The 133,948-nt window shown below is 53.1% G+C and overlaps 11 protein-coding genes across 27 annotated transcripts in view; 7 read left to right on the top strand and 4 right to left on the bottom strand.

Moving 5' to 3' along the window:
• Positions 1–986, top strand: part of DENND1C (DENN domain containing 1C) — a 9,029-nt gene extending 8,043 nt beyond the window's left edge. For all 3 annotated transcript variants that reach the window (XM_045491732.1, XM_045491731.1, XM_045491733.1), the window contains 2 exons: positions 1–197; positions 308–986. The exon at positions 1–197 is cut by the window's left edge and continues 11 nt beyond it. In XM_045491732.1, the coding sequence (XP_045347688.1) occupies positions 1–197; positions 308–931 (821 nt within the window). In that variant the 3' untranslated portion in view covers positions 932–986. The remainder of the gene's footprint in view (positions 198–307) is intronic.
• Positions 780–5,554, bottom strand: CRB3 (crumbs cell polarity complex component 3). 4 transcript variants are annotated; one of them, XR_006715644.1, is made up of 7 exons: positions 4,869–5,550; positions 3,937–4,040; positions 3,558–3,694; positions 3,147–3,322; positions 2,328–2,401; positions 1,736–2,036; positions 780–1,542 (listed from the first exon to the last, which is right to left on the bottom strand). XR_006715644.1 is itself a non-coding variant. In XM_045491742.1 (7 exons), exons 4-7 carry the CDS (start codon positions 3,226–3,228, stop codon positions 1,471–1,473), a joined length of 372 nt encoding a protein of 123 aa, XP_045347698.1. In that variant the 5' UTR covers positions 3,229–3,322; positions 3,550–3,694; positions 3,937–4,040; positions 4,869–5,554; the 3' UTR covers positions 780–1,470. The 4 variants fall into 4 exon arrangements, 3 of the variants coding, with proteins under 3 accessions (XP_045347698.1, XP_045347697.1, XP_045347699.1); XM_045491742.1 differs by having other exon boundaries at positions 1,893–2,036; positions 3,550–3,694; positions 4,869–5,554; XM_045491741.1 differs by having other exon boundaries at positions 1,893–2,036; positions 4,869–5,554.
• Positions 5,555–5,836: 282 nt separating this feature from the next.
• SLC25A23 (solute carrier family 25 member 23) lies at positions 5,837–17,957 on the top strand. 3 transcript variants are annotated; one of them, XM_045491739.1, is made up of 11 exons: positions 5,837–6,175; positions 7,295–7,421; positions 8,004–8,091; positions 8,386–8,497; positions 9,546–9,704; positions 9,795–9,947; positions 10,122–10,229; positions 11,227–11,394; positions 14,893–15,043; positions 16,024–16,204; positions 16,472–16,619. In XM_045491739.1, the coding sequence occupies exons 1-11, from the start codon at positions 6,020–6,022 to the stop codon at positions 16,491–16,493; spliced, it is 1,425 nt and encodes a 474-aa protein (XP_045347695.1). In that variant the 5' UTR covers positions 5,837–6,019; the 3' UTR covers positions 16,494–16,619. The 3 variants fall into 3 exon arrangements, with proteins under 3 accessions (XP_045347695.1, XP_045347692.1, XP_045347694.1); XM_045491736.1 differs by having other exon boundaries at positions 5,840–6,175; positions 16,502–17,957; XM_045491738.1 differs by having other exon boundaries at positions 5,841–6,175; positions 16,571–17,957.
• A 2,815-nt stretch (positions 17,958–20,772) lies between these two features.
• SLC25A41 (solute carrier family 25 member 41) lies at positions 20,773–28,002 on the top strand. The gene is made up of 7 exons (XM_045491740.1): positions 20,773–22,261; positions 22,488–22,643; positions 23,125–23,277; positions 23,456–23,563; positions 26,333–26,500; positions 26,592–26,739; positions 27,553–28,002. The coding sequence occupies exons 1-7, from the start codon at positions 22,061–22,063 to the stop codon at positions 27,723–27,725; spliced, it is 1,107 nt and encodes a 368-aa protein (XP_045347696.1). The 5' UTR covers positions 20,773–22,060; the 3' UTR covers positions 27,726–28,002.
• A 1,367-nt stretch (positions 28,003–29,369) lies between these two features.
• LOC123605193 (KH-type splicing regulatory protein) lies at positions 29,370–40,758 on the top strand. Of its 2 annotated transcripts, XM_045491735.1 has the most exons (20): positions 29,370–29,743; positions 31,332–31,428; positions 32,035–32,073; positions 32,432–32,471; positions 33,391–33,440; positions 33,683–33,754; positions 34,634–34,691; positions 34,987–35,161; positions 35,348–35,446; positions 35,774–35,872; positions 35,986–36,088; positions 36,775–36,875; positions 37,003–37,147; positions 37,235–37,395; positions 37,492–37,601; positions 37,986–38,074; positions 38,182–38,379; positions 38,484–38,561; positions 38,653–38,813; positions 39,935–40,758. In XM_045491735.1, the coding sequence occupies exons 1-20, from the start codon at positions 29,486–29,488 to the stop codon at positions 39,941–39,943; spliced, it is 2,142 nt and encodes a 713-aa protein (XP_045347691.1). In that variant the 5' UTR covers positions 29,370–29,485; the 3' UTR covers positions 39,944–40,758. The 2 variants fall into 2 exon arrangements, with proteins under 2 accessions (XP_045347691.1, XP_045347690.1); XM_045491734.1 differs by having other exon boundaries at positions 38,653–40,758.
• A 552-nt stretch (positions 40,759–41,310) lies between these two features.
• Positions 41,311–58,657, bottom strand: LOC123605190 (adenylate kinase isoenzyme 5-like). Of its 4 annotated transcripts, XM_045491730.1 has the most exons (5): positions 58,575–58,657; positions 56,178–56,296; positions 42,929–43,124; positions 41,794–41,939; positions 41,311–41,357 (listed from the first exon to the last, which is right to left on the bottom strand). In XM_045491730.1, exons 1-4 carry the CDS (start codon positions 58,630–58,632, stop codon positions 41,872–41,874), a joined length of 441 nt encoding a protein of 146 aa, XP_045347686.1. In that variant the 5' UTR covers positions 58,633–58,657; the 3' UTR covers positions 41,311–41,357; positions 41,794–41,871. The 4 variants fall into 4 exon arrangements, 2 of the variants coding, with proteins under 2 accessions (XP_045347686.1, XP_045347685.1); XM_045491729.1 differs by lacking the exons at positions 41,311–41,357; positions 41,794–41,939 and having other exon boundaries at positions 42,636–43,124; XR_006715643.1 differs by lacking the exons at positions 41,311–41,357; positions 41,794–41,939; positions 42,929–43,124; positions 58,575–58,657 and adding exons at positions 48,019–48,163; positions 58,332–58,556.
• A 37-nt stretch (positions 58,658–58,694) lies between these two features.
• On the top strand, positions 58,695–70,659 carry GTF2F1 (general transcription factor IIF subunit 1). 3 transcript variants are annotated; one of them, XM_045491719.1, is made up of 13 exons: positions 58,695–58,807; positions 58,902–59,121; positions 59,211–59,257; positions 59,827–59,899; positions 65,735–65,928; positions 66,734–66,904; positions 68,432–68,616; positions 69,175–69,328; positions 69,435–69,616; positions 69,721–69,794; positions 69,871–70,009; positions 70,189–70,306; positions 70,412–70,659. In XM_045491719.1, exons 2-13 carry the CDS (start codon positions 59,110–59,112, stop codon positions 70,614–70,616), a joined length of 1,554 nt encoding a protein of 517 aa, XP_045347675.1. In that variant the 5' UTR covers positions 58,695–58,807; positions 58,902–59,109; the 3' UTR covers positions 70,617–70,659. The 3 variants fall into 3 exon arrangements, with proteins under 3 accessions (XP_045347675.1, XP_045347676.1, XP_045347677.1); XM_045491720.1 differs by having other exon boundaries at positions 58,740–59,121; positions 69,438–69,616; XM_045491721.1 differs by having other exon boundaries at positions 58,798–59,125.
• A 2,571-nt stretch (positions 70,660–73,230) lies between these two features.
• On the top strand, positions 73,231–73,762 carry PSPN (persephin). The gene is made up of 2 exons (XM_045491041.1): positions 73,231–73,303; positions 73,353–73,762. The coding sequence occupies exons 1-2, from the start codon at positions 73,231–73,233 to the stop codon at positions 73,757–73,759; spliced, it is 480 nt and encodes a 159-aa protein (XP_045346997.1). The 3' UTR covers positions 73,760–73,762.
• Positions 73,763–74,027: 265 nt separating this feature from the next.
• ALKBH7 (alkB homolog 7) lies at positions 74,028–75,782 on the bottom strand. Its single transcript, XM_045491728.1, has 4 exons — positions 75,530–75,782; positions 74,698–74,871; positions 74,485–74,609; positions 74,028–74,272 (listed from the first exon to the last, which is right to left on the bottom strand). The coding sequence occupies exons 1-4, from the start codon at positions 75,731–75,733 to the stop codon at positions 74,110–74,112; spliced, it is 666 nt and encodes a 221-aa protein (XP_045347684.1). The 5' UTR covers positions 75,734–75,782; the 3' UTR covers positions 74,028–74,109.
• A 2,932-nt stretch (positions 75,783–78,714) lies between these two features.
• Positions 78,715–83,966, bottom strand: LOC123605187 (caseinolytic mitochondrial matrix peptidase proteolytic subunit). The gene is made up of 6 exons (XM_045491722.1): positions 83,735–83,966; positions 83,582–83,653; positions 82,944–83,040; positions 81,950–82,137; positions 81,055–81,160; positions 78,715–79,089 (listed from the first exon to the last, which is right to left on the bottom strand). The coding sequence occupies exons 1-6, from the start codon at positions 83,918–83,920 to the stop codon at positions 78,917–78,919; spliced, it is 822 nt and encodes a 273-aa protein (XP_045347678.1). The 5' UTR covers positions 83,921–83,966; the 3' UTR covers positions 78,715–78,916.
• Positions 83,967–84,079: 113 nt separating this feature from the next.
• On the top strand, positions 84,080–129,688 carry ACER1 (alkaline ceramidase 1). 4 transcript variants are annotated; one of them, XM_045491725.1, is made up of 7 exons: positions 84,080–84,470; positions 93,363–93,515; positions 123,964–124,078; positions 124,161–124,302; positions 125,013–125,150; positions 128,392–128,529; positions 128,833–129,688. In XM_045491725.1, the coding sequence occupies exons 3-7, from the start codon at positions 124,000–124,002 to the stop codon at positions 128,996–128,998; spliced, it is 663 nt and encodes a 220-aa protein (XP_045347681.1). In that variant the 5' UTR covers positions 84,080–84,470; positions 93,363–93,515; positions 123,964–123,999; the 3' UTR covers positions 128,999–129,688. The 4 variants fall into 4 exon arrangements, with proteins under 4 accessions (XP_045347681.1, XP_045347682.1, XP_045347679.1 ...); XM_045491726.1 differs by lacking the exon at positions 93,363–93,515; XM_045491723.1 differs by lacking the exons at positions 84,080–84,470; positions 93,363–93,515 and adding an exon at positions 109,972–110,149.
• The last annotated feature ends 4,260 nt before the right edge of the window (positions 129,689–133,948 follow it).

Raw genomic sequence — 133,948 nt, 5'->3', positions numbered from 1 at the left:
TGAGCCCTGAGGAGGCCCAGGACCCATGGGCAGAGGAAGCTCTGGACAGCAGCTTCCTGGGGTCTGGAGAAGAACTGGATTTGCTGGGCGAGATTCTGGACAGTCTGAGCCTGGGAGCCAGCAGGACAGGTAGCCTGCGGCCCAGCCAGAGCTTGGACTGCTGTCACAGAGAGGACACAGACAGCTGCTTCAGCTTGGTGAGAGCCCCAGCCCCCGTCCAACCCCCCTGCCCAAAGTCCATCAGACTTGTCAGCCTTCTCCAGCATCTAAAGGCCAGCAACTTGCCCGTTTCCCTTCCCCCACCCAGCCTGACGTAGCAGAAAGACCAAGATGGCAACCAGAAGATGAGAAACTTCCAGAGCCCCAGCCCCTGTCCCTGCCTGCTGACCTGCCATCTCAGCAAACCCTCCAGTCTTCAGATGCCGCGACCTCCTCAAAGGACCCTATTTCCCAGCCAGCCTTGGAGGCCAGCCAAGAAACCATCCTTCCGTCGCTGCCTTCACCAGCTTCTGCAGACCCCAGCAGCCGAGGGGACCCCGAGTCCAATCTTCTCATCCTACATCTCTCCCCTCCCCGCAAGGCAGCTGAAGACCCCAGAGCCCAGGAGAGCCCCCGCTCTCAGCTGTCCACAGCACCCACCCAGTCCAGCCCTCCAGAGAGCCCCCAACTTCTGGTCCCCACAAAGCCCAACTTGGATATTACCGGGACATCCCAACCCCTTGAGCCCCTTGATTCTTCCTCAGATCCTGGTTCCCCAGAGAACCCCAGGCCCCAGCCATCTGAGGTCATGCTGGCAGAACACGCTCATTTCCAGTGCCCCAAGGGGCCAGGAGCCCTCAGACCCCCTGCTGCACCTGACAGTGACTGGCAGGAGTCCCAGGCTAGGAGCCGGCCCAGAGTCGCTGAGCTTAAAAAGTGTTTTGAAGGTTAAGAATCAGGGTCCCAGAGGAGACCCTGGTCCTTCAATAAAGCCACATGAGCCCAAAGCTGGTTTTCCTGGTGAGTTTATCTGGGGGCCCTCTCTGTGCTCAGAAACGTACCCCATCCGCCACCTTCCTCCTCCTCCTCCAGCTGGCTCCCAGGTGCAGCAGGAAGGCCCTCCCTTCCAGGAAGCCCCCCTGGATTCTTGCACCCTTACAATTCATCTCTCAACAGCCTATGAGCCCTGAGTTTGTCCTCTCCATCTAGACTGACTCCTGCCCCACCGGCTTAAAAAAAAAAAAAAAGGTTTTATTATATCTCACTATGGGATTTATGTATATATGTATATATATATAAAATGTAAGCAGCACCACCCTCCCTTCCCCTCAGGGGCAGAGTCTTTGAAGCACCTTCCTCCCTTCTATTCTTAAGCACTAGGTAGGTTTGATTGCCCACAGAGGGCTCTGCCTTCCCCCAAGGTCACACAGCGAGAGAGAGAGAGAGAGAGAGAGAGAGAGAGAGAGAGAGAGAGAGAGATGGAAAAGGGACCTAGATGGGCAGGCAGCCCCGCACTGTCTCCTTGGAGTCCTGGGGAGCCCGGGCCTCGGCTGCGTGGGAGAACTGGAAGGAAAGGAGAGGGGATTTGTTGGGCCTGTGTGGCAGCGGGCCAGACAGCCGAGCGAAGACGGTGCAGTAAGCGGGGAGGCGGGCCCCCAGCCCCGGCACCCCCCAGTTGCAGGCAGTCAAGCAAAGGTGGCATGCTTCACCGAGCCCACCAGGCAGGTGCCCCGTGGCCCCCCAAGTCCTCCTGAACCATCAGAGGCTGTTTTCTCGGTGGCGGCTGCTGTGTGTGAGCGAGCGCCGGGCAGTCCTGGGCAGCGGTGGAGGCGGCAACGAGGCCCCGGCATTCAGATGAGCCGCTCCTCGGGCGGCAGCTTGAGGTTGGGGGGCGGCGGCACGCGGGCACCCACCTGCTCCTCGCTGCTGGGCCGGTAGGTACCCTGTGTCTGCCGCTTCTCCCGAAGTTTTCGAACCAGCAGCACCAGCCCCACGGCCAGGAGCGAGGCGGCCAGGAGGGAGAAGACCACAATGATGGCGGTGATGGCCTCCTGAGACTGCAGGAGGGGGGACAGGTGTGCTCACCTGAGCCAGGGGACCCTGTCCACCCTCACCTGAGAAACATCCAGGGCTCCCAAAGCCCCCCCCGTCCCTCCCCAAGCCTGGTGGTGTGGTTCCTCCACCCAGGATCCCCACGTCCCATCTGTCCCATCTGGGGCTCCCAGGCTCCCACCTGCCATGTTTGGGATCCCCCCCTCCCAAGCACCCGCCACCTCTGGGTCCCTCCACCTGCTACATGTGGGACTCCTGAATAACACCCCGCTGCCCTCCTCCCACATGTAACTCACCAGCGCCCCATGGGAGCCGGAGCCCGGCTCAGAGGGTGTGATGGTGCTGTTGTCATTTACGGGGGGGTCCGGCGCTGCGGGGAGGGACAAATTATTCCTCATCTATCCTTCCCATCTTAGCACAACTGCACCTCCCTCGGGCATCCCTCGGCTAGAACTCTGCTGAGTCTTCATTCTGGTAGAGACTGTGGGTGCCCTGCCTGCAAGGGCCCGCCGGGTTGATGTTGCCCCGAACCCGGCAGAGCCCCGCAGCGAGTAAGCAGCCTACAGCAGTTTGCAGTTTGTGCTGAGTTGGGGTCTGCTATAATGGATGGTGTCTGGAGCCTGACCCTGCCCTCCCCCCCCTCCCCCCCCCCCCCCCCCCACCTCTCCGGCCCTCCCTGGCCCTTAAGGATCTGGGTGGATCTGCGTTTCCCTGGAGTGTCTGACTCACACCTCCCCCCAGGCTCTCGAAACTGAAATAGAAGGACTGAATGGCTGAGTCCACACCTCTGGCCAGCCTGGTGAACCCGGGATCAGAGCTCCAGGCAGGCCTCCTCCTGGCTCCCAGTCTGCCCCACACACCTCAGCCATACTGAGACTCAGTATAGAGGCTCCTGTCCCCCAGATCACAATTCCCCCTTCCTCAGGGACTCAGGAATTCTACACCGACGGCGACAGCCCAAGGAAACCCCTAGCACTGATCGCCCCAAAGAAACCCCTAGCACTGATCGCCTCTCAAGGTATCCCATGCCCGCTCCCCAGTTCCTGACCTCTCCGGGTCCCAGGTAACCCGCGCTTCTAAGCCCCGCCCCGTGCGCGCCCCGGGCCGGTACCTACTTTGCCCCCAGGCCCGGCCCCAGCGGGCGGGCAGCAGCTGCAGGCCGAGCGCCAGAAGCAGCCCCAGGCCGGGGCTCGCCATGGGCCGGGCGACGGGCTGGTGGCACCGGGAACCGGGCTTCTCCGGCGCGCTGCTTCTACCGCATCTCGGGCCGGGGGTACCTGCGACCCGGCACCTGGGGCGGGAGAAAGAGAAAGGCCGGGGGTGGGGTGGGGGAGGGGGCTGGACTCGGGCGCAGGCCCAGGGGAGGGGTGACCCGCCCAGGGCACCCCGGAGTCCTGCCCCGCCCCCGCCGCCAGAGGTCAGAGATTAAAGATTAACTCGGAGCGGCGCGTTCCCGGGCCGGGGAAAGGGAAGAGGAAAGTGGGGGGAAGGGGCGGCAGGCCAAGGCGAGCGTCCTACCTCCCTACCTGGCCCAGGCGTCTTCGACCTTGCTCCGGTGCCCGGTCCGAGTACCTGGCTCGAACCCTCGGTGCGTCGGTCGGTAGCTCGGCCGGACTCCTCCAGCTCCTCCCGTTCACGTGACCCGGAAAGTTTAGTCACTCACCTGGGAGAGGAGCGCACTTCCGGCTCGTGCACCTGAGCCCAGATGGGAGGGCGGAGCCACACGGGGGTGGGGCCGCGCCAGGGACGCACCTGTAACGGGAACCCCATTCTACAACAGCAAGGAGTAAGAAGGGGCGGAAGCGAGCTAGGGTTAGAGGGACCTCCCACCTATGTTGCGGGCACACCTGTGGGAGACGTGTGCGTTGAGCCACATCTCTGGAGTATAGATGAACGGAAGCATACCTGTGTGGGAAACGGCTGTGTAGAACACGCCTGCGTTGTAACACCTGACCGTGGCCGTCTGGGTTAGGGTACGTTTGTTTTGGAAACGCATCTGCCTGGCTCCCCTATGAAATGAACAACGCTTGTATGAAAAATTCCTGCGTAGAAATGCATCGGAAAGAGCTGCACGAGACACGTCCGCGTTTAAGTACACCTTATAGGACCCAGTGACACGGAAACGTGCCCATATGGATGTATACTTAACTGCAACATGCCTTTGGGGGGGGGCGGGTGGGGGGGAGCTGTATGATGCATTCTTGAGTGGATTTCTGTTGAGAAACATACCTGTGAAATGAAGGGTATAGGCTGTATAGGGAGTATCTGCATAGAATTGAGATCAAGTGAGAAAAAGACCTGAGAACATCTGCATGAGACAAGTCATATTAAAGCAGATGGTGGGGCGCGCGGGGCAGGGGGGGGGGGCGCGGCGGGACAAAGGCTTCTGTGTATTGAGGCCCACCTGCTAGGGATGTTTCCGTGAGAAAACACCTGTTGGGGGCATTTCTGTGGGAAAACATCTGTATTCCCCATGTTGAAGGGCACCTGCAAGGACCACCTATGAAGAAAATATCTGTGAGGGGACCTTCAAGAAGACGCTCCTTTGTCTGGGACGCACCTATTTGAGCACTGGCTGGGCAGGACTAAATGGGTCCTCATGGCTGTATTTTTGGATAAAGGACGATGATGATAAGACCACCACCTCCTGGGAACTCTAGGGTGAAGAGTAGCGGCTAAGGGGAAATTAATCACTTTTAGAGTATAGAGCGATGAGTAAGAATTCCAGGTCTAGTTAAATTCCTGCTTTGCCCTGTAGTGGGCATGTGGACTGGGGACAGCAGTTTAACCTCTGTTTCCTCATCTGTGAAGTGGGAAAGTCAGTCCCACCCACCTACCTTATAGAGTTTTGGCGAGGACGACGCGAGAGGTGAGTAAAAAGGCCTTGGGTTTGTGCAACGCCGTGAGTCAATGTTAGCTATTGTTATTTTTCGCCAATGTGTTTCTGGCCGCCCCTCCCCCTAATGGTGACTCGAGAAACTGCGCCCAAAAGTAGTGGGAGGGACTTTCGGCAGGTGCAGCGAGGGCGACAGGCTGATGCCGCGCCTCCAGCGTTCGGCTTCCCGGTCTCCATCGGCACTCGAGCCTGGGATACTGAGAGGCCCAGGTTGGTCTGGAGAGAGCAGTCAGCCAAGCGACCGGATCCTGCCGCGGTCCCTTTAAGACGGCCCCGCCAGCCAGAAGGCGCGGGGGCCCAAGACAGCACCAGGTCAGCGCGGAAGCCCCGCCCAGGTGGGGCGGGCGGGCGCAGCTCCAGCAGTTCTGGCCAATAGGAAACCGACTCTGCAGCCGCGCCGCCAGTTGATCTTCCGTTTCCCGGTCTAAGTGGGACATAGAAAGGAGGCTCGCGGGAGGGATGTAAAGCTTGCGGGAGAAAGCACCGCCTCTTGATTTTCTGTTTCTGCGGCCGAGTGGGGGATGTGAAATGAGCGGGCGGGCAGATGGAGGGCTGGATGGCCTCGGGTTGGTTCTTGAGCACGTCTGGGTTGAAAACGAGTACTTTGGCGCCTAAAGAGGATTAGTAGGGGAGGGAGGTCAAGTGGAAAGGGATTACGAAACCAAATCCCTGATATCTCTCTACTTCGCCCCTTGGGGCAGAGGGTAAACTGAGGCACGCAAGGCAGAACTCTGAAAGCAGAATTGAGACCATTGGTCTCTCCAGCCCCTCTCCCCAGAATGAACCCTGGTGCTTCCTAGGCTGTGCAATATCAGAGCATCCCCGACACACCGCCCCACACCCGCAGCTCCGCCTCCGGCCCCCTTCCCCCCCCCCCCCCCATGCGGGTCGGGGGAGGAGACGCCAATTCCGGCGCGGGCGGCGACGGTTAGCAGTCACCGGCTCCTGCAAGTGCCAGAGCCAGGCGGGCAGCGCGGAGGCTGCGGTGGCCGTGGCCGCGGAGCTGGCCCTGCGGGGCCCCGGGGGGGAGGGGGAGCCGCGAAGCCCCCGCTGAGGCCGCCGCTGCCGGGCCTCCCCTCCCCCCCGGGCGCCATGCGGGGGGGCCCGGGCGATGCGGAGCGGCGACAGCGCTGGGGTCGCCTCTTCGAGGAGCTGGATAGTAACAAGGACGGCCGCGTGGACGTGCACGAGTTGCGCCAGGGACTGGCTCGGCTGGGCGGGGGCGACCCGAACCGCGACACCCAACAGGTACCCCCGCGGGACCCCAGCCTGGCGCGCGGCGCTCGGGCCCGGCCGGCGCCGGGTAACCCGAGCCCCTGAATGGAGCGCCGCCGCTGCCTGGGAGTGCCTGTGGCTGCACTCCAGGGCCGGTGCCCAGCCTGAGCGTCTCTGCCCCCGTACCCCTGCCCACCGTGTCTGGGCCTAACGGGTTCGCCCCAGACCGAGCCAAGGAGGCCCCAGGCCTGCAGTTCGGCTGCCAGCACCCGGTCCCCACCCCCGTCGCCGGTGCTTCGCGGGTGGGGGATGGCTGCCAGCGAATGGAGCCCGTCCGCTTTCCTGCCCCCTGCCTTGGACACACCCTCCTCTGAACTCTCCACCCGTCCCAAGACCTACCCTGCTCCCGCCTCAGGAGACACACCCTTCCCGTCCGCCCTCCCCTCCTCTGGGCACCCACTGCCCCCCACCCCACCCCCAGCAAGCCGCCCAGCCTCTCAATGTTTACATTTCCCGACCTGCCCATTCCAATAAGCCTGGCTTAATGCCCCAGGCTATCCCAGCCGGGGATCCTGCCCGCCAACACCCTTAGCTGGGGGTGTAGGAAAGCAGGAACCTGCCCCCAGACCTATGCAGGTGTCCCTGACACCTGTAGCCCCAGCTGCCACTGCAGTGTCTCCACAGCATCTTGAGGCCTCCAGTACAAGCCTCCGCTTCCCAGGCGGGAGGACAGAGGCCCGGTGGGCTCTCAGCTTGGATCGACCCCACATTGCCCAGAGCTGTCTCTAACGGGAGCTCCCGGAACAGCCATATGGACAGGTTTTCGGGTTGTTGTTGTTTTTTTAAGAGACAGCTGGGAGGACAGGCTTTCAGAGACAAGAGCCCAAGGCTACCTACCACTTCCCAGCTCCGTAACCTTGAAAAAGTTACTCGACCTTGGAGAGCCTCAGTTTGTTTGCCAGGAAAACTGGACAACTGCTTTCCACCCCGCCGCTCAACTGTGGCTCGGGCATGTTGCTGAGAAGTGAGCGGGCGCCTTCCCCTGCTTTAGGTTCTGGGGGGGGGCTCTGAGTTCCCCGGCCATGAGCTTGCCGTGCCCCCTGCAGATGGGGAGCGGCCATCTGGAGCTCCCTCATCCCTCCCCCCTGCCAGGGCACTTCCCCTGAGGGTGACACTGACCCACACGGTGGGCTTGACCTGGAGGAGTTTAGCCGCTACCTGCAGGAGCGAGAACGGCGCCTGCTGCTTCTGTTCCACAGCCTGGACCGGAATCAGGATGGTAAGGCCCAGGGATGGGCTGCAGGGGCCCTGGAGACACCAATGGGGTTAGAACTGGCAGTGCTAGGAGGAGGGGGGAGGGCCACTTCTCCCTGATGACTCACGGGCTATTTTGGGAGCTCTCCTCACCCCCCAGCTAGGTGGTTGGGCCCATGGGCCCATCCTACCTCCTTTCCCTTCTGGGATGCAACCCCTATTATTGCCCTTATGTTTCTAAGGGACAAAGATGCCCCATATTGCTTCTGGATTCCCTAGGAGGCGTAGGCACCCCCCATCCTTCTGGATCCCTAATATTGCCTCTCAATCTCCTATGGCATAAGGACCCCCATAGTTATCCTGGATTCATTCTTTCATTCATTCATGGAACAGAGGAACCCGCCCCCCAACATTTCTCAGTTCTACCTCTTTGATCCCAATGGGTCAGTGACACCCCACCCCACCCTGCTGCAAATCTCACCCTGGGTTCCTGGGTCCTCTGGTCTTGCTAGACCATCCCATTCTGAGCTGTACTGCACCTGGGCTCCAGGGTTCCCCCCCCCCCGCCCCCCACACACACCCTTTTCTACCTCTGGCCCCCTCCCAGGTCATATTGATGTGTCTGAGATCCAGCAAAGTTTCCGAGCTCTGGGTATTTCCATCTCTCTGGAGCAAGCAGAGAAAATTCTGCACAGGTGAGTAGCTGGGGTTCCAGAATCACAGGTAACTCAGGTCCCCGGGACCCCTCGGCCACCTTGAACCTCTAGGCCCCAGGCCCAATCCCAGGGCAGGTGGGGCTGAGAGGCGGGCTTGGGAGTCAGGCAAATCCTGGGCCACTCGCTTCACTTCTCTGAGCCTCAGTTTTCCCCTTTGCAAAATGGCCAGCTCTCGGTGCACAGGGAGTCAGTCTACCCCCAAACCGACCGAACCCCATCCGACCCCCTCCAGCCCCAGCATTGATTCTGTCCCACCTTGCCCCACATCCCCAGCATGGACCGTGACGGCACAATGACCATCGACTGGCAGGAGTGGCGCGACCACTTCCTGTTGCATTCGCTGGAGAATGTGGAGGATGTGGTCTATTTCTGGAAACATTCGACGGTGAGGTGGGGGCAGCTTTCCCAGCTTGGTGGCCGGGCCTTACTCTGGTTTCCCCAGGGCATGGAGGGGCTGGGTCAGGAGCCTTGAGAAGGAGGAGCTGCTGGGAACGGTCAAGGGATGAGAAACTCCAGTCCTCTCTTCCTCCGATCAGTGCTCAGGGGACTAGGGACCCACTGCGGGGAGGTCCGGAGCCCTTCAGACCTGACTTTGGGGCAATGGGGGCAGGCTGTGGGAGGTGGGAGCACAGGGAAGGAAGAGCTCACCAGGTGGGTCACCCAGCCCCCAGCTTCCACCCACAGCTCTCCTTCTACTGGTGTCTGTTTGCCTCAGTAAATGGTTCTATTGCCGAAGGGACCCCCAAGAAAGCCACCTTCTTTGGAGGGTTCACTGAGATCCACTGGCAGGTGGGAGAGGAAGTGCTCTAGATTGCCGGCTTCTAGTTGGGAGTCTCTGAGTGATGCTTCCAGTAGGATCTGATGGCATCTGGAGGGGAATCCACACGTGAGATCCGGGGAGATCCTCTCGGGAGATGCAGAGATTCCCACCCTGGGGATCCATGAGGGGGCTTGGTTGGGATGTCTGTAAGTGGATTCTAGGGGAGGGGTGATCCCTGGGGGACAGATTCTCTGTGGGATCTCTTGAGGCCCTGGGAGGGATCCACTAGTCTTCTTATGTGGCAGGTCCCTGATGGGATCTCATGTGGCCCTGGAGGGATCTTGTGGAATCCTTATGTGGGAGATCCTTGGGTGGGATCCCTCAAAGGGGTCTGATTGGCTCTGGGAGGAATCTTTATGTGTAGATGCTTGAGTAGATTCCTTTGCTGGGATCTGGTGGAGGTGCCCAGGAGGGGTGTTAGGATCCTGTGTGGGATCAGGCTGGATGTCTTGGTAGGATCTGGTAGGGGTCCAAGAGGGATCGCCTGGGCTCTCCAAGTGCGATGCGCTGGCAGACTCTCTGGGTGTCCTGGGATTCGTGGGGGAGTTACCGTTTAGGGCTGAGTCGCATCTCCCTGCCCCCTGGCGTGACGGCCCAGTCCCTGCGTCCTTAGGTCTTGGACATCGGCGAGTGCCTGACTGTTCCTGATGAGTTTTCAGAGCAGGAGAAGCTAAGCGGCATGTGGTGGAAGCAGCTGGTGGCGGGTGCGGTGGCAGGTGCTGTGTCGCGGACGGGCACAGCCCCTCTGGACCGCCTCAAGGTCTTCATGCAGGTGAGGGGCCCCGGAAAGAGCCCCCCTCCCCCGTCCCAGGCCTGGGGCCCCCAGAAGGGGACCGCAAAGCCACCTTGTCTCCCCACGTAGGTCCACGCCTCCAAGACCAACAAGCTGAACATCCTGGGGGGCCTAAAGAACATGATCCGAGAGGGGGGCATGCGCTCCCTGTGGCGCGGGAATGGGATTAACGTGCTTAAGATCGCGCCAGAGTCGGCTATCAAGTTCATGGCCTATGAGCAGGTGGGGGCAGGCGTGAGAGACGTCAGCCAGACGCAAGGGCTACTGGGATTGGCCTGGGGGTGGGGGTGGGGGTGGGGAGGGGTGTCCGCAGGACCCCGGGAGTGGGCATCGGCTCCCCTGTGTGGTGCCCACAGCAGGAGGACCTGAGATCCTGCCCACCTCTCCCACCTCCAGATCAAGCGGGCCATTCGAGGGCAGCAGGAGTCACTGCACGTACAAGAGCGCTTTGTGGCCGGCTCCCTCGCTGGCGCCACAGCCCAAACCATCATTTACCCCATGGAGGTGAGAAGGAGGGACCCTGGGAGAGGCCCCGTGGCAGGGTGGGAGGCTCGCAATAACCATGTCACTCTGCGGTGTGGTAGACGTTGGAATTATAGCTTTGCCTCTCCCGGATTCGGACTGTAGCTCATTAGAGCAATGCTGTTTCACGGGTAGTCTGTGTGGGCATCGGCAACTGCGATGTGTCTCCTGGGGATGGTGGCGTTGGTCATAACTGTTTAGGCAGCAGCCGTGGGTTCCAGCTGCTCACAGTCACGCCTCTTCTAAGGATACTGATTTCCAGGATGTTTGTTCCCAGGGGGATCATTTCTAGATGAAACTGTTTTCAGAGAAATCGTTTCAGGTTTCAGGTTGTGCAGTGTATCAGGATTGCAGTGTATCATGGAAAACTCAAATCACATAAATGAAGTCTGAGGTAAGCAGTTCAGGGCAGGTATGGTGAGTTCAAAGTGTTAGAGTCCCAAGTTCCTTCCCTCCATCTTCTTCCAGCACTTCAGAATGTAGCACCCACCTCATGGACCAAAGTGACTGCTTGTGCTCCAGTCATCACATCCATATTGCAGTCAAGAAGGAAGAATAGACAAAGGAAAGAACACCTCCCTGCCTTTAAGCATACTTTCTGAGAGTCACACATACCTGTTTTCCTGCTGTTTCGTTAGCTAGGGCTTAGTCACATGGCCACACATCTAGGGAAAATGAGAAATGTAGTCTTTATTTCTAGTGGCTCTGTGCTTGCTGAAAATTATAGCTTCTATTATTAAGGGGAAAAGGGAACAAGATATTGGGAGACAGAAGTGGCCATCATATGTAACCCTGAGAGGTGTCAACATTTTTAGGTATAGGGATTTGGGGATGACGGAAAATTCTAAGGTAAGTGGTTTGTTAAATTCCAGTATTGCCAGGGTACATCCTTCCAGAAGTAGCTATGTCTACGTGTCTTCGTTCCCGGATGTGGTGTGTCTGGAGGCAGTTTTTCCAGGGATAACCGGGTTCTCTCCAGGTGCTGAAGACGCGGCTGACCTTGCGCCGGACAGGCCAGTACAAGGGGCTGCTGGACTGTGCGTGGCAGATCCTGGAGCGAGAGGGGCCCCGAGCCTTCTACCGAGGCTACCTGCCCAACGTGCTGGGCATCATCCCCTACGCAGGCATCGACCTGGCCGTCTATGAGGTCTGTGGGTAGCCCGCCCCTCCCTCCTTTTTTCTCCCCTCTGAGATTTGCCCACGGGACACCGTCTTCCCATGGGCCGACTCCGTCAACCTCCAAAACTAGGGAGAAGCGCCATGGGCCCTGGGGAACCCTTTCAGTCAGCAGACTCCCGACTCTTGCATTTACCAGTGTGAGAATTCTCATCACTTCCCTTTGCAGTTCAGCCTTCCTGGGTCTCGGGACATGGGAAGTTCAGGGACCACGGTAGCTCACAGACTCACGGGAGCAGGTGAAGATGAGCTTGAAAGATGCCCACCTCCCCAAAGCACGTATCGGACCCAGCCGATGCCTTCTTCAGGGCCTGCCCGTTTCGGCATCCGCTGTCATCGTAAAAACTACACATCTCAGCACCTTTTTCAAGAGAGGCAGGAACAGGGAGTTTTTGGTTTTTGCTTTTTCTCTTCCAGAGACCTTGTTCATTGCTTTTTACCTTCTTCTGGTGGGATCACCAGGTTCCTCGGTAGCACAGCCCCAGTTGTCCCCAGGCATCCCCCAAAGTCTTTGTATTCGGGACAAGGCCAGCCTCACAGGCAGGTGACCAGGGCGGTTGCCAAGGGCCCCATGTTCAGAGGGCCCTGCCCTTGGTTTAATGCTCTGCTGTTGCTGTCTTGAAATTCCTAATCAGCTTTGGACAAGGGACCTCACATATTTTTAATACGCTTTGGACCTTGCGAATTATGTAGTTGGTCCTGACCTACAACACTCCACACCTGCCATCCATACCTGATGTCCCCAGCACCCAGCATCTATGCAGCCAAAGGAGACAAGGCCGTCACTCATTCACTCACCTGTTTGTTGATTCATTCATCCATTCATTTATTCACTGGTTCACTCAGCAACTACTTACTAAACATCCAAAAGCGCTGGGCATTGTGCTGATTGATGCAGATACAGCATTAAATAACACCATCTTTGCACCCCAGGAAACACCCCAGGAAAGCTCCTGGGGCACCCACTCCAGTGAACAAGGAAGTCGGCCAACCAGCGACCAAGTAGTTTCAGATCCCGCTAAGTTCTCAGAAGATGATAAAACAGGATGTGTAATTGAAAGTAACAGTGGGCAGGGGGTGGAGGGGTGTAGGCTCGCCTCTGAGAGGTGATGTGGGAGGGAGTGTGAACAAGGCAGAGAGTGTGGGTCCAGAGGCAGGCCTGTGGGAGGAATGGAAGTCTTGAGTGGCTTGAAGGAACCAGAGATTCAGCAAGAGCTCAACGACATGGCTGGTTTTTCCTGAGTGCAATACAAAGCCATGGAGGGCTGTGTACAGAAATGAGACATAACTTTATTTGATCCATTCTTCGCCAGAAAAAGGGAGCTGGGAGGTCCCAGGAGTTTGAGAAGCGTTGTGCCCTCTTGGAGTTTCAAACTCTTTATTAGTCCTTTAAAGGCTCTGACAAGTCTACAGAGCAGTGATTTCACTGTTTGGGGTTTTTTTGTTTGTTTGGTTTTGTTTTTTAGCCCTGTGCGGGCCATGCCCATGCAGTCATCAGAACTTCTTTTCAACAGAACAGCTCTTAAAACACTCATTAAACACCAATTTGGCAAATGCTGCTCCAGAATTGCAAAGGCAATAATGGTGAACAGTTGCTTCCAATGTGCTCACTGCATGCTCCGGCCAGACATCACTAATCTATCTATCACAGCCCCACGGCCAGACATCACGAATCAATCACAGCCCCGAGGCCAGACATCACGAATCTATCTATCACAGCCCCGAGGCCCTCTCAACACACTTCCGGGCAGCCATTCCCAAGGGGTTAGAATTGACATAGGAAATGAAACTGAGGAGCCATCCCAGTCCCAGAGTATGAAAGAAGGTTCTCGCAGAGGCTCCAATAAGGGATTGGCTGCCCCTAAAGACAGAGCGCCCCACTCTGGACCCAGGCGTGGCTCTGAATGTTGATTCCCACCTGTCTCTTGTGGCTCTGGGTGAGCAGCTTCCCTGGATCCTCCGTTTTGCATCGATTAAGTGGAGACGACAGTGGTATTTGTCTTAGTTTGAGGTCTTCCAGAAGCAGGGATGTGAGAGCAAGTACTTTGGCGGGAAGGTAAGGCGACCGAAACAAGGAGCATTGGCTCCCTAGGGCCGCCTAACCTCAAACTGGGAGGCAACAGACATTTATCGTCACAGCTCTGGAGGGCGGAGTCTCAACTCGACTCAGCAGGGCCATGCTCCCTCTGAAAGCTTAGAGGGAAATCATTTCCTTGCTTCTTCCAGCTTCCGGTGGTGGCCGGCAATCCTTGCTGCTTCTCTGCTTGTAGACCCATCCATCCGATCTCGGCCTCTGTCACCGTGTGGCTGTCTTCCCCCCCGCTACGCGTCTCCATCTCTGTGTCTCTTCTTATAAGGACATCAGTCATTTTGACTATGGGGCCACCCTACTCCAGGATGGCCTCACCCCAAGCCATCACACCTGCAAAGACTCTCTTTGCAAACAAGGCCACAATCTGAGATCCTGGGGGTTAGGACTCCAACATATCTTTTGGGAGGACATAACTGAGCCTGTTAGCAAGCAAGCTATCGTGGCGGGCAGGTGGAGCTCAATCCTGGCGGGGGGCTCTGCAGGCACCTGCATAGAACACGCCCCAGCAGAGACGCAAGGGAGTTGGGGTATTGATACACCCAGTCAGTTGTCTGAAGCTCGCTTCTGGGGGTGCTGGTTCCCCAGCACTTCCCGCCTATTCCTGGGTGCTCAGCACAGCCTTGCCCGGGTCCGGTGAGAGTCCTCGGGCAGAACCGTGGATACTGGCAGCTGGGAGTCAACAGATGTGGGTCGAAATGGTAAGGGATAAGAACGGGGTGTCCACCTTGGTGAGGGTGTTAGTTTTCTATGGCTGCTGAATCAAATGACCACAGACTTAGTGGTTTAAAACAGTGCATGCTTATGACCGTGTTTTTTTTTTTTTTTTATTAAAAAACATGTTTTAAGTTTACTTATTTATTTTGAGAGAGACAGAGAGAGAACACAAGCAGGGGAGAGGGACAGAGGATCCAAAGCAGGCTATGAGTTGTCAGCACAGAGCCCGACGCGAGGCTCGAACTCACAAACCGTGAGATCATGACCTGAGCCGAAGTCGGACGCTCCACCGACTGAGCCACCCAGGTGCCCCTGCTCTCTTGTAAGGAGCCTCATGATGACACTGGACCTACCTGGATATTCTAGCATCGTGCCCCCTTAACTTAATCACATCTGCAAAGTCCCTCCTGCCACGGGAGGTACCATGTTCCCAGGTTCCAGGGACAAGGGCATGGACAGTAGGGGCAGGGGCCATCCTTCCACACACCACAGAAGGTGAGGACTGAGTGGCAGGGTGCAGGTACAATGCTGTGGGGCACCTAGGAGGCGCCGCTAGGCTAGTACCCGCTGCTGTCAGGTGGGGGGGCTGCGGAAGCCAGCCAGCAGGGGGTGTGCGGTGTTACCAGTTCCAATCCAATCCGCTCCCTTCTCTGCCCCTGCCAGACGCTGAAGAACCGATGGCTCCAGCAGTACAGCCACGACTCGGCCGACCCAGGCATCCTCGTGCTCCTGGCCTGTGGCACCGTCTCCAGCACCTGTGGCCAGATAGCCAGTTACCCCCTGGCCCTGGTCCGGACCCGCATGCAGGCCCAAGGTGAGGCCTGGGTGGGAGGATAGGGCGGGGAGAGCCTCACAACTTGGGCCCCTGCCCCTCATCCCCAGCTCCTGCGGTCCCGGGCAGGCGGAGGGATCTTCCTGGACTTGGATGGCCTTCACTAAAGTCCCTACCTTTCTCTGGGCCTCAGTGTACCCATTTGTGACACTGGAACAGGGGCCCTTTAGCCGAAGGAGGAGAGCAGGTGCAGCGGTTCCTGGAAGAGTGCCCTAGCAATCTTAGCGGGGAGGGCTGCTCGTTTGAGCTCCAATTTGCAAGGCTGGATTACGGGCAGGGGGGAAGCTCAGGTCAAGGAGGGGTGGGGCCAGGCTGGCTATGGGTGTTTTGTTTTCCTCTGTAGTTTTCTTTTAGGAGTTTCTCCCCCCAACACACACACACACACACACACACACACACACACACACACACACACATTCCTGGATCTGTTTGGGGAGTTTCCTTGGGAACTTTAGCTTTTGTATTTTGTGATTTTTCTCTGGGGGTGTATCAGTGCATAAGCCTGGGTTCTCACCCTCTGAGAGCTCCCAGGCTGGAAGGGAAGCAAGATGCTGAATAAATCGTTTCACACTTCAGTATGGACTTAGGAGAAGGGAAAGAGCCACACTTAGACTGGGGTACCCAGGAGGCCTCCCCTAAAGAGCCTGCTTTGGAATGGAGGCTGGAAGGCAGAGTGAGAGTCAGCTGGGAGAAGAGGCAGGGAGATGAGTTCCAGGAAGGGGAAAACGCCTGTGCCCTCTCCCACCACACACACACATACCCCTTCTCTGTTTCTAATCATCCCCCAACTTGGGCCCTCGAGATCCGGGTGGAAAGGTGAACAGCCGTGTCTAGAGTGGTAGGTCCCACTGCTAATCTAACCCCCTCCCTCCTGCTGCAGCGGCCAAAAGCCCAGTCCTGGGAGTAGGAGGGGGCAGTGAGAGGGGCCCTTTGGCCTTACCTGGCCTCCCCACCCCTCCCAGCCTCCATCGAGGGCGCCCCCCAGCTCTCCATGCTGGGTCTGTTCCGTCACATCCTGTCCCAAGATGGCGTGTGGGGCCTCTACCGGGGCATTGCCCCCAACTTCATGAAGGTTATCCCGGCTGTGAGCATCTCCTATGTGGTCTACGAGAACATGAAGCAGGCCCTGGGGGTCACGTCCAGGTGAGGGACCCAGAGCCTGCCCCACCCCAATCATGAAACCCCCCACCCCCCACCTCAGCCACTGGAGACTGGTGGCCCAGCCAATGGACCCCAGGGCCCCCGCACCAAATCACAGGATCCCTACACCTAATCCACTGGGTCCTGCTCCCCACGTCTCAGCTTCCGCCCCCTCCCCACCCCCGCACACACACTGGGTCCTGGGCCTCCATGTCTTAACCAGGGGATCCCCTACAACCCAACTAATGGATCCTGGTGACCCAACCACAGGAGCACATCCCGCCATATCTAAACACCCAGACCCCAGCTCCCTCAGGCCCCAGATCCAGCACCGGGTCCTAGATCCCCAAACCCGCTGGCGGATCCCAGATCCCCATGCTTCCAGCCCTGGATCTCCAAGCTCGGCCACTGGATTCTGGATATCAAGAAGCCTCAGCCACCGGATCCTGACAATGCAATGCCTAGATCCCGGGGCCCCAGCCACTGGATCCCAGATCCCCTCACCCCAGCTACTGGATTCCTGAATTCCTTTGCCTTGACACTGAGTCCCGGATCCCTCTGCTTTGACTACTGGATTCCATACATTTCAACCACTACACCCTCAACCCCCAACCACCGGATCTCGGATTCCCAAGCCCTGACCGGCTGGATCCTGGCTTCTAAATCCACAATGTGAGAGCCCAACGGCAGAGCGCGTGGGTCCCAGCGACTGCAGCTGTTGGGCCCCAACCCCTTCACCACAGGCACTGGATGCTGAAACCTCACCCATAGGAAGGAGAGCCCGACCCTTCCAAGCACTGGATCCCAGCCCCTTAACCCCTGGATTCCGACTGGAATCCTCCCAAGGCACTGGATCCTGAGTGCTCAGACTCTAAGCCTAGATAGATCCCAATAGGCCAATCACAGCATCCTGGACCCCACACGCCCCCGTCCCAGACACATCCCAGAGCCCAGGGCCCTCCCCACTCCCCGTGACACAAAGCCCATGGTCTAAGGAGCCTGCTGGAAGCCCAGGTCCTGGCCTCCTTCTTGGGACTTGTCCAAAGTCCTGACCCATCTAAAAGCTGGCAGCACAGGAAGGAGAGGTCCCTCCCACACCCTAGACAGAGGCTGGACACCCCCACCACCTACCCAGCATGGCTACGCCTCTGGCCCCTGGGGAAACTGCTCCCCCGAAATGCTCTGCAATGTCCTCCGTCCCCTTCCCACCTTTAGGCTAACGATAACCCCCAGTCACTCTTTCTTGGGGGCTGGCAAGGGGGCAGTCTGAGGCTGGGGACACATTAAGGGGACCCCCCCCAAACCCACCCTAGCACTGCCAGCCTCTCCCCAGGCTTCAGGGTTGGGAGCCAGGAGGAAGTCTACCCGGACTAGCCTTCCCTGGAGCCCAGCATCTGCTTTTGCAAAACGAACAGGCCAAATCCCCAAACTCAGTCTACATCTATTTTTCTACCAGAGAGGAGCAGACATTCCTTCCCCCTCAAATAACCCAAGCCCCCCCCCCAGCACCCCCCACTACCTTGTACATTTTGCACTTTATAGTTGGATTCTGAGCTTAGCATAACTGGGGACCCCCTCCCTTCACTCCTCCCAAGTCTTTGGGGAACCCCATTAGAGGACTGCGAAAGAGGAGCTGTGTTGTTTCAGGGGGCTGGAGGACCCCCCCACCTCCCCTTCCCACCTACACCGTGTCTCACCTCCCCGCCTGTGTGTGTTATTTCCAAGGAAAGAGCAAAAGGATACACTGTCTAAGCTCTTTCGTTGTGGTTTTTGCTGAAAAGGGGTGGGTGGGTGGGGGGCCGCTTCAAACTACCCAGCAGGGGAGGGACATGGGCCGTCCTCCGTCACACGCAGTTCCAGGAGACCAGGAAGTGACTCCCTCTTTAAGCCTCAGTTTCCATAGCTGTAAAGTGGGGGCAGTGAGAAATCCACGTTCATGAGCACTTTGGATTTTTCCAGTACTCTAATTACACAAGGGTATTTGTTTGCCCAGGGCTGTAAATTACCACCAACCGGGGCCTTAAAATGGCAAATGCTTTAGATTGAAATATTTTTTCATTGTGGTAAAATACACGTAAAATTTACCATCTTAACCATTTTTTTAAAATATGTGTTTGTTCTGAGAGAGAGAGAGAGAGAGAGAGAGAGAATCCCAAGCTGGCTCAGTGCTGTCAGTGGAGAACTGGATGCACGGCTCGAACTCACAAACCCCAAGATCATGACCTGAGCCGAAATCGAGTCAGAGGCTCCACCGACTGAGTTGGTGCCCCTCATCCTAACCAGTTCGAAGTATACAGCTCAGTCAAGCACATTACATGGTTGTGCAGCCACCCCCACAACCCATCTCCAGAACTTTCCATCTCCCCAGACTGAGACCCCGTCCCCATGAAGCACTGACTCCCCACCCCTGGCTCCCACCATCCCCTCTCTGTTTCTGTGGACAGGGCTCCTCTAGGGACCTCCTGTGAGGGAGGTCATGAAGTCCTTTTGTGACTGGCTTTTCTCACTGAGCACAATGTCCTCAGGGTCCATCCACGATGTAACAGGTGCCGGGATGTCCTTCCTTTTTAAGGCTGAACGCTATTTCGTTGTATGGATGGACCACATCCTGTTTACCCTTCATCCAACGAGAGACACTGGGTTGCTTCCACTTTGGGCTATATCGTGAATAAGAAACAACAGGAATTTATTGTCTGCCCCGTTCTGAAGTCTAGAAGTCTGAAATCAGAGGGTCAGGAGGGCCATGATCCCTCTGAAGAGACTTTAGGAGAGGATCCTTCTTGCCTCTTCCAGCTTTTGGCAGTCGCTGGCACTGTTCCTCAGCCTGTAGACTCAGTCCAATTTCTGCCTGTCTTTAAGTGACCGAACATGGGGCACCTGGGTGGCTCAATCGGTTAAGAGTCCAACTTCGGCTCGGATCGTGAGTTCGAGCCCCGCGTCAGGCTCTGTGCTGACAGCTCACGGCCTGGAGCCTGACTGGGATTCTGTGTCTCCCTCTCTCTCTGGCCCTCCCCCACTTGCACTCTGTCTCTGTCTCTCAAAAATAAACATTAAAAAAAAATTCTAATTACCAACCTTTTTCCTATGTGGACCATGATAGTCACCCTCCAAGATGTTCCCAGGGTGCCTGGGTGGCTCAGTCATTTAAGCATCCAACTTCAGCTCAGGTCATGATCTCGCAGTCCATGAGTTCGAGCCCCACATCGGGCTCTGTGCTGACAGCCCAGAGCCTGGAACCTGCTTCGGATTCTGTGTCTCCCTCTCTCTCTGCCCCTCCTCCGCTCACGCTCTTTGTCTCTCAAAAATGAATATACGTTAAAAAAAAAAAGGAAAAACAAAAAACAAGCAAACCAAAAAAAAACAAGATGTTCCCCAAGGATCTCTTCCTCCTAGAACTCACATTCTTGGGTAGTCCCCTCTCTCACTGAACCAAGGAGAGTCTGTATGACCAAGAGGATCCAACAGCAGTGATAGTATGTTACTACCAAGAAGAGATTATAAAAGGCACTGAAGATACCATCTTTTCTGTGTTTCAAACTGCTACAGTTGGGGTACTTTGTCATGCAGCTGTAGCTAACCGATACACGTACACATACATAGACTTGATTTTCCACACACTCAACTAAGAAATGAAACCTGGCTAACGATGTTGTATTTTTACTTCCTTTAAATTATGTCCTGAGGATCAATGCCCAGAAGCAGGATCGCTGGGCCAAAGGCTAGGACTATTCCAGGATCGTGCCACCAGAAAACTCGTATGCGATAGACGCAGCCCCCAACAAGGAATGAGCGTTACTAGTTTTACTTCAGTCACACCGGCATCGAGTATTACCACTTTGATTTGATTGAATCGGGTCCGTTAACGTCTGTGTTCTTGTTCACGTTCTTGCAACCCATTACACTGGTTGGGACTTAGGAGGCCCTGCTGATATGCAGTGTGACACCAGAAAGACTGCTCTTCTCGTTCTATGTCTCCCCAAAATAAGAGGTGCTTCAACTAACATCTTTAGAGGGAAAAGAACTCGCATTTATTGAGCAGGTACTACACACCACGGCTGTGGGCTAAGCTCCTGGAGGTGTTACCTTCTTCACCTATTCACCATCTACTTGCCGGACCCTCACCTGGTGCCAGACCCGGTTTTGGACACGGGACATGGAAGTGAGTGAAACGGACAACCACCATTGCTCTCGTAGACCCCACATTCCAGTGGGGAGCGACAAACAATGATAACACACGTGAGTGAATGTGTAGCCATGTGGGAAACGAAGGCGCTACAGGTACCAGCAAAGGAGGGAAGGGGGATATGAAATCCTACAGGGCAGAGTTTAAATAGGGTGGCCAGAGGCAGCATCAGGGAGAAGGAGATGTTTGCATAAGGATTTAAAGGATTTAAAGACAGCGAGGGAGGCAGCATGGCGATGTCTAGGAAAACAGCATTCTAGGCAGAGAAGAGAGCCAGTGCAAGGGCCCTGGGGCAGCACCATGCCTGGCGTGTTGGAGGAAGAGGAAGGAGGCCCGTGGGGCTGAAGCAGAGTGGGCAACGGGGAAAGAGGGAGGGAGGGAGGGAGGGAAGAGGGGGCGGGACAGGTTGTGCAGGGTGTGGTGAGCCTCAGGGAGGACTTGGGCTTCTACCTGGGGTGGTGGGAGCCCTGGAGGGCTGTGGGCAGAGGAGGGCAGGACGGGACTCAGGTGCTCACTGGTGTCCTCTGGTGGCCACTGTGGGGAGGACAGACTGGGGGGTGAGAGTGGGAGGGATCAGAGTGGCCGTGACAGCACCTGTCCGGGGGGACCCATCATGGGGCTGGACCAGCGTGGAGGCCCGAGACGTGGTTAGAAGCATCCAGATTCTGGGTGTATGTTAAAGGTTAAGCCAGGATTTGCTGACAGCGTGCGCATGAGAGAGAGGGAGGAATCACGGATGACATCAAGATTTTTGAACCAAACCACTTGGAGGATGGGTGCTCTCTCCCTGAAGACTCCTTAGAGCCCATTGACTCCATGCGGTAGGGCTTAGCATTACTTCCGATTTACAAACGCAGAAACTGAAACTCGAGAGAAGTAAAGCGAGTATCCCAAGGTCACACAGCAAGAGTTGTCCTAGATGGGATTCAAACCCGGGCTGCCTCCAACCCTACGGCCTGCCTTATTTTGGGGACCAACTGTGTCTCTCCCTCCCAGAACTCCAGAACCTTCCCATTCTCCCTCACTTCTGTCTCCCATTGCCATGACAACGAAACCCAGTGCGTTAGTTTCCTATGGCTGCTCTAACAAATGACCACAAACTCGGTGGCTTCAGGCAACACAAGTCTATTGTTCTAGAGGTCAGAGGTCTGACATGAATCTCACGGGGCCAAAGTCAAGCTCCTTCTGGAGACTCCAGGGGAGAATCTGCTTCCTGGCCTTTTCCAGCTTCGAGGAGGGTCTGCCCGCACTCGGGGGCTGGCGGATGCCTCCCCCACCTGCAACGCCAGCAAAGCTCGGTCGAGTCTTTCTTACACTGAATCCTTTGAACACCGAATGCTATACTTCCCTCTTCACTGTCTAAGGACTCAGGAGGTCAGACTGGACCCATGCAGTCGATCCAGAATAATCTCTCCGTCTCATCAGCTGGTTGGTTAGCGACCCTAATTCCTCCGGCAAATTTACTTTCCCCTTTGCCGTGTAACATGACAAGTTCATGGGTTTAGAGGGATTTGGATGTGGGCATTTTGTGGGGGACACCCTCATTCTACCCACCATATCCAGTGAGGTCACAAGGGCCTCTGTGACCTCATCATGCTCTGGTGCCCAAATTGACAAGGTGGCTCTCCCACATGGTTGCTGGGTTTTGAATCTGGGCGTCCTAACCCTCCAGCTGCATGGGAGCCCAACCCGAGGGGGCTCAGAAGCCTTGCTTGAGGGTCCAGACCCTGTTTAAGAGGGTCAAGGCCTTACTCACCAAAGCCCCACCTCCCAGCCCACCCCCGCCCCCCTCCCGGAACCCGGGCTGTACACACGTGTATGGGTATGTGTTTGGGCATGTCCATGAAAATGACCTGGAGCATCTCCCATCTCGGCAGGTGAGTTTGGGAACTGTAGGTCTACCAGCAGCCCCCCCCCCCCAGCCTAGCCGCTGGGCTACAAGGCCATGCTGCCTGCCCCCTCTGCATGACCCACTCCCCTCCAAGCGGACCTTGAAGCAGTGGGGACCGGGGCGGGCCTTTCACGTGGAGGGCTTTCTGGAGATTCGAGGAAAGAGCTCCAGCCTGGCTCATAGTGTGGGTGGGAGCTGGGTCTGCCCTACAGGTGCTGGACACAGGAGAGCAGCTGATGGTCCCCGTGGACGTCCTCGAAGTGGATAGCGAGGGGGCCCTCTGGAAGTGTCTGCTCTCAGGAGCCATGGCAGGCGCGGTATCCCGCACTGGCACGGCCCCTCTGGACCGAGCCAAGGTGTATATGCAGGTGCGCCTAGAGTGCGGCGCGGGAGCCCGCGGGGTGCGGTTGGACGGAGGTGGAGAGGAGAGAGCGAGAGGGAGAGAGATGATGGAGGGCAGGTCGGGGGTGAGGGTGGGGCCGGGACGAGGGTTGGAGTCGGGAGAAGGCTGGATGGAGAGAAGAGCGAGGGTAGAACGGGAGCCCACGTGGAGGCGGCACGACCTGGGGCTGGAGGAGCTGAGAGAGCAGTGCCATGGACAGGTTGAACTGGGGGTAAGGGAATTGGGGATAGGGTCTTGGGATGGCCTTGAAGGCAAACTGGGCCTGGCGAGGAGAGGAAGATGAGGAGATGGGCCTCTGGGTGTGTGTGCTGCGTCACAGAACTGTGGGGCTGGCCAGGGACAGAGTGGGGACAGGCTGGGGTTGAGCTCCAAGCTGGCACGGAAGGGGAGATCAGGGCGGGGGGGGCGGTGCTCCTCACAGGGCCGGGGGGCCTCCCTCCCCGCAGGTCTACTCCTCCAAGACTAACTTCATGAACCTGCTGGGGGGGCTCCGAAGCATGGTCCAGGAGGGGGGCTTCCGCTCCTTGTGGCGGGGCAATGGCATCAACGTCCTCAAGATTGCCCCCGAGTATGCCATCAAGTTCTCGGTCTTTGAACAGGTGGGCGGGGACGGCCTGCTTTCTCCAGCCCCACCCTTCGACCCACACCTGTCTGATGCCCCTCACAAGCCCAGATCCCTACCCAAGGCACACCTGCACCCTCTGGCCCCAGACCTAGGGTGGGTTCCAGCTAGGAAGATGGTGAGCGGTTCTCTCCTGCTCCTCTCTCCTCCCCCAGTGTAAGAATTACTTCTGCCGAGTGCACGGGTCCCCACCCATTCAGGAACGGCTCCTTGCCGGCTCCCTAGCTGTGGCCACCTCCCAGACGCTCATCAACCCCATGGAGGTAAGAGCATACCTCGTGGAAGAAGAAACAAGGCGAAAACCAGCTGCCAGTGGCTACTGCTTTTCCTCCTTCTTACCTCCCTCTTCCCCTCCTCCTCCTCATCTTCTCCTTCCTAGGAGGTGTGCTGTCAAACCTTTATTCCAGATGCTCCCCACGTCTATCTACTGGATGGGTCCCCTCCTTTTCTCTTCAATGACCCAAGATGCCACCTGTGTAATTTGCTAAACTGTGTGTGTTTGGGTGTAATTTTGGCTTTCGTCTCCTTGCTCAGGAGGGTCTGTCCACACACTCATGCCTTTTTTCTTTCTTTGGGTGGGTGGGGGTGGGGGTGGGGGGTGACAATTAAGATTTTATTTTTGTACAGCAGTTTTAGATTTACAGAAAAATTAAGCAGGAAGTACAGAGGTCCCTCATACCTCTCTCCGCACGTACAAAGTTTGTGCTATTAACATTGTGCCCGCGGTGGTACATTTGTTGCAATCGATGAGCTGACATAGATACATTATTACTAAAGCCCGTAGTTGCCATTAGGTTTGCTCCTTGTGTTGTATCTTCTATGAGTTTGTACAAATGTATAATGACATGTATCTGCCACTACAGGGTCGTACAGGGTAGTTCCGCTGCCCGAAAGATCCTCTGTGTTCCACTGACTCACCCCGTCCTGCTTCCCTCCTGAATCCCTGGAAACCACCAATCATTTTACTGTCGATATAGTTTTGCCTCCATTTCTTTATTTTATTAACTTAAGTGATCTCTACACCCAACGTGGGTCTTAAACTCACGACCCTGACCTCAAGAGTTGCGTGCTCCCCCCAACTGAGCCAGCCAGGCACCCCTGTAGCTTTACCTACTGTCTTTAATTTTTGAGGCTTGATCTTATGCTTTCTCACCACCGCCCCATCCTTTCTCTTCTTTATCAGGTCATTCCCGTTGGGTCTCCCATAAAAACTTTAGGAGTAACTTGTCTAGTTCAGAAAACAAAGTCATCTATTGGCATTTTTTAGCAATGGAAAACATTTCCATTTGTTCACATCTCCTTTTATGTGCTTTAACGGTCTTTAAAAAAAAAAATTTTTTTTTTTTTTTCCATATAACTCTTGCCCTTGACTAGTTAAATTTCCTCCAGGATATTTGTGTGCTGTTGCTACCTAACAAACTGCCACAGACTCAGTGGCCTCAAATGATACAGATTTATTATGTGTCTCCGTGGGTCATACCTGGGCACTGGCTATTCGGGTCTTCTTCTTTTTTTTTTTTTTTTTTTTTAATGTTTTTATTTTTATTTTTGAGAGACACACACAGCACAAGTGGGGGAGGGGCAGAGACAGAGCCACCCAGGCGCCCAGCTAGTCGGGTTTTCTGTTCAGGGTCCCATCAGGCTGAAATCAAGGTGCTGGTTGGGCAACAATGAACCCATGAGAGGCCTGGGTCTTCGGACAAGATTCCTGGTCATTGGCAGGACTCCGTTTTTTCTTTCCTTTCCTTTTTCTTTTCTTTCTTTCTTTCCTTCTTTTTTTTTTTAGAGAGAGAGCTCGCAAGTGCACAAGTGGGGGAGGGGCAGAGAGAGAGAGACCTAGAATCTGAAGCAGGCTCCAGGCTCCGAGCTCTCAGCACAGAGCCCGACATGGGGCTCAAACTCATGAACTGTGAGATTGTAAACTGAACCAAAGTCAGAGGCTTAACCAACTGAGGTACCAGCACCCCGGCAGGATTCAGTTTCTTATGGTTGTAGGACTGAGGTCCTAAGCTCCTAGAGGCCACCCACTGTTCCCTGCCATGTGGTCCTCTCCACAACAGCCTGCTTGTTTAAGACAAACTGAAGAGTGTCTGGGATGCTCCCAAATCTCTCTGATTTCTTCTGTCTCTGGCAGCAGACTCATTTAAAAGGCTCACCTGGGGCGCCTGGGTGGCTCAGTCGGTTAAGCGTCTGACTTCGGCTCAGGTCATGATCTCACAGTCCATGAGTTCGAGCCCTGCGTCGGGCTCTGTGCTGACAGCTCAGAGCCTGGAGCCCATTTCAGATTCTGTGTCTCCCTCTCTCTCTGCCCCTCCCCTGTTCATGCTCTGTCTCTCTCTGTCTCAAAAATAAATAAACATTAAAAAAAATTTTTTTTAAATAAAATAAAAGGCTCACCTGATTTGGTCAGGCCCACCCAGCACAATTTGTGCCGTTTCACTTAAAGCCAACTGCTTAAGGACCTCCATTACCTCTGCAAAATCCCTTCACTTTCATCACGTCATGTAACTTGTCAAGGGGAGTGATACCCAATCCTATTTACAAGTCTAGCACATTATCAAGGTCGGGGGGGGGGGGGCATACACATCAGGGGGTGGGAACCTCTTGAGGACCACCTTAGAATCCTCCCTACTGCACTTGGTGTGCAATTGTGGAGTGGCCAATATTTTGATGTCGGGGCATTTCATACAAATCCCAATGTCTGGCTTCTCTTGGAAAACTGGCAAATCTGGCCACCTGGGCTATGCATTCCCATGGCATTATGTCTGGCTGCCGCTAGGGGTAAGCGGCCACAGCCTCCACACTCAGTCCACATCGCTTCCGTTAGCCTCCCGACCTCCGTCAGCACTTGAGCTTCTGAACCCTGGCTCAAGATCATACACGGGCCAAGGGGTCGGATGGCTCTGGGTTTGAAACTCAGCTCTGTGCACTTTTGAGCTTCAGCTTCTTCAGCTGTAGGATGGAGACAACAGCCGCTGCTGAGGGTCAATGAGCACATTCAGGTAAGCCACCTCCCTCCTCCCGCTCCCCAGGTGCTGAAGACGCGGCTGACCCTGCGCCGGACCGGCCAGTACAAGGGGCTGCTGGACTGTGCAAGGCAGATCCTGGAGCGGGAGGGCACCCGTGCCCTATACCGCGGCTACCTGCCCAACATGCTTGGGATCATCCCCTATGCCTGCACCGACCTGGCCGTCTACGAGGTGTGGGTCCCCCACCCCGGGGCGGGGAGGGCCAGGAGTGGTATGAACCCAGGCCCGTCGTGAACGTCCTCCTGACTCCTTTCTTTTGCAGACGCTCAGGTGTTTCTGGCTGAAGTCAGGCAGGGACATGGAGAATCCTAGTGGCCTGGTCAGTTTGTCATCTGTGACGCTGTCCACGACCTGTGGCCAGATGGCCAGTTACCCGCTTACTCTAGTGCGCACCAGGATGCAGGCCCAAGGTCAGACTAGTGCCACTAGCCACTGGACATGCCCCTCCCCTCGTCCTTGACTCTGAACTTTCTCATCCCCTGAAACTGACTCCCAAACTCTCCACATCTGATCCTGGCCAACTTTGCTGACCTCTGAACCCACCAAGACTCACCCCCAAATCTGATCCCAGCCCTGAAATTAACCTACAAACCACTAAAATGAACATTTTAGTTCACTTAGTTCAACTGACCCCCACAAATGTCCCCAAACATGACCCAGGCCCCCATAATGGCCTCCAGTCATAGTTTCCCCAAAATGTCCCCCAACTTCTTCAAAACAGACCCAGCTCTTATTGGCTCCAAAAGTCAAAATTCCTGAAGTTCCTAAATTTGCTAAATCTGACTCTTAGATGTCCCGATGTCATAGGAAGATGTCATAACCACTGCCCCCACTAACCTGGATACTCCCCAAATGTGGCTTCCCCAAATGGACTCTCAGCCCCTGAACCAATCCACAAACATCCAAACAGGTCCTCAGTTCACTACCCTAATCTTAAAAATATCCCCAAACTACCCCTTAGCACACTTGCCAAGTCTCCGGGAGATCTCAGAAGCTCCCTCCCAAATAAGCCTGAATGTTTTTTAGGATGCTCCTAAAAACAAATCCTTAAAACTGCCTGAGTTGATCTCCTCACTCTCCCCAAAGTGACCAATTTCCTCTCAAAGCCTTCCAGACTCCTTCCCAACTGACCCCCACACCTCTGCCCCTGGCTTCACCCACTCCGCAACATTCTGGCCCCCCAGGAGACTGGATCAACTCTAAGCTTTCCCCTGTTTCCACAGACACCGTGAAGGGATCAAACCCCACCATGTGTGGAATCTTCCGGCGGATCCTGGCCCAGCAGGGTTGGCCTGGGCTGTACCGAGGCATGACTCCCACCTTACTGAAGGTGTTGCCAGCAGGTGGCATCAGCTATGTGGTGTATGAGGCCATGAAGAAAACCCTGGGCGTATAGACACTGTCTGGTCGACACACCCTGGGCAGAAATGGACAGGAGGGTCCAGTGTCCCCTGGCGCAAAGAGCCCTTCAGGCTGAGGCCCGAGGGGGGTGGGGCAGTTTTTGTCAGGAGAAGCAGTCTGGGGGCCTGGGTCAGAAGATTCTTGGGGACCCCTCCCCAGGGTGCAGGCTGGGACTAGTCTGGACTCCAATTTGGCCCATTATGGCTTGTCCTGGCTTCAGGGTGACATGGTGGACAAGGAGACTATCTGAAATAAAGAGACGGTTTCTGCTGGATGGGTCTGGGATACCTGGGTCCAAGAGAGGAGCTGGGTGTCTGGAATCTCTGGGTCTAGGAGGGGACTAGGAATCCTTGGTACCAGGAGATGAGTTGGGGACCTGGAATACCCTAGGTCTAAGAGGGAGCTGGTCGCTTCAGATATCTAGGTCCAAAAGTGGAAGCCAGGTACCTGGGATCCCGGGGGCCCGGAGTGTGGGCTGGATATCTTGGACCCCTTGTACCTGAATAGGAATTGTAAAGCTACCTGATACCTGGGTTCAGGAGAGAAATTGAGTACCTAGGACGGGAGCTTGTAGCTCAGATCCCAGACCTTATGTGAAGCGGGTGTGGGGTGTGGCATTAGGGTCCTAGGAGAGAACCAACGGCTCTAGACCCTTGCATTCTGGAGGGGAACTGGTTTCATTGAATCCTGGAGGAGAAGTGGGGGCTCTAGAATCCTGGGTGTTGAAGTGAAGGGATACTGGGGATCCCTGGGTTCCCTCCTACTCTCGGGCCACCCCACCCCCGGAAGCACCGATCTCCAAGACCTCGAGCAGGCCATGTGTTCGGCCTACCCAGTCAGGCTCCAGGGGCGCTAACTCAGACGTCAGGCCCGAATTCCCGCAGCCGGTCGGCACTGCCCACGTCTACTGCCATTCACTCCCGCTACCGCCAATCGCCTCTCGTCGTCTGGGTGGCCGGCTCCGCCCCAATGCAGCTGCGCTTCCACTGGCTCCCACCAAAACTGGGCACCTTTACTGCCTTCACTGCCATTTGTCTGCAGCGGTGTCTGTCACCTTGCACCGCCCCCACCACCCAGCCATTGGCTTAGAAATCAAGGCTAGAAAAGGATTCTGGTTAACGGGGAAAGCAATCCAGTCCAAACCTAAGCTCGTCACCCAGAACTCGTCAGGAATTGGGTTAAATCGACTGCCAATCTTGACAAGAACCGCCTCCCGCGTGTACTCATTGGCTTGCGTGCACGATTATCTCACCTGGCGCCCGCCCAGCCTGTTGAAAGGGGCCTTTCGTCAGTCCCCTCCTTCCCGTCCACTTGACTCTCTGGAGCCGTCAATCCGGCTCTGAAGTCGCCCCGTAGTTCTGGAACTCCCGCTTCATTGGGCCTCCTGCCCTTTCGGGTCTCCTCGATTTGCCCGCCCAGGACCGGCAGCCGGCAGCCCACTGCCTACGAGAGCTGTCGGTCACGCGGCGCCTCCCGCCCACTGCCTCTCGCGGCACTCCGATTGGCCGCTCGCCTCCGGAGCCCGCGATTGGTGTCCCAGGAGCGGCGGCCGCCTCCCATTGGCCTGGCTGCGCCGTCCGTCACGCCGGCGGCGGGAGGGGGCGTCCCTCTCCCCCCTCGTCGTCTTCCCAGCCGCTGGGTTCCCAGAGTGCTCCGCGGCCGTGTGGAGCGAGGCCTTGTTCCCGCGTTGAGCCGCCGCCGCCGCCGCCTCCTCCTCAGCTTCAGCCTCCGCGCCAGGCCCGGCCCCGCCGCGCCATGTCGGACTACAGCACAGGAGGACCCCCGCCCGGGCCGCCGCCGCCCGCCGGCGGCGGCGGGGGAGCCGGGGGAGCGGGAGGCGCCGGGGGAGGCCCTCCGCCGGGCCCGCCTGGCGCGGGGGACCGGGGCGGCGGCGGCCCCGGCGGCGGCGGTCCGGGCGGGGGGTCGGCCGGGGGTCCCTCCCAGCCGCCCGGCGGGGGAGGCCCGGGGATCCGCAAGGACGCCTTCGCCGACGCCGTGCAGCGGGCCCGCCAGGTGAGGAGGCCGCGGGCCTGAGGGGCGCGCGCGGGCGGGGGAGGGGGCGGGGTCACGCGCGCGCGCGCGGGGTCGCGGGTGGGGGGGGGCGAGGCCGCCGCGGGGTCACGTGGGGCGGTAGGCGGGGGCCAGGGCCGCTCGGGGTGTCTCCAGTGGCCCCCAGCGGGTGACCCCCTGCAGGGGCATGGGGCGTCCGGGGGGTCGCCAGGAGTGGCCCCTGGATGTTCAAGGGGCTCCGGAAAGCGGGGACTCACTTAGGGAGCCCTCCTCTTAGGACACCCGAGGGCGTGCTCCCCTCTTCTGGAAGCAAAGTGTCCACCTTCCCCGGGGGACGGTCTTGCGTTGCCCTCATCTCCCCATCAGGGTAGAGGGCCCTGTTTGCCCCCAGCCCAGTCGCATTTTTGTCTGCTCCCCGGGAAGAAGGGACTTCGAGAGGAAAACAGCTCTTCCTCTTTAGCCTGGAAAGTGGAAGAGGGACCCTTCTGCTATCAGAGCGGCCGGGCACTTAGGCGAAATGGGGAGGGTAGGCACAGGGGCTGGCTCTTTTTGATGCTTCCGGTGCCTTGAAAGCGTGGTCTGCCTCTTTTGGAAAGGGGGGAGGGTCCCACACTGTGTTTTGAGGCGTGATGGTAACGTGGAGGCGTCACATGCTGGTGTGACTGACCTCCCCGGCTCCATTTGCGGCCTCCCCACGTCCTGGAGGGAAGGAGGCCTGTAGAATGGGAGAACTTTGCCGCCCTCCCGGGAAGCCGACCAGCTGGGGGCCGACTGAGTGCGTTCCCTCAAGAGTGCTTTCCCTGGGTTGTTCAGTGCCTCCAGGGCAGAGTGGGAGGTCCCGTTAGGTGAACGCCCTGTTCCCCGCCCAGTGTGGTCTGTGGCTTTCTCACCTATGAGATGGGACAGGTAGGGTTCTAATGTGCACTTAATCGGAAGCCCACCCAAGTGCTTTAACTGAGAAGCAGTTACAACGGGTTAATAGGAAAAAGTCTTCATCCTAAGAGCTTTGGCTCCCAAGTGTTAAAAAAAAAAAAATGGGGAGAGGTGGAAGATAGATCCTCAGCTTAGCTCCTGGTTTGTGTTTCTTTGGAAAACTTGTGATAATCCCACAAACGGACTCTGGTTTTAAATTTGTTGTATCAGGCTTGTTTGAAGTTGTTCTTCACGTGTCTAAAATGTAACATGTGTGCCCCAAGAGGGTCTTTTGTTTTGGTGGAAGGAAGGTTTCAGATGCCTTTAAGCAAAAACGTCCCTACAGTTTGTTCAACAGATACAAAGATTTTGAGGGTGAGGGAGATAAAGGAAAGTTGTGCCCTTTAACATCTCAGAAGAGTAGGGCTACAGTCACACGTTCTGGTTCCCTGGTTCCCTCGTGGAGGCAACCTGGGGACCCTCTCGAGAGCAGATCAGGGTGGCTTGCCCGTCAGATCACGAACAGCGTAGGTACAAATCTCATCCAGAAAGGGAGTTTTGAAATTCCTGGATGACTCTTGAATGCTGAGTCCTTGGGTAGGTTCCGAGAAGTTGAGCCGAGCACCAGGGAAGGTTGGGTTTTGGTGGTAATCTTGTGTGCTTACAATTTTGTTTCTAGATCGCAGCCAAAATTGGAGGCGACGCTGCTACCACAGTGAATAACAGCACTCCTGATTTTGGTTTTGGGGGCCAAAAGAGGCAGTTAGAAGATGGAGGTAACTGCAACTACCTGCTGGGAGGAAGGCCTGGGGGTAGCCTTTGTTTGGCTCAGAGTCAGGGGGAAGCCCACTGCCATTTGGTCTTTTAAAACCTCAGCAATCCCAGCTTTGTTCATTCTTTTTGTTCGGGCTGCCTTTCTGGGGTATCAGGTGGCTGAGAGGAGCAGATTGTGACTAGGTCCAAGTTGTAAGTTCTCAAGATTGTTCCTCCCCTTCTGGTAGGCTTGGGAAATGCTCACGGTTTTATCGAGGCACCACAGAAGTGCAGTGTGGCTGGCCCTAGGGCATGCAGCACTGCCCACGGCAGCCAAAGTGATCAGTGTGGGGATCAACCCAAACCGGACTTTCACCCAGGCCCTCCTTGCCCCTGGACTCGAGTGTTGCCATCCTTGTTCCCATTCGGAAGGACTGTTTCACCCTTAGTGCTGGTGGTGGGACTGATGGAAGTCTGTCCTCCTTCGGGGGTTGGTCCCTGCTACTCTCCTGTCTGGGCTCTGGGGGTGGGGGAGGGGGGGTTGTTGCCAGGCCGTGTGGCACCAGCATCAGATTTGAGGCAGCTGTGGGTGGGTGGGTGCAGCATCTGACATCCTCTCTCTTTCACAGACCAACCGGAGAGCAAGAAACTGGCTTCCCAGGGAGACTGTAAGTCCATTGGATGATGCAGGCAGAGGGCAGTGTCAGGGTCTTAAGAGATTTTTAGGAGTCGGGAGCTGGAAGCTCTAGGCAGAGGGCATCTGTCCTTTGTGGAGGCTCTAGGTATTCATCATCTGGGGTCCATGAGCTCTAGGGATCCCAGAGCCCCCAGAGATTGAGGCAGGGACAGTCAGTGGGTGTGCTGATGTGAGGTGGGCTTATCACACTTGAGCGCTCAGGAAGGCTCAGAAGCACTCTAGTAAGTTCCAGCCACTCCTCACGCAGGCAGGAGTGCCGGGGGGCCAGCAGTGTTCAGGGTCCCAAGGAGGAGCCAGGCCAATCTTTGCTTTGGGTTTTCTCTCTGCAGCCATCAGTTCTCAACTTGGACCCATCCATCCTCCCCCCAGGTAAGTCGCGATTTGGAGAACGCTTGTTTCCTTGTCTGTCAGCTGTCTTCTGGCCTTCCTTGCTGATGTGGGGAGAGCTGTGTCTGGGGGTACACCGTTCTACGGCCTCGTCCCCGCTGCTGCTTGGCCGGAGAGAGGCCCAGGAGGCAGAGGAGCAGCATTTGCTCCTATGTTGGTCTGTGTGTAGGGCCTAGGGAGGGGAGGGGAGCACGTGGCCATGATGAAGGAGGGGGTGGTCTCTGTACACTGTGGTGAGACCCTCAGCAGACAGCCATCTTCCCAGAAGGGCAGGGGGCTGGCCGTGGGTTTCTTGTCCGCTTTCTGCAAATGTTTGAGCCCTGAGAGCTGATGGGGCTTGGGGTTCTTAACTTTTTTGCCCCCCAGAACGAGTCCAGTGGATCTGACATAGAATTGTTTGTGAAGGACCACGTTGTTTCACTTTTTAATTACATAAGATATAGTAAGGGCTTACTAGAGAAAGGACACGAAAAAGACACAAATCTTTTTTCTTTTGAGTCTAGAGACCTAAAATGACTATTGGAATTCTGTAAACGTGTCTGAGTGTTCGCTCTTGTCCTGAATCAGTGGAACAGCACTAGTTCAGGGGCCACGCTGACCTCAACCAAGCCTCTCATGGCCCGAATGGGGAAGATGAGTCCTCGGGAGGTTGAGTGGCTTGCTGTGGGGAGAGGGGGTCCTGTACTCTCTTAGGATTCTGCTTAGGCCCGCCCTTGGTGGGAAGCAGGGCCAGAGGCTGGAAGCACCAAGGACCCTGCAGGTTAGGAGCCGTGGCCTGGGAACAGGTTAGGAGCTCTGGCTTCCAGTGGCCTTTTCTCCTGGAGACTCTCCCGTCTCTTCCATTCCCCTCCCCCTGTCTTCTTTCCCACTTGAGACTGATTGTCACCATCTGTCTTTGCAGGACTTCAATGACAGAAGAGTACAGGGTCCCAGATGGCATGGTGGGACTAAGTGAGTGGGTCACTGTGGGCTGCCCATCACGCCCTGTCAGGGACCGCGCCCTGGGAGCCCCTGTTGGCCCAGAGCCTTTGGTCTGAGCAGGCCTCCTGTAGTCCGCTCGGCTCTCACCTGTCCACTCTGGGCAGGGAGGATGGTGGAGCTCTCTGGGGAGGGGAGGCCAGGAACCCCGCCAGTCTTCTCTGCGCTAGGGTACCCTCACCAATCCTTTCTATTTTTCCTTTTTCTCCACCTAGTCATTGGCAGAGGAGGTGAACAGATTAACAAAATCCAGCAGGATTCAGGCTGCAAAGTCCAGATCTCTCCAGGTAGGAGAGCCAGACTTGTGTCATGACGGGCGTGGGGGGTTGGGCTGGACTCCCACAGGACAGAAGTGAGATGGGTTGGTGTTCACCGAGTGCTTTCTGTGTGCCGGGCTCAGGGCAGGGCCTCCACTCGTACAGCACAGTGCCCTGCGGTGTGGCTGCAACTTGGGTTTCTTCCATTGTACGCTTGCAGGGGGAGGGCTGAGGTGGAGAGTCGAAAATTGAATATAGGAAGTCTTGTTCTAGGGGCGCCTGGGTGGCTCCATTGATAAAGCGTCTGACTCTTGATCTTAGCTCAGGTCTTGATCTCAGGGTCGGGAGTACAAGCCCCGCATTGGGCTCCATGCTGGGTTTGGAGCCTACTTTAAAAAAAAAAAAAAAAAAAAAAGTCTTGTTTTAGATCCTGCACTAAGCGATTAGTTAAGTCACCATCTGAACTAAGCACCTGGTGGAAAATCAGTGAGAACGTGTGAAGCAGGGAGGTGCCTTCAAGGGAACGACTTTGAGGCCAGGCCTAGATTTGAAGGCCAGGCAAGGACTGCTGTGCAGGGGTGTCTGAGGACTTGCTCTAACGTAGTGAGCTTCATAGGCCGTGGAGAGTGCATGTGTGGTCCTCAACGGTGGCAGAAGTGGCCTAGGTTCAGGACATCTCCTTCTATCTCGTCTTTGTCCCTGAAAGATCTGTCGCCTTTCCTGGACTGTGAGCTTCCTGACCTTGGTCTTGCATAGAGCAGCCTCCCGGGTGTTTGGCAAGGTAGTGGTTTGTCAGGCCACTGAATGGTGGCAGAAGTGGCCACTGGTAGTGCAACTTTCGTCATCTCCATAGCCTTTCTCCGGTGTCCACCGACTCAGAAAGGCATTGACCCTGTCTCTTTTCTCCAGACAGCGGTGGCCTACCAGAGCGCAGCGTATCCTTGACAGGAGCCCCGGAGTCTGTCCAGTAAGTCCCTTGCTGGGCCCTTGTGATGAGGGGAGCAAGCAGAAGGTCTCTCCATCCTTTGGAAAGTTGGGGGGCGTCGCCCTCGCCGGGGCTGTACTGATTTTCGATTCCCCTGACTCCGAAGATCTGGGAAAACAACCCGAATGGCCCCAGCCCTAGCCCCGGGGATGGACCCTCTTCCTCGTCGTCATTTGCCAGACACGCGTGTCAGACTCACCTTCTTCCCTTTGAGCTGGACGGGGCTGTCAGGCCAGTACTCTCGCAGGTGTCTCAGTCCCAGTCTTTTCCTTCCCAGGAAAGCAAAGATGATGCTGGATGACATCGTCTCTCGGGGTCGTGGGGGCCCCCCAGGACAGTTCCACGACAATGCCAACGGGGGCCAGAACGGCACTGTACAGGAGATCATGATCCCCGCAGGGAAGGCTGGCCTGGTCATCGGCAAAGGTGGCGAGACCATTAAGCAGCTGCAGGTGAGGGCTGGGACGGAAGCTCCTCCTGTCCCAGGAAAGTCTCCTTCCTGCATCTGCGTGTGCATACCCCGCCGGCTGCTTTGCCAGAGCCTCTTACCCTTGTGGTCATATCTGCCCCACCCACGTGCACTAGCCCCAGAAAGTCCTTTGAAAGCCCAGCTCTGACTATCCACATTGGTTGTGAAGGAACGAGCTGGAGTGAAGATGATTTTAATTCAAGATGGCTCCCAGAACACGAATGTGGACAAGCCTCTTCGCATCATTGGGGATCCTTACAAAGTGCAGGTGAGAACCCCGGGGTGTTGGGGCACCTGGAGAAGTGAGCGACAGATGGGGCTCGGGATTTGATTGAAAGGGGAAGCAGTATTCGAGAGCGCTCTCATGCTGAGCTGTCCCTCCCAGTGCTGAACACAAGTAAGAGGCCTAAACTCTGATCTTTCATTTTCCTATCTGGAAAATGGGGGTTGCTGGCCATCCTTCCTCCTCCCTCTCGGGACAGCAGGGCAGGAGCTCAGCGGGGCGCTGATGGGCTCAGCCTCAGCCCGTGGGCCCTTGGGTGGTGGGATGCCGGGGGAACGGTGTTGTAGTAGAGTGTGCCCTGTGTGTTTGCAGCAAGCCTGCGAGATGGTGATGGACATCCTCCGGGAGCGTGACCAGGGTGGCTTTGGGGACCGGAACGAGTACGGATCCCGGATTGGTGGGGGCATTGACGTGAGTGCGGGCCTCCCCCGATAATGGAGGGCCATGGGCTGGGTGTGGTGGGTGGAGGGCGCCACAGCTGCGGGGACAGGACCCAGCTGGACCCTCCCCCACCCCTCCCTCAGGTGCCGGTGCCCAGGCATTCTGTCGGGGTGGTTATTGGCCGGAGCGGAGAGATGATCAAGAAGATCCAGAATGATGCTGGCGTGCGGATACAGTTTAAGCAAGGTCAGGGGCTTCGCCGAACAGATGAGTTGGCTGGAGGGTGACTGTGCCACCAGCTGTGTCCTAGGGATTCTTCCGAGAGTCCGCTGAGATGCCTTGGCACTGCGGTGTGAACCTTGTTGAGTTTGGGACCTCCTTGTGGTGCCTCCTTCGCCACAGTGGAAGAGGGCACAGCCATGTGAGAGAGTTGCTGAGGGGCATACTTCCCAACACATTTCCTAAGTCCAAAGGCGGTGTCTTCTGTCACCCGATCTGTCCCTTTTCCTCTTCCCTACCACGTAGCCCATCCTGACTGGGGGCAGCCTGGACCAGATCAGATCACTGCCCCAGCTCAGTCTCCCAAGTGGCAGGCCTGTGGGGAGGAAGGATTGCTCTGTTGCCTTTCAGAGGTCTATTGTCCTTTTTAGCTCAGTAAAAGGCACCTATTAGTCCTGGGGTGCCCCAAACAGGAAGAAGCCTGGGCTGCCATCCGGTCCTAAGTGGTCGGTTTTCTCATCTGGAAATGTGGGCCCACCGGCATTTCCCGCCCGCTCCTCAATACTTGGGAGTGTGGTGAGCGGCAGTTTGAGCCCGAGATATTTCTGACACCTGGCTTGGCATGATGTCTACCTCGCAGAGGCGGTGTTATGGGGGCTTGGTGTTGTGCTTTTCCTTAAAATCCATCTCTGTTCTGTGGGTGCCGGCTTCAGATGATGGGACAGGTCCCGAGAAGATAGCTCACATAATGGGGCCCCCAGACCGGTGTGAGCACGCAGCACGGATCATCAACGATCTCCTCCAGAGCCTCAGGGTAGGTGACACTGGGCTGTGCAGCCAACAGCTGGTGGGTGCAGAGGGGGGTTGGCCCGGCCCCACCAGAGGAGTCCAGGGGCCAGGCTGGCTTTCTGTGTTCACTCCCTCTCCTCCCTGTCTTGCAGAGTGGACCCCCAGGCCCTCCAGGGGGTCCTGGCATGCCCCCGGGGGGCCGGGGGCGAGGAAGGGGCCAAGGCAACTGGGGCCCCCCTGGTGGAGAGATGACCTTCTCCATCCCCACTCACAAGTGTGGGCTGGTCATCGGCCGAGGTGAGTAGGCCCCACCTGCGCCCCACATGCACTCCACTCCTCTCCTGCCCTCTCCTGCCCGCCCTTCACTGCCTGTGGCTCCCACAGGTGGTGAAAATGTGAAAGCCATAAACCAGCAGACAGGCGCCTTTGTGGAGATCTCCCGGCAGCTGCCGCCCAACGGGGACCCCAATTTCAAATTGTTCATCATCCGGGGCTCACCCCAACAGATTGACCACGCCAAGCAGCTCATTGAGGAAAAGATTGAGGTGGGCTCGGGAGGGCTTCTTAGAGCCTAGACCCGGCTCCTGTTTCTCAACCGCCCCCCCTTCCTTCCACTGACCATCTGCTTCTCCTTCCTCCAGGGCCCCCTCTGCCCAGTTGGACCAGGCCCAGGGGGACCAGGCCCTGCCGGCCCCATGGGGCCCTTCAACCCCGGGCCTTTCAACCAGGGGCCACCTGGGGCTCCCCCGCAGTGAGTATTGGTCTCTGCCTCCTGGGATTTGGGGCTCAGGGGCTGCTGTACTGGCAGGAAGAGCCACGGGCCCCGTTTTCACTCACATCAAGATGTGCTAACGGTCTCGGCCCTAGGCACAGCCCAGCCCGGCCTCCTGTTCCATAGACAGCACAGGTGTTGACTGTAGTCTCCCACCTAATGGGCAAACTCATGGACGTTGTATTTGGGGGACTTTCACATCCCAGAGCAGCACAGTGTGTGTCTTTTGGCATTGATCGTCTTGCCTTATCCTGGGCGAGGAGCCTGTGGCCGGCTGAGTCTGGGCCCCTTTCCTGGCCAGCCGGGCCTGCCCCCGTGGAGCGACAGTCCCGGCTCACCCGTCGCCCCTTCTCTGTCCTGCAGTGCGGGGGGGCCGCCTCCTCACCAGTACCCACCCCAGGGCTGGGGCAATACCTACCCCCAGTGGCAGCCACCTGCTCCTCACGACCCAAGTAAGTAGGCTGCCCAGATGAGGGGCAGGGCAGGGCGTGGCTGCCCGGGTGGGGAGGGCAGGGCTGGCCTCTCGCACCGCCCCTCAGCCCACGCCGCCCTCCCACAGATAAAGCTGCAGCCGCCGCAGACCCCAATGCCGCCTGGGCCGCCTACTACTCACACTACTACCAGCAGCCCCCAGGCCCCGTGCCCGGCCCTGCGCCAGCCCCCGCGGCCCCACCTGCCCAGGGCGAGCCCCCTCAGCCCCCACCCGCCGGCCAGTCGGACTACACTAAGGCCTGGGAAGAGTATTACAAGAAGATTGGTGAGTGTGCGGGCGACCTCGGGGGCTCAGGCCGGAGGCTGGTGAGAGGCAGCCAGGTCCCGGTGCTGTCCATCCTCTGACCTCCCGCCGCCTCCCTCCTGCAGGCCAGCAGCCCCAGCAGCCCGGAGCACCGCCACAACAGGACTACACGAAGGCCTGGGAGGAGTACTACAAGAAGCAGGGTGAGCTGCTGGGGGCTCTAGGGGCGGGGCAGCGCTGGGTCCAGGGCCTCCAGCTCCCGGCCTCACTCGCTCACCCTCTGCTTGCCCGCAGCTCAAGTGGCCACCGGAGGGGGTCCGGGAGCGCCCCCAGGCTCCCAGCCAGACTACAGTGCCGCCTGGGCTGAATATTACAGACAGCAGGCCGCTTACTACGGACAGACTCCAGGTCCCGGCGGCCCCCAGCCTCCACCCACACAGCAGGGACAGCAGCAGGCAAGTGGGAATTGCCACCCTCCTCCTCCTCCTTTTTCCTTCCAACCCCCGGCCACCGTCCATCCTGCCTTAGTGGGTAGCGCCGGAAATCCCTTCCCCTGCGGGGTGTGTCCTTGATGCCTGCAGCGGGGGCCGTGTGGCCAGAGGTCTCCGGGAGTCCCCACGAGCTGGGGAAGTGTGCGCTGGGTCCAGAGGTTAAACGAAGAGGCCTCCCTGCGCCGGCCCGCTTGTTCCTGTGTCACGCTGTCGCGATGCTGGGGGAGAGCGCGAAACCAATACAAGGTGGAACTGTTGAACTGGTGGGTAGTCCTGGGGGTGGGGGGGCAGGCCAGCGGCACAGACGTCGGTCGCCATCCTGGCTGCTCGCTCGCTCACTCAAAATCTGGCCACTTGGGAAGAAAACGGATGTGTTTTCCCCTCTCCGCGTTACTTTTTTGGGTTTTGTTCCTGGCATTCTTTTATTTTTAACCCCACGGTCTTTCCCCCGTGTCCAAGTGACTGTGTGTTGCAGGCGGCCCCCGCGCGGGTCAGCCCTGGCTCTGCTGGGACTCGGGGAGCTTGCCAAGGGGGCCGGCCCCAGGGCGCCCCCCACCCCGCACCCCCTTCTCCGCCCCCCTCCCTGGGCTCTGCCTCCTCCGCTCTCGCGCCTGCCTCTGTGTCCCGGTTTTGTCTGTGAAGTGGGCATGACGATCGCCGCCACCTTCCAACCTACCTCACAGGGGTGTTGTGGGGACACCGTGATCTCTGACATTGTCATGTTGTGATGCGCCGGAGCACCTGCCTTCCTGAGGACAGAGGGCACCCCTCCTCCCTCCCAAACCCCAAGCGCGCTTCTCTCCTCCCCGCCCCCCCCCCCCCCCCCCCCGCTCTGTCTCTGCAGCCCCCCCCACCCCGCTTCTCTCCTCCTGGTCTTTACGTCACTCTTTCTCCTCCTCCTCCTCCATCAAGGAGCCAGTCTGACTTCGGCCGAGTTCCCCGGAGCACTTGCCTAGACAGTTACAGCTCGCCACAGGTTCAGGGGAGGGGCTTCCTGGCCCCCTCCTCGCCACCGTCCCCCCCAGTCTCCCGCCCCTTCCTCCCCTCCCCGTAGTGACCGATTCCTATCTCTTCCCTCTCCGCAGGCTCAATGAATCGAATGAATGTGAACTTCTTCATCTGTGAAAATCTTTTATTATTTTTTTTCCATTTTGTTCTGTTTGGGGGCTTTTTTGTGTTCTTTTTTTTTTTTTTTCCCTCGTTTGTTTGGCGAGAGAGCGATGGCTGCCGTGGGGGGTGCTGGGGGCGCCCTCGCTGTGAGTGGCTTGGAGGTCATGCCCTGGGCGATGCTGGGCTCTCACTCTCTCGCTCATTCTGTGTGTCTCATGCTTTTTTTCTTTCAAAATTGGGATCTTTCATGTTGAGCCAGCCATAGAAGATAGAATTAAATCTCTGCCAAAAAAAAAAAAAAATTTAAATATAAAAAACACAAAAAGCAAACAAAACCTATAAAATTATATATATATATATAAAAATCTCTATCCCTTCCTGAAACTGCCTCCTTCAGGGGAAAGCAATTCATTTTCTTCCTACCACCCTTGGCCCTCTTCGTGTTTTTAAAATAAACTTTTAAAAAGGAAAAAAAGTCACTCTTGCTATTTCTTTTTTTTAGTTAGAGTTGGAACATTCCTTGGACCAGGTGTTGCTATTTCAGGACCCCCCCTTCTCCCCCCTCAGTCGAGCCCCTCGGCCTCTGCTCCTCCTCTTTCCTCCCGCCTCGCTCGGCTCCCCTGCAGCCCCTCCCGCCGCCCCCCTCCCCCCCCCCCCTCCCGGGACTGGTCTTGTGTTTCAACTGTTCAAGAGGACATTGAAACTGAAAACAAATTGAGAACAAAACAAAAAATTGTATGGCAGTTTTTACTTTTTATCGCTCGTTTTTAACTTCACAAATAAATGATAACAAAACCTCCCCGTGTCTGCTGGGTGCCGTCTCTTTCTCTCCTCTCTCCCCCTGTAGAGTTTTGAAGCAGATGTTTGTTCGTTCTTTATAGATGTTGTAAAAGCCTGATAATGGTGATTGGAAATTACAAGCTTTGTGTTGTGTTTTTTCTTTCTTTCTTTTTTTTTTTTTTTTTTTTAAGAAAAAGAATTATAAGAAAAAATAGTTTTCTGCAGGCGCATTGTGCTTTCCTAACCCCCTCCCCTTTTTTTGGTTAAATAAAGTGCTTTTTGTCTAAAAACTGCGTGCTGGCCGCAGTTGTGTTTGTAGAGGAAACAAGTTGAACAGGGGTTGGCCCCTAAGAGTGGGGTGTGGGCCCCCCGAAGACTGCCCTTCTTGGGTTGCCTTGCAGAAAGGGCAATAGCAGGTTGAGCCCCGGTTCCCTCTGGGAACGTGGGGAGCAAGGCACCCGGGAGGGTCCCTGGGGACAGGTGTTTCCATGGATGCAGCCTGCCAGCACAGCAAACCCATGGCTGTGCCTCTCGGGAGTCCCCCCCCCCCCCCCCCCGCCTTGATGCGCACCTGGCTGGGTCCTAGTCTGTCGGCGTCCCCCCAGGCGGAAACCTGGCCTGTGAAGGGAAATGGCACAAGTTCCAGTGCTTCGTGTGCGGCCGTGGCCTCCCAAGGATGAGGACGAGAGATGGGAGAGTGAGCTGAGGGGCCATCTGAGCTGTCTGGCCCAGGGGTAACCATCTTGAGACATACTAGATGGCTGTAGCGTTCCTTTTGGGTGTGTAGTTGGATGCTAACACAGATCCGGTTTCCCATTCAGGATCCAGAGGCCTGGGCCCACAGGCCCCCAAGGGCAGCACCACTGGAGCCCTCAACAGCTCGCAGCGCCCCCCAAGGCCTCATCCAGATTTGTTAGGAACCTACCCCTGTGGGTGGTGGCCCCCAATCAGCCCACCCTTGTGCTGCCTTGGCCCAGAGAGGGGCTGTCAGTCTGGGGTCTCCTGGGGAGTCAGCTTGGGTTAAAGCCTGGCCTCCTGTCACCAGGTCTCTTACCTCACAGGCCCTGCACCCCTTCTGAGCCCTGTGTGGCCTCTGGGATGAGGGGAGAGGCAGAGCCCCCAGCCCCTCCCGTCACTGCAGCCTTTCAGTGACAGAGCAGCACTGGGCAAAATGTCTTCTGGAGCTGCTTCTGCCAAGATCTAGAAGAGGGGGAGCAAGAGGTCAGCTCTGAGTAGCAGCAGGGACCCTGTCCTCCAGCCCTCCACTGAGGCGGAAGCAGGTTAGCAGGCCTCTTCACTAAGAGCCCACAAAGAATCGGGAGGTGTGATGCCAGAGCCATGCGAGTGAGAGAAGAGGGAAATGGGTCAGTCAGGAAGGCTGCAACACAGCGTTCCGTATCACAGCTGGCCACTCGGCCACCCGAGCCCGGTGGAGACCCTGTCCCCTGGAGCAGGCCTCGGGAGGGAGGATGGTGTGGGGAACTGCCTCCTCCAGGCTGCTGCCCTCGCATCCCACCCTCGGCGGTGAGAGCCGGTTGCACAGGGCACTTCATTTTAGCCTCTGCAGCACTCCTACCTTCCGCCGGAGAGAAAAGCAGAGAAACTGGGTGGGTCACTTTAATAATTAAAGTATCCCTGGGGTGCCTGGGTGGCTCTGTCGGTTGAGCTTCTGGCCTCAGCTCAGGTCACCATCTCACAGTCTGTGAGTTCAAGCCCTGCGTCCGGCTCTGTGCTGACAGTTCGGAGGCTGGAGCCTGCTTCGGGTTCTGTGTCTCCCTCTCTCTCTGCCCCTCCCCTGCTCGTGCTTTCTCTAAGATAAATAAACATTAAAAAAAGAATTAAAATATCCCTGCTCCCCACCCCCACCCCCCTGCCCCAAGAATATATATGGCTGGATAGGAGTTGAGCCATGGTTAATGTGGTTAACGGGTTGTCATAATCCTAGGTTTTGTAGATACATTCTAAAATGTATTTAATGTTGCAGTTCTGGAGACAGTCACTCTGTTTAGACCCAAACGTCATAGCTGGAAGGCCACGGCCTGTGCTTATTACTGCCCAGTGGGAGAAATGAAAGTCCCCAGTGTACACGCTGGGGAAACAGGCCCAGGGAGGTCCAGGATGTGGGGCCATGGCATGACCCCTGCCTTGTTCCCCTGGGGGGTTGGGGGTGAGTGGCAAGCAGGGAGTACCCGCGTTTCGGAGCAGGTTGTTCTGCTGGTAGGAGGTCAAGACTGGCTCGCACAGGGTGTCGTATGTCTCTAGGCCCTGGCGGAGGGCCGACTCACAGTCACGAACCCGGTGCTCCTTCTGGCCCCGATGCCACACTCTGCAGACCATCGCATCCATGGAGCAATCAAACATGATGAGGTCTGGGGCCCGGCCCACCTCGGCACCCACAAAGGGGCTGGATGAGGAAAAGGCAGTGCAGTGGCTCCCTGACCACCCCCCCCCCCACCCCACCGACCCCGAGATCAGGAGTCTAGGATTGTGCGGGCCCCCCCGGGTGCATCTTGGTTTTTTTAGCTCCAAGTATGTGTTTTACGTGTTCATTTTTTTGGATGGGTAGGACATTGGCAGAGCTCATCAGTAAACAACGCTAACAGGGAAGAGTGAAGGCTTGCTTCCTCACCATCCCCAGCCACCCAGTTTCAGCCTCCCAGGAGTTGTTTCTTGTGTCTCAGTCTGGAGTTATTTTAGGCATACACCATACAAGCAAATTGGTTCTGATGTCCTTTTTCCTCCTTTTTTGTACAAGTGGTGAAGATACTGATTTGCCTTCAATCCTGTTCGCTCCGTATCACAAGATGACTCCGTGTCGGCACGTTAAGGAAGTTCCTGATTGTTACAGAATTCTGCTCTATGGATGTACCGTTTCTTAGTTCTAGGTTGGTGGATATTCGAATTGAAATATTCCTTCCAAGATGGATTTAAGCAGTCTTCAATTGCCTTCCTTTTGCCCAGATACTTCGCCGGGCAAGGCAGAGTCCCCAGCTCACCACTGCCCATACCACTGCCCTCCCCTCCCTGACTGGTCTCAGGAAGACCTTCCTAGATCTCCGTGGCCGCCCACTGTGAGCTCTACCTCCTACTAGTTCCTCCAGAATTTCCTTGTAAAATAGACTCCACTGGTGCATTAAAAACAAAACAAAAACCAAGTGGGACTCATTCCAGGAAAGCAAGGATGGTTCAATACAATTTATTGTATTCACATCGGAGGGAAAAGTCATATGATCATCCTCATAAACACAGAAAGGGCAATTAACAAAGTTCAGCATGCATTCCAGATTCTTTAAGAGGGTAGGAATTGATAAATATCTTCAGCCAGGATCTTAATGGAAACTTGCTTCCGCACTGAATTGGGAACAAAATAAAATTGCCCACTCTTGCTCCTGTGACCTAGTAAGGTATAAGAAGATTCGCTAAAGCAATGAGATTACGGAAATCAATTTGAGAGACCTGAATTTGAAAGAAGGGGGTAAAACAATGTCTGTTTGCAGATGATGTGATTATATTTTTGGAAAACTCAAGAAAATCAACAAACTAGTATAGACTTCAGAGAATTTGACAAAATAACAGGATATAGCATTAACACACAGAAGTCTGTAGCCTACGTGTATACAAAAATCACCAGTTAGAAAAAAAGGCCCCATTTGCAACAGCAACAAGATGAAATATAAAATGCTCAGGCAAGGGGCGCCCGGGGGGTTCAGCCGGTTAAGCGTCCGACTTCAGCCCAGGTCATGATCTTGCAGTTCGTGAGTTCGAGCCCCGTGTCGGGCTCTGTGCTGACGGCTCGGAGCCTGGAGCCTGCTTCAGATTCTGTGTCTCCCTCTCTCTCTGCCACTCACACTCCGTTTCTCTCTCTCTCCCTCAAAAATAAATAAACATTAACTTTAAAAAGTGCTCAGACAAAACTTTTCCAGAAATGTGCAAAGTCTTAAGGACAACCTCTAAGAAAAAGTTGGACAAAATACTCCTAAATGATTCAAAGGAGACTTGAACAAGAGGAAGATATAAATGTGCCTGGATAGGAAGACCACATAAAGGAGGTGAGCGTTCTCAAATTAGTTTATAATTGCTTTTTTTTTTTTTTTTTTTTTTTTTTTCAATGTTTATTTATTTTTGGGACAGAGAGAGACAGAGCATGAACGGGGGAGGGGCAGAGAGAGAGGGAGACACAGAATCGGAAACAGGCTCCAGGCTCTGAGCCATCAGCCCAGAGCCCGACGCGGGGCTCGAACTCACGGACCGCGAGATCGTGACCTGGCTGAAGTCGGACGCTTAACCGACTGCGCCACCCAGGCGCCCCAATAATTGCTTTTTTTTTAATGTTTATTTATTTTTGAGACAGAGAGAGACAGAGCACGAGTGGGGGAGGGGCAGAGAGAGAGGGAGACACAGAATCCGAAACAGGCTCCAGGCTCTGAGCTGTCAGCACAGAGCCCGACACGGGGCTTGAACCCACAAACCGTGAGATCATGACCTGAGCCGAAGTCGGACACTTAACCGACTGAGCCACCCAAGCGCCCCTCAAATTAGTTTATAACTTCAACACGATAAGATAGTTTTTAGTCTAATTGGTTCATTCTAACATTCAAATACAAAAAGAAGCAGGAAATGGCCAGAAGAACGAAGGCAAAGCGAAGCAAGATGGTGGGCGTGAGACGGGAACTACTCAGCCCCACCCGCTACTGAAACCTATTAAAGCCACCATACCTGAAACAGCAGTGCGCAGGGGCACAAACAGACCCCTGGAACAAAATGGAATCCAGAAATTAACCCAAGGATAATGGAATGTTGTATGGTGAGGGTGGCATCCCCCCAAAATGGAGAAAGGACAGGCTTTCAACTGGATGATCCTGGGACAACTAGATCACAATTTGGAAAAAGATCAAATTGAACCCTTACCACATCCCCAAAACTAAGATGAGTCCCAAATGGATCAGAGATAGAAATGTAAAAAATAAGGTAATACAGGGGTGCCTGGGTGGCTTGGTCGGTTAAGCATCCGACTTTGGCTCAGGTCATGATCTCATGGTCCATGGGTTTGAGCCCTGCATTGGGCTCTGTGCTGACAGCTCAGAGCATGGAGCCTGCTTCAAGTTCCCTCTCTCTCTGCCCCTCCCCTGCTCGTGCCCTGTTTCTGTCACTCTCTCTGTCTGTCTCAAAAATTAATATTAAAAAAATAAAATAAAACAAAATAAAAATAAAAATACAATAAAATAAAATAAAATAAAATAAATAAGGTAATACAAGTACTAAATAAGCCATGAATGGATCCCCTTATAAGCCTAGGATTGGGGGGGGGGGGGAGTCTTAAAGTCTAAGAAGAAATAACAAAATATTGATAAATATGATTTTAAAATTTTTAAATAGGGGTGCCTGAGTGGCTCAGTTGGTTGAGCGTCTGACTTCGGCTCAGGTCATAATCTCGTGGTTTGTGAGTTCAAGCCCTGCCTCAGGCTCTATGCTGCCGGCTCAGAGCCCGGAGCCTGCTTCCGATTCTGTGTCTCCCTCTCTCTCTGCCCCTCCCCCACTCATGCTCTGTCTCTCTCTGTCTCTCAAAGATACATAAATGTTAAAAAAAATTTTAAATAACTTTTACATGGCAAACAGATACCATAAAGTGAGGTCAAAAGATAATTCACAAAGTTGGGGGGGGCTAATAGCCCTAATATATAAAGAGTTCCTAGAAATCAAGGAGAAAAGACCAACAATCTGTCTTTTTAAAACAAAGATAGCTAAAGATTGATAAAGAGCACCCCGAAGAAATTAAAATGGTCCTTAAACTTTGGGGAAGATGTGTGATCTCACTCATAGTAAGAGAAATGCCCATTTCAAACTACCCCCAAATGCCGTTTCACACCTAACAAGTCAGAAGAACACCCAGAAGTTTGGCAGTATCCTCTGATGGTTTAGGTGTGAGGAAAGGACCTTTTCCTCTATCGCTGGTGGCAATGCAAAAGAGTGTAGTGACAGCTCGCAAAATGGTGGACACATTTCTCTTTAGCAAACCCACCCTGAAGAACCTATCAAAAGATCCTAGCAAAAAATACAAAATGACACGCCAAGGTCATTTCGTGCGACATTGTAGTGGCACAAGACTGCAAACAGCTTCTTGTCTGTCAATAAATTGTCCCACGATTTATGGTCTGTGGTCCTACAAGTACTAACTCAGCTAAATAAACAATGGATGTGCCACACAATGGATACTAGTTATAGAAGGAGACAAGGAAGTCGTCAACCCGGATAGAAGATCTTCGAGATACATTGTTAAGTTTTTAAAAATGAAGATTAGTATGTACAGAACGCCAGTTTTCGTGTGGGGAGGATCTCTGTGTCACACACACACACACACACACACACACACTTGCTTTATATTTGCAAAATAAACACCAGCAAAGGGACAAACCAAAAACTAATGAGAGGGGTGCCCGGGTGGTTCAGTCGCTTAAGTGTCCGACTCTTGATTTTGGCTCGGGTCATGATCTCACAGTTTGTGAGTTCGGGCCCCAACCTGGGCTCTGCGCTGACGTGTGGAGCCTGCTTGGGATTCTCCCCCCTCCCTCTCTCCCTGCCCCTCCCTTGCACTCTCCCACTCTCTCAAAATAAGTGAACAAACTTAAAAAAAAAAAAAACCAAAAAAACAAAAAAACTAATGAGAATAGTTCCCCATGGCGGAAAGGAGGGCACAATCTGGGGTGGAGAGTGGACAGGAAAGGTTGGAAACAAGCTCTCTCTGAGGATACCTTTTTACGTGGCTCTGACTTTGATCCGACTTCTGCTCAGGTCATGATCTCACCTCCCGGTTTGTGGGTTCGAGCCCTGAGTCAGGCTTTGTGCTGACAGCTCAGAGCCTGGAGACTGCTTCCAATTCTCTGTTTCCCTCTCTCTCTCTGCTCCTCCCCTACTCATGCTCTGTCTCTCAAAACTAAACGTTAAAAAAAAAAAATGAGGGGCGCCTGGGTGGCGCAGTCGGTTAAGCGTCCGACTTCAGCCAGGTCACGATCTCGCGGTCCGTGAGTTTGAGCCCCGCGTCAGGCTCTGGGCTGATGGCTCAGAGCCTGGAGCCTGTTTCTGATTCTGTGTCTCCCTCTCTCTCTGCCCCTCCCCCGTTCATGCTCTGTCTCTCTCTGTCCCCAAAATAAATAAACGTTGAAAAAAAAATTAAAAAAAAAAAAAAATGAAAGCACTCCCTAATATCCCAAACCAAATTGAAACAAATGTCCCCCCACTGAATGTCACTTTCATGCATAACTACACAGAAAAAAATAATTACTCCAGGCAACTCGGTGTTTTTATTACACATCCGCAGTGAGGAATATCATAAGGAAAATCAGAGCTGCAGAGAAATCTTAAACTTCCTTGAGTCGTTTAATTCCTAGTGGTTCAGATTGGTGTATTCCTGGCAAGCTATTTTGCAGCTAATGGAATAATGCGAAGGACTGTGTTAACGGCTTTAGGAGTCAAACATTTTAGGAAAAGAGAAAAAATCATGGTCATGTTCATTGTAAACTGGAAACATCAGTATGAACTTGTGATTCCCCCTCCCCCCGTCGCAAGTTTGTGTTTTCCAGCTCTGCCCACTGGCAGGGCCTGGAAAATGATGACAACTCAGTGGTGATGAGTACCCCTCACACCCAGACTGGACCCCCACCGCCACCCCAATAAAAGGAGTTCTTTCGAGGCATGGCCAGTTCTAGGACCCGTCAGGAAATGTGAAAAGTCGTGCTGGAGATCGGAAGACACACAGGTCAGCGAGAAAGGGCTCCCCCTGACCAAAGACATGACAGCTGACCCATGAGTTCCTAGTGATGAGAGAGAACAAGACAAAGGCAGACAGAAATAACCAGCCTCATGGTTGCCCTTGGAAGTCACTAGGACGCCAAGGCCTGAGTCTGAAAAATGGCCGTCCGAGGAAGGAGTTGGGCATCTATCCCACCTGTGGGGTAGCAACGGTATCTCAGGATATAACCAAACAGCCCAGGGTGAGGAAGGACATTTCTCCTTTAGCGAGAATGCCCGCTAATCAGTGTGGGAAAAAAATGACCGGAAGAGAAAAATCCCAAATTGGCAGTATCTAATGAGATAAGGGATTCGGGTCAGCGGCGAATGGGAGCCACGATGGGAAGACGCCCTGGGGTTTTGACAGCTGGGGCTGTCTGACCACGTGTGGGTGTGTCCCCGGGGGGCTGCCACCACGAAATGCCACATGTGGTGTGACTCAGACAACAGGAATCCTACTTTCTCTTTCTCTTTCCAGTCCTGGAGGCTGGAAGTCCAAAATCAAGGTGCCAACTGAGCTGGTTCCTTCTGGTTCCTCCTGAGGCTTCTCCACTCAGCTCAAGAAACACCGTGTTTTCCCTGTATCTTCCCTCTGGGTGCGTCTGTGTCCTAATCTCTTCTCGGAAGGACACCGGTCAGACGGGATCGGGACCCACCCTAATGGCCTCTTTTAACATAATCACCTCTTTATTTTTTTTTAAATTTTTTTTTAACATTTTTATTTATTTTTGAGACAGAGAGAGATAGAGCATGAACGGGGGAGGGTCAGAGAGAGAGGGAGACACAGAATGCGAAGCGGGCTCCAGGCTCTGAGCTGTCAGCCTGGAGCCTGACGCGGGGCTCGAACTCACGGACCGTGAGATCATGACCTGAGCGAAGTTGGACGCTCAACCGACAGAGCCACCCAGGCGCCCCATAATCACCTCCTTAAAGACCCTCTCTCCACCTACAGTCACATTCTGAGGTCCTGGAGGTTAGGGCTTCCACATAGAGATTTGGGGGTCACGGTTCCGCCCATCACAGACCCCTCACTAGAGAGTGGCAATCCGGCATGTGGGAGCCTCCTGGAAGTTATGCGATCCAAAAAGTATCGATTGAACCACAGTGCTCTACGCCGAATTTGCCCAGATTCATCTACTGCCATGCAGGGGAAGAACCAAACCCTGGGGAGCACAGAGCGTCACAGCCCCACCGTCAGAATCGCACACAAGGGGACACCTGCTTGGCTCAGCCCGTGAGGCCTCCCGACTCTTGATTTCAGCTCAGGTCATGATCTCCTGGTTTGTGAACCCAAATCCCCTGCTTGGGATTCTTTCTCTCCCTCTCTCTCTCTGCCCCTTCCCCAAGCATGTGCCCGAGCGCGTGCTCTCTCTCCCTCAAGATAAATAAATAAACTTAAAAAAAAAAAAAAAATTGCACGGCAAAAGCCCTCTGCAAGCACAACGCATGCTCTGTTTTCCTCACTTTCTCAAGTCAGCCACCTGTATCCCAGGGAACGTGCAGGGGCCCGATTCCTCTGAAATAACACACTTGAACATATTTAAACTTAAAAAAAAAAAATGTTTATTTATTTTTGAGACAGAGAGGCAGAGCTTGAGTGGGGGAGGGTCAGAGAGCGAGGGAGACACAGAATCCCAAGCAGGTTCCAGGCTCTGAGCTGTCAGCACAGAACTTGACGCGGGGCTCGAACACACAAACCGTGAGATCATGACCTGAGCCGAAGTCAGACGCTTAACCGACTGAGCCACCCAGGCACCCCCACACTTGAATGTATGTATTTAAAAGATAAACCAGCCACGTCGAAGAGACGCCTAAGCACTCTGTGCCACCGGACAGAAGTTCACGTCAATGCCTGTGAAGCATGAAGAAGTGACGTCTGAGTCCCAAACAAGACTCTAGACCCACCACCGATTTACAGGAAATCTAGAGGAGAGGAACGTGGTAAAAAATGCGTTGCAATCAACAAAATCCAGGCCGTGCGACATAAGGAGACCCGAACACGTGCCTTCTTCAGTAAACAATCGCAAGGAAACCAAAGCAGCAGGGATGGAACGAGCACCTACAGATGACCAGGAATGTGACACAGAGTGACCAGCTGCAGTGTCAGCTTTACGTGAATCCTCATTAAAACCAGCGGTAAGAAGAACAAGATTTTGAGGTTGTTCACCAGAAATTTGAATAGTGATCAGCTATTTGACGATATGAAAGATATTAAGATCATGGAAGCATTCTGATGTTACAGACACTTTCATCTTTTAGAAAATATATACTGAAAGTGGGGCGCCGGGGGGGGCTTAGTCGGTTGGGCATCCGACTTCGGCTCAGGTCATGATCTCGCGGTTTGTGAGTTCGAGCCCCGCGTCGGGCTCTGCGCTGACAGCTCAGAGCCTGGAGCCTGCTTTGGATTTTGTGTCTCCCTCTCTCTCTGCCCCTCCCCTGCTCATGCTCTGTCTTTCAGAAAGAAAGAAAGAAAGAAAGAAAGAAAGAAAGAAAGAAAGAGAGAGAGAGGGAGGGAGGGAGGGAGGGAGGGAGGGAGGGAGGGAGGGAGGAAGGAAGGAAGGAAGGAAAGGAAGAAAGAAAGGAAGGAAGGAAGGAAGGAAGGAAGGAAGGAAGGAAGGAAGGAAGGAAAGAAAGAGAGAGAGGGAGGGAGGGAGGGAGGAAGGAAGGAAGGAAGGAAAGGAAGAAAGGAAGGAAGGAAGGAAGGAAGGAAGGAAGGAAGGAAGGAAGGAAAGCAAGAAAGAAAGCAAGCAAGAAAGAAAGAAAGAAAGAAAGAAAGAAAGAAAGAAAGAAAGAAATGGAAAATATATACTCAAAGTGGGGCGCCCGGGTGGCTAAGTCGATTAAGCATCCAACTTCGGCTCAGGTCATGATCTCACGGTTCATGAGTTCGAGCCCCGTGTCGGGCTCTGTGCTGACAGCTCAGAGCCTGGAGCCTGCTTGGGATTCTGTGTCTCCCTCTCTCTCTCCCACTACCACCCACCCCCCTCTCTCTCAGAAATAAACATTTTATATATATATATATATATATATATATATATATATATATGTGTGTGTGTGTGTATATATGTGTGTATATACATATATATACACATATATATATGTATATATAGAGAGAGAGAGACATATTTACAGATTTTTTTTTAATTTTTTTTTTCAACGTTTATTTATTTTTGGGACAGAGAGAGACAGAGCATGAACGGGGGAGGGGCAGAGAGAGAGGGAGACACAGAATCGGAAACAGGCTCCAGGCTCTGAGCCATCAGCCCAGAGCCCGACGCGGGGCTCGAACTCACGGACCGCGAGATCGTGACCTGGCTGAAGTCAGACGCTTAACCGACTGCGCCACCCAGGTGCCCCAGATTTTTTTTTTTTTTTTAAAGCACAAGATGTATTGAATCTGAATCTGAGTGCGCTGGGAGTTAACTTTACATGTGCAGCACAAATGAGAGACAGAGAGATGAGTTAGATAATACCACGAGGCAGGAAGCCCCTGGAAAAATCCCGAACGTGAGCCGCTCTACAGGATAACTGACCCAGACCAGTCAAAGGCCGGAAGGACTAAGCAAGCCGGGCGGCCTTCCCTCCTCAGATTAGGAGACACCTAGCATGGTGTGGGCCTTGTCCTACTCGCAAATCTCACCAGAGATCAAAGAGACATTCTTCAGACACTGGGGAAACTCAGAGGTGGCCTGGACATCAAATGGTCTCAAGGCATGAATGTTAATCATCTCAGGAGCGGCTGGGTGACGGAGCGCCCATAATGGGATCTGGAATCTGTTTCAATTTTTTTTTTTTTACTGTTTCTTTATTTTTGAGAGAGAGAGAGAGAGAGAGAGAGAGAGAGAGAGAGAGAGAGAAAAAGTGCAAGTGGGGGAGGGGCAGAGAAAGCAGGAGACACAGAGTCCGAAGCAGGCTCCAGGCTCCGAGCTGTCAGCACAGAGCCCGACGCGGGGCTCAAACCCACGAACTGCGAGATTGTGACCTGAGCTGAAGTTGGATGCTTAACCCACTGAGCCACCCGGGTGCCCCTGGGAATCTGCTTCAAAGCGCACAGTCAGCAATCGCGACAAGACGTTTTGGCATAGATACAGCAAGTGTGACCGGACCTCGACGATGGTTCGATCTGGCGACGTGGAGATCCCTTAGATCCCCTAGATCCAACTATGTACGTGTTCGAAATCTGGCACCACAAAAATACCAAGGACTTCCTTGCTGGCTTTTCCACTCGGGGGGCACGCGCACCCCCAAATGCCACAAAGACCTCTCTTCCTGGTGAGGACGGAGTGCGAGGCTTCACGGGGTCAACTTTCACAGACTGACTGGCCTGGACTTCACTGTCAGCCCTGTTATTTCACACCTCATCCCGCCAGCTGCCTTTTTCTACTTTTTTTGTGTGAGGTCAGGACAGGGGGAAGGGTTTTTGTGAGGGGGGGGCGGGGAGGAGGGCAACGAGTACTTTGGCAAATAGAAAGGGAGCATCACTTGCTCTGGAGGTAAGTGTAAAGTCAAATACTTAGCGACGCAAAGAGCCTGGTTGTGATACCAGACGCCCATAGAAGAAGTTGTTACCACTAGGGGGACCTGGGTGAAGGGTACAGGGCAATTTCCTGTGAGCCTATAATTTATCAACACGTTTAAAAGAAATACATAATTATTTAAAAATGTCTTATGGGGCGCCTGGGTGGCTCAGTCGATTAAGCGTCTGACTTCGGCTCAGGTCGTGGTCTCACGGTTCATGAGTTCGAGCCCCACGTTGGGCTCTGTGCTGACAGCTGGGAGCCTGGGGACTGTTTTGGATTCTGTGTCTCCCCCTCTCTCTGCCCCTCCCCTGCTCACGCTCTGTCTCTCTTCCTCTCTTAAAAATAAATAAACATCAAAAAAAAATTTTTTTTTTAATCTGTTGTGAACAGGGGAGCTTCCTTGCAGGTTAACACTCTGGGGGGGAACATCGACTCAGAGAAATGACCTCCGTGTCTGGGCGTTTCAGGGAGACGGTTCACGGATGCTCCAACGAAATCCAACCGGATTATGATAATCTAGGCTGCACATGTGTTATCTGGTCCTCCTCACTGCCCCTTGTGCAGAGTGCGGCCTGGCAGGGAGTCGCCATGTGTTCACAGGCCACAGGCCACCCACCACGGGCCTTGGCTCCCCGCGGCTTGTGTTCTCGGACAGGTGCACAGGTGACTGAAGCAATCTTGGAAACAGACGGGAAACCGTCCCAGGAAGAAGCCTTCCCCACCTTCCCCACATGGAAAAGAGGCTTGTAGCATTTCTGTCCACATTCACAGATGATGGACCTGAGGCTCGGGAAGCCAGGTCTTGTGCGGATTACAGACAGGTGGAGAAAGTGACCGAGCGTGACCTGAGTGCCAGTCTCCTTGGCTCCAAAGCCAGTGTCTGAACTAGGCTGGCCAGCCTCCTAAGGGGCAGGAGCCAACCTCAAGTAACCTGCCCTCCATGGGCCTCGATTTCCCTGTCTGTAAAATGGGGGCATTGATCTCCCTAGAAGATGTCATTTCACCTTGGCTTCCTGTGAATTTCACCACCTTGGCCCTGAAAACCCCCCAGCGGTGTTTTGAATGTCCAGAGAGGGAGAACACGAATGGCAAAGAGAAGGATCCTCAGACTTCTGGAGTGCTGGCTTCAAGCCAGACCCACTGCACCGACTCACACCACAGGTGGAGCTCAAACACTCAGGCCTGGCAGGGTCCAGGTTGAAGGGCCAAGTTGGCGGCCTCTAGGGATACCTGGACAGACCCAAGGCAGGGGCCTACAGGGTCCTCAAAGGCCAACATGGGGCCGGCAGCTCACAGAGATCTAGAAAATTCTCCGCAATGAAAATCCACTCTCGTAACCCAGGCCTGTTTGTTTCCTCACTTCTGGCAGCCACGTGGGTACGAGGAAGGCATGTGTTCTGTTCCTCTTAGCATAAAACCACAACGCGAGCAGGATCCTAATGGCAGGTGGCGCTCGGCCTCCATGATGGAGGGGCAACCCTCCGTGGGAGTAGGGGGGACCCTGGTGGGGGGAGGGGAAGCAGAGAGGGAACCCCTGCTGACATGGTTAACATCTAGGCCTCGAGACCAACTGTGTGACCCCAGGCAAGTTGCCCGATCCCTCTGTAAAAAAGCAGGATGCTTACGGTGCAAGAAACGCTTTTCTGGAATGTTCCGAAAGCTCAGAGCTCATCCGTGTGGTGTCAAGAACAGCCCTGAGCTCAGGAAAAAGCTCGAGATGCATTCATGCTGCTGTTGCCATGGGGACATGCAGGCCCCGTGTTGCCAAGTCAGGCCCTTTTCAAGGGAAGCCGGGAGTTTTGACGTGGCCTCTCTCGATATTTGAAGGGTGGCCGCTGCTGCAGAAAAAAACTCTTAAAAATGCTGTAGGGACGGGGCGCTGGGGTGGCTCAGCCGGCCAAGCCCCCGCCTCTTGATTTCAGCTCAGGTCAGGATTTCACAGTTCGTGGGTTCGAGCCCCACGTTGGGCTCTGTGCTTGGCAGCTCAGAGCCTGCTTGAGATTCTCTCTCGCTCTTTCTCTGCCCCTCCTGGCTTGGTCACTCTCTCAAAAAAATAAGCTTAAAAAAAAATTTTTTTTTTAATGCCATAGGGTCCAAACCGCTGGCCCGGGGCTGCTGAGGACAGAGAAATTCATTAGCTCGGCTTTTGCCCTCAGAGCTCCCAGACCAGGAGAGGGAAGCCATTCCATTGCCCTGGAAGTCACTGCCAGGAGCCCGACAGGACTGCTCCCGTGCAGGCGCTAACAGAAGGCAGGGCCCCACCTGCCCACGAGGATAGCGGCCCCAGCCCTCGGTGGTGACGTCGGTTTGATTCCCGCCTGCGCTTCTCTGAAGGCATTTCAACTGCATCTGGCAAGTTCCAGAAAAGCCCGGGGCCTGACAACCCGCCACAGTTTCTCTTGTCCTGCTCGGCCATTTCCGGCCTCTCCAGCCACGGCTGTTCAGGTGCCTGGGTGGGCCTTTCCAGGAAGTCAGCGCTGCCGGCAGAAGTAACCCGAAGACCGAGTGTGACTTGCCAACGCGGGCTGGCTCCTCTTCTCGCTGCTCAGTTGTCCCACGTCCTCGCTTTGAGGAGGCCACCAGGGCCACCCAACTCAAACAGCCCGCTTGTGTCCCTCCGGGACGTCATTCTGTCTTCTGCTCTTTGCTGCCTTCACTGCTGCCAGAAACGTCTCAGCTTCATTCGGCAAGTCACGTATTGGTCAGTGTCTGTCTACCGGCAGGGACTGAGTCTGTCTCGTGAACGCCTAAGGACAGGGTCTGTTCTCAAACCATTTGGGGACAGGTGGCTGAATAAATAGATGAGCAAATAACTACACTCCATCTTTATGGCCGAGGGATGATGCTAAGCCCATGTGCTACTCAGGGGGCAAATGATCGGTGTGCAGGAAAAGATTAGTATGACTTTGTCCCTGCCCTCAGAGAGCTCGGCAGCTAGCCACCAACAGTGGCTAGAAGCTTCCCACAGTCTTCTGACTGTCCCTTGAAAATCTAAAACTCCAGTCCACACCCCCCCCCCGCCGCCGCCGCCATCTGCTCTCCCCAGTCTTATCCCTTCCGATCTCCACCCAAGGTGGGGAGGGAGAGTAGCTCCACACTTCACCACATTCTCACACACCCTGGGGTCACTCACAATGCGCTCCAACTCCTTGGCCTGCTTCAGCTTCCAAGGGAAGCCGTCGGTGAGGAAGGCCCAGCTCTCCTGGCACGACAGGACAGCATGGTGTTGCTGATCAGGTCTGTGATGATGCCCTGGGAAGGAAAGGGGTGTTGGGTTTGGTGCCCCAGGCTCCCCCACCCCCCACCCCCACGTGGCCACTTCGTCAAGTTTTCTCCCTTGGCCTGGACTTCTGGTGAATTCAGAAGAGCCCTTGCCCTGGCCAGTGCCCGGGGTTCTAGGTCTGCCCTGGTGCCCCAGGGCCACTCTGATGCACTGAGGCCATCTACAGGGGCTGGTGGCTGCCGTGTGCCAGGCTCGCGAGGTCTCATTCATTTATCACTACCTTCTTACGGGTAGATACAGGGGTGACCTTCATCTTCCAGGTGAGGGAACGGGCACAGGAGGGGCCGGTTGATATACATGCCCAAGGTCACAAAAGGAATAAATACGAGCTAACTTTACTGTTTGTTAAATGTCAGGCACTCCGCCAAGTGCTTTATGAGAATGACGTCAGCCAACTGTCCCTACAGACGCCAGCTGATCTCCCATCTTACAGGTGAGGACACAGAGGCTCAGTGCAGCAAAGCTGTGGCCAGGTCGGGAGCCAGAACCTTCTGGGCCTATCTGCTTCCACAGGGTTTCCAGGGAAGGCACCTCCTCCTTCCCTCTGCCCCTGTGCCCGTGAGCTTTCACCATGGGCACCAGGAGCCCCTGCAGCATGATGTCACGGGTCTCCCCGCCCCGCTGGGTACTGCATTGGCCCTCTTGCGGCAGCAGCTGGCCCAGTCCAACGTGGCAAAAGCCATATTTGGTCGCCACGTTCTTGCACCGTGTCCCTTTGCCACAACCTGGGCCACCCATCACGAAGACGATCAGAGCGGACTGGAGGATGTCTGGGGGGCCCAGGGAAGAGGTGGGGAGAGGGTTTGATGCCTACAGGAGCCAACACACGCTGAGGTGACTGTGTCCACAGCTTAGTGTGTGTCCTTGGGTGACACTGGACACAGGTCTCCTGGAATACCCACTTTGCTATGCCCTAGGGTGGCATCTGGGGGTGCACATCCATGCCCAATGGTACACTCAGGCATGGCATCGTTCGTTCTGTTACAGGTAGCCGGGAGGATGTGAACTTGAGCAGGTCAGGCCTTCTGCACACAGCATCTCCTTGAAGAATCTCAGTGACTCTACCATCCCATTTTACACTTGAGGAAACAGGCTCAGAGTGGGGCAGGGACTCGCCCATCCCCCAGACTTATCCCACACCACCCTCCTCTTCCTTCACGCTGGTCCAGCCCCAGGGGCCTCTTCTGTCCCTTGAACTTGCCAAACTTATCCTTCTCCTGCTGTCCTGTGCCCCGCCTCCTCCCGGCTGCAGTAAGTCCCTGCTCCTTTTCCTTCAGGTCACAGCCGACCTGTCAGACTCTAAGAGCCTCCCACCCCATCGTTCCATCTCAGAGCCCCATTTCTTCCCCAGCAACAGCCACGATTAGTAACGATTTCGCCTGTTTACTTGCTCTCGCTTCTCTCCCCAGCCAGACTCTACTCCATGAGGGCAAGGACTGTTTCTGTCTTGCTGGTCCCAATATTTCTAATAGTTGGCACGGTTCCTGACATACAGTAGTGGGCGATGAGTAAATGCACGCCCATGGCTACCAGGCATGTCTGTGGAGGGTGGTAGTTTATAGCGCAATTTTGCTGTCTTGCTTCCTTCCGCCTTTGCTTAGTGAATTCCTAGGCATTCCACGGGGCGGAGCATAAACCTCCCCTCTTCCCGGAGCCCTCAGAGCGGGCGCCTCTTTCCCTGTGGCAGCCCTGTCCCCTCCTGCTCGTAGATCCCATTTTCTGAGACCGCCTCCTTCACTACGCTGTAATCTCCAGGAGGCCAGGGAGCTAGTGTGACACATTCACCGTGGAGTGCCCAGAACCTGGCACAGCAGGTGCTCAAGGGGATCAAAGAAGGGCTGATCCTTGAGCATGTGCAGTTGTGTTACCACCACGGGTGGGTGGGGGTCGTGCGCACACCTGAACTTGGGGTGTGGGGCACCTGTATGTACCTCCCTCCTGCCCTTCATAGCCTCCTTACTTCCCCCCAGTGATCCAGCCCCTCCCCGCCCCCCGCGATGTTACCCTTCTCCTGGATCTCAAGGCCCTGCCCTTGTGGGGCAGCTTGGACTTGCACAGACCCATCCCGCCAGCGGCCCGTGGAGTGGTCGCGCCCCACCCCCACCCAGGCTCTGACGCCTCCTGGCTCGGCTCAACGTCACAAGGGCCCGCTCGTTTGGCGAGATGATGAGGTCTCCCAGGGGCAGAAGGAGGAAATGACCCCAAAGAGGCTCAGGTGGAGCCGTGGCAGCTAGCCGCAAAAGAGACCTCGGTCGCTATGGTGACGCGGCCTCCTTGGGCGCACTTCCGGAGCGGAGTGGCGCATGCGCGAGGCGCGCGAGAGCTCGCGAGGAAGGCCGGTTCCTCCCTCCCTTTCCCAGGATGCCCCGCGGAGTGTGTCGTCACGGGGAGGCGTGTCCACCGGGCTGATTAAATTAACAGCTCTATATAGAGCCTCGAGCGCGGGTCCGGGCGGTAGACGGCGCTTCCTCCAGCTGCGGGTCGGTCGTGGCTCCTCCCTCTAGAAAGAGTCGAGGGGAACTACGTGACGCGGAGGAGGTTGCCATCGCGACGCACCCCGAGTTTCTCTTCCAGGTTAGGCGCAGGCGCAGACGTGACCGGAGTGGTCGCCGAGCCGGCCGAGCGAGCACGGCTTCCCGGTAGTTGCTCCCAGGATCGGTGGCACCTCGGCCTTGGGGTCCTCGGTCGGGGCCAGAGACCCGGCACCGCGAGAGCGGCTTCCCCGCGACTGAGGGACGGGGACCGGACCGGACCGGACCCGAACCACCGAACGTCGTCGCCCATGGCGGCCCTCGTGAGTATGCGGCGGAGTTGGGGGGGGGGGGGGTCCCTGCGGCGGCCTCCGCAGCCCCGCACTCACCGTCCCGCCTTCTCTGCCCGCAGGGCCCCGGCAGCCAGAACGTCACCGAGTATGTCGTTCGCGTTCCCAAGTAAGTCCCTGACCCCTCTTCCCACTTCCTCCGAAAGGGGTTCTATACCTCCCTGAGCTCGTAGACATGGCTGGCACCGCCTGTGCTTCTCGCTCTGAAGAGCAGGGGGACCTGAGGACGGGGCTGGAGTTCAGCCGAGGCCTCTCTGGGGGCATCACTGTGTTTGGAGCAGAACGAATGAATGAGTGCTTCCATAGGCGGCAGGATGCAGCCTTCTGGCCTGGCATTCCCTCTGGCAGGAATGTCTCTTCCCCGCTTGTGACTCTGTGGGATGGATTCTTGTTGGTTCCCTAAAACCCAGTTCCAGGACTTTCCTCCCCCAGGAAGCATTCCCTGCCTGCCCTCCCCCATCCCCAGGGCAGAGTTCCTCATTATTCCCACATGTTGGTTCCCCCAGATCTCTGTGCCTCCTTCTGCTTTTCTTCCGCACGGGGCTGGGAGGGCATGGATCTGTTCCCTGACAGACTGGGAACCCCTGGGGTCTTTGGTGGGCCCCCAGCACTGCTGAGCCCGGGAGGGTTTGCTAAATGAATGAGTAACTGAGCACTGCCCCTTCTTGCCCGTTCCAGAAACACAACTAAAAAATACAACATCATGGCCTTCAATGCAGCGGATAAAGTCAACTTCGCTACCTGGAATCAGGTAAGTCTCCATTGTGAGTGTGACAAGGGGATCCTGCACTGGGTTGTAACAGTTCCCCTTTGTGATAGTAGTAACTGAGGCTTGGTCTCCTCACCTCTCCTGGAGCGGAGATCCAATGATGTGCTGAGGCCCAGGCTGAGCTGCTGGGTGCATCCCTGTGAGGCAGATTTGGATGCCTAACTGCACCTGCCCAGGCCTTGTGAAAGGAGAACATGTACAAGTTGTGCCCACTGACAGGCATTTTTGGCCTCGAGTTATCTGGGCCAGGGAGGGGGCTGCCTCCTACAGATGGTATTTGGAAGCCACCTCTGTCCACGGGCGCTGCCTTCACAGTACACCATAGCCTGGGCGGCGTGTAAGCGACACAGGTTTATTTCTCACAATTCTGAAGGCTGGGAAGTCCAAGGTCAAGGCGCCAGCAGATTTTCGGTCCGGCGCGGGCCTTCCTCCTGCTTCATAGATGGCTGTCTTTCCACTGCCCTCACATGGCGGAAAGGGTGAGGGAGCTCTCTGGGCCTCTCTTGTAGGGGCACTAATCTCACTCACAAGGGCTCCACCCTCGTGACCTAATCCCCTCCCCGAGGCCCCACCTCCCCCTACCATCCCACTGAGGGTGAGGTTTCAACATCTGCATTTTGGGGTGGAACACAAACATTGAAGCCATTAAAGAGTTTTAAATCGGGGGGGGGTCCCTGCGTGCCTCAGTGGGTTGAGCGTCCAACTTTAGCTCAGGTCACGATCTCGCTGTTCCCAAGTTTGAGCCCCAAGTTGGGCTCTGTGCCGACAGCTCAGAGCCTGGAGCCTGTTTTGGATTCTGTGTCTCCCTCTCTCTCTCTCCCCCCTCCCCCACTCATGGTCTGTCTTGCTCTCTCGCTCTCCTCTCTCTCTCTCAGAAATAAACATTTAAGGGGCGCCTGGGTGGCTCAGTCGGTTAAGCGTCCGTCTTCGGCTCAGGTCACGATCTCGCGGTCCGTGAGTTCGAGCCCCGCGTCAGGCTCTGGGCTGATGGCTCAGAGCCTGGAGCCTGTTTCCGATTCTGTGTCTCCCTCTCTCTGACCCTCCCCCGTTCATGCTCTGTCTCTGCCTCAAAAATAAATAAACGTTAAAAAAAAAAAAATTAAAAAAAAAAAAAAAAGAAATAAACATTTAAAAAATTAAAAAATTTTTTAACAGGGGAGTTATAAAGTGATCCAGGCACTGTCAGGAGACAGACTGTGGGGTCAAGGGCAGATGAAGGGTGTGCAGGGTGGAGGCGTCGGCTGTGGTCCAGGCGAGTGATGGTTGCATGGAGCAGACAGCGTTATGAGACGTGGGTGGATTCTAGTGTGTTTGGAGCGGAGCCCATAGGGTCGGTTAATGATTGGATGTTGAGGGGTGCCAGGGCCAGATGGATGGAGTATTTGGGAGTTCAGTTTGGGACGTCTTATATTAGACATCCCGGAGGAGACGGTAGGTGAGCAGTTGGACATGTGAGTTGGGAGAGCGGGAGGGCACATCTGGGCATTTGGAACAGCGTTTAAAGCCACAGAGACTGGAGCAGCCCAGCAGGGGACTTGGCCCCAAGTCTGAAGTCGGCATGGTCAGGCCTTCCCGCGGTCGGGCAGCTCCAACTGCTCAGCTGGTTGTCGAGCACAGGTCTGCCTTTGGACTATTTTTTTTTTTTTTTTTCTAAAATCTGTTTTAGGGAGAGAGAGCCAACGGAGGAGAGGGGGAGAGAGAATTTGTTTCTTTTTTTAATGTGTATTTATTTTATTATTATTATTATTTTTAACATTTATTTATTGCTGAGAGATAGAGACAGAGCATGAGCAGGGGAGGGGCAGAGAGGGAGGGAGGCACAGAACCCGAAGCAGGCTCCAGGCTCCAGGCTCCGAGCTGTCGGTACAGAACCCGAGGCGGGGCTCGAACTCACGGACTGTGAGATCATGACCTGAGCTGAAGTCGGACGCTTAACCGACCGAGCCACCCAGGTGCCCCTCATGTTTATTCATTTTGAGAGAGAGCACAAGTAGGGGCAGGAAGAGAGGGAGACAGAGGATCCGAAGTGGGCTCTGTGCTGACAGCAGACAGCCCGATGCAGGGCTCAAACTCACAGACTGTAAAATCATGACCTGAGCTGAAATCAAGAGTTGGATGCTTAACTGATTGAGCCACCCAGGTGCCACTCTGGACTATTTTTTTTTTTTAAGTTTATTTATTTTTAGAGAGAGAGAGAGCACACATGTGTGCATGCACCAGCTGGCCGGTGGGGGGGTGGGGGGGTGGGGGGGAGGGCCAGGGGTAGGAGAGAGAATCCCAAGTGGGCTGTGTGCTACTGGCGTGGAGCCTGACATGGGGCTCAATCCCACAAACTGCGAGATCATGACCTGAGCCAAAATCGAGACTCAGACACAACCAACTGAGCCACCCAGGCGCCCCTCTTTTGGCTATTAAAAAAAATTTTGTTTTAATGTTTATTTTTGAGAGACAGAGTATGAGTGGGGGAGGGGCGGAGAGCAGGGGAGACAGAGGATCCAAAGCAAGCTTTGTGCTGACAGCAGACAGCCCAAAGCGGGGCTTGAACCCACGAACTGTGAGATCATGACCTGAGCCGCAGTCGGATGCTTAACTGACCAAGCCACCCAGACGCCCCTCTTTTGTCTATTTTTTTTTTTTTTAACGTTTATTTATTTTTGGGACAGAGAGAGACAGAGCATGAATGGGGGAGGGGCAGAGAGAGAGGGAGACACAGAATCGGAAACGGGCTCCAGGCTCTGGTCAGTCTGAGGTACTATTTGTAGAGGAGTGTTGGTAGAAAAAAAAAAAAATGCTTGAATCTTAATATTATTTCCATCTATTTATTGATTTTCAAAATAATTTCTTGGCTCTCTAACATTTTCCACAGGTGACAATGAGTGTGGGGTTTTTTTCAATCATTATTTGAACCCCTGTATTTTTAACATTTTTTTTTTTAATTTTTTTTTTCAACGTTTATTTATTTTTGGGGGGACAGAGAGAGACAGAGCATGAACAGGGGAGGGGCAGAGAGAGGGAGACACAGAATCGGAAACAGGCTCCAGGCTCTGAGCCATCAGCCCAGAGCCCGACGCGGGGCTCGAACTCCCGGACCGCGAGATCGTGACCTGAGCTGAAGTCGGACGCTTAACCGACTGTGCCACCCAGGCGCCCCTCTTTTGTCTGTTTTTAAACTTCACTTCACCCAGCTGAGCAAATGAGACTATTTGAGAGAGACATGATAACAACGTGCTCCTCTGGATACTGGGCAGGTGGATACTTGCTCCAGGCGCCCTCTTCCCTTGTAGGGTGCCTGCCTGCCAGCCTGGCCAGCTGCCCACATGTTTGTATACAGACTAGCATGTTCCCCCCACCTCTGGCCTCGCCTAAGTTATCCAGAGAGGGTGCAGTGTTTCCAAAGCCCTCATCACTCAGTGGGGAGACGTTCTTCATCATTTACCATCCAGGAGAGTACCCTGCCCCCAAATACTCCTCGCTAAGAGGAGTGACTTGGTAAATACCTTGGGAACCCACCACTCTTGATCCGTCATCAATAGGAGATCCCCTGTCCCGGCATCCATGAGAACTGAGAGGAGTCTGCACCTCAGCCACTCGTCCCCTTGGAGGGTCCATGCCCCTCGTCACCCACCGCCTTGAGGTGCAGAGCCTGCATAGTTATCACCTCTTGAGACACGTGATCTCCCAGCCGCTAGTAACTTGGGGGTTACACATACCCTGTTCCCCGATCGTCATGGGGGGACGTCACTCATCACTCCTTGCTTTTACCACACGGAGGTTACACTCCCTAAAAACCTAGTCACAGGGAAATGCAGCCCCTTGAATTTTCATTGCCTAAACGGCACACTCCCTAAAAAACCAACGAGGGGGATTACATTCCCTGGAGAAAACTAATTTGCTGGGTTGACACCCCCCTGTCACTAGTCACTCAAGGGAGGGGGCGGGTACAGCCATCTAAGCACTTAAAACCACAGGGGACGTCCCGGTAGCCGCTGCTCACCCAGGGCAATGTGTGGGCAGAAACCCCCTCCAAATGCATTCTTTTTTTTTTTTTTTTTTTTTTAATGATTTTTTTTTTTCAACGTTTATTTATTTTTGGGACAGAGAGAGACAGAGCATGAACGGGGGAGGGGCAGAGAGAGAGGGAGACACAGAATCGGAAACAGGCTCCAGGCTCTGAGCCATCAGTCCAGAGCCTGACGCGGGGCTCGAACTCATGGACCGCGAGATCGTGACCTGGCTTTAGTCGGACGCTTAACCGACTGCGCCACCCAGGCGCCCCCAAATGCATTCTTTTAGCAACTGTCCCTGGAGACCCTCCGCTGGGCTAAAGGTGAACACGCCAGGCAGGGGCCCTGCCCTCTGGGGTGACCGTGTTCGGGGAATCAGGCCTGTTTACCTTCCTTTTGTAGTGAGGCACATCCTGGGCCAGCTCCCCAAAAAGGTGTGGGGTGCACACCAATTCCCTCGCACCCCTGTGAGTGTCCAGATTCCAGCCTCGGGCTGGGTAGCTCGACTGGGTATCATAAGCTAGCCTGGTAACCATTTTCTCTCAAGTTTTGAGGGTTTTGTTCCAGTGTTTTCTGGCTTCTGGTGTTGGCTGTGGAGAGCTTCTGCCATTCTCCCTCTTGTCCTTTGTATCAGGGGTCAGTAGGCTTTTTCTTAAAGGACCAGTAATTATGTTGCACTTGGTTGGCCGGTGTCTGTGCGGCAGCCCCTCAACGCTGCGTGTCCGCACATGCGCAGTAAACGCACAAGGATACGTCGAGTGGGCGTGGCTGTATGCCAGTAAGACTGTGTTTCTAAAAACGTGGCCCGACCCTGGGCCAGGGACTTTTCCCCCTTCTTCCTGGGAGCCGGTAGGATCTTTTTGTTCCCAGCTGTCTGAAATCTCTTGTCAGTAGGAAGCAGTGTGGGTCATCTTGCCTTTTTCAGTCACTATGCCTTGGGACTTGTTCCCTACAGTCGCCCCCTTTTGCTTTTCTGGCCGCTCTGTCTTCCGTTGTGTGGAGGAGGCCCCGTGCATCAAGCCAGTGCCCCGCTGATATGCGTTAGGTTGACTTCCAGTCTTCTGCTGCAACAGACTGGTGTGCTAAACAGCACTGCGCGTGTCATTTCACCTCCGCTGTCTGGAGGAGGGACCTCTAGGGTGAGCGGCACGTGCACTTTAAATTTTTTTTTTTTTTCAACGTTTATTTATTTTTGGACAGAGAGAGACAGAGCATGAACAGGGGAGGGGCAGAGAGAGAGGGAGACACAGAATCGGAAACAGGCTCCAGGCTCTGAGCCATCAGCCCAGAGCCCGACGTGGGGCTCGAACTCACGGACCGCGAGATCGTGACCTGGGTGAAGTCGGACGCTTAACCGACTGCGCCACCCAGGCGCCCCGGCACGTGCACTTTAAAGATCAAAATTTGGAAAACGGCCTTTCACGGTGCCCGAATGCAGAGAGCGGGCCACTTCCTTGTTTTTTGTTTTTGTGCTATCACCAAAATGACCTCACTGTTTGTTTATTGATTTATTTCTTTAAATGTTGATTTAGAAAGAATTTCAAACTTTCCAAAGCTGCCAAGTAGACCTGGTACTGGGGTTGCCCACATGCCTTCGCCCAGATGCACCACCGAAGGCCAGCGTTCTACCCCTTTTTTGTTTCGCTAAGCAGGAGGTTGGCTTTGCAAGTCCGCAGCTCAGCCTGGGAGCTGGGGTGAAGAGGGCGTTCGGGTGTTCCTGCAGGGTGGGGGTCGGCGGGCACAGCTCGAGCGAAGGCAGGCAGCCCCGACAGAAGGTTTGTGGCCTGCCCTCACGCCTGCTCCATCACTCCAGGCCCGGCTGGAGCGAGACCTGAGCAACAAGAAGATTTACCAGGAGGAGGAGATGCCCGAGTCGGGCGCCGGCAGCGAGTTCAACCGCAAGCTGCGCGAGGAGGCTCGGAGGAAAAAGTACGGCATCGTCCTCAAGGAGTTCCGGCCCGAGGACCAGCCCTGGCTGCTCCGCGTCAACGGCAAGTCGGGCAGAAAGTAGGTGGCGGCAGCGGCGAGTGTCTCCCGCGACCCTCTCGCGTCCTGAATCGGCCGGGTGTCCCTCCCTGAACTCTACGTCCCTCGTGGGGTTTTCCTTCTGAGGGCGAACCAGGCTGGTGCTGGTGCAGGAGCCCTTAGGGACCAGGGTACGGACAGGAAGCCCGAGAGCCTGTCCTGACCACACGCAGCGAGCAGCTGCCTGGGGACCGGGGGTCGTGAGGGCCGGGAGGTCAGGTGGATGGAGGGGGCTCCGGGAAGAACAGTGTGCACAAAAGCAGGGAATGGCGTGCAGAGCCCCACGGTGTGACCGTGACAGAGGGCGGGTGCACAGCGCAGGATGGTGGATGCCAGGATGCAGCTGGAGCATGGGTGGGCCGGGGCCCAGGGGAGCCTTGAAGGCCGTGGGCAGGGAAAGGTACTCTGTAAGACTGCCCAGACTTTTAGGGCAGGGAAGGGTGAGGGCAGAGGCCAGGAGGAGGCTGGCACTGGTTCGGGCACGAGGAGAAACCTGGAGGCAAATCCGGAGGGGTGTGACTGCAGCGCCCCTGCTTCACAGCTCACCTAACACGGTCCTTTCCGAAAGGACCGTGATATGTACCGCGAGGGGAGCCCCGAGCTCGCTCCGTGAGGTGGGGAGTGCTGCCCGGCTTTCCAGGTGCCGAAATCGAGGCTCACACAGTTGAAGGGCCGGCCCAAGATCTCTCAGGCTTGGAGTTTGCTCAGAGAACCCAGGTGGTTCTGGAGAGAGGGCAGGCCAGGGGGCTGGTCGTGAGGGCCAGGCTGTGACGTTGCCTCCCTGCAGGTTCAAGGGCATCAAGAAGGGAGGTGTGACAGAGAACACGTCCTACTATATCTTCACCCAGTGCCCCGATGGGGCCTTTGAGGCCTTCCCTGTGCACAACTGGTATAACTTCACACCGCTGGCCCGGCATCGCACGCTCACTGCCGAGGAGGCCGAGGAGGAGTGGGAAAGGTGAGTGTGAGCCACAGCTGGGCCTGGAGGGAGGCAGGGTGCGGGCATTGCTTCCCCAGCTTCCCCAGAAGGGGCTGACACACTTGGAAATGGAGTGTGTCACCATAACTTCTGCCTGGCCAGGGGCTGGGCACTCGGTGGTGACCAGGTCCGACTCCACCAAGCCCTTAGGGAGCTCCCAGTTCAGTAGGGGAGACAGACATGAAGGCATCAGGGACACACAGGGCCCAAGAGGGCTGGGGAGGTAGTAGCTGCTGAGCTGAGCCCTGGAGCAGGAATTGGCAGAGTGGGGGGAGATCCCGGGGCCCACTTGGCTTCCCCCCCAGACCGGAGGGCTATGGCTGGACCAACTACGGGTGAAATCCACACTACGTAGTTTGTCATTTAACCGTTTGTAAGTGTCCAGTTCGGTGACAGTAAGCCCATTCACATTATTGTTCAACCATCACCGCCATCCCTCTCCAGAACTTTCTCGTCTTCCCAAACTGAAACTGTCCCCATTAAACAGTAACTCTTTCTTCCCTCTCCCCCAGCCCCTGGCTCCCACCATTCTACTTTCTGTCTCTGTGAGTTCGACCTTTCTAGGGATCTCCTATGAGTCGGATCATGCAGTATTTGTCCATTTGCCTCTGGCTTATTTCAGTCGCCATAATGTCCTCCAAGTTCATCCACGTTGTGGCACATATCAGTGCTTTGTTCCTTTTTTAATTTTTAATTTTTAAAATTTTTATTTATTTTTTAATGTTTATTTTTTTGAGAGAGAGAGAGAGAGAGAGTGTGTGTGCACACAAACCAGGGAGGGGCAGAGGATCTGAAGCGGGTTCTGTGCTGACAGCACAGAGCCCAACGCAGGGCTCGAACTCAGGAATGGTGAGATCGTGACCTGAGCCAAAGTTGGACGCTTAGCTGACTGAGCCGCCCAGGCACCCCCATCATTCTTTTCAATTAAAAATGCTTTTAATTGTAAAAAACATAAAATTTGCCATCTTAAGCATACTTAAATGTACTGTTCAGTAGTGTTAATTACACTCACATTCTTGTGCAAGAGCTTTACTCCTTTTCACAGCACTGATGAACTTTGCTTATGCTGTTAGATGTAATCCTAAGCTCTCTTTAGATACAGTCATATTTTTAAAAATTTTTATCATCAAAGTAAATGAAAACAGTTATTTCTTCTCATAAACACAAAGGCATCCATAAACTACCATAAAAACAGATGGACATGAATATGTTGTGTCCAAATTCTGTTGTCTGAGAAAGGACCTGAGCTGGAGAGAGTTGCTCTCTCCCAACACCACATGAAACTTTATCCTTGAGGGACATGGGACAGACAAGGGATCAAAGCAGGGCCAGCTCTCCCCATGTGACTTCAGGGTGTTCCATGCCATGGGTGTGAGTCCCCTCATGTCACCAATGTCGTGTCTGTCATTCCCCTTTGGGAAGTGCCTGGTGGAGACGCAGGGAGGAGGCCCAGTTTTGGAGCCAGGCCCCTTGTCAGCCCCCACTGTACCCTTCCCCTGCCCACAGGAGAAACAAAGTCCTGAACCACTTCAGCATCATGCAGCAACGGCGGCTCAAGGATCAGGACCAGGATGAGGAAGACGAGGAGAAGGAGAAACGCAGCCGCAAGAAGGCCAGTGAGCTGCGCATCCATGACCTGGAGGATGACCTGGAGATGTCGTCTGACGACAGCGAGGCCAGCGGCGAGGAGGGTGAGGCTGGTGGAGCCCCCCTGGGTGGCCGTGTGGACCAGCCTGGGTCGTACTCCCTCAAGGTGTCTGAGTGACGACTCAGAAAGGTTGATGGCACTGAGGGAAAGCTGAGTCACTCACAGTCCCCTGGGAATGAGGACAGGGCACAGCCCGCTGCACCGGCCCTTGGGGAAGCACGGGAGTTGGTAGGAGGCAGAGAGGAGCGACGGGAAGGTCTCAGCTGCAGCCTTTATTGGGGTGTCCACGGATGGGCAGCGCAGGGCAGGGTGGACGGCTCTGGATCAGCCCATTTGAATGATGCTGGTGGGCTTTGGGCTACAGGGGTGGGTTCTAGTTGTCTGATACATGGTTCTGGGGGATGCAGGGACGGAGATGGTGGCCCTGAGTGTGAGTCAGAGAAAGCGAGTTGGGGGTATAGACTTGGACCGGTCAGTTTACGTGTAAGAGGCCAGTCCTGGGCGTCTCTCCATGCTCAGTGAGGCCCCCAAGATGTCCAGACATCCTCAGATTTCCCAAGCGGGACGAGTGCCCGGCCTGAGTCCCGCTCTGCTTCCCCAGGTGGCAGAGCTCCCAAGGCCAAGAAGAAGGCACCGCCGGCCAAGGGAGGCAGGAAGAAGAAGAAGAAGAAGGGGTCCGACGACGAGGCCTTCGAAGACAGCGACGACGGGGACTTTGAGGGCCAGGAAGTGGACTACATGTCCGACGGCTCAAGGTGAGGCAGGCAGGAGGCAGGTGTGAGGTGGGCGTGAGGCCTGCGCCAGCCCCGCCCACGCGCTCCCTCACCGTCCCTCACCGTCGGCTGGTTCTCCGCCTTCCAGCAGCTCCCAGGATGAGCTGGAGGGCAAGCCCAAGGTCACCCAGCAGGAGGAGGGCCCCAAGGGCGTAGATGAGCAGAGTGAGAGCAGCGAGGAGAGTGAGGAGGAGAAGCCGCCCGAGGAGGACAAGGAGGAGGAGGAGGAGAAGAAGGCGCCCACGCCTCAGGAGAAGAAGCGCAGGAAAGGTGGGTCCCTTCCCGCTGCCCGGGGGGCCTCTCCCAGAGCCCCTCACCTGGGGTGGAGCCGGGGCGGGGCGCCCTGGCGCTGACGCTCCTCTGGCCCCACGCAGACAGCAGCGACGAGTCGGACAGCTCAGAGGAGAGCGACATCGACAGCGAGGCGTCCTCGGCCCTCTTCATGGCGGTGAGGCCCGGGCCCGGACAGGGGCGGGTGGGCGGGCGTCTGTCTCCAGACTCACATCCCAACCCCATTTCCGCAGAAGAAGAAGACGCCCCCCAAGAGGGAGCGGAGGCCGTCGGGAGGCAGCTCTCGGGGCAACAGCCGGCCGGGCACGCCCAGCGCGGAGAGCGGCAGCACCTCTTCCACGCTGCGGGCCGCCGCCACCAAGCTGGAGCAGGGTGAGCAGGGCCGTCGCCCCACCCCTCGCCGCGACCTCTCGACCTCTGCCCTCAGTCTCCCCTCCTGCCTCAGGAACAGAGGCCGGAGTTGGGGCAGAGGCCTGTCCACCCCGGGGCCCCCTGGACACGGGGTCCCAGCCCCCCAGGCCCGGGGCTCAACCCCTCCCCTGCTCCCCCAGGCAAGCGAACGAATGAGACGCCGGTGGCCAAGCGGTTGCGGCTGGACGCCGGGCCCCAGAGCCTGTCTGGGAAGTCGACCCCTCAGCCCCAGTCCGGGAAGTCGACCCCCAGCAGCGGGTAGGTTGGCGAGGGTGGTGGGGGGTGGGGCAGGGGAGCAGGGCAGGGGCGCGGGGAGGCCTCCCGCTGACGCCCACCCGCCCCGCCCTCCGCTCGGCTCCTCAGCGACGTGCAGGTGACAGAGGATGCGGTGCGCCGCTATCTGACTCGGAAGCCCATGACCACCAAGGACCTGCTGAAGAAGTTCCAGACCAAGAAGACGGGGCTGAGCAGCGAGCAGACGGTGAACGTGCTCGCCCAGATCCTCAAGCGGCTCAACCCCGAGCGCAAGATGATCAGCGACAAGATGCACTTCTCCCTCAAGGAGTGAAGGCCGGCGCCCACCCACCTGCCCAATAAACGGCTGCCTCCCACCTTCTCTGGTGCTCGCGTTGTCTGTCACCTGCCGCCTGAGTCCCGGCGCCCCGTGTTGCCAATTCCAGAACAACCCTGGCCGTTTCCTTAGCTCATGTCTCTCCCTCTGTCTGTCCCTCGGGCCCTTCCGGAACTTTCCCTGCCCCTTAGAGCTTGCTCCTCTTAGCCCTCAGCCAGCTGTGCTCGCTGAGCATCTGCCGTCGCAGGCTGGCGGTCTCTCCAGCTCCAGCGTCTGGTTCTGTCTTCGGCTGTAGTTTATCCCCCGTGAACCCAGGAAGTGCTTGGCTTCCCTGACTCAGTTTTCCAAATCTCAAATGATCTTTGCTTCCTTTTCAGATCAGCTGGTCTGTTTTAAGTGTTCTGCCCCCAGTGGCTTTGATCCTTTCCTCCACGTTTTTGTTGTGAGCATCCTATCTCTGCCAGAGACCTGATACCCGAAGCTGACAGCCATCCCGTGTTCTCTTCTGACTTCCCTTCACGACTGACTCTTGTGTTTCCTAACTTCGGGTGGGGACTCACGGCCGGCTGAGGGGCTCTGCGTGGGCCTCCTGGGCAGCTGGCTTTGCAGGCAAACCCTACAGGTGCTTTTAGCCTCTGTTCCCCACCAGGTGTCCCAGGAGCCCTGGACTGAGCCCACGTGAAGTGGTTCTCGGCTGGCGGGCTCTGTCCCAACGTGGCCACAAAATCCCACACTCTTCTGTTGCTCATGTTGGCACCTGGGCCCTATTTTCCAGCTTTCCAGTGACGTTTCCAGGGCTTCCCTTATATTCCAACGAGTTAGTTCCGCATTTATTTTATCCAGCATTGCTAGGGTTGTGCCGTGGGAGGGCTTTTTGAGTTCATGGCCAGTTTCATCGCTAGAAATGGAATTTGGCCGCTGGCTAGAACCCGTCCCGAGTGATTGGCTGGGGGCAGGATGTGGGGCTTCCGTGAGCAGGGATGCCGGAGACGGCAGGCTAATTCCCAGGAATGTCTCAGGTCTGTCTAACGCCCCTCCCCATCCTTCCGCCAGGCCTTTTGGGGCAGAAAGAAAGCAGCGTTGACCCCTGGCCCTCCACGCTCTTACCCCTGCCCTCCCTGCCACAGGACTGCAGCCGAAGGCCTCTCCCCACCAGGCCAGCCCACACGCCCTAGTGGTTAGGAGCCAGGGCCTGGTGTTCAGCAGGGTCTGGCTCCAAATCCTGGCCGTGTCGGATTCTGGGCGACTTTGGAGAAGTGACTCTTTTTGTCCGAAGGTGGTCTCAACGACACTGCGGTAGCCAGTACCCACCACTGCCGAGCGAGGGAAGCAGTGCAAAGCAGGTGGGAGTTTGGGTCGGTCCAGCCCTCGCTAATACCAAGAGCCAGCGGCCACTCCTGAGTTTGTGTCTGTGCCCGCCTGACACAGGCTTCCTGGGGCTCGGGGATGTGACTTGCAATTTCAGCAGCAAATGCTCAACAGCCTCTGGTTTACACCCCTCCCCACAGCCTGGGCACCCCTGCGTCGCACGCCACCCCCCCCCCCCCCCCCCCCCCCCCGCAGCCACGTGTGCCCACAGTTTCTGGGTTTTGCCGGTCTGGGCTGCAGGGTCTTATCCGAGTTTGTACCTGGTCTTACCTGTGTGTGATCCAGCACCTCTTTAAACCTCCCTAAGTTATTTGGGCTTCTTTGCCTGGAAAACTCTCGCAAGCTTCTGTCAGGCAGCGTATCACATGCTTAAATGCGCCATCTCTCTGTCCTCAGAACCTCATGTGGGAAAGACTGATTAGCTCCCTCTCATAGGTAAGGGATGGTCTCATTTCCTTGATATTACAGGGGCCAGGCATGGAAGCCACTGGAAACTGCTGCTGTGCCTCTCGGACCCAGCGGGCTTAAGCTCCCCTCCCGCCCCGATGCCAGGACAGGGCTGAGGTTCCAGGTCCCAGGGGCCTCAGGTGGGCCTTCTAGAGACAGGAGTTCCTGCAGGGTGAGCTTCCGACCCTTGTGTCCCAGTTCTTGGCTGTCTCCAGGCCTCTCCCTTTTCCTGTTTTGGTGCTGGCTCAGCCAGGCCCGGAGACAGGGGCATGATGTCTTAATCCTCCAGGTGGCAGCCATGATGGATTCTCCACTGGCTTGGCCACCTGCTGACCCCTCTCTTCCCACACACCTATCTGCCCCACCCGGCGCCCGACGTGGGGACCCCTGAGCCCTGGCACCCTGCCTGAGTGCGGAGGGGCCACCCTGGCGGGCCCACGATGCCCCCCAACTCTTTCCAGAAAGCAGGTGGGGTGGGGGACCGGGCTGCCCGCCCTGGGCTCGGCTCTGGCTGCCACAACAGTCGTAAATCAGGGGAAGAGGGGGTGTCGGAAACGGGTCTGCGGAATGTCTGGATGGGGCAGGGAGGGGGTGAGTGCTTAACTCTTAGAAGCACAGGGTGTGGGGCCAAGGGACTGGCTTGCCTGGCCCTGAGGATGCGGAAGAGCAGCCGGTACGGGACGCGGGGTCTTCCTGCTACTACAGCAGCGGCGACGAAGAGGTTATTTCCCCAGCCCAGGCTGGGGAATAAATTGAGGGTGCGAGGCGTCCCCACCCTCGGGATCTGCCCGTCACAATGGCCACAGGAAGAGTCCTACTCTGCTCTCTGCTGCTCCTGTCGCTGCAGCCGGGCCTCGGCAGGGGCCCTGGTGCTCGGGGGGCTCCGGTGGTGGAGGAAGAGCCACGAGGGACCCTGAGGCCGCAGCTGGGTAAGAACCCCCCCCGGACCCCGCACGACTCCCCCACTCCTTCCTGCTCAGACCCTGCTCGCTGTCAGCTGCCCCTTGTCCCCTGCAGGTGCCCGCCTGCGCAGAGCCCTGGCCAGCCCGTGCCAGCTGTGGAGCCTGCCCCTACCTGTGGCCGAGCTGGGTCTGGGCTACGCTTCCGAGGAGACGGTCATCTTCCGCTACTGTGCAGGCAGCTGCCCCCGCGGTGCCCGCACCCAGCACGGCCTGACGCTGGCCCGGCTGCGGGGCCAGGGCAGAGCCCACGGCGGGCCCTGCTGCCAGCCCACCCGCTACACCGACGTGGCCTTTCTCGATGACCGCCACCGCTGGCAGCGGCTGCCCCAGCTCTCGGCGGCTGCCTGCAGCTGCGGCGGCTAAGGACGCCAGGCCTGGGGCCCTGCAGCCGCTTGAGGAGCCCTGCTGACCTATTTATCGGAGACTTGGATGCCGATGAGATCAGAGGGGCGGTGGGCTGGGGGCCGCCTGCGAGGAGCATAATAAAGGAAACTGCTGCTGCATGACTGTGTTCAGCCAGGGTGTGCCCTGACCCTGCCACCGAGCTCCCTGTGCGTGGACAGGGAGGGTCCTGGGCTTCCCCTGCACCTCTCGGCGCCTGCAAGCAGCCAGCTCAAGGAAGGCCAGTCTGTCCATTTTCCAACTTTATTCACAAACGTGGTGTGTGTCTGGTGGGGGGGGGGGGGGGAGAACCTGAGGGAAGGGCCTGGCGTTCAGCAGGCTGGGGGGTGCTGCCCAGGCTCACCTGGTCCCATCCCCTCAGGGAGGGAGCGGCAGATCACAGAGATGCGTCGGCCCCGGGGAACCCGACGCCCCCCAAAAAAGGACTCTTCATCCCGAAGAATCTCATGGGAGAAGTCATAACGGGCCGAGCCCCTGCAAGAGAAAACAGGCTCGGGCTGGGTGGGGTGAGGGCGGCCCCTGCGCAGGGCAGGCTGCCTGGTGGGCGGGGCGCGCGGGAGGGGGGCGGGGGGAGGAGACGATCGCGTCTGCGGGGAGGGCTCAATAAGAGAAGGTGCGCAACGTGTGAGGTGGGTGAGCATCTGGTGAGTTATGGGTGGGGAGGGGGCTCCTCGGCTGAGCAGTACCTAAGGACGTAGAGGGAGCCTGGCTCCAGCAAGAGTTCCAGCCACTCCCCCGGCTCCTGGGTGTGCACCAGCCGCATGACGCTGGGAGACAGTAGGGATAGGCCAGCGATGGTGGCTCCACAGAACTGGAAGAGAGGGCACGGTGGCCAGTCAGTCCGTGGCCTGGCCGGCCCACCCCCAGCTGGGGGCTCCAAGGCTCTGGCCGCCGCCCACCTTGATGCTGTCCACATGTGGCTTGATGTAGCCCCGAGGTTCCAGGTCCAGCACATGCACCGAGGACAGCAGGGTCTGGCCAGGGCTAAAGGCGGCCGCTTGCACACGCTGCAGGATGGCCCGGCTTGCCTCTGACCAACGTGACTTTTCTGTCTCTCGGAAGCCGTGGATGGCCTGCACGGAGAATTTGGGTCAGGCCAGGAAGCTCTCAGAGGGAACAGGGAAACTGAGGCACGGTGGTGGGGGGCAGAGTGCAGAGCAAAGGACTGGTTTTCCCAACATGACCCTTGACCCCGCCTTCAACTCACCACCTTGGTCCTATCTACCCTATAATCCTGGGTCTCAAACCCCAACCCCAACCCTTACCCCATCTAGGTCTAGTCCTACTCCTTTGTATCCGCCCTTGAGCTCCAATTCAGTCCCAGATCCAGTCCCCAACGCTGGCCCCCCCCCCCCCCCCCCCCCCGCAATACTCAATTTTGTCTCCGCCCACAACTTGATCCCACTCCAGTCCTCTGTCTCCGCACCCAACTGGTGACCCTCCCTCATCTCGCTCCACACCTGTTTCCGCCCCTAACCTTGGTCCTGTCCCCCCAAACACCCCACAGTTCCAAGTCTGCCCTCCAGTTACGGCCCTGCCCTCATCTCCAAAGTGCTTTCCCGGCCAGCAAAACACCTCGGCATCAAACTCCGCCCCATGCCGCCAGCCCGGTTCCCAGCCGTAGCCCCCGGCGACCCAGCGCTCCACCCCAGTCTTCACCTCTCACGTCACTGGCCCCGCCTCCGCCGTAGCCCCGCCCCGAGGCCCGCCCCCCGGGGCCGCCGGCCTCACCGCGTCCCAGTGATCGTATTCGTAGCGGCGGCGGCGCAGCTCGGGCTCCAGCTCGCGGCTCAGCGTCTCCTCCTCGGCCGTGCTCAAGAAGCCGGGCCGCACCAGGGCCGCGTCCCGAAGGCGGCTTAGTACGGCTGGGCCCGAGCCCCGCACCCAGCTGGAACGGGGAAGGGTCCCCAGCGCCAGGCGGCCACTTGCGGCCATAGCCCCCAGAGCCGGGTCTTGGCAGCTGTCGGAGTCAGGGCAACGCCCCCGCTCCGGAGCCATTGGCTGTGGCTTCACCGAGCCCCTTCAGTGATTGGCCTTCCTCGGAGTCCCGCCTTGCTCTCCGCTGCTCAGCTCGCGTCTCAAGCTATTGGCTCCCCATAGGACCCGCCTCCTTTCGCGCGCTATTGGGCGTCGTCCACGGTGGAGGCCGGGGGTCGGGACTCGGCGACGAGTTGTGGCCTCGGACTCGAGGTCAGGAGTTGCAGGAGGATTTAGGCCAACGCCCAGGTTGTGGAGTTGACCAGGACTAGAGATTAAGGGGACAGCACAGTCAGGTTGAGATGAAGGGGTCAAAGGCACAGAGGTCAGGGCCAGAGGTCAAAGGCAAAGGGGGTGGGGCCAACTTAGAGGTTGGGGTGAAAGGTTAAAACCAAGCATCACCCTTTTCCCCTCGGGACTGGGTTATTCCCGCCCCTGTACAAACAGACTGGCTCCCACCCGCCAGCGTGGCTCCCTATTTGTTGATCATCTGACTCTCGATGTCAGCTCAGGTCATGATCCTAGAGTGGTGGGATGGTGTCTCTTTATACCTCAAGTCACCAGAAATATCAAGGACAGATGTCACAACCCGTCCTAATCCAATCATCAAAATTCAGAGGAAAGTCCACAGGACAAAGGACCTTGTTTCTCCAACAAGGGAATTTCAAAGGAAGACAAGAAAATGAGGGAGAGATTGAGACAGAGATTAAGGGCAAAACCCACAGTTAAAGAGACTTTGAGATATCTCCACCAGTTGCAAGGTATGTGCCTTATTCGGAAGTTGATTTGAACAAATTAATAAAAATAGAGACAACTGGGGAAATTTGGACACTGGTTGACTATTTGACCGTAGTAAGTACTGTTATTTTTTTAGGTTTCAAATGGCATTGTGGTTGTCTTTTAAAAGATTTATCCTTTTGGGGCGCCTGGGTGGCGCAGTCGGTTAAGCGTCCGACTTCAGCCAGGTCACGATCTCGCGGTCTGTGAGTTCGAGCCCCGCGTCAGGCTCTGGGCTGATGGCTCAGAGCCTGGAGCCTGTTTCCAATTCTGTGTCTCCCTCTCTCTCTGCCCCTCCCCCGTTCATGCTCTGTCTCTCTCTGTCCCAAAAATAAAAAAAAATAAAAAATAAAAAAAATAAAAGATTTATCCTTTTAGAAATACCTGTGGAAATATTGACTCCCTGACCCCTCCAGTGACAGCCCCATGTTCTCTGCTCTCCTTATACAACAAAGTTCCTTGAAGAACTTGTCCAGCTCCCCTGTCTTCCTGCCCCTGCTGTCTGGATGCACTCCAATCTGGCTTTGGCCCCCACAGCACGGGAAATGCTCCTACTTGAGGCACAGTGACTTCCACTGTGCCAAATCCAGCAGCCAGTTCTTAGCCTGACTGCTTATTTATAGAGATACGTTCTTATTTCATTTTACATTTTTATCCCCAGCTCTGACCGCAGATTCATCATCTCCTGGGATGTCTAAGGCACATCAACACCAGTAACGGCCAAACTCAACTTCTGATTCCCGGTCCCCCAACCAGTTCATGTGTTCAAGCCAGGAGTCCGACTCTGCACTGACAGCTCGGAGCTTGGAGCCCAGAACCTGCTTCACATTCTGTGTCTCACTGTCTCTCTGCCCCTCCCCTGTTCGCGCTCTGCCTCTCAAAAATAAACACACACTAGGGGCGCCTGAGTGGCCCAAAAAAACCCAAAGCCCTGGCTGGAATTTGACCCCCTCTGACCACCTAGCTGGGGCTGCCAGCCTTCTTCTGATTATTCTGATTAGTCCACTTCTTTTTTTTTTTTTTTTTATTTTTTTTTTCAACGTTTATTTATTTATTTATTTATTTATTTATTTATTTATTTTTTTTAATTTTTTTTTTTCAACGTTTATTTATTTTTGGGACAGAGAGAGACAGAGCATGAACGGGGGAGGGGCAGAGAGAGAGGGAGACACAGAATCGGAAACAGGCTCCAGGCTCCGAGCCATCAGCCCAGAGCCTGACGCGGGGCTCGAACTCACGGACCGCGAGATCGTGACCTGGCTGAAGTTGGACGCTTAACCGACTGCGCCACCCAGGTGCCCCTCAACGTTTATTTATTTTTGGGACAGAGAGAGACAGAGCATGAACGGGGGAGGGGCAGAGAAGAGAGGGAGACACAGAATCGGAAACAGGCTCCAGGCTCTGAGCCATCAGCCCAGAGCCCGACGTGGGGCTCGAACTCACAGACCGCGAGATCGTGACCTGGCTGAAGTCGGACGCTTAACCGACTGCGCCACCCAGGCACCCCTGATTAGTCCACTTCTAATGGGTCTCCAGGCTTCCATGCTGGCTGCACTTTGCCCACCACTCCGTGGGAGTGCGCAGTAGTCCTGCTTTTGTTCTTCTCAGAACCCTCCCGGGCTCATCTCCCTCCTTGCTCAGATCTACCAGGCATTAAGATCTGTCCTCCTTCCTTTCTGCTCTCAAATCTCCACTGTCCCCCTGCCACTCCACTTCAGCCACCTGAGCCTCCTTCTGGCCCCTCCCACAATGGTAGCCACAGTCCTGCCACAGGGCCTTTGCACTTGCTATGCCCACTGCCTAGACTGCTCTGTTCCTCCCTCACCTCAGATGTCTTTGTTCAAGCCTCACCTCAGCAAGGCCTTCACTGGCCACCCCATCTAAAACTGTCACGCACTCACACTGCATGTCTCTTTCCCTGCTTTTTAAAAAACTGGCTACTCCTACAAGAATAAGTTCTTTGAGGACAGGGATTGTTGTTTTCTTCACAATACGCCGTGGTCTCTAGAACGGTGCCTGAAATGTCGTATTTGCTCAGTAGAGTTTGCTGAAGTTAGGGAACTGAAGGTCAGAGTCTCAGGGTCAGGGCGAAAGCAGAAGAGGCCTTGTGAAGGTCACATGGGTGCATGCCACGGTGGAGCGGGGAGGGAAGGCGACACAGATGGGGATCAAAGACTACAAAGATTTAATTGAAAACCATAGTGTCTCATTCAAGATATCTGCCCTTAGCGGCACCCCCAAATCTGAGTTCCTCCTGGGGCCCTTCCAGCTCAGCAGCGAGGGGTGGGCAGGGCTTCAGCTGCAGCGTCTGACCGGCGCCTGGCACCCCCCCCCAGCTTTCCTCTGGAGGGCGAGGGCCAGGTCTCAGACGCTTGCTGGGGCAGGTTCTGCTGTGGCTGCGGCCGCCACAGGCTCCTTTTGCACGAGCTCAGGCTCATCCTCACCGTCCTGGGGAGGGTGGACCAGAACCTTGTCTAAGATTCCAAACTCCTGGGCCTCCATGGGGCTCATGTAACGGTCCCGCTCCATGGCCGACTCTGCAGGGGAAGCAAGAAGCAGGACGTGTGCGGTTAAGGGCAGACACCTGGGGCCAGGTTTGGGTCCCCGTCCTGCGGCTGCTTTGCTGCGTGGCCTCGGCCTCCCCCTCTCGGTGCCTCGGTTTCCCCGTCGGTAAAATACCCGTTTCCATTCTGCCTTTTTTTTCACTTGTTACTGATGTAGAATGTACACCCAGCAAAGGGCATAGATGGTAAGTGGACAGTGTGAATTTCAGCCTGAACTTGCCCACAAGGCCAGCACCCAGATCGAGAAAGGGGATGTCACCAGACCCCCCCCTGACCACCGCAGCCCTGCTGGAGCCACTGACTCCTCTGGCCCAAGAGGAACCACTAGCCTCACGCTGGGCTCACAGCATAGATAAGTCTGCTTCTTTTTTGTTTGTAAATGCGTGGAATCAGAGAGTATCTACTCCCTTTCGCCACTCAGCAACAGGATTTCGAGGTTCAGCCAGGCTGCCGTGTGTCGCTGTGGACGGGTCTCTCTCGTTGCCATATGGCGATTCCACAGCGTAAACAAAGCCCTGACGCACTCGTCCTGCTGGCCACGTGGGTGTTTTCCAGGGTGGGCTCGCATACACAGGACCGCTGAAGCACTCCCTTCTCTTGGTTACATGCTGAGCAGGGGGGAACCATGGCATTTTGGGCATTTTTAGCCCGAGCTGGTAGTGCCAGATGGCTTTCTACCGCATCTGTATCGTTTTCACTGCCACCCGCAGCGGGTAAGCGTCCTGGTTGCTCCACAGGCATTTGGTGCTGTGTTTTGTATTTTAGCGGTTCTAGTGGATTGAAATGCTGTCTCGCTGTGGCCTTAATTTGCCTTTCTCTAAAAGCTGGTCATGTCAGTTTTTTAAAAAAAATATATTGGGGCGCCTGGGTGGCTCAGTCGGTTGAGCGTCCGACTTCGGCTCAGAGTCTGTGAGCTCGAGCCCCGCGTCGGGCTCTGTGCTGACGGCTCGGAGCCTGGAGCCTGCTTGGGATTCTGTGTCTCCCTCTCTCTCTGCCCCACCCCATTCGCATTCTGTCTCTGTCTCTCTCAAAAATAAATAAACATTAAAAAAAAAATTAAAAAAAAAATATATATATGGGCTGGGGCGCCTGGGTGGCTCAGTCGGTTGAGCATCCGACTTCAGCTCAGGTCGTGATCTCACGGTTCGTGAGTTCGAGCCCTGCATTGGGCTTTGTGTCGGAGCCTGCTTTGGATTCCCTGTCCCCCTCTCTCTGCCTCTCCCTTGCTTATGGTTGCTCTCTCTCTCAAAAATGAATAAACATTAAAAAATATATATATATACACACACACACACATAATATATATATATAACATGTAAAAATATATACGTATATATACACACATACACACACTGGCTTATTTATTTATCTTATTTATTTATTTCTGAAGGAGGCTCCATGCCCAACGTGGGGCTTGAACTCCCAACCCTGAGATCAAGAGTGGCATGCTCTACCGACTGGGCCATGCAGGCACCCCTAATGATGTTCTTTTTAAATATCATCACTAAAGATGACGGGCATCTTTTCTTGTATTTCTTGGCCATTTGGAATATTCTTTATTGAGGACCCTGTTCAAACCTTCGACCCACTTCAGTGAAGTTTTTGCCAGGGTTCTGCAAGGAGGTCTTTTTAAAGTGCTTCGAACAGGGGTTCTCGGGTGATGGTGATTTTGACCCCTGGGGGACACCGGGTGATGTGTGGAGGCAGTTTTGGTTGTCACCCATGGAAGGTGCTACTGGCATCCAGTGGGCAGTGGCCAGGGACGCTGCTCTATGTCCTCAATGGCCAGGACGGCCCCCACAACAGAAGATGACCCAGCCCTGAGTGTCAGCAGGGCCAGGGTCGAGAGGCCCTGGCTTAGCACAAGGCCTGCCGCATATGTTCGCGTTGGCTAAAATAAGGAGCCGCTGGCAGTCTGCCTGGGGCGGGGACACTCACCAATCACCTGCAGGCTCTGTTTGGTGTGCTTGGCATAGATACTGTAGAGCTGCTTCTTGAGTTTCATGATCTCCTCCGCCTGGATGGCGATGTCTGTGGCTTGGCCCTGGCGGGGGGGGGGGGGGGGGGGGGGGGCGTCCCAAGGGGGTTGAGAGGGAGAAGGTTAGAATGAGCATCAGCCCCGCACAGGGAGGCTGGAGAGGGTGTTCAGACAGGTGGGACAGGGCTTCTCGAGTCCTTCCACATCCTGCTGCGTCTTCAACCGCCATGGGGAAGGCTTCCGGTGTGAATTACACTGTCTTCCGTTCTGCGTGTGGAGCCTCGCCCTTCCCAGGGCAAGGGGATTCCTGGAGACAGCGGCCAGCTGGCCCACGAGTTTCACGTGCAAACCGGCTGATCCAGAGGGCACACCCCCACCACCTCCTCCGTGGGGCTCTCACGTTCAGGGCCACTATCCCGTGCCCCATCACCCCTGGGCCCAGTGCCAGAGAACTAGGCCGGCCCCCACACCCCAGAGTCCCCTGACATTATTCAAACTAGCCAGTCCTGAGCCTGCTGGCCCTGCCTCACAGTTCCTTCCTGCGGAAACCACAGTAAGGTCCTTGTCCGCTGCCCCTCCCCACTCCTGCCCGGCCTCCTGACAGACCCCGGTGCTTCCCGTGTGGCCCTGCATGGCCCGGCATGCCCCCACCCCCTCCTGCCCCCTGGGAACCGTGCATTACAAACTGTCTTTCCAATAATGGTCCTCTCCTGATCTGCCGGCCTCGCCAAACGTGAATCAAAATAAAACCTACGGTTCAAAACACTGACACTCCCACACAGCGTCCACCCAGTAGCTCCTTCTGTCCAGACACCACCCCCCATCCCGCAGCAGCCTGCAGGGCCTGGCACTCACCCGGGCGCCCCCAGACGGCTGGTGGATCATGATGCGGGAGTTGGGAAGCGAGTGGCGCATGCCCGGGGTGCCGGCGGCCAGAAGCAGGGAGCCCATGCTGGCGGCCTGGCCCACGCACCATGTGCAGATGGGGTTCAGGATGTACTGCATCGTGTCGTAGATGGCCAGGCCCGAGGTCACCATGCCACCTGGTGGGGGTGGGGGGGGGTGTGGTAACGAGGGGCTGTGCCGGCTCCTGGCCCGCGTGCTTTCTCGGCTGCGCCCCTGGTCTTGGGGAGAGCTTGTGCAGAGGCAGCCCTTTAAAGCAGGCGTGGCAAACGCAAATACTTCCAAGGGCAGAGAGGTGAGGAAACAGGTGACGCGAATTAAGCGACTGGTCCAGTTACCACCTGTGCACGTGGGCCCAGGGGGACCAGACCTGTCAAGCTTTCACGAGAAGCTGGAAATCGGGGAGCGTGCCGTGGCCGAGAGGGAAGCTCTGGAGCCGGCCTGCCCTGGCAGTTTCATCTGTGTGACCTTGGCGAGTTACCCAGCCTCTCAGAGCCACAGGGTCTCCTGGCAGATTGGGGATAACTAAACAGTCCCTACCGCGTGAGGCCGCCACGAGGACAAGATGAACTAAATGCCTATAAAGTACTTGGGTGTGGGGCCCAGTAAGCGTCCAATCAAGATGCGCTATTGTCTTTGGGGAGGGAGTGGTGCTGGTGGCGGCAGCGACCGATTGGAAAACGCTGACCGCCGACCGGGTCAGGTTAGTAAAGTGTTAGGTGTGGGATCAAAGAGGCAGGTTCAGCTGCCGGCTTGTGAACCCAGACATAAAAGCAAGGAACAGGCAACTTTTGGAGGTTTGGAGACAGTGTTGGGATTCTGAAGGAGGCCCAGCACCCTTTCTTCCTCTGCAGGGACAGCGTTCCTGATCAGGGGGTCTCTATGCCCTGAGTCACCTCAAGTGTCCCCAGAAGCACCCCTGCCACCCAGGGAAGGCTCCGCTCACCAGGGCTGTTGATGTACATGTGGATGGGCTTCTTGTTGCTCTCGGACTGCAGGAACAGCAGCTGTGCGATAACCAGGCTGGCCACGCTGTCGTCGATCTGCAAGCAAGCAGGCAGGGTGGGGTGGCCCACATCGGGGGTAAGGAGAGGGCTAATGGAAGCAATTATGGGGTGGCTGGGGACGAGCCAGGGGAACCAAGATGGATGTCAGAGCCCAAGAGAGACGGTGGGGGAGAATTCAGGACCAAGGAGGGGAGGTGGTGAAGGGTGGTAGGGACCCACGGGGGTTGGGGCCCAGGAAGCCGGGAGTCATGGGCTTAGGGCAAGGAAGGGAAGGGGTCACATGGGTTGGGGAGAAGGATTAGAGCCAGGAATGAGGGAGGAGGATCACTAGTGAGGGAGGGAGTCAGAGTTCAAGAAGGGAAAAGCTGAGGGTTTGAGGAAGGGGTGAGATGGGGGATTAGGGGCCAGAACAAGGGGCTGGAGGCCCATGGGCCCAGGAAGTGGGGCGTCAGACTGGTGCCAGTGCAGAACCCAGGTAGGAAAGTAAAAGGAGGGGTCAGGAGGTCAAGGGGGTTCGAGGAGGAGGGGAGCGTGGGGTCTGGGCAAGCGCAGAGGAGGGTCCCGGCGGGGAACTCACCGGACCCATGACACACACGATGCGCTCCCGCAGCAGACGTGAGTAGATGTCATAGGCGCGCTCGCCTCGACCCTGGGGGAGAGAGACAGAAAGAACCTCCAGCCCCGTGACCCCCGACGCCCTCCCCAGGCCAAGTTCCCGCGGCTGCTGTACCGTCTGCTCCACCACGATGGGAATGAGCGGGAGAGCCCGGGCCGCCGTCGCGTGCAGGCTCCGCTGCAGGCCCAGGCCGGTCTTGGGCGTCCGATGCGGGGGGAAGCGGGCGGCGAGGCGAGGCCCCAGCGCGGGGCAACCACCTGCCGCCACCCGGGCCCCCCCAACCAGTATTCCCGGCCACATCCCGCTGCAGTCCCTCTCGGCTTCCGTCCGATGGCGGAACTACAACTCCCGGCGTGCTTTGCGCCTAGAGCGCATGCTCACTAGGTCGCCCACATCCTGGGAGGTGGGGCGGAGCACGAAGGGGGCGGAGCCCGAGAACGTTTGAAGCGAGCAGTTCTGGTCACCTTACGTGATGAATTTGTCGTTCCTTATTTAATTTTTTTTTTTTTCCATATTCAAGTTATGTTTTTTCCTGTCGTTCTTTTAATTTAAAAATCAGCTCCTGGGGTGCCTGGCTGCTCAATCGGTGGAGCGTCCCAGCTGATATCGGGGTCGTGAGTTAAGGCCCCACATTGGACGTAAAGCTTACTTAAAAAAAAAATAATATTATAAATAAAAATCAGCGCCATTGTGCCCACTGAGCCCTGGCCTAGCCGAGTTTCCAGTTCGGTGGAGCTGACTCCTTACTGAGACCTTTTCTTTCATCTATGGACTCAGGCTGTTGGGAGCCCAAGGAAGGGTGTTGCAGACTCTGCCTGGGAGATGCCTGTGGAAAGGTTTCCTAGGAGAAGTGAGTATTGGAGCTGCGTTTTGAAGGGTGGATAGGAGTTTGTTAGGTGGGAAAAGACATTTCTGGTAGAGGGAGGAGAACGGGCAGAGAGATGGAAGTAGGAAGGTTCCCGGTAACGTTTGGGACCTCTCTTTACCTGCCAATCGTCTCAAGGCGAATTCTTTTTCATCTTTCGGCTCAAATGCCACCTTCTTAGAATTGTCCCCAGAGTCTAGAACTGTGCCTGGTACACAGTAGGTGCTTATTAACTACACTTTGCAGCAAGAGGTGACAAGGGAGGAAGGTTAAGAGCTGAGGGCTGTAGAGGCAGCTGCCCCACCCGCCAAACTGGCTCAACCCCTGACGTGCTGTGTGATTAGGTCATTGCTTAACACCTTTGAGCCTGAAGTTTCTCATCTGGAAAATGGCAGTGATCGAACCAATCTCAGGGAAGGATTTAAAGATACCTGCTGCTGTCGGGCTCTCTGCTGCTGGTGCGGAGCCTGCTTTGGATCCTCTGTCCCCGTGTCTCTGCCCCTCTGTATCAAAAATAAATAAACATTAAAAAAAGGGATACCTTCTGCTGATGCAGCATATTGAAGGCACCTGACTTCAGATCTTGGCTCTATTACTTACTAGCTGTGTCCCTGAGCCTCAGTTTTCCATCTGCAAATAGGGATAATGATAATAACGAACATCCTAAGGCTGTTGTAAGGTCCTCAGAATGGGCACTCACTATCTTTTAAAAATATTTTTTAACATTTATTCATTTTTGAGAGACAGAGCATGAGCAGGGGAGAGAGAGAGGGAGACAAGAATCCGAAGCAGGCTCCAGGCTCTGAGCTGTCAGCACAGAGCTCGATGCGGGGCTCGAACCCATGAACCACGCGATCATGACCTGTACCAAAGTCAGACTCTTAACCGACTGAGCCACCCAGGTGCCCCTGTATTCACTATTGATGGGTATTATTGATGTGTTAGCCAGGAACCATGGGGTTGCAAGAAGTCCTCCCTTAGGAGGGGCCTTTTGAGGTGGGTTTTGACAGATAGATAGGAGTTCACCAGGCAGACAGTGCCTAAATGCTGGACCCTCAAATTGATGCTGGGTGCCATAGACAAGGGTACACTCTGTGTTCACACAAATCCTGGTCTCATGGGGACAGAGAACAGGACATGGGAAAGTGGAAAAGCTTAGAGGAGGCCTTGGGGGCACCCCTGGAAGAAGGCTTAGATCTAGGCCTCACTGGCAGGGCTTGGGGGTCGGGGGTCAGTGTCCAGGCACTGGGAGTGACATTCCCCAGTGGGGACTGTGGAGGTAGTGGGCAGCATGGAATGTCCCAGTTTCTGCTGTGAGTCAGGTGGGTGGCCCTGCCCAGCCAGTTCCCCTAGGGCCCAAGCGCCTGCCCTACCCTGGGGAGAAGGGTGAGCCATCAGGTGCTGCCGCCCCCGCAGTCCCTCCCCCAAACCCCCCTCCCCCCCGCCACTGCCTCCCTTTGCTTCACCGGCTCTACCTGTCCACAGATCAACCACTTTTCACCTCCTGTCCTTGTTTCCACCCTCTGTAATGTGTGTTCCAGCTTAACCTGTGTCCTGCGGTTATTTCTTCATTCAGCACCCTGAGAAAGCTCACCCAACCATATTCCTCCCTTGGCTCCCTGTCACCCTCGCTGACCTCTTCCCTCACTTGCCTCCAGCCTCCTGACCCACTTCGCTCTAGCAGTGACACTGGCCAGCTTTCTGTTCCTCAAACACACCAAGCGCCATCCAGGCACCTGGGCTTTGCTGGCATCCTCTTCCTGAATCCAGCTCCTTTCCAACCCACAGATCTCCCCCCGGATGTCACCTCCTTAGGGAAGCCTTCCCTGATTCCCCTTGCTAATCCCAGAGACACTCTGCGACCTTTGCTTCTTTAAATGGCTATCCAAAAACAATTACATCAGTTCTTTTGTTTTCCTGTTTATCATCTGTGGGAGGTGAGCTTTGAAGCCAAAGGTCTTTTTCAGCTGTATGGTCCTTGGGACAGTATTTATGACACCTTTTTTTTTTTTAATTTTTTTTTAACGTTTATTTATTTTTGAGACAGAGAGAGACAGAGCATGAACAGGGAGGGGCAGAGAGAGAGGGAGACAGAATCTGAAACAGGCTCCAGGCTCCGAGCCGTCAGCACAGAGCCCGACGCGGGGCTCGAACTCACGGACCGTGAGATCATGACCTGAGCTGAAGTCAGACGCTTAACCGACCAAGCCACCCAGGCGCCCCTATGACACCTTTTTATCAGGACTCACAAGGAGAGATGCATCTTATATAGTGTCTGAGCCCACAAAAATACAAAACTTTCATGAAATGATATTTATCCTTATTTTGAGCAATCACCTTCTGGTATTTTCTAATTTTTCCTGTTCTAGTCTGTTTCATTTACATTGGAATTTCTCAGCCTTGGGACTAGTGACATTCTAAGTTGGATAATTCTTTGTTTGGGGAAGGCCATCCTGTGTATTGTGGGATGTTGAGCCCCATCAGTGGCATTGACCCACTAGACGCCTGTGGCGCTCCCCCATCATAACAATCGAAATGTCTGGGACATTCCCAAGTGTCCTCCTGGAAGGAAGAATTGCTTGCCGTTGAAAATCACTGATTTAATTTTTTTTAATTTTATTTATTTTGAGAGAGGGGGAGGAGCAGAGAGAGGGAGAGAGAGAATCCCAAGCAGGGTTCACACTCTGATCGCGGAGCCGATGTGGGGCTCTAACTCACGAATCATGAGATCGTGACCTGAGCAGAAACCAAGAGTTGGACGCTTAACCGACTGAGCCACCTGAAAATCACTGATTTAAATTAAAGTGGAGAGTGACCCAAAATGCTGAAATGAAAAAAAACAAAAAACAAAAAACAACTTTTGAACAGTTTCTGGCACATTGTAGGCACTCAGTTACTGTGTGACTTATTCCTCCTAACTTGTGAAATATGTTCTCAGTGAATGAGTCCATATAAGTAGGTGGTAAGGGAGTGAGGGATGGAGGGAGGGAGGAATGTTTTGACGCTTGGCTATAAAAATCAGTCCGTCCCACGGGTTTTAGGTTATTACTCTGTGGTCAAAGAGAAGCTCTAAATACTGTTACCTGTTCTTTGGTGTATGCAAAACAGGCCTATCGAAATGGATAGAAATTGAAAATTAAGAAAAGAAATGGAAAACCCAGGGCTGAAGAGGCCGTGGGTGGATGGATACCCCCATAAACAGCTCACACACAGACATTGCTACACTTCTCTGGAAAGCAAGTTGATACCCCATTTCCTACTCCCATAGTCCACTCCTAGTTATTCACTTGTAGGAAATGACCAAAGGTGAGCACCAAGATTTGGCCCAGGGTTGTTTATGGCCGAACTGTTTATAACCGTTCTGACTGTTGTTTCAGTTGGCTAGTGCTGCGTGACAAATCATCCCATACGCCTAGGGCTTTCAAACAGCCGAGGCTTATTCTCACAATTTGGGAATCTGGATTGGGCTCCTCTGATTGTCCTGTACACAGGGTTTGCTGGGGCTGGAATATCCACCGTGAACATCCTGCAGACACACATCTGGAGCCTCACCCCTGCCAGGGAGGCATCTCTTTCTCTCCATGTGGCTGCTTGGGCTTCCTCACAGTATGGTGGTCTTTAGGTCTCACCTGACAACTGGCTCCCAAGAGAGGAAGCAGAATTTACCTGTCTTCTTCTTTAAAAAAAAAAAAAAAAAGTTTATTTACTTATTTATTTTTAAGAGGGTTGGGGGAAGGGCAGGGAGAGGCAGAGGGAGACAGAGAATCTCAAGCAGACTCCACGTTGTCAGCACAGAGCCCGACGCGCGGCTCAGTTTCACTAACCGGAGATCATGACCTGAGCTGAGATCCAGAGTCAGATGCTTAACCACCTGAGCCTCCCAGGCGCCCCTGAAGCTACCTGTCTTCTTAAAAGCTTGGCCCACACATCACATGGCGGCTCTTTTGCCACCGTCTGTCGGTCGGAGGAAGCCACATGGCCAAACCAAGATGCAAGGAGAAGGAAAGGGGAAATGACTCTTGGTGTGGGACGTGGCAGGGACGCACCGGATGGAAACAATTGATGGTGGCCGTCTTCGGAGACAAGTCTAGCACGCTTACATTAGCAAAGAATTGGAAATGAGTGTCCAGAAAGAGGGGCTGATTAAATCATAAAAAAAAAATTTTTTTTTGTTTTTGTTTTTTTTTAAATCATATAAAATGTTAAGTTACAACAATTATCAACATTGCCTCCTCTGATCCAGGGTTTATTAGTTAGGCATGACGGTGAGTGCCAGTGACTTAGACAAGACAGAAATGTCTTTCCATCCAAGTGATAGTCTGGAAGTTGGCACTCAGGGTGGGCAGGGTGGCTCTGTACCATGGCGTCTCCAGAAGCCTTCTCCTCAGCCATTTCTAGGGCGGGGCTTTCCCTGTTTCGAAATCGAAATTGGGGCTTCAGCTGGCACATTTCCATTCCAAGAAGCTGGGTGGAGGTTGAGAGGAAAAAAACAGGCAAAAGACGCATGTCAGTCTTTTTTTTTTTTTTTTCATATAATTTATTGTCAAATTGGCTAACATACCGTGTGTAAAGTGTGCTCTTGGTTCTTGGGGGTAGATTCCCGTGGTTCATCGCTTCCCTACAACACCCGGTGCTCATCCAACAATGCCCTCCTCAGTGCCCATCACCCACTTTCCCGTCCCCCACCCCCCCATCAACCCTCGGTTCTCTGTATTTAAGAGTCTCTTACGGTTTGCCTCCCTCCCTCTCTGTTTGTAACTGTTTTTCCCCCACCCCTCCCCCATGGTCTTCTGTTAAATTTCTCAAGATCCACATAGGAGTGAAAACATATCATATCTGTCTTTCTCTGACTGATTTAATTCATCCAGCACAATACCCTCCAGTTCCATCCACATTGTGCATGCCAATCAGTCTTGAAGGAGGGCCACCCCCCCCCCCACTTTTTTTGGCTACATAGCATTCCATGGATTCCATTATGTATGTATATATGCGTACATATATACACATATACGTATGTATATATAATATATATAAATATGTGTATATGTATGTGTATATATGCACACATGTAAATATATCAGCATAGGGGCACTTGGCTCCTATGAGGGTGGCTCAGTCGGTTAAGCGTCCAGCTCTTGATCTCAACTCAGGTCATGATTTCACAGTTGGTGACTTTGAGCCCCGCATCAGGCTGATGGTGTGGCGCCTGCTTGGGATTCTGTCTCTCCTTCTCTCTGCCCCTCCCCTGCTTATATGCTCTCTCTTTCTCTCTCTTAAAGTAAGCATAAAAAAATTTAAATATCGGGGCGCCTGGGTGGCGCAGTCGGTTAAGCGTCCGACTTCAGCCAGGTCACGATCTCGCGGTCCGTGAGTTCGAGCCCCGCGTCGGGCTCTGGGCTGATGGCTCAGAGCCTGGAGCCTGTTTCCGATTCTGTGTCTCCCTCTCTCTCTGCCCCTCCCCCGTTCATGCTCTGTCTCTCTCTGTCCCCAAAATAAATAAACGTTGAAAAAAAAATTAAAAAAAAAATTTAAATATATATATATGAGTATATATATTTACTATATATTATTCATATATAATTAATCATTTATATTTAATTTTAATTATTAGATTATTTTATAAGCATATATTATACAATAGAAATGTGAAATTATATATGATACAACTATAATTAATATATTAATGATTATACAATTAGCATATATTATATATAATATTTAATATATTCATTATATATATATATATATATATATATATATATTTAACCTGTTCCTTGCTGATGGATATCTTCACTGCGATGAAATACATGTTTCTCTTATCAGATTTGTCTTTTATGTTTTTTTAATGTTTATTTATTTTTGTTTTTTAAATTTTTTTTTTTCAACGTTTTATTTTTATTTTTGGGACAGAGAGAGAGACAGAGCATGAACGGGGCAGGGGCAGAGAGAGAGGGAGGCACAGAATCGGAAACAGGCTCCAGGCTCTGAGCCATCAGCCCAGAGCCCGACGCAGGGCTCGAACTCACGGACCGCGAGATCGTGACCTGGCTGAAGTCGGACGCTTAACCGACTGCGCCACCCAGGCGCCCCTATTTATTTGTTTTTGAAAGAGAGACAGAGTGTGAGCAGGGGAGGGGCAGAGAGAGGGGGAGACACAGAATCCGAAGCAGGCTCCAGGCTCCGAGCTGTGGGCACAGAGCCCGACGTGGAGCTCAGACTCACAAACCCTGAGATCGTGACCTGAGCTGAAGTCGGACGTTCAACCGGACTGAGCCACCGGGGCGCCCCTCAGATTTATCTTTTAAAGAGACTCCAGCCTTGGAGACGCCTTCTTTATCCACACTCCCTCAGGAAGCCCCTTGGGGCTCTTGGCCTTAAATACCCGCGTATCTGATGCTTCCTAGGTTCGTCTCTCCCACCCAGATATCTCTCCCAAGCTCCAGACCTCCCTCCCTCTCATCTCCCCTTGGATGTCTGATTAGGCACCGAAATGGCACGTCTGAGAAGAACTACTGATCTTATCCCCCACCCAAATCACTGCTCCTTCCACCTGCCCCTGCTTGGAGCTGTTCTTCATTTCTGTCGCTTCACGGCCCAGAAGTTGTTGGCTAATCCAGCGGGCTCAACCCTGCACGTCTGCCCAGAGCTCAGCACCTCCCCCCTGGTTGGAACCGCCATCACCTCTCACCCAGACAGTTGTAGACATTACCTCCTCCTATGTATCCCAGCCCCCACTCCTGCTCCCTTGTAACTTCTGTTCCCTTCAGTGGCTGGAGGAATCGTTTTATTTTTTATTTTGGTTTTCTTTTTTAATGTGTATTTATTTATTTTGAGAGGGAGAGAGAGCATGAGCAGGGGAGGGGCAGAGAGAGAGAATCCCAAGCAGGCTCCGTGCCATCAGCACAGGAGCCCAACGCAGGGATCAATCTCCCCACAGTGAGACCACGACCTGAGCGAAAATCAAGAGTCAGAGGCTTAACCAACTGAGCCACCCCGGGCACCCCCATCCCCGGCTTTTTTTTTTTTTTTTTCTTGATGCGTAACTTATGAGCATAGCACCTCCCTACTCAGAGTATGCTTTATGGACCAACAGTGTCAGCATCATCTGGAATCTTGTTCAACATGCAGACTCCTAGGGGCGCCTGGCTGGCTCAGTCGGTAGAGCACGCAATTCTTGGTCTTGGGGTTGCGAGTCTGAGCCTCGTGTTAAGTGTAGGGATTACTTAAAGACCAAACCTTAAATAAAATGCAGACTCTTAGGGTCCGTCCCAAACCTACTGAACAGGAACTTGCATTTTCACAAGATCCCCGGGTGATCCATATGCACACAGAGGCTTGAAAATGCTCCCATGTGTTACATTTACTGCTTATTTTGTTTACTGTCTGTCTCCCGGGTACAACGTAAGCCCTCCGGACCAAGGGGTTTTCTCTATTTTTTTTTTTTTTCACTGCTACACTTTCATCACCCAGAACAGTATTCGGCACATGGTAGATACTCGGCACACATTTATCGAATCAATGAAGGAATGGCTAATGGCTGGAGAACGGATTGTATGAGGCAGTGGTCCAGACGGATGTGCCAGTCAGCATTGCTGGTTGAAAGCAACAGAAATTGTCTTCAGCACAAAGAGAATCTTGTAGATTACTGGAGGTTTTCCAGCATGGGTGACGGTCTGGAATATCCACTTGGAAAAAATAGACAGAAGGATCCAGAGATTGAGTGTTAGGGACAATTGGCCACAGCCACCTCTGGATGAGCACGAAGTTCCCACTCCCAAAAGAAATGCTTGGATGTTGGAAAGCAAAACAAACAAGCAAACAAACCAATAAGATGAAAAGACATGACGAACGTCTTCTACAAAGGGAGACCTGTGAGGGGATAGGTGTAGCCATTCAGAAGAGAAATGTGGCAGCTTGTGTGAGTAGAATCTAGAGGAGGAGACGGACTTATGAAGTGTTTGTAGGAGGAGGTAGAACAGACAGAGCTTGCAGATTGCAGACTAAATTGTCTTCTAAAAGTCATGCTTCTCCTTTGTAACAGTTATCTATTGCTGCATAACAAATTAACCCAGAATTTAGTAGCTGAAAACATTAACAATAGCTTTAAACATTATCCATAACTTGGGGCGTCTGGTTGGTTCTGTCACTAGAGCATGAGACTCTTGATCTTGGGGTTGTGAGTTCGAGCCCCATATTGGGTGTAGAGATTACTTAAAATAAGATCTTAAAAAAACATTATCAATAACAATAAACATTATCTCACATAATTTCTGTGGGTCAGGAATCTAGGGTCAACTTGGCTAAGTGTTGTCACTCGGGCTCTTTCATAATGGTGGCCTCAAAATGTCAACCAGAGCTGTAGTCCTATCCAAAGGCTTAACCAGAGTTGAAGGATCCCCTTCTAAGATTCCTCACTCACATGACTCATTCACAAGTTGGATGCTGGACAAACTGGATGTGTAGCTACACATGGACTTTTTGATTAATTGAATGTCCTTACAATATGGTGACTGGCCTCCCCCTAGAGCAAATGATCCAAGAGGGCAAAGTGGAAGCTATAATGTCTTATGCAACCTAGCTTTGCCAGGCACACATTGTCACTTTCAAGGTATTCTAATGGTCACACATGATTCCATGTGGGGCAGGGGACTCTGCAAGGGGATAATACCAAGAGGTGAGCATCATTGAAGGCCATCTTGGAGGGTGGTCACCATATCCTTCCACCCTGAGACTACATCTCCCAGCATTCCTTGCATCTGACGAGCCATTTGATGAGTTTTCATTAATGGACCCTGCAAGGAAACGATGTGTGACACTTCTATGCCAGGGCGCCTTGGAAGCAACTGTGACTTCTCCACTCTTAATCTCCTCCCACAGGCTCTTGCAAAGAAGTGAAGTGGCCTGATAAAGAGGGTGGAACCATAGAAGAAGCCCGGGAAGGGAGCCACCTGTCAATTAGGAACACTCCTTTTGGATTTGGATGAGTGAGCAACAAGGTTGCATCATATTTCAGTCATTAGACATTCTAAGGTTTGTTCATTGCAGCAGCTAGTTATTACCTAACTAATTCAGGAATGGATTGAATATGAATGACTGAATTCATTTTTATGGGTAAATAAGGTTCACATGTTTCTGGCTAGAGCCATTGGGTGCATAAATGTGCCTTTTACAGAGACGGAGACATAGGTTTGGGGGGAAGATAATGAGCTAGTTTAGGGCAGGATTTCTCCACTATAGCACTCTTGACATTCAGGTTCTGTGTGGTATGGGGTCATCCTGTGCATTGTAGCATAGTAGCTCAGTAGCATCCCTAGCCTCTATTCCCTAGACGCCAGTAGTGTTCCCCGGTATGTCAGCCAAGAATGTTTCTAGACATTTCTCAGTGTCCCCACTTGAGAGCCATTGGGTTATGACCTGGTAAGTTTGTGCAGCCCATAAATATCCAATTGGAGATTTCCAGGAAGCTGATGATTCTGTAATTCTGGCACCCAGGGAGTATGGAGCAGGTGAGATCTTCCCTCCCCCACCCCGTCCCAAGAATGGGTTGAAGTGAGAGAAGAGGAAGGAGGGCCGGCCAGTCAGAGAAGTAGGAGGGGACCCGCGTGTGGGGAGGCAGCCAGAGGTGCAAGGAAGATAATGGATCAAGTAGGGCAAGTCTGGCAGGGGCATAGGCTCTTGAGATCCTCCATCAGTTTCAGAAGCGTCAGATGCTTCGGGGAGCCGGTTTAGTGGAGAGGGGGGTCATTTAAATGGGGTGTCAGTCATAAAAATGATATTGTGCATTCATTTTGTTGGCATGAAAAGACTTCCGTGGTGTAACTTTAAAAAATTACTGGAGTTTAACATACACTCAGTAAAGTGCATACATCTTAACTGTATAGGTCAATGAATTGTTTTTCACATGGTCTACACCTGTGTCACCATTACCATGTTCAAGATCTAGAAAGTTCCTTCATGCCCCTTCTCACTCAGTATAGCCTGGACTGTCCAAGATACCACCATTTTTATCCCCTTGATGTAATATCGAAGGGGGAAAACAAGGAGGTTATTAGATAATGTGGACTCCATAATCCAAAGACCACAGCCCTGTACACTTCTGTTTTTCTCCCCTCTCCTTCCCTGTCCATCTTGTTTTAAAGTCAACTCTATTGAAGTATATTTGTATAATAAAATATACCCATTTTAAGTGTACAGTTTGATGAGTTTTGATAAAGCCGTGTAATGACTACTCTAGTCAACACAGAGAACATTTCCATGACCTCCAAAAGATCCCCTGGGTCCCTTTGTAATCAACCCCACCCCTTCCATCTTATCCCCAATCATTGGTCCAACTTTCCATCACTCTAGGTTAGATTTCCCTTAACTAGAATTTCATATATGTGGAATCACATAGTATATAGTCTTTGGTGACTGGATTCTTTCATTCCCCAATCATTGGTCCAATGATAGCTCACTGCATTTGGTATTCCTATCCAAACAATCCTTTAACTATGCCAGAATCTATAATCCGTGGACCCTTCCCTCCCTTTCCCCTGTCCCCTCACTCGGTTTAGAGCCATGGTCTTCCGTTACAATCGCTCCTTGACATATATCCTCAACTCCCTCGTCTGCCTCTTCCTTCATCACATTTACGTGGTCAAACTTGGCCTGATTAAAGCCAGCCCTGTGTATACTCCTCACCTGCACCTGGGAAGCCTCATCCACAGCCATGCCAACTGGTCTCCCTTGAGATTTTTGACCACCAATTTCCTGCCCAGCAGTCCTATGTGTCCTGGTCCATTCACTTATCCACTCTCTCGTATGGTAACATCTCACCTTTCCTTCTCCCCTCAAGTCTTCCCCTTCCTCCTGAATCTCAGTTCTTGACCTTGCCTCCTATCTTCTGCAAAAACAAAGCCACAGAAGGGGACTTACACAGCACATAGGCTGCCAACATTTCCTTCTTTCTTGTTATCATGACTCCCAGGCTCCCAACCAAGGCCAACTCTCCCTACCTACATACTGGATTCCATTCCACCCAAGGTCATCACTCTTCTTAAGTGTCTACTTCCTTTTACTACATCAGATGTTGCTTCTTTTCTTGATTATTCCCATTAGCTTGTAAACATGTACTATTAGCTCCCATCTTTAAAAAAGGTAGATGCATGATCCCACATTGTCCTCCAGTTATTACTCATTTATTCATTCTCCTTTACAGAAAAAAAAAAAAACTTTTAAGAGTTGGATCTCCTCTTGATTTCTACTCCTCTTTTCATTGTCTCTTGAGCCCACTCTAGTTGGGCTTCCCCCTCATGACTCCACTGAGACACCAGCTGTCAGTCAAGGTCATTAGTGGCTTCTAGATGGCCACATTCAAAGACCAGTTTCAATAGCTAAATTCAAAGGTCACACAAGGGAAAATAGAAAATGCTTTGAGATGAATGGAAATGAAGACATAACATCAAAACGTATTGGGGTGCAACTAAAGCAGGGCTTAGAGAAAGATTTATAGCTGTATATGCCTATATTAAAAAAGAAGAAAGATTGGGGTGACTTAGTGGCTCAGTCAGTTAAGCATCTGACTTCGGCTCAGGTCATGATCTCATGGTTCATGAGTTCGAGCCCATGTCAGGCTCTGTGCTGACAGCTCAGAGCCTGGAGTCTGCTTTGGATTCTGTGTCTCCCTCTCTCTCTGCCCCTCTCCTGCTCGCACTTTGTCTCTGTCTCTCTTTCTCTCAAAAGTAAGTATTAAGAACATTTTAAAAAGAAGAAATTTTTAAAAATAAGAAATCAATGACCTAAAGTTACAACAAATTCAATGGTCAATCATCATTTCCTTGTGTTGTTTGTCCTAGTAGCAGCTTTTGACACAGTTTATCACTTCCTCTTTTTAAAATTTTATTATTATTTTTTTAAGCAGAGAACAAAGAACTTTATTCAATCACCTAAAATAGCCATTGTTAAAATTTCAAAAAATAAATAGAATTATACTGTTTTAAATCTTATTTTTTGGGGGCACCTGGGTGGCTCAGTTGGTTAAGTGACCGACTTCGGCTCAGGTCATGATCTCATGGTTTGTGGTTTGAGCTGTGCATTGGGCTCAGTGCTGAACACTTGCTCAGAACCTGGAACCTGCTTCAGATTCTGTGTCTCCTTCTCTCTCTGCCCCTCCCCCTCTTGTGCTCTGTCTCACTCTGTCTCTCAAAAATAAATAAATGTAAAAAAATTTTTTTAATCTTATTTTTTCATTAGAGTAGTTTTGATTTTGTTTATGACATTGTTACTCTTCCATAGTATTTTATTTGTTTATTTTTTTAATTTATTTTTTAATTTACATCCACGTTAGTTAGCATACAGAGCAACAGTGATTTCAGGAGTAGATTCCTTAATGCCCCTGACCCATTTAGCCCATCCCCCCTCCCACAACCCCTCCAGTAACCCTCTGTTTGTTCTCCATATTTAAGATTCTCTTGTGTTTTGTCCTCCTCCCTGTTTTTATATTATTTTTGCTTCCCTTTCCCTATGTTCATCTGTTTTGTACCTTAAAGTCCTCGTGAGTGAAGTCCTATGATATTTGTCTTTCTCTGACTAATTTTGCTTAGCATAATACCCTCTAGTTCCATCCACATAGTTGCAAATGGCAAGATTTCATTCTTTTTGATTGCTGAGTAACACTCCATTACACACACACACACACACACACACACACACACACACCCCACATCTTCTTTATCCATCCATCCATCGATGGACATTGGGGCTCTTTCCATACTTTGGCTATTGTTGATAGTGCTGCTATAAACACTAGGGTGCATGTGCCCCTTTGAAACAGCCCACCTGTATCCTGTGGATAAATGCCTAGTAGTGCAATTGCTGGGTCGTAGGGTAGTTCCATTTTCAGTTTTTTGAGGAACTTCCATACTGTTTTCCAGAGTGACTGCACCAGCCTGCATTCCCACCAACAATGCAAAAGAGATCCTCTCTCTCCTCATCCTCACCAACATGTGTCGTTGCCTGAGTTGTTACTGTTAGCCATTCTGACAGGTGTGAGGGGGTATCTCATGGTGGTTTTGATTTGTGTTTCCCTGATGATGAGTGATGTTGAGCATTTTTTCATGTGTCTGTCAGTCATCTGGATGTCTTTGGAAAAGTGTCTATTCATGTCTCTCGGCCATTTCTTCACTGGATTGGTTGTTTTTTGGGTGTTGAGTTTGATAAGTTCTTTATAGATTTTGGATACTAACCCTTGATCTGATATGTCGTTTGCAAATATCTTCTCCCATTCCACCAGTTGCCTTTTAGTTTCGCCGATTGTTTCCTTCGCTGTGCAGAAGGTTTTATAATAGTAGTTCATTTTTGCCTTGGTTTCCCTTGCCTCTGGAGACGTGTTGAGTAAGAAGCTGCTGCGGCCAAAGTCAAAGAGATTTTTGCCTGCTTTCTCCTTGAGGATTTTGATGGCTTCCTGTCTTACGCTTAGGTCTTTCATGCATGTTGAGTTTATTTTTGTGTCTGGTGTGAGAAAGTGGTCCAGGTTCATTCTTCTGCCTGTCGCTGTCCAGTTTTCCCAGCACCGCTTGCTGAAGAGACTGTCTTTATTCCATTGGATATTCTTTCCTGCTTTGTCAAAGGCTAGTTGGCCATACGTTTGTGGGTCCATTTCTGGGTTCTCTACTCTGTTCCATTGATCTGAGTGTCTGTTCTTGTGCCAGTGCCATACTGTCTTGATGATCGTAGCTTTGTAATATAGCTTGAAGTCCGCAGTTCCTCTTTTTTTAAATTGCAGTAAAATGTATATAACATGAAAGTTACCATTTTAACCATTTAAAAAATTTTAATGTTTATTATTTTTTTTATATTAGAGAGAGAGAGAGAGAGAGAGCGTGAGCAGGGGAGGGGCAGAGAGACAGAGACAGATACAGAATCTGAAGCAAGCTCTAGGCTGCGAGCTGTGAGTTGTCAGCATAAAGCCCTTGAACTCACGAGCAGTGAGACCATGACCTGAGCTGAAGTTGGATGCTTAACCGGCTGAGCCACCCAGGTGCCCCTCATTTTATCCGTTTTTAAGTGTACAGTCTATGGCATTAAGTACACTGACATCATTGTGTAACCATCCCCACCACATTTCGTTTATTCATCTGTTGATGGACACTGGGACTGCTGCATCTTTTGGGTTATTGTGAATCATGTTGCTGTGAACATGGGCGTGCATATGTCTTTGAGACCCTGCTTTCAGTTCTTTTGGATAAGTAGGAGTGAAGTTGCTCTGCATCACGGAGGAATTCTAATTTTAGCCTTTTTGAGGCAAACCATTTGGGGCACCAGGACGAGCAACCCTCCCCACTTTCCTGGGGCTTTTCTCAACACAGGGGATCTTCACTGTCAAAAGTGGGAAAGCCCCGATCAGTTGAGGCTGGGTTGGCCACCCTACCGGGAACATTTTGTCCTGCTCTGCGCTCCGGGCAGCACTATCTCAACCCACCAAGTCAGTTTCGAGATGGAAACCCAAAATCTTCATGAGTTTCCTGGAGCTGCCAGAGCACCACAGACCGGGGGGTTTACACAACAGAACTGCATGGTCTCACAGTTCTGGAGGCTGGAAGTCTGGGATCAAAGTGTCAGTAGGGCCGTGCTCCCTCTGGAACCTGTAGGGGCACATTCTCCCTTGCTTGTCCCAGCTTCTGGTGGGTTTTTTTGGCCATCGATGGTCTTGCTTGGCTTGTAGACCCATCCTGTCCCCACATGGCATGCTCCCTGTGTCCTTTCATGGTCTCCTCCCTTTCTGTGGGTTTCTGTCCAAATTTCCTCTTTTTCTAAGGATGCCATATGGATTATGGCCCGTCCTGATGACTTCATCTTAACCTCATCACCTCTGTAAAGACCTCGTCTCCAAATAAGTTCGCATTCCAAGGTACTGGGGAGTTGCGACTTCAACATACTTTTTTTTTGTGTGTGTATAGTCGGTATAATCTGATCCATAACTTAGACTTTGAGAAGGGGGGTTCTCCTCCCTCCCTTTGAAAGAGAAGGAACAGGCAGAGTCTCTCCCTTTGGACCACAGTGATCTTGGCTGTGATGTTGGAGAGAAACGTTGAATTTCAGGGCTAAACTTGCAAGCCTAAATCCTCTGAACCTTAAAATCTGGCAGAAATCCCAGTTGGCAATATGTCTCCCAAAGTGTCAGTATTCCCCTACAGGTGAATACCAGGAGAAAAAGCAAAAGGTGAGCCTCAGAATAACCATCAAGGGTTATTGGATCTCAGAAGTGGAGGCGGTGAACGATACATTTTGTGAAACTCTCTTATGGGAGGGAGGTAAAAGGTGAGGGGTCTGGTGAAGGAAAAGCTTCCAAAATGGGGTTGTCAGATTGAGCAAATAAAAATACAGGAGGCCCATTTAAATTTGAATTTCAGATGCACGAGGAATACTTTTTCAGCAGTTTCAGTCCATCCCACGCAATATTGAGGACACACTTGTGCTAAAAATTATTCATGGTTTGTCTTATCTGAAATTCAAATGTAACTGGGTGTCCTCTATTTTATCTGACAATGCTTCTGCAAATAAGTAATGGAGTTAAGCCACATTAGAAGGCAGTGGTGATGGATTTCTTGAAGCCTTGAGGCCACCTGGGGATGTGTCGGAAGCAGGAACAGTTCACATGGCTCTGAGGATGGCTTCTGATGGGGCTTAATGATATCTTCCCTTTGTTGTCCTGGAGTATTGGGATGTAAACAGGAAGGAGACACCCTGACCCCAATGAAAACCCGTGTGGGGCTCTTAGGGGATACATAGTCTCTCCCGATCCTCCCACTGAGATGACCACCCTTCTGGATTTGGTATTCATGATCCCTTTGCTTTTTTTTTTTTTTTTAAGACATTAAAAAAAATCATATATGCCTGTCTCCCGAAACCCAAAGGCGATATTAAAGATAGTTACTGGATCTTAACCCATTAGCTGCTGGGTCGTGAAGAAGTCTATAGGGTCATAGGGACAAAGTCAGGGTGGTCGGGGATCCACCGGAGTGAGGGAGCCTTGAAGCAGCAGCTAGGTACCAACCAATACTGCAATATTTTAACAACAGATACATCCATACACGTGTGTGAGGCCAGCAGCCCCACCCTAAATATCATTTATTTAATGTAGCCTGATTTTTGCCATTCTATGAATAGATGTACTGCCTTGTGACATTTTTTTTTTTTTTTTTTTTTTTTGGTCCAGCATTATCTTGTTGGGAGCCACTCATGTGGATGCATGTCCCTGCTGTTCACTTATGTGTATTCCACTGAATGAAAATGCCATCGTTCATTTATCGAGTCTGCCTTTCGTGAGTATTCAGACTTCCAGGGTTTCAAGCAGCTCTGAATAATCTTGTGCGCGAGTCCTGAGTCCATGTGCGAGAATTTCTCCAAAGAATGTGAACCCAGGAGGGACGTTCCCAATCACAGGGTATGCTCGTTTGCAGCTTTGCTGGATGTGGCAGAGGCAGCCTGCTCCGTGACAAAGATTCAGGCTCCCTTTCCACAGGGTAGAGTTTTCACAGAGGAGTCACTGCTCTGCCAGGAACTACATTTCCCAGCTCCCCTTGCGGCTGGTTGAGGTCACGTGGACTCATTGTGACCAATAGGAAGTATGCTAAAGTGAGGGAACTCCTCCTGGGCTGAGGCGGTTGAGAATCCAACGTGTCTTCCATAGGCTCTCTTTTTCCTACTTGGGGGGTGGGGGGGTACCCTGAAAACTTCGTGCTGGGGATGGAAGTCACATGGTGTGGGGATGGAACACCACAAGATGGAAGGAGCCTGGGCCACTTGACAGACCGGCAGATGGACAGACAGACAGCCTTCCAGGTCAGAGGCACACAACGCACTTTGTGTCTCAAGACGTTGAGATTTGATGTATTGTCTTATTCTAGCAATTGGCCTGGTCTGCTCAATAACACACTAGGCAATGTCATATCGTTTTCCAAAGTGGTTGACCATCTCACATTTCCACCAGTCAGGGATAAGAGGATGCTCTCCCCATCCTCATTATTGATGAGCCAACATATTTTTGGCTTTTGATGAGCCAACATATTTTTTTTCTTTTTCTTTTGAAATATTTCTGTTGCAACAGAAAAATGGCAAGAATACATTGAACCATGTACCTTTCACCCAAATTCCCCAATCACTTACATTTTGCCATATTCTCTCCCTCCCCCCTTCCTTCTCTCATCTCTCCCCCCATTTTTGCTATTTCAGGGCAAGTTGTGGACATCATGTCCCTTCACCCTTAAATATTGAAGGATGTGTGTCCTAACAACTAGGACACTCTCATACATAACTGCAACTCATGTACCAAATTCAAAAATCGTATTGTCATACAATACTATTTCAATATACGGTCAATATTCAAATTTCACCAATTGTTCAATCACATCCTTTACAACCCTGGGAATTTTCACATTTTAAACTTTGTCCAGCTCTATCTGCAGCCATTATTTACTTAAATGTTGTTTTCAAACGAACTCATTTTTCAAAAGTGTTAATACACACATTTATTCCCAAAGGCAATCCTACAGTGCTGCCCTAAATGGAGAGCTAGAAAAGTAGATCAACTAGAAAGCAGTAAATAGAAGGCAAGATAAATACAAAAATAAATAGAAAGCAACAATATAGGTCTGTTTATTATCTGGATTTTGGTGGTGGTTTCAAAGGTGTGTGCATATGTCCAGATGTATTGAATGAGAATACTTTAAACATACGAAGTTTATTCTATGTCAATTACACCTCAATAAAGCTGTCTAAAAATCAATACAGAGAAGCCAAAAGGTGAAATTCTAGCCCAGAAAGGGGGACCAAGAATTGATAGAGAGGCTCTGAAGGTACCGGAACACCCAACGGAGGCTTTCTCATTGACCAAAAACAACCGGGAAGAGAAATCAAGAGACTGACTTTCTCACAATAGGATCCAACGCTATGTAAGACCATAAAGAGGTCCCCACCCTTTGAGAAACGGTGTCCCCTCATTGTGTGTGACTCTGGGAGAGATCACTTGAACTTCTGAGAGCCTCTGTTTTCTCCTCCATAAGATCACCCCATGAGGCGAGGTGGGGGGTGGTGTCTTAGCGACTAAGCTACAGAAACAGTTTTACTTCCATATCCTGGGGCTTCTGCGGTATCTGGGGCAATGAAAGGAGATAACGGTAGCACAGTGCTTGCTACTTCCTGACAACGTCATTAGTCCGGTCCCATCCAGTGGAAATCTTATGTGAGCCACATATGGGACTTGGTTTTTTTTCATTATATTTTTTATTTTATTTAAATCCAGGTTAGTTAACATATAGTGTAATAATGATTTCAGCAATAGAATTTAGTGATTCATCACTTATGTATAACACCCATTGCTCATCCCAACAAGTGCCCGCCTTAGTACCCATCACCCATTTAGCCCATCCCCCCCTCCCCTCCCGTCCAGCAACCCTCAGTTTGTTCTCTGTATTTAAGAGTCTCGTATGCTTTGCCTCCCTCTCTGTTTTTATCTTATTTTTCCTTCCCTTCCCCTTTGTTCACCTGTTTTGTTTCTTAAATTCCACATATGAGTGAAATCATATGATGTTTGTCTTTCTCTGACTTATTTCACTTAGCATAATACACTCTGGTTCCATCCACATTGTTGCCAACGGCAAGACATCATTAATTTTTTTAAACGTTTATTCATTTTTTTTTGAGAGAGAGAGACAGAATGTGAGTGGGGGAGGGGCAGAGAGAGAAAGGGAGACACAGAATCTAAAGCAGGCTCCAGGCTCCGAGCTGTCAGTGCAGAGCATGATGTGGGTTCAAACTCACGAACCGTGGGATCATGACCTGAGCTGAAGTTGGACGCTCAACGACTGAGCCACCCAGGTGCCCCAAGACTTCATTTTTTTGATTGCTGAGTAATATTCCATTGTATATACATATACCACATCCTTTTTATCCATTCATCAGTCAATGGACATTTGGGCTCTTTCCATACTTTGGCTATTGTCAATAACACTGCTATAAACATTGGGGTGCATGTGCCCCTTCAAATCAGCATTTTTTTTTTATCCTTTACCTAGGAGTGCAATTGCCGGGTCTTAAGGTAGTTCTATTTTTTTTTAATCAAAATTTTTAAAAATATTTATTTATTTTTAAGAGAGAGAGACAGAGTGTGAGCAGGGGAAGGGCAGAGAGAGAGGAAGACAGAATCCAAAGCAGGCTCCAGGCTCTGAGCTATCAGCACAGAGCCTGATGCAGGGCTTGAACTCATGAACTGCGAGATCATGACCTGAGCCAAAGTCAGATGCTTAACTGACTGAGCCACCCAGGCGCCCCAAGGTAGTTCTATTTTTAATTTTTTGAGGAACCTCCATCCTGTTTTCCAGAGTGGCTGCACCAGTTTGCATTGCAAAGGGTTCGTCTTTCTCTGCATCCTTGCCAACATCTGTTGTTTCCTGAGTTGTTAATTTTAGCCATTCTGACATGTGTGAGGTGGTATCTCATTGTGGTTTTGATTTGTATTTCCCTGATGATGAGTGATGTTGAGCATTTTTTAGTATGTCGGTTGGCCATCTGGATGTCTTCTTTGGGGAAGTGTCTATTCATGCCTTTTGCCCATTTCTTCACTGGATTATTTGTTATTTGGGTGTTGAGTTTGATAAGTTCTCTATAGATTTTGGATACTAACCCTTTATCCGACATGTCATCTGCAAAGATCTTCTCCCATTCTGTCGGTTGCCTTTTAGTTTTGCTGATTGTTTCCTTCACTGTGCAGAAGCTTTTTATTTGGACGAGGTCCCAATAGTTCATTTTTGCTTTTGTTTCCCTTGCCTCTGGAGGAGTGTTGGGTAAGAAGTTGCTGTGGCCAAAGTCAAAGAGGTTTTTGCCTGCTTTCTCCTTGAGGATTTTGATGGCTTCCTGTCTTACGCTTAGGTCTTTCATGCATGTTGAGTTTATTTTGTGTCTGGTGTGAGAAAGTGGTCCAGGTTCATTCTTCTGCATGTCGCTGTCCAGTTTTCCCAGCACCACTTGCTGAAGAGACTGTCTTTATTCCATTGGATACCCTTTTCTGCTTTGTCAAAGGTTAGTTGGCCATATGTTTGTGGGAACTTAAAATTTTCTAGTAGCCACATTTGGGAAAGAAAAACAGAACAGCTGACATGAATTCTAATAATATCCTTTATTGAACCCAATATCCAAGACACCATTATTTTAACACATGGCACTTAGCCCCATTTCAAGGGCTTAGCCTTGTGACCAGAGGCTACCATATTGGATAGAGAAGCATTAGACTTTATTATTATTTGTTGCTTGAAGATTAAGCCTTCTGAGACGTTCACTGTAACATTGTTAATAAAAGGAAAAGAAAAGAAAATGATAGTGAAGCACCCATTGTGATGCTTCATTTTATGTATCAATTTGACTGATGCCCAGGTAACTGGTAAAACATTTCTTCTGGGCGTGTCTGTAAGAGTGTTTCTAGAAGACATTAGCATTTGAATCAGTGGACTCTGTGAACAGGATGCCCTCACCAGTGCAGATGGACATCATCCCAGCCACGGAGGGCCCAAATAGAAGAAAAGAGTGGAGGAAGGGGGACTTTGCTCTATGCCTGAGAGAGATGCTTTTCCTGCCCTTGGACATGGGTGTTTCTGGCTCTTTGGCCTTCAAACTCAGACTGGAACTCATAGAAGGTCCCTAGAGGAGTGACATCCATAGAGACAGAAAGTCGATGGTGGGTGCTGGGGCTGGGGGAGGGGGTGGGGAGTCAGTATTTCTTAGGGACAGAGTCTTGTTTGGGAAGATGGAAAGTTCTGGAGACAGATGGTGGGGGTGGTTGCACAAAAATGTGAATATGCTTGGTGCCCCTGAGCTGTGAACTTAAAGATGGTTACGATGGTGGGGCGCCTGGGTGGTTCAGTCAGTTAAGCATCAGACTCTTGATTTCAGCTCAGGTCGTGATCTCACGGTTCGGTTCGTGGGTTCAAGCCCCGCCTCGGGCTCCACTCTGACAGTGTGGAGCCTGCTTGGGATTCTCTCTCCCTTTCACCCGCTGTCCTTTCCCCACTCTCTATAAATAGATAGATAGATAGATAGATAGATAGATACATAGATACATAGATAGATAGATACATAGATACATAGATTAAAATGGCTAAGATGGTAAGTTTTGTGTGATATGTGGTTTTCTATATGCTTTGAACTATGGAAGGGTATTAATGACACTTTGAGTGAAAAAATTCGGTAACAAACATACATATACCCAAATCTTTGTTAAAAAATTATATAAACAATTTTTTAAGCTGAAAATATCTCAATATTTACAGCACTTATGGTGTCCAGACTGTAAAATGATCAAGGGGTTTAATTTTCTCTTTGCTGACTTGTGTTTTCTGTGATGCGCACCTGTTATGTGATGCTTATGAGAACACGGATAAGAAGAAATCCGTCCCTTATCTATTGAGGCTCATGGCGGGGGTGAGAGGAGTTAACAGTGGCCTTGCAACTGAGCAGCGTGGCGGGGCCGGGATGCCTGATGGTCTTTGTGACCGGTTACCTGGACCAGGTGCGCACTGGCAGTTGACAGAAGCCAAGGACAGACCCCAGCTTCAAACCTGGGGAGGGTGTTGAAGGGAGGGAGAAGAAGAGTGGAAGAGACCCCCCCCCCAATAGGAACACGTGAGACCTTTGCCCGGGTGAGGGGAGTGGGAGGGATGCCCTTGTCCACCAGAGACAGAGTCCCAGCCCCACCCACAGGCCCACACTGGCCCCTTTCCATCCCCAGCACCTCAATCTCCAATTCTGCCATAAGCCCCTGACCTCTTCTCCAACCCCAACCCAGTCTCCAGCCCCTTCCCAAACCCCTCTACACCCCATCGCCCTGTCCACTCCCCAGCCCCATGCCCATTCTCATCCCCAATTCTGTGCACATATCCATCCAGCCCGAATTTATTTCACCCCTCTTCTCAGCCCCCAATGCCGCTACCTCCAGACCCTCCTCCTTCCCCCTGTGGTGAGTAGATTAGCGTTTCTCCCCAATACCCACATCCTTGGTACCGAAACTTGGGAATGTTACCTGCAAAGAGACTCTGCAGGATTGTCCTGGTGGTCCCTGCGTCATCCCAGGGTCCTTGGAAGAGGGTCACAGTCAGAGAGAGGGAGGTGTGATGATGGAATCCAAAAGGGAGCAGCATGCATTGAAATGGAGGATGCCCCCCCCCCCCCGAGCCAAAGAATGTGGGAAGCTTCTAGAAGCCGGAAAAGGCAAGGCATGGATTCTCCTCTAGAGCCTCCAGGAGGAACCAGCCCAGTGGACACCTTGATTTTAGCCCTATAAGACTCATTTCAAACTCCTGATCTCTAGAACTGTAGCATAATAGGTGTGTGTTGTTTTAAGCCACTGTCTTAATTTGTAAGCAGCCCCCAGAACTCATACACCCCTTCTCCCAGGCTCTGGCCCTTTGCACACGCTAGCCTCCGTCTCTCTCCCTAGCAGAGAGAGAAATCACACACTTGTCTGGCTGTGCTGTTTTCCTAGTCGGCTCTGTGCAGGATGATTTCCCAAACTCTCCAGGCTGGACCGGACGTGGGCACCTGTCACCACCTTGCTTCCTGCTGCTAAACCCTTCACTGAGGTCCCTGATGGCCAGATCCTGACAGTTGTACCCTGCCCTGGATTTGAACAGGGAGGGGCCTCAGAGTGCTCAGCTCCCCCCCCTCCCCCCCCCCCACCTTCAGGGACTCAGGCTCTCTGCGTTCAGCTGGGCTGGGAGAGGTGGGGTTGGTATATGTTTGCTCTCCTGGCCCACCTGGGGAGGGGATTTGGGGGCCAGGGCTATGGCTAGACAGTGGGATTCCAGCTGCTCTGGGGGAGCAGAGAGCCACTCGGGCAGCACTTCTAATTCAGGCTCTGGGAACTCATCTCATCTCCAAACCTGGCATCTTTCCCATCTTCCCAGAGGATCTGGAAGGCAGCTCTCTGGGCACCTGGCAGGGGGTGGAAAATGGAAGCTCTGACAAGTTGTGGATAATAATAACAGCAAGGAGTATACCAGTGACAGCAGCCACGTTAGGCTCTGGGCTGGGCCCTGAGCACGCGCCTCAGTAGTCCCCAAATTTCTGACTTCCACAGACCACCCTCAAGATTTTCATGTTATCTACCTTCTGCCTGAACTCTTATTTATTGATGTTTTATCAGACAAAACCCCCTTTAGAAACCTAAACCATTGGCTTTTTAAAACTGTGGTGTGGGGCGCCTGGGTGGCTCAGTCGGGTAAGCGTCCGACTTCAGCTCAGGTCACGATCTCGCGGTCCGTGAGTTCGAGCCCCGCATCGGGCTCTGGGCTGATGGCTCGGAGCCTGGAGCCTGCTTCCGACTCTGTGTCTCCCTCTCTCTCTGCCCCTCCCCCGTTCATGCTCTGTCTCTCTCTGTCTCAAAAATAAATAAAACGTTAAAAAAAAATAAAAAATGAATAAATAAAACTGTGGTGAAATATGCACAACCTGAAGTTGACCATCGGAACCATTTTGAAACGGTTTGCATGGCTAAGCTGTGGCATAAAGGACTTCCATATAATGGTACGGCCCTGCCCACCATCCGTCTCCAGAACTTTCACCTCCCCAGACTGAGACTCTGTCCCCATGAAACACGGACTCCCCACCCCCTGCCTTACCCCTGGCTCCCACCATCCGCTCTCTGTCTCTGTGGACGGGACGCCTCTAGGGACACCAGACAGTGTTTGTTGTTTTGCGTCTGGTTTATTTCATTGAACACAACGTCCTCAAAGTTCATCCACATTGTAGCAGGTGCCAGGATTTCCTTCCTTTATAAGGCAGGCTCCTTTATATTCCATTGTGTTGATATACCACAGTCTGCTGATCCGTTCTTCCTCCAATTGAAAACCTAAATCAGTTAATGAAAAAGAAACACAACTCTTTTATTTTGGAATAATTGTACACTCGCAAGAAGTTGCAAAAATTTCACAGAGAGGTCTCCTGTACCCTACATTCAGTTTTCTCCAGTGGTACAGCTTCAAAATCAGGACGTTTACATCGATTAATCTACAGAACTGATTCAGATCTCAACACCTGCTATATTCGTTCCTGTGTGTATGTGTGTGTGTGTGTGCGCGTGTGTGCAGTTTCTTCACATGTATAGATTTATGTAACCACCCCCAGAATTATAAAGCTTAAATCAATTTATTTCCCTGCCACGAATGGGAAGTGGATGCACCAGCAGTTAAGGCAAACTTTGCACAGCAGCTCTGAGAGGCACTATTATTCCCATCTTACACACGAGGGAAGTGTGGATCTAGTCTCTCACTACTTTTTAGCTGTGTGACCTTGAGTAAATCACTTAACTTCTCTGGGCTTCCGTTTCTTTGCCGGTGACCTGGAGATGGTAAGATGCCAAGAACATTCAATGAAATAATACTGAATGCTAAGCACTTAGGAAAGAGCCTGGCACCAGTAAGTAGTCAGTAAGATGTGCCACTGTTATTACTATTCCCACGGGTTGCCTTAAAGTTCGAGATCGGCTACAATAAGAAAATCCATTTTGCCATCTATCTTGGGCCCACATTGGGCCAGACACCGAGCTAAGCTCTTGACTGGCTTTATCTCTGTGTGCCTTTATAAAGACACCCGGGCCTACCGCCACCCTCCTCGTGTTACAGATGAGCAAACTGAGGCCCAGAGAGGTGGATTCACTTGCCCAGGAGGTCACACAGCTTAGGAAGGGGAGGAACTCAGAATTCAAACTCCGGCCTTGCTGACTCGAAAACCAGAGCTTGCCACAGCCCTTGGAAGCCAGGCCCAGGGACCCCCAGACCTGGAACTCTGCAGATCCCTCCCTTCATGGGGGTTTTGCAGGTGGAAAACCCTGGTAGAAGCTGGGACACTCTGGGCGTAGTTTTGACCACCCGAGAGAAATGGCTTCAATCCAGCCCCGCCTCCCCATAGCACAAACAGGAAGACTGAGGCCCCCAGAGGAGAAATGATAGGGCAAGGTTACACAGCCAAGGACGACAAGGGAGCTGAGCCAAGCCCCTCGGGCTGCGTGTGCTGCCCTTGCCCCCGGTGTGGCGACAAGCAGCACAGAGCTTTGACAGCGTGGACATAGTTCAGCCTCGTGGGTAAGAGCCTAGAGTCTGGACTCAGCTGCCCTGTTTCCACGTCGTGGCGTTTTCACCTTGCGTGCCTTCGGCAGGTGGCTTTGCTCTCTCTGCCTCCGTCTGCCCGCCTCCAAAGCGGGGGTAGCCAGGGTACTCATCTCCAGGGGCTCATTCATATTTTCAATCACCGTTCTCGTACCAGACCCCTAACTCCCACTCCGCGTGGGTAGGGACGGGAGGCCCGTGATCTGGCCATCCCGTGCCCTGCCTGGATGGTGCCAGCCCCTCGGCTTCTGCCCAGGGCAGCTGCCACCGCCACCGCACAGGTAGGCCGTCCTGGTGCAACCGGGGAGCGGTTCGGCAGGTTTTTCCTCCCTGCTGTGGAGCAACAGCTGCCCTCTGCCCGTCTCACCCGGCCCGGCCCTCCTAGGCTCTCATGCTGCTCTCCGCCAGACTCAGCCAGTGGGCAGCGGGCGCCACATCAGGATGCCCAGCATCTTCGCCTACCAGAGCTCCGAGGTGGACTGGTGCGAGAGTAACTTTCAGCACTCGGAGCTGGTGGCCGAGTTCTACAACACGGTGAGAGGGCTGGGGGCAGCGGTCTCGCCGGACGGGGGGGTTCAGACCCCGGCTTCTCCACACGGCCGCTGGAGAATCCTGCTGGAGCGTTCCCCTCTCTGAGCTTTCGTCCGTCCGCTAGGCAAGGAGTGCTGGCCTTTGTTCGTTCATGGGGCATCTGTGGTAGGTTTTGGCAACGCAGCAGTGACCAGGAAAATAGCCAGGCTCCCTGTTCCCCCGGAGCGGAGGACACGCATGTGACTGCGGGCATTCACAAGCCAGGGTGATGGTGCTCTGATGGGAGGTGCGGAGGCAGCCTTGGGGAGCGGGGAGGGCAGAGGCGATCCATGAGCCAGTGGCGGAGGGATGGATCAGGAAGGGCTTCCTGGAGGAGACGGCTCTGTCTGTTTTGTTCTCAGCTCTACCCCCAGCTCAGGTTGACCAACTCATTCCAGTTTGCTGGGGACTCTCCTGGTTTCAGCATCGGAAGTCTCATGTCCCGGGGACCCCTCAGTTCTGGGCACAGTAGTCCTCTTTCCCCCCATCCTTGGTACGAGGCCATATCGGAAGGGCTCAAAATGCCTGGATGGCAGTGGCATTTCAGGAAAGCTTAGAAGACGCAAGCGGCCAAAGATTCGTGTGGCCGTGCCTCTCCTCCTGCGGGGTGCTGGGGAGACTGCGGTGAATAAGGCAGGCCGCCCTTGTCCCTGGAGCTTCTGGGACGGTCGGTGGGTGGTGCAGGCAACGTGCTTTGCTCTGTGCCCTGCGCATACTGAGGGCGCTCAGTCAAAGGGGAGGTGAAAGATATGCCCAGGGTCACCGTGGCACTTAGAGCTAGGATTTGAACTTGGTGGGTCCAGCAGATGTTTTGGGGGCTTGGGGATTGGGAGCTCAGTCCCAGAGGCCTCCCTCACTCTTGCCCTGTTACTTTGACCCCGCCGCTTTCCAGAGCCGGGGGGAGGGGCACGGAAGTTTGAGATTCAGGGCTTCTCTGTGGTCTCCCTGTTTCTTGCTCCTCCTGGACAGAGATACTGACTCTGGTCCTCAGTGCTCTTGCCTGAAAAACGGGAGGGGGCTGAACGTGCCGGTCTCCGAGGTGGAGAAGAGGTTTGGGGGTCTGGGACCCTTCTCCCTGGAGTCCCTGGCAGTCCACCCTGAGGTGGGGGCCCCAGAGAAGGCACCGAGAAAGGGCTGCCGTAGGGCTGGGCTGAGACCCCAGTCTAGCCGCACATGCCTACGCGAAACGCTCCTCTGTGCGTGGATTCGGGGAGGAGCGTTCAGGGAGCCTCCCTTCAGCCCGCCTCTAAATGCAGCCAATGGAGTGAGTGGGGGACACTTCCAGGGTGCAGGAGACATGGCTGTGACACATGCCAGATGTCCACAGCGTCGTCACCTGCATTTCCAGGTACTTATCAAACGGAAACAAAAGTTTCACAAAATAGTAGTTACCTTTCCCTGGTGTGAACACACTTGGATATTTTCTCTTCTATCACAAAGGCTCTGGCAGGGGCACGTGGGGGGTTCAGTCGGTTAAAGCGTCCGGCTTTGGCTCAGGTCATGATCTCACAGTCCTTGAGTTCGAGCCCCGCGTCGAGCTCTGTGCCGACAGCTCGGACCCTGGAGCCTGCTTCCGATTCGGTGTCTCCCTCTCTCGCTGCCCCTCCCCCGCTTGCGCTCTGTCTCTCTCTCTCTCTCTCTGTCTCTCAAAAATAAATAAACATTAAAAAAATTAAAAAGAAAAGAAAAGGCTCTGGCAAAACCGCCAGAACTTAAGGAATTGAATGCAGATTAGGTTATAAAGGGTCTCCCCAAGATTCTCTCCTCTAAAACACTTTTGAGTAGCCCGAACCCATCAGCAGAGCTAATCAGTCATATAGGTCAGGGGTTGGCAAACGTCTGCTGTAGAGTCCAGATGTTAAATATGTTTGGCTTTGGGGGCCATACGATCCTGTGGAAAGGACTCCGCTCTGCCATTGTACCTGGAAAGCAGCCACAGACGGTATATAAACAAATGAGGGGGGCCCTGTGGCAATAAAACTCTATCTGTGGACACTGAAATGTGCATTTCATGTAACTTTCACGTGTCACAAGATACTATTCTTGTTTTATTTTTTTAACCATTTAAAAGCACAAATGTCATTCTTAGCTCACAAGCCATGCAAAAGAAGACATTGGATAGGATTGGTACAGGGCCGTGGTTTGCCAGCTTCTGATAGAATTGTATATACATATTGTATATAATATACATACACAATATATAATATTTTATATTATACAATAATATATTTATTATATGGTATATGATATACACACACATATAATATTCATAAGATATAATAATGTATTTATTACATATTGTGTATTATATGCTGTATATAATATAGTATATCTTATATGATATAACAATAATTGTTACATATACATAAATAATAAGCAGCCAACTAGAAAATAATAAGACCTTTTCTTTTTTGGCTTCTCAAATCAGTAATTAAAACCGAGTTTGTTTTGCAGCAAATGCGGGCACGCTCCTATCTCGCAGCGTTCTGTGTGCAATGTGTCAAGTTGTGTTGAGATGTAGACGTACATCTAGCACCTTCACCGCCCCCACTCGGTCATTGAACCTCCAGGAACTTGCATCACAGAGATAATCCCAATGGTGAACAAAATTTACGTACAAAGTCCTGTCTGAGTCATTTGTAAGTGCAATAAATGAATGAATAAATAAAAAGGAAGCCATAACACTTTCACCAACCTGTGAGGGCTCAGCACGTTCTGGCGAAATACCACAAAGCTCTTTAAGAGCGTGTGTTTGCTCGAGGTCTATAAATGAAGACAAAATATGTAGCAATATTTTTTTTTGTTATTTTTTTAACTCTGAAGTTAGCCAACATACAGTATAGTGTTGGCGTCAGGAAATAGAACCCAATGATCCATCGCTTACATACAACAGCCAGTACTCATCCCAACAAGTGCTGTCCTTCATGCCCATCCCCCACTTTCCCCTCTCCCCCGCCCCCCCCCATCAGCCCCCAGTCTGTTCTCTATATTTAAGAGTCTCTTGTGGTTGCTTCCCTCTCTGTTTTTATCTTATTTTTCCTTCCCTTCCCTCATGATCACGTGTTAAGTTTCTCAAATTCCACATATGACTGAAATCATATGGTATTTGTCTTTCTCTGACTGACTTATTTCTCTTAGCATAATACCCTTTAGTTCCATCCATGTTGTTGCAAATGGCCAGATTTCATTCTTTTTCATTGATGAGTAGTATTCCATGGTACATGTAAACCACATTTTCTTTATGCATTCGTCAGTTGATGGACATTTAGGCTCTTTCCGTCATTTGGCTACTGTTGAAAGTGCTGCTATAAACACTGGGGTACAAGTGCCCCTATGCATCAGCACTCCTGTATCCCTTGGGCAAATTCCTAGTAGTGCAATTGCTGGGTCGTAGGGTAGTTCTATTTTTAATTTTTTGAGGGACCTCTGCGCTGTTTTCCGGAGCGGCCGCACCGGTTTGCATTCCCACCAACAGTAGCAAGAGTTTTTTTAAAAGTTTATTTATTTATTTTGAGAGAGAGAGAGAGAGAGAGCAGACGCACAAGTGGGGGAGGGACAAAGAGAGAGAAAGGGAGAGAGAAACTCCCAAGCATATTCCGCAGAGCCCGATGCGGGACTCGATCTCACAAAGCGTGAGATCACGATCTGAGCCCAAATCAAGAGTTGGACACTCAGCCGACTGAGCCACCCAGGCCCCTCTGAAGGATATTTCGCTTTCTCAATGCACCGCTCGCAGGGTTGGCTGAATCTGGGGCAAAACCCAGGGCCACGTGATCAGGGAATAGAAGCAGGAAGGAGGAGCCACTGGAGGACTCATCCCGCGTGTTGGCAAGTTCCACAGTGGCGGACACCTGGGAATCGGCTTTGAAGGACGAGCAGGAAGTTTTGCCAAGCGGGGTGGGAGTCAAGGAAAAGGGAGGGGAGGAGAGAAGGATGTGCTGAGTTCTGGACATGACACAGTTAGGGAGGGGTCGGAGTGTTTCCGTGGCTGGACTATGGGAAGAAATGAAGACGAGCAACTTTTGCTTGCTGAGTCGGAGTGTTTGAACCACGTCCCACCTTTGCTGATAGACTCACTGGGCTCATGCCTTCGTCCAACAAGAGCGCCATAAACCAATGTGTGCTGATTGATCCCGGGGTCCCAGAGATGCTATGTGCTCCCGGGCTAAGGAAGTGGGGGGGGTCCGGGGTCAGATCTGCCCCGCCCCATGGTCAGCTTGTGGCAGAGGGAGGGCAAAGGGGCCAGAGGGAGCAGAGGGGAGCCATGGGGATGACCCACTAGGGCTGTGCCTGCTGAATGTGGAGGCGATCTCCGTGCTTGAAGAATGAGTGAGTGTCTCCAAGGCATACAGACCAAATGGGCCAGCAGAAGCAGAGGTCTTGAGGCGAGAGACAACAGCATCTCAAGACACAGTTGGCAGTTTAAAGCCAGAGCCCAGGCTGCCGGTGGGGGAGGAACCGAGGGCTGAGGGAAAGGTGGGTGAGCTTTCCAGGTGCCAAATGAGGAATGCCAAGCAGAGGAGTGTGGGCTCCGTGCTGAGGGCAATGGGGAGCCATGCATGACTTTTGAACAGCGAAGAGTCAATGATGTGGGGAGCGGCTGGGACACCTGCTTGCCTGCCGTAGATGGGCCCTGGAGAGACAGGACGGCAGATCCAACAGGAATAGAGGTCAAGGGTGTGGGAGGGCCTGGATTGGGTGGGGCAGGGGAGAAGTCAAGGTGTGGGCTGCTTCAGTCTGCTTCTGCTAGCATTAGCCTGGTGGCCTCCAGGTGTGGCCTCCTTCTGGGCTGCTGACAACTTAGGAGAGTTTCAAGTGGCGGGAGAGGAAGTTTCAAGCACCCCCCCCCCCCCGCCAGCTCTGAGAAGCAGCTGTGTTGCTGAATTTCTTTCCTGGGGTCCTGCCAAAGCTTCAGAAGCTCTGCGTCTCATCCTCTCCAGAAAGCTCCTTCTCAGATGCTCGGGTACAGGACAAAGGGAGGGGATGGCTGGACGGGGGTGTGGGGGGGATTGGATGGGCAGGGGTGCAGGGGTGGGAATGAGTGGGAAGAGTATGGGGGTGGGTACAATGGAAGGCACAGAGCGATCTGAGTGGGAGCCCGCAGTGCCCACACCTCCTACCTCTTTCTGCAACTGAGCGTTTCTGCTGCTGGCCTTTGCAGGGCGAGGGCTTCAGCCCCTCTTCTCTGAATGCTGTGTGGTGCAGGGGGAGACCTGTCCCTCTCTGAGCCCCTGGCTGTGAGTAGCAGGTCCCATGAGTTTTATTTTATTATTTTATTTAAAAGTTTTTTAAAAAATGTTTATTTATTTTTGAAGGTGAGAGAGACAGAGCATGAGCAGGGGAGGAGCAGAGAGACAGACAGAGAGAGAGAGAGAGAGAGAGAGAGAGAATCCAAAGCAGGCTCCAGGCTCTGAGCTGTCAGCACAGAGCCCGATGTGGGGCTCGAACTCATGAGCCGTGAGATCATGACATGAACTGAAGTCCGATGCTCAACCGACTGAGCCACCCAGGCGCCCCTGTTTTTTTTTTTGTTGTTGTTGTTGTTAACTGTTTGTTTATTCATTTAAGAGAGAGCATGTAAGCAGGGGAGGGGCAGACAGAGGGAGGGGGGAGAGAGAGCATCCCAAGGCGGCTCTGCACCTTTAGCATGGAGGTCGATGTGGGGCTTGAACTCACCAACCTCGAGATCATGACCTGAGCTGAAATCAAGGGTCAGATGCTTAACTGACTGAGACACCCAGGTGCCCCCCGTGAGTTTTAAACCATACCTCCCTCTTCTGTATTCCTTCTCATCGAATTCACAGCAAAAGCATTTGTGCCAGCCGCCCCGCTCCCGGAAAACGAGGAGGGGCATGGTTCCTGCTCTCAGGGAGGGCAGACACTATTAACTGAATAATTTCACACAGTGGTGATCATGCCCATGACACATGCTGGCCCAGACTCGATAGGTCCCTCTGGACCTCTTTTCTGCTTCAGAAAAAGCCTTCTGGGGGGGGGGGTGACAGAGGGGTCCAACGCAAAGAGATAACGGCCCCTCCATTTTGTGCATGATTCTGCAAGAATTGGGACAGCCACTGTTCCAGGCTCTGGGGGCACAGAGATGACCAACGCAAACCAAAATGCCTCCCCTTATGGGGCTGGTGTCCTGGGTATGGAGGAGACAAAAAATAAACAGAAGTCAAGGGTACAGCACGCCAGGTGGCACTGGGAAGAAAGAAAGACTCCTTTCCTTCCTTCCTCCCTCCTCCTTCCTTCTTCCCTTCCTTCCTTCCTCCCTCCTCCTTCCTTCCTTCCTTCCTTCCTTCCTTCCTTCCTTCCTTCCTCCCTTCCTATTTATTCAGCAAATATTCACTGAGTACTTACTCAGAAAGGGAGCAGCTGTGGGGTACTAATAGTAATTAACTCACAGGACCGTGGAGAGGACGAAACAACTGCTGGGCATCCCAAGTGTTCGTCCACACAATGGACTACTCCTCAGCCGTAAACAGGAGGGAGGCGCCGATGCCACAACGTGGATGAACCCTAGAAACAGGACGTTCCGTGAGAGAAGCCAGCCAGCCACCAAAGGCCACGTTTGGTGGGATTCCATCCACGTGAAATGCCCAGAAGAGTCAAATCTGCAGAGCCGAAGGAGCAGATTCGTGGTTGCTGGGGGACGGGGGGAGGAGGGAGTGCTCATGGATACAGGGTTTCCTTCCGGGGAGGTGAGAATGTTCTAGAATTAGAGAGCGGTGATGGTTGCCCAACCTCATGAATAGTAGAGTAAAGCCACAGACTTGCACACTTTATATATTTATTTTTAAAGGTAATTTATTTCTGAGAGAGAGAGAGAGAGCGCATGTGCGTGCGTGCACGAGCTGGGGAGGGGCAGAGAGAGAGGAGAGAGAGCACCCCCAGCAGGTTCCACGCTGCCAGCACAGAGCCCAATGCGGGGCTCGATCTCGTGAACTGTGAAATCATGCCCTGAGCTGAAACCAAGAATCGGGTGCTTAACGGACTGAGCCACCCAGGTGCCCCCGGGCTTCACATGTTAGAAGAGTGACTTTGAGCATATGTGATTTATACCTCCATTTGGAAAAAAAAAAAAAAAAAAACGGATCTAAAAAAATGTACAGTTCTTGGTACATCCCAAGCATTGAATAAAGTTGTTACTATTAGAAGGTAAACATGGCCAGAGACGCGGAAGTGTTGGTGTATTACCTTCACTTAACAGGTAGCAATTCCCGTATAACCCCCGGAGCAACTCTAAGAACTAGGGACTCTTTATTCTCCACCTTTTACAAGTGGGGGGTAAAGGCTCAGAGAGCGTACGTTTCTTTCCCAGGGTTGCACAGCAGGTAAATAGCACGGGCCCAAAAGCTGCGCCTGCCCACCCGGTCCCAGGGTCTCTCACTTAATTAACCACAGCATCGCGAGGCTGCTCAGTTACCGTGTGATTAAGAATTAATGACGTGTTTCTTAATTCATGCAAGTAAGTCCCGTTCAGGGAGGGTCTGTGACTGCCGCTTTAGCCGCACACCCCCAGCCCTGCCCCCACATTCACGCGCATACGTTGAGTGGATGCGGAGGGGGGTCCTCGACAGGTGACAGAGCCAGGTGTGGGTGGCGGGAGTTTGAGCTTTGGCGGTGGGGAGAAAGAGCTTGGGGGTGTTTCGTTGATTTGATTGATTCGGCAGCTTTTTTTTTCTGGAGCGCTCGGTGGGTGTTGGGGACACAGCCAGGGGTCGAACAGGTGGGTATTGTCCTCACGGAGGTCACCGTCAAGGTTGAATCGGTGGAACCCACAAAGGAAACGACGGGTGGGAGAGAAGCCGTTTGTGGGGGGCGAGAGGGGCCGCTTGGGTGGCCGGGGTAAGTGAGAAAGGGGTTCCCCCACTGCCTTTTCCCAAGGCCGAGGTGGGCAGTCAATTCTGGTCTGTCTGCCGCCCTCCCTTCTCCCCGCCTTTCTTCTCTCACTTCTTCCTTCTTCCCTCCCTCTCTTCTCCCCCCACCCCTTCCTCCTTTCCCTCCTTTCCTTCTTCCAGACCTGAGGCACCCAGCCACATCTATTTGCCAGAGACCCTGCAGGGTACCGGTGATCAAAAGAGCAAATCATTCCAGAATCAAAGCAACACAGCAGCCATGATAGCACCCGGGCCAGGCGCATGGCTACGTTATTGATGTATGTTCTCTGCACGCATCGTTGTCTGCAAAAACTTTCTGAGCACTGCTGTGTGTGAGGCACCTCGCTAGACCGTGGAATTTCACAGCAGTGAGCAAAACTGGCCCCAGAGCCCTCGGTTCTCTAATCCTCACTGCGGTGCTCGGAGGTAGAGAAGGCAAATGAGGCCTGCCATGTGTCCCAAACCCCGACTGGATACACCCGTGAAGGCAGATTGTGTCTGGGGGCTCCGTTGTGGCGTTTGAACAACATTGTAGGTACTGAAGGAATGGCTGGTAAGCAAACAATGAATGAGTGAGTGAGTGAGTGAATGAATGAATGAATATGAAGACACCTGCTGGGGCTGGGGCCCAGAGAGTCCAGCTCTTGGTCCTGGGCAGGTGCGTCTCCATTCACAGAGTCTGGGTGGGGCCAGGGGTTGGGAAACGGGCTGGCCCCAGGCAGGGAGGCAGGCCCTGGCAGAGGGCAGTCTCTGATGGTATCAGAGACTCTGGAACCAGTTGGAGCCCATTAATCAGAGGCTCCGCCCATTGCTTTGCCCTCATTCTGCACGCTCAGGGGCGTTCCCGGAAACTCCAGCCTTGGGTTCTGCTGACCCCCAAGCCCGGAGCAAGGAAACCAAGGATAAGCCTGTTACTGTTATCTCCCGCAACAACGACAGCCGCAGCAGGCCCTTGCTATTCATTGAGCTAGGACCACATCCCTGGCAATGTAGTTTTTCAGTGCCTGGCCTCACACGTTCCCCTCCAACAGCCCCCACAGTAGCATTAATTATGCTCCCCCGTTTTACTGATGCATGAAAGGGAAACCCAGAGACATGACGTCACGCAGCCAGGGAGCAGGGACGCTCCCTCTTAATCATTGCCACCCGTCTAGTCCTCTTGTCTCTTAAGGCGGGGGGTAAAAGCAAACTCTGGAGTCCCCCAGAGCTGTGAGACCTCAGGGAGGTCGCTCCACCTCGCTGAGATCCAGTTTGCTCATTGCCAGAAAAAGAACTGGAAAGCCACACGTTGGGGGGATGGGGAGGCGGAGCAGGGGGCATGCGAGGATTAAAAGCAATGTCTGTAAAAGCATGCTGTCGACAGGTGAGAAAGTGACAGTCCTAACGCCTTCCATCCAGAATGTTCCAGGCACAAGACATTCTTCTGCCAAGTGTTTTCACGTATGTGACTGGTGATCTGTGTAAACCTGTTTTGAGGTCCAGTCAACAGGAAATATTTCCTGAATGGGGAGGACACAGCCCCTGTTCGGAGAGCCAGGTTTAGTGGGAGAGCGAGACAGTTCCAGAACTGGCGGACAAACGTTAGGACAGAGGGACGCAGCACAGCGGGAGGCCACCTGACCCTGCCTTGGGGGAATTGGGAAGGCTTTATCGGAAAGGGATGCCCAGGTGACAGGTAGAGGTGTAGTTGGCCTGGCCAAGAGGGGTAAGTGGGGACAAGGGATGTTCCAGGCAGTAGGGACGGCAAGTGCAAACTTCTGGAGGTTAAGGGGTGAGAGAAAGTGTGGCTCATTTGGAAGAACTGGGTCATCCCTCACACCTAGATGATAAAGTTGAAGGTGGAGGGAGGTGAGTCATGGAGGGAGTTTATAAGTCAAGTTTAACAGTTTGCATTTTATTTATGGGAGTCACAGATGCGTTTTAAATGGAGGGTTTAGGGGCGCCTGGGTGGCGCAGTCGGTTAAGCGTCCGACTTCAGCCAGGTCACGATCTCGCGGTCCGGGAGTTCGAGCCCCGCGTCAGGCTCTGAGCTGACGGCTCGGAGCCTGGAGCCTGTTTCCGATTCTGTGTCTCCCTCTCTCTCTGCCCCTCCCCCGTTCATGCTCTGTCTCTCTCTGTCCCAAAAATAAATAAACGTTGAAAAAAAAAATTAAATGGAGGGTTTAGAGTTTGGGAAACTGGTCGGTTTAGCATCTCTGGCCACGCTTCATACACCCTAAGGGCTGGTGTTTGCAGGCAGAGGGAACGTAGGATTTGTTTGGGATTTTGCCCGTATTCAGTATCCATGGCCCCATTTTCCCTATGACCCCCTAGCTGCCCTTCTCCAACTGGTTATGGTCTCAGTGGGGTGGTCAGTCAAGGAGCTCCCCCTCCTCTGGCCAAGGGTGGGTGTGGTCCTGGCAACACATCCAGAATTTGATGAATCTCGGGCCTGGATAGAACAGCTACAAAGTTGCCCAAAAGCTGCCTCCTGAAGAGACTGTCCATTCAAGGCTCAGAGCTGTTGTGGTTTCTGGTTTTCCTTGTCTTCCGCAATTCTTTTGATTAATGAGTTCGCCATAATAAATGACTGAATGATAACTAATTTAATGAGTAATTACATACACACATATTTATATTTGTGGTAAAAGTTCACCAAATTCATTTCCTGTTGCTTGCTACCAAAGAACCCTAGCTAATATACCAATGGTGATGGTTTTGCTGGATGGAAGAAATAGAAAGCTAGCTTAAGCAAAAAAAAAAAAAAAAAAAAAAAAAAAACAAAGAGGAAAAATGCATTGGCTAGGTACTGGGGTATCTCAAAATGGAAAGATGAGTTGGTTGGGAAGGCTGGGATCCAAGGCAGGTCTGGAGGATTTAGCTCGAAGGCAGACTCCCCGTGGCCTCAGTCTTGTCTGTTTGTGGTGGCGAGACGGCTGACGTATCTTAAACATCGAGACAATATCCCCAGATCTTAGGGAACTGACAATGGTGTGACACAATCTTGGTGATTCCCAGGCTTTGCGTTCGCTCCAAGTTTCAAATTCCCAAGAAAATCTGATTGGCCCAGTTTGGGATAGGCGTCTACTCCAGTGGGGTGTGGGGGGGGGGGCAGGGCTCATGATTCAGACACACCAAGTGTGTCGTCATTGTGAGCTAGGTGGCCATGCCAGACATGTGTTTGACTTGGCTGTTGGTGGGCATCAGACACCTTGGCATGGAAAACAAGGACATGGAAAACGAATGGAACCAGACAAGTTCTACTCATGCCAAACCAGTTTTCCAAGGGTCCTCATGGTGGCTTTTGAGCTGGTTTGCCATCACCCAAGGAGAGCCATGGGCTTCCCTAGAATCAGAAGGATGCCTGCCTTGGGACACCTGCCTGGTGCCCAGGACCTAGGCTCCTAGAGGGTGGCCTTGTACCAGGTAAATCATTTCCCTATACCCACCACCCCGCTCTGTAGTTTTGTTTTGTTTTTATTGACGTGTAGTTGACACACAATATTATATTAGTTTTAGGGGTACAGCATAGTGATTTGTCAATACGTATGTTCCACAATGCTCACCACGGTAAGTATAGTTCCCATCTGTCACAACGCAAGGTCATTACAATATTATTGACTCTACTCCCTGTGCTGTACTTTTCAGCCCTGTGACTTATTTATTTGCAGCTGGAAGCTTGTATCTCTTTACATAATCTGCCTACCCCTCACCCCCTCCCCTCTGGCAACACCCAGATCCTTCTCTGTATTTACGAATTTGTTCTTTTTGTTTGTTTGTTCGTTTGTTTTGTTTTTAAGATTCCACATAAAAGTGAAACCACACAGCATTTGTCTTTCTCTGTCTTCTTGAACTTAGCAGGATACTCTCTAGGTCCATCCATGTTGTTACAGATGGCAAGATGTTATGCTATTTTACACCTGAGTAGTATTCCGATGTATGTGTAGACCACATCTTCTTTATAGGTGTTAAAGATTTTGGGGGTGCCTGGGTGGCTCAGTCGGTTAAGTGTCCAACTTCAGCTCAGGTCGTGATCTCACAGCGGGTGGGTTCGAGTCCTGCGTCAAGCTCTGGGCTGACAGCTCAGAGCCTGGAACCTGCTTCGGGTTCTGTGTCTCCCTCTCTTCCAAATTAGCGTTTTTGTGTTTTGGGGGGTAAACGCTCAGCAGCAAAATAACCGGTCATGTGGTATTTCTATTTTTAATTTTTTGAGGGGCCTCCACAGCGGCTGCACAATTTGCTTTCCCACCCACAGTGCACAAGGGTTTCCCTTTCTCCACATCCTCCCCGACATTTGTTATTTCTTCTTCGTCCCTTGTTTAATACTCGCCATTCTGACTGGTGTGGGGTGATAGCTCATTGCTTTTGACTTGCGCCCTGGTCTTCAGGACGTTGAGAAATAACGGAGTGCCCTAGTTAACAGGGCACTGTTTCTTCACTTTCTAAGATGGGATTCAGGGAATGAAAGAGACCTTTACAACAGGAAGGTTTTATTGGGGAGAGAAGGCTGCAAATGAGTGAGCAAGCAGGCTGACCTCACGTTTTTTTCTTTTTTCTTTTCTTTTTTTTTATATGTTTTTTATTTATTTTTGAGACAGAGAGAGACAGAGCATGAGCAGGGGAGGGCCAGAGAGAGAGGCAGAGACACAGAATCTGAAGCAGGCTCCAGGCTCCGAGCTGTCAGCACAGAGCCCGATGCGGGGCCTGAACCCACGGACCGTGAGATCATGACCAGAGCGGACGTCTGCCGCTCAACCGACTGAGTCATCCACACGCCCCCCCCCCCTTTTAAAAATATATGTGAGAACACCTTTTTCCTGAGCTCATGTGAGATACTCTCTGTGGCCCAGACATATCTGGGGGAAACTTTGAGGGGCGTTGAAGTCCTGTATCAGCAGTCAGGGACTCTGAACCCCTGGAATTCTGGTGCAAACGTTCTTGTCACCTTAATTGTACTCATAGACTAGTGAGACCTGGGGACCTCTGGGTCAAGGACACAAAGAGGTAGCAATAATGCAGATGTCAGAAATGCAGATATGGAAGGTTAGAGCATTGATTTTACCTCCTCCTAGTTAGTGAGTGGGGGGGAGTATGGATCCAATCCCACGTCACTTGGACCCAGAATCCCAGTAACTGGTCTTCTTTGGTTTCAAATGAAACAGCCCACTAAAAACAGCTTAACTAGAAAGGATCATATCTGATTGTTTTTTGAAATGGAAGTCTGGAGGTAGATGGTTCTGGAATAGCTGAATTCAGCAACTCGACATTATCAAGCCCTTTGGCTCTGCCATGGGGCAGAGAGAGAGGGAGACACAGAATCCGAAGCAGGCTCCAGGCTCTGAGCTGTCAGCACAGAGCCCGACGCGGGGCTCCAACTCACACACCGTGAGATCATGGCCTGAGCCGAGGTCGGACGCCTAACTGACTGAGCCACCCAGGCGCCCCCCTCAGTTTCACTTTCTAATACAGCAAATCCTGATAAATGTAGCTCACATTAATGAAAAAAAAAAAAAAAAGTAATAGATTCGTTTGCATTCGTATCCCATTGGTCAGACCAAGTCACAAGGGCTCAGCTAGTTGCAAGGAAGGCTGGGAAATGTAGTCTTTAGTTGCGTCGCTGTGTCTTAACGTTGGGGATCTTATTTCTAGAAGGAAAAGGGGGAGAATGTATGCTGCAGAAAGTCAGTGGATAGACTTTGCCACATGCGTTGAATGAATGAGTGAATGAACTCATAGAAAAACGGAGTGACGAATCTACTGACGACTGGTTGACTGCCAATATCAACTGCCCGATTGCCAGACTCTGGGTTCCTTAACTGCCTGAAAGAGGGCAGATGACCAATGGCTAAGGACTGAGGGTTTCCTCCTCTGCCTCCGCTTCTGACGACCCCCTCCCCATGTCCTCCTCTTTTCCAGTTCAGCAATGTCACCTTCTTCATCTTTGGGCCTCTCATGATGTTTCTGATGTACCCCTATGCCCAGAAACGCTCCCGCTGCATTTATGTCACTTGGATCCTCTTTATGGTCATAGGTAGGTGGGGGTCTGTGACACTGGGGTGGCGGGGGTTGGGGGGACAGCCCTCTTGACCACCTACCTTTGTCTCTTGCTCCAGGCCTATTCTCCATGTATTTCCACATGACGCTTAGCTTCCTGGGCCAGCTGCTGGATGAGATTGCTATCCTGTGGCTGCTGGCCAGTGGTTACAGCATATGGATGCCTCGCTGTTACTTCCCCACTTTCCTAGGAGAGAACAGGTGGGGCTGGGGCCGGTCCTCTGTGGGTCCCATCAGAGCCCATCTGGGTTCCTTGGAATCCCTCCCCCGACCAGCCGGATCAGGGCTTTCTCCCGACCTTACCTGACTTAACTCCTCCTCTGGAAATCCTCCCCTCATCCTACCTGGATAGTTTGGTACCTTCTCCAGAATATGTCTAAACCCACCAAACCCATACTTAAGCTTACCTGGGCCCCAGGGACCTCTCCCATGAGCCTATCACCTGGGCTCCCTGGAACTTTCCTTGGATCCTCCTGGACCCCTCTCTTGACCCGAGACCCCTCTGAATCTCTCTCCTGATGCTATTTGACCCATCCGAGGCTCCCTGGACCCCTCTTCTGATAGTGTCTGGGACCAACGTAATTCCTTCCTTAATCCTACCTGACTTCCCTTAACCCCTTGTCTGGCCTGGGCCCTGGCACCCTCTGCCGAGCTGACTAAGCCCTTTGAGCTGCCCTGAGACCTTCTCATCACCCTATCCACCCCCTTCAGACCCTGCTTCGACCCTTCTTGGGACCCTCTGCTGAGCCCACCTGGGAGCCTCAAGATCTTTTTCTGAGTTCAGTTGGGCTCCCTAGAACCCCTTCCCTTTGCTCATCTACCTCTGCCGCAAGATCTCCTGACCCTGCCTAACCCCCCGCCCCCCGGACCCTTCCAGTCACCCTCCCACAGCTGAGTCCTTCTTCCCTCAGGCCCCGGTTCACCTGTCTGGTCCTCATCACCACGGTGGTCAGCACCTTCCTGTCCTTCCTGAGACCTGTGGTCAACGCATACGCTCTCAACAGCATCGCTGTGCACATCCTTTACATCGTGTTCCAGGAGTATAAGAAGTGGGTAGTGGCCGCAGGCGCCTGCCCGGGGAGGTGGCTCCCATCACCCTCCAGGCACCACCCCCCCCCCCCCCCCCCCCCGCTTACTCATTGAGTCCCAGCCCCAGAGTGCTCATCGACTCCAGGCTCAAGGAGAGGATATGCTTTCCCCAAGATCATCTACTAACAAGGAATACTGTTGGGATTGGAACCTAAGGCTGTCTGATAGCAGAACTTGTCCTTTGCATCATGAAAACCCCAAACATACGTACAAGCAGAGACTATTGCACCCTAAACCTCCGTGTGCCCATTAACCAGCCTCGACAACTGTCAGCGTTTGCGTTATGCATTCCCCCAGATTCCATACACTGGCACCTGTGAACTTTTCAGGATTTAACCCTCCTAATTAAGAGGGTTTTTTTTAACCCATACTAGACCTTGACAGGATAGAGGTGGGGGGGGGGGGACTCTCAAATGGGGCCATTTGAGGAGAGCTGAATAAAAGGCTTATTTACAAAGGAGATGGCAGGTGTAGGAAAATCACCAGGGAATTTAGAACCCCTGTGCTAATAAGCGTGGGCTCCTATGACCATCAGGATACCTGGGTGGGTGTAATGGGAGGGAGTGATTACAAGAGTCTGGAAGGAGAGAGCCCTGTGGAGAGGGCCTCCTTAGCAAGAAATGTCACCTCCAGTTGCTGGTTGCAGCTAGACTGAGTCAACCCCACATGGAGGAGGCCAGAGAAACAAATATTCTAACCGTACTCTCCCCGTATCCTTTGGTTTCTTGCTGGGGTGCCCCATTGGCCAACCCAGCTGGAAACCATTGGCTACTCCAACTGGAAACCATTGGCCAACTCAACTGGGAACCATTGGCTAGCCAACTAGAAGCCATTAGCTAGTCTAACTGGAAGCATTCAGTCCACACAACTCAACATCCCCCTTCCCTGGGGCATAGGGCAGACCGGAGAGCGTCAGGGAAGGATCTAGAGGGACAAATGTTAGATATGGCGCGCACAGTGCTAACCAAGTTGACAATACCCAGATTGAAGTGATGTTGCCTCAGTTTCTCAAGATGTCTTCTTACAACTAGTCATGTTGAAAGCGGGATGCAAACACAGTCTCTTAGGTTTTCTTTATATCATAGCAGTCTCCCTCCCCTGTCTTCCTGCCTCTGATTTGATAACAGAAAAGCTTCATCATTTTGTCCTGTAGAATATTCTAGATGTAGCTGTCTGCTTCCTGTGTGGTATCTTTCATTGTGTTTATAGATATAGATATAGATATAGATATAGATATAGATATAGATATATATATAGATATAGATATATAGATATAGATGATATAGAATAGATACAGGTATAGATATAGATATAGATATAGATATAGATATAGATATAGATATACAGATATAGATGATATAGAATAGATACAGGTATAGATACAGATATAGATAGGGGCGCCTGGGTGGCGCAGTCGGTTAAGCGTCCGACTTCACCCAGGTCACGATCTCGCGGTCCGTGAGTTCGAGCCCCGCGTCGGGCTCTGGGCTGATGGCTCAGAGCCTGGAGCCTGTTTCCGATTCTGTGTCTCCCTCTCTCTCTGCCCCTCCCCCGTTCATGCTCTGTCTCTCTCTGTCCCAAAAATAAATAAACGTTGAAAAAAAAATATTTAAAAAAAAAAGATATAGATATAGATAGATATAGACACATATTTGGTATTTCCTGAAAATTAACATTTAGATCTGGATTTAGGTTTACATGTTTTTAGGCCAGAATGTGTCATGTGTGGTTCTGGGTGCTTCTTTTTCCATCCCATTAGGCCCCCATAATGAGTGGTTATTCCACATCTAGTGCTATTAAGATTGATCAGGCCCATAATTCCTCCTGCAGTGATTATCTGGAGTTCCTCCATTAAGAAGGACTTTCACTCATCAACCTTGAAATACGCTTTGCACAGGAATGATAGGACTGATCATTGAGTGTTTCCTTTAACTGACCCATTTCTAGCGTAATGAGTTGGGGCCTTACCTGAGTAGGGACCCCGGAAAGTTTTTAAAAAGTATTATTATGAACGCACGGATGTTTATGTCCTAGAGGTGTTTCGATCCACTGCAATCACCGTGCTGTATTTTTAACTTTTTATTTTGAAGTGATTGCAGACTCCTGGCAAGTTTCAAAAATAGTACAGAGTTTTGTGTCTCCTTTCCCCCAGCTCCCCTCAGCCTCTCCAACGGACTGTCTCGTGTAGCCACAGTACAGCCTCAAAAGGAGGAAATTGACGATGGTATTAACTAGACCTCAGACTCTGTTCAGATTTCGCCAGGGCTTCCTCACTGTTCTTTTTCTCGTGTGACGTTCAAACTGTCCCGTTTTAGACTGGGGGGCAGGGCCCGCACTGTAAACCATAAAGGAGTCGTTGCCTCACCATATTCCCTCATACGCTCTTTCCTGAAGGACACGGAGTCAGCTTTGCTGCTGGGGAAACAGATTCTGAGCGTGAGTCGTCCCAAGAGACGTGGCCTCCAGGGAATTTACCCTCCCACGTATGGACATGCACGTTCTCAGAGCCACACGGACAGGAATTCTCCTGCACTGACTCACAGTTGTGCACACACTCAGAGCCCCAAACTCACAAACAGGGAAGGGCTAGTTGATTAAGAAATCCGCAGCCCGACAAGCCTGGCTCAGCCCCCAGCTCCACTTGCTGGCTGTGTAACCTTGGGTGCGGTTAGAGCGATACCTTAATCTCGCACACCTGCTCTCTCGTCTACAAAACGAGAATCATAGCGTTGCTGTCAGGGCCGAGTTTTGATCTGAAGGACTTTTAGTATTGTTTTTTAAGTCTATTTATGTTGTGTGTGAGAGGGAGAGAAAGAGCGTGCGTGCAGGAGAGCTCGGGAGGGGCAGAGAGAGGGAGAGAGAGAGAATCCCAGGCAGGGTCTGCACTGTCAGCACAGGGCCCGATGTGGGGCTTGAACTCACGAACCGTGACAGCATGACCCGGGATGAAATCAAGAGTCAGAAGCTTAACCAACTGAGGCACCCAGGCGCCCCTGACCCGAAGGACTTTCAGAACTGTACCTGGCATCCTATAAGTGTTCAGCAAACGTTAACAACAAGCACAAATTGGGCCCCCTCCCCCTTGTACTCTTGGTCATTCCCTGCTCCCGGCCTCATCTCCTTGGATGGAGGAATTTCCCATCAGCCCCTTCAGGCTCTGCTATCTGAGCCAGGCTCTGATCTTCCTCCTTCTCTCCCTAGGACCAACAACAAGGAGCTTCGGCACATAATGGAGGTGTCTGTAGTGTTATGGGCTTTCGCGCTGACCAGCTGGATCAGTGACCGCTTGCTTTGCAGTTTCTGGCAGTGGATCAACTTCGTTTACCTGCACAGCATCTGGTAAGGACCTGCCCTGGCGGTACGGAGCCCCAGAACCAGAAAATCTCAAGATGCCAGAGCTTGGAGCAGGAGCCTGGGGGCAGAGAGGGGAGGCACGGATACTGGGAGTGCCTGTGTGTGTGTGTGGTGGGGGGGGGGGGAGTGCTGGTTTCAGTCAAGGGTCAAGTCCAGAAGGTCCCTTTGGAAGGCCAGGACCCGTGAGAGGTCAGGACCCACGAGAAGTAAGGAGAGAAGCAAGGAGGGGGCATCGGGCTAGCTCGGGGACGTCCTGTGCCCTCACCACCTCCTCCCTGCACCCCACAGGCATGTGCTTATCAGCATCACCTTTCCTTATGGCATGGTTACCATGGCCTTGGTGGACGCCAGGTATGAGATGCCAGGTCACACGCTCAAAGTCCGCTACTGGCCTCGGGACACGTGGCCCGTGGGGCTCCCCTACGTGGAAGTCCGTGATGACAAGCGCTGCTGATGTCTGCCAGCTTCTTGACCAGCCAACCACCCGCCAAGTCAAGTCCCCTGTGTCTTGAGGAAGGGGGACCGGATCGGGAGTCTGAGAGACACTCACGGTTCTTTCCTCCAGCTCCCTTTCCCCTTCCTCCTCGTCCTGCGCGGCCCCGCCCCAAGACAGGGGACCTCGCGACCCTTCCGTGCAGTAGTCTGATGACCTGGGGGAGCTGCCCGGCATCGGTCCACTCCACGACCCGCCCTTATTCTCTTTCAGTTCCTCTTTTGTGTTCACTTTGTGAGGCTGGGTCCCCACGGGCTGCGATCACCCGGCATCCACTGCGAATGGCCTCAGGCGGGGGCTTGGTCCCCGGGCATCTCATAAATAGCGGTGGTCACCGCTGGACCTGTCCTCCGCCGTGCAATGAGCTCACGGTTTGTGAGTTCGAGCCCCGCGTCGGGCTCCGTGCTGACGGCTCGGAGCCTGTTTCCGATTCTGCGTCTCCCTCTCTCTCTGCCCCTCCCCCGCTCGTGCTCTGTCTCTCAAAAATAAATAAACATTTAAAAGAAATATAAAGAGCACCAGGCTCGGAGTCGGGCAGAGCTAAGCTTGAATCCTGCTCCGTGATTTCCTAGTTGTCTCGTCTGGGGGAAGTGATTTTTCCTACCTTTGAAACGGAAGCATCTTGTCTGTAATATGAAAATGTGCTTTGCATCTGTTTTCCCGTTCGTTCATTCACCTCTTCGACAAATGCGCGTGGAGTTGGACAGATGCCTTATGTCTGACACTACCCATTGCTGATACGAGACAGCAAAGACATACGATGTCCCTGCTGTCACGCGGAGACACCTGTTGGACAAATACAAAGACCCAGAAGGCATTTCCAGACACTAATACGTGCTGCCACGGGGATAAAGCAGGTGATGTTTCAGAGAATCGTGAGGTGGGGAAGCAGCCCTTTCAAGTGGGTGCTCGGGGTGGGGGTGGGGGGGTGCGCTTTCCGGATGAACTTCCATGACCAGAGGAGACCAGCCATCCTGGAGAACTTGGCAAGGCCGTGCTGGGGAGAGAGAATGGCAGGTGTGTAACTGCCAGGGTGTGAACGAACTGGAGGTTAGGAAATGGCAAGAAATTCGTAACCGGAGGTCCCGGGCTGGGTTTGGTACCCATGGGCCACTTGACATTCTTCGCAAAGGAAGATTGTCTGGCATCCAGGCCATCGCTCACTCCCAGAGGAGTAGAGGCTAGCCCATCGGGCCTCTGGCCTGCTGGAGAGCTGGGCTAGCCTCCGCTCTCATTGAAAGCCTCTACTCTACTCACGTTTACCGAGTACCGTGTGCTATATGCCAAGGACACACATCATCGAACCTAACCCCCCTCCCACAGCCCTTCAGATAGACACAAATAGTCTCGTTTTCTAGATGTGTCTCAGAGAGGGCAAGCAACTTGCCCAGGACCACACAGCCCGGATGTGAACCCGGTCTGTCCTGCCCCCAAAGTCCCTCGCCCCGCGGTTAGTCAGCTTGAGGATCGACCCGGGATCTCAGGCCCACTGCCTCCAGAGCCCTGTGGGATTTCTCGTTCTAGAAGCCTGAGGTTCTTCACCTCTGGTCCCAGGATGGATGGTGGTAGGAAGAGAGGGGCAGAGAGGGGAGGGTGTTTCTGCCAACTTGCAAAATTGTCTGCAAAATGTCGCCTCGGCGTTTTCGGTGGGGGAGAGGAGCTGTGCTCGCAAGAGAGTCTCTAGAGGGACGTGAAGAACCTTAGCTCAAAACTTTGAGTGGAGGTAAATCTGTTCCCGTCCCTCCCACCCAAGCCTCTGTCTCTAAGTGCATGGCAACAGTGTGTCCCCAACCGACCCCTCCTCACAGCCTCCTCTTGGGGCATAGAGGCAGCGGGCAGGTGGGAGGCCTGGATACTGGGCTCATCTAACTTGAACTAGCTGTGTGATCTTGGCAAGTCCCGGGCACCATCAGGGAGGACTCTTTGTAGCAAAGGCTAAAGCGTTGCACTCCAGCTGGCTGAACTGACAAAAGGACAATCAGCATATAAACATTTGAGGTGAAGAAGCAAGCTGCAGATACGGCTGGCCGGGTCCAGGCTTCCGAGTGACATCACCAGGGTCGGTCTCCCTCCACCCCTCTGGTCTACCTCATGGCGGGGGGGGGGGGGGTGGGGGGGGTGGGGGGGTTGGGGGGGGTGGGGAGGCGGCTTTCAGCAGTGCTAGGCTTCACATCCTTCCAAATTGAAAAGTACATACTGAAGCTCCAAGGGGACATGCTCAATGTCATTAGAGAAATGTAAATCAAAGCCATGAGATACCATTTCGTATCTATGAAGTTGGTCATAAATAAATTAAAAAAAAAAACACAGAAAAATGAACGTGGAGAGAATGGGACACTTGCACATTGCTGATAGAAATGTAAATTGATGGGGCACTTGGGTGGCTCAGTCGGTGAAGCGTTCGACTTCGGCTCAGGTCACGATCTCACGGTTCATGGCTCAGGTCACGATCTCACGGTTCATGAGTTCGAGCCCGGCGTCAGGCTCTCTGCTGACAGCTCGGAGCCTGGAGCTGCTTCGGATTCTGTGTCTCCCTCGCTCTCGTGTCTATCGGGGGATGAATGGATAAACCAAATGTGGTGTGACCATACAATGGAATATTATTCTGCTATAAAAAGGGGTGAAGCGCTGAACACACGATGCTCTGAGACAGAAGCCAGACACAAAAGGCCACGCGGTTTGTGATTTCACTGGTATGAAATGTCCAGAACAGGCAAAGCCACAGACACAGGAAGTGGATGCGTGGGTGCCAGGAGCTGAGAGGAGGGAACGGGGAGTGACAGCTAATGGGGATGAGTTTCCTTTTGGGGTAAAGAGTATGTTTTGGAGCTAGCTACGGATGGTGGTCGCAATGCCACCGAATTGTATATATTCTTTAACATCATTCACAGTTAGTTTCATGTTATGTGAGTTTCTCCACAACTAAAGTTTGTGAGCGGCTCCCAGAGCCGCTCTCAGCCGGTCTTAGGTCATGCCCGACCCCACTAAACCAGTGCCAGGAGCCAGAGAGGCACAGTCCTTTGATTGGCTGGGTTGGGACCTGTGCTTCCTCTTGCCAGGAGGGAGCCCCCCTCTAACTGGCATCTGAGAGGGGCAGGTGGGGGCGAGTGGGGGTTGGGGGTGGAGGTTCCCCCTCAAGTCGTATGCCCTGTCATGGGTTGGCATTCTCCCGGAAGGGGCTGCCATTTACAAATTCACACCAGAGGGACTTACAGGCTCATATGGGCTCTGGCTCAGGGATTGTTTCACAGTGAAAATAGCAGACGTCCGCTGTGCTGCCCTTTCCCGGGGAAATACTTTGTTGCACCTATTCTGGGTCTGCTGTCACCATTCACGGCTCCCCATGGCCTATGGGATAAGGGACACAGGCTTCAATGTGACATAGAAGACCCGCTCCGAGTTGAAGTTCATCTAAGATGGGACTCCAACTGGCCACTGGGCTGTGCTCCAGCTTGGTCATGTTCAGTATGCTGGCCGTGTGTGCCTTTGTGGCTGGCAAGAAACTGGTAGGTACAGGGAACGTGCTGGAGATCAGAAAGAGGATGCCCCCCAAAATTGTGAAGGGCTGGGCTATTAGGTGAAAGGTAGGCCAGTAAATAAAGGCCAAGCCCTCCCCTTGGGAGCAAATAAACGAGGCCACTAGGCGGCAATAGGCACCTAACGTTCAGCAGCAGAGGGCAAACTGGATTCCCTAGGTTCAAAATGTTACTTTCTAGCTGTGGGACTAGGGCCACTTGAAGCCTCTCTGGGGCTCAATTTCATTGTTTGCAACACCCAGATAACATGTATCAATCACGCATTTTGCCAAAAGCTCAAGTTACTATTTGCTTTATGTCTGTCTTTAAATCTACTCCCTTTTCTCTGGCTGTCTGTGTTCAAATAGGAAACATTGTTACCACTTTAAGAAGTCATTTGCCCTAGATAAAAACAACCAGAAAACTCGATACAGTAACAACAAAAAAGTGTGATTAACTACAGCTCAGTGATTCTTAACCCAGTCTGCACATTAGAATCCGCAGTTGAACTTAAAAAAAAAAAAAAAAAAAAAAGTGTGTGTTTGTGTGTGTGTGGGGGGTGGGGAGGGTGTCTTAAGTCCAGACTCATGATACCAGAGTCTCTGAAGGTGGGATTTTTTTAAGGCTGCTGGCACTGGCATTTTTAAAAGACCCTCAGAAGATTTCAATGTCCAGACACCAGATAGGATCGTCTGTCCTGGGATCTGAACTCTAGGACTGTCCTCTTGTCTTTAAGGTAGGTGAGTGAGTGATAGAGAGGAGCTTAAAGACACCTGAGCACCAAGCCAAGGCTTTCTTGAAGGAATTGGAAAGACTGAAGACAAATGAAGAGGAACTAACCTTCCCATTGTGTGATTCAGTATTATTTCAGGTCGTGCGACAAATATTTTTTGAACGCCCTCTTTGTGGCCGGCACTGTGCCCAGGATACGTCAGTGAATAAGACAAAGATCCCTGCTCTCTTGGAGCTTTCATTCTATCTAGGGGAGACAGACGACAGACGTCATAAGTGAATATGCATATATTAGGAGGTGGTAAGTGCTGTGGATAAAGGAAAAATTAGAGCAGGGTCAGGTGGGTTGGGGAGCTATGGTGGGGGGTGAAGAATTAGATGGGGTGGTCAGGGTGGGTCTCATCGAGAAGGTCCCCGGCTCTGCCATATACGCACCATGCGACTTTGGGCAACTCACCCCCCCCCCTTCTGAGCCTCAGTTTCCTCATCTCTAAAATGGAGGCAGTAACACCTAATTCTCAGCATTATGGATGAAATGAGATAATATGAGTTTGCACCTAGCAGGTGTTGGATATGACATGGCCACCTCCAATGAGAAAATGGGGCAGCCCTCTGTTTACCTCTTAAAGGAAGGAATACCGTGGTTCTATTTCAGGCACAGGAT

Source organism: Leopardus geoffroyi, chromosome A2, assembly GCF_018350155.1.
Source record: "Leopardus geoffroyi isolate Oge1 chromosome A2, O.geoffroyi_Oge1_pat1.0, whole genome shotgun sequence".
Taxonomy (NCBI): Eukaryota; Metazoa; Chordata; class Mammalia; order Carnivora; family Felidae; genus Leopardus; species Leopardus geoffroyi.
The sequence above is the reverse complement of the archived record's forward strand: the minus strand, read 5'-3'. Positions and strand labels throughout refer to the sequence as shown.

Coding starts and splice junctions, on each gene's coding strand:
- CRB3 (XM_045491742.1), bottom strand. CDS start 3,228: ATGGCGAGCCCCGGCCTGGGGCTGCTTCTGGCGCTCGGCCTGCAGCTG. Junction 2,037..2,327: donor CCGGCTCCCATGGGGCGCTG/GTGAGTTACATG, acceptor CCCCTCCTGCAG/TCTCAGGAGGCCATCACCGC. Junction 1,543..1,892: donor GGCCCAGCAGCGAGGAGCAG/GTGGGTGCCCGC, acceptor CTTTCCTTCCAG/TTCTCCCACGCAGCCGAGGC.
- SLC25A23 (XM_045491736.1), top strand. CDS start 6,020: ATGCGGGGGGGCCCGGGCGATGCGGAGCGGCGACAGCGCTGGGGTCGC. Junction 15,044..16,023: donor GACCCGCATGCAGGCCCAAG/GTGAGGCCTGGG, acceptor CACCCCTCCCAG/CCTCCATCGAGGGCGCCCCC. Junction 16,205..16,501: donor GCCCTGGGGGTCACGTCCAG/GTGAGGGACCCA, acceptor CTAAACACCCAG/ACCCCAGCTCCCTCAGGCCC.
- SLC25A41 (XM_045491740.1), top strand. CDS start 22,061: ATGGGAGCCCAACCCGAGGGGGCTCAGAAGCCTTGCTTGAGGGTCCAG. Junction 22,644..23,124: donor GAGCCAAGGTGTATATGCAG/GTGCGCCTAGAG, acceptor CCCTCCCCGCAG/GTCTACTCCTCCAAGACTAA. Junction 23,564..26,332: donor CGCTCATCAACCCCATGGAG/GTAAGAGCATAC, acceptor CCCGCTCCCCAG/GTGCTGAAGACGCGGCTGAC.
- LOC123605193 (XM_045491734.1), top strand. CDS start 29,486: ATGTCGGACTACAGCACAGGAGGACCCCCGCCCGGGCCGCCGCCGCCC. Junction 29,744..31,331: donor CCGTGCAGCGGGCCCGCCAG/GTGAGGAGGCCG, acceptor TTTTGTTTCTAG/ATCGCAGCCAAAATTGGAGG. Junction 37,396..37,491: donor TCATTGAGGAAAAGATTGAG/GTGGGCTCGGGA, acceptor TCCTTCCTCCAG/GGCCCCCTCTGCCCAGTTGG.
- LOC123605190 (XM_045491729.1), bottom strand. CDS start 58,632: ATGCGCCACTCCGCTCCGGAAGTGCGCCCAAGGAGGCCGCGTCACCAT. Junction 56,297..58,574: donor GCGTCACCATAGCGACCGAG/GTCTCTTTTGCG, acceptor TTTCCTTCCCAG/GGCATCATCACAGACCTGAT. Junction 43,125..56,177: donor CCAAGGAGTTGGAGCGCATT/GTGAGTGACCCC, acceptor GTGGGTGCCGAG/GTGGGCCGGGCCCCAGACCT.
- GTF2F1 (XM_045491719.1), top strand. Junction 65,929..66,733: donor AACGGCAAGTCGGGCAGAAA/GTAGGTGGCGGC, acceptor GCCTCCCTGCAG/GTTCAAGGGCATCAAGAAGG. Junction 66,905..68,431: donor GCCGAGGAGGAGTGGGAAAG/GTGAGTGTGAGC, acceptor CCCTGCCCACAG/GAGAAACAAAGTCCTGAACC.
- PSPN (XM_045491041.1), top strand. CDS start 73,231: ATGGCCACAGGAAGAGTCCTACTCTGCTCTCTGCTGCTCCTGTCGCTG. Junction 73,304..73,352: donor GGGCCTCGGCAGGGGCCCTG/GTGCTCGGGGGG, acceptor AGGGACCCTGAG/GCCGCAGCTGGGTAAGAACC.
- ALKBH7 (XM_045491728.1), bottom strand. CDS start 75,733: ATGGCCGCAAGTGGCCGCCTGGCGCTGGGGACCCTTCCCCGTTCCAGC. Junction 74,872..75,529: donor AATACGATCACTGGGACGCG/GTGAGGCCGGCG, acceptor TTCTCCGTGCAG/GCCATCCACGGCTTCCGAGA. Junction 74,273..74,484: donor GGCTCCCTCTACGTCCTTAG/GTACTGCTCAGC, acceptor TTTCTCTTGCAG/GGGCTCGGCCCGTTATGACT.
- LOC123605187 (XM_045491722.1), bottom strand. CDS start 83,920: ATGTGGCCGGGAATACTGGTTGGGGGGGCCCGGGTGGCGGCAGGTGGT. Junction 83,654..83,734: donor CCATCGTGGTGGAGCAGACG/GTACAGCAGCCG, acceptor TCTCTCCCCCAG/GGTCGAGGCGAGCGCGCCTA. Junction 81,161..81,949: donor AGCCGTCTGGGGGCGCCCGG/GTGAGTGCCAGG, acceptor CCCCCCCGCCAG/GGCCAAGCCACAGACATCGC.
- ACER1 (XM_045491723.1), top strand. CDS start 110,057: ATGCCCAGCATCTTCGCCTACCAGAGCTCCGAGGTGGACTGGTGCGAG. Junction 124,079..124,160: donor GATCCTCTTTATGGTCATAG/GTAGGTGGGGGT, acceptor CTCTTGCTCCAG/GCCTATTCTCCATGTATTTC. Junction 124,303..125,012: donor ACTTTCCTAGGAGAGAACAG/GTGGGGCTGGGG, acceptor TTCTTCCCTCAG/GCCCCGGTTCACCTGTCTGG.